This window comes from Perognathus longimembris, chromosome 27 (assembly GCF_023159225.1).
Source record: "Perognathus longimembris pacificus isolate PPM17 chromosome 27, ASM2315922v1, whole genome shotgun sequence".
Lineage (NCBI taxonomy): Eukaryota > Metazoa > Chordata > Mammalia > Rodentia > Heteromyidae > Perognathus > Perognathus longimembris.
In genome coordinates this window covers 5,191-149,369 of record NC_063187.1, presented here as the reverse complement: position 1 = coordinate 149,369, position 144,179 = coordinate 5,191, and the positions used below count along the sequence as shown (strand labels likewise).

At 44.9% G+C, this 144,179-nt stretch overlaps 1 pseudogene; it reads left to right on the top strand.

Annotated features, from left to right (window-relative positions):
- Positions 1-107,554: 107,554 nt before the first annotated feature.
- On the top strand, positions 107,555-108,961 carry LOC125342852 (annotated as a pseudogene).
- Positions 108,962-144,179: the final 35,218 nt, after the last annotated feature.

Sequence of the window (144,179 nt, the reverse complement as noted above, 5' to 3'; positions counted from 1 at the left end):
GCTCAGGCCCTGAGTCCAAAGCCCAGGACTGGCCAAAAAAAAAAAAAAAAGACCTGAGTTTTTGAGATGTTAATTTTATGATACCTTATCCTCATCTTAAAGTATTTTTCTTAAATAATATAAGTATGAACAATATTTTGGATGTAATGAACTTGGTTAACCATTATAATACTATATATTTTATAATTTAACTAGCAAAATGGTTGGTTATAACACAAACAGAAAGAAAAGTAATTTTCCAGATTTTTGCTTCAACTTTTGTGGTGACTAAGACATTTTTGTGCAAATAAATTAAAAGATAATTACTTATATTACATAATCATAAATTAAAAAATTATATTTGCATTAATGTAAAAGTTACATAATTAAATATGATTATTAGTGGCTATTATTATTTTATATTTGGTGTTTCACTATTTACTTGCCAAGAATTTTTGCACCAAGGTACATCAAGTATCAATACTTGAAGGTAATATTTTGTGAATAATAAATTATATCCTAAATGGCCTTATAAAATCTCTCATTGCTAGCAATTACTTGAATTTTTTTCTTCTATTCCTTTGTCTTGACCTGAGGCTTAGGCAATGGAGTAAATGGTTTTGCCTCATGGTTGGTGCTCTACCACTTGAGTCACACCTCCACATCCAGCTGTTTTGGTGGTTAATTGGCAATAAGAGTCTCACAGACATTCCTGCCTAGATTAACTTCAGGCTGCGATCCTCAGATCTCAGCCTCTTGAGTGGCTAGGATTATAGGCACGAGACACTGGTGCCTGTCTACTTGAGGAATTTTTATGTAATAGTGAGAAAAAGTGAGCCTCCAATCTTTCAGTGCTCCCGCTGACTGTTGCATGGACTGGAGCTGTCTTTGTATGCTGAGTTTCCTTCTGATTAGTAGATGGGCTCACTCCTTTGGATCTAACCACTCTTGACCATTCTTGGTGGGGTGAGATAGAATCCCAGTATTGTTGTAATTTGCATATTCAGTATGGATATGCTTATTGGCCATTTTTCACTCTGTTCTCGATATCTCTATTTAGCTCCTTTGCCCATTCATTAATTGGTGTCTTGGTCCTTTGAGGCATTAGCTGTTTGAACTGTTGGCCTATTCAGGATGTCAGGTCCTTGTCAGATGCACAGCAGGAAAAGATCTCCATTCTGAAGCCTGTCGTTTTTGCTAAGGAACTGTGTCTTTTGCTGTGCAGAAATTCATAGCTGGATGCAATACCATTTGTAAGTTCTCTCTGGCATTTGCTGAGCTCCTGGAGTTCTATTCAGGAAGTTCCTGCCTTTGCCAGTACATTCTTTCTTCTACTCCTTCTTCTAGTGGTTTCAAAGTCCCCACTTGAAGACTTAACTATTTTGTAAATGCAAAGTTCAATGTTTCTAGCTTTCTTCTACTTCCTTCTTGTCTACCTTTCACTATGGCACTCCTTTGAATTCCACGCCCAGCTCTTCCTGAGTCAAGAACTCAGTGATTGTTTCAGATTCCTGGAGATGAAGAAGAGTTCTGTGCTGTCTTTAATTCACCAAGACCTCTGATCATTTGGTAAGAGAACATTTGGACAGATTCAGTTTCTTTGGATAAATTTGTTTGTTAATTAGGCCAGACAAAAATACAAAGCATCATCTGAAGTTGGATTTGCAGGGGAGAATTCACAGGATATAATTACTTAGAAAAACCAACTTGCAGTCCAACAAAATGAATACCAGGAACCTGTCACTTGGAAGCTGAGGGGGGCCAGGGAGGAGGGAGGGGAACACAGAGGAAGGGGGGAGAATGTGATCACGATTTTCACAGCATGTTCTACCATTGGAGGGGTTGGGTTGGAATGGTAGGGGAGAAGGATACCAGGCTGGCTTCAGTCCAGATGTACTTGTCAACTGTATTTGTAAACTGATGTGTTGAACAGTAACTCCTTTGTACAACTACCCGAAGATAATAAAAATATAGTTAAAATATAAAAAATGTCCAGAAGTTAAGAGAAGCATGTAAGGCATTATCACTATTTGGGAAATATATTTTTACTATTCAATGCTTACTTAAATATTTCTTTGAATTTTAGAGGGTGGATGCCAGTGCTTTCTTTTTAATAAAATAAGCTCTCATTTTTGTTATATATCTAATGGAAGAATCAATGAGGCTGAAACGTAATTAGTTTTACTTAAGGATACTTCATGCAGCTAATCATTTATTTGGTTTTCCTTGTTTTACATTAAGTTTTGGATGGCAAGTGACTGATTACCTGGATTTTTTAAAATTATGAGAATAACTATTTGCCACCATTTTCACTACATTATTGAGTGTCCTCATATTCCATACTCTAGGAACCCAGCTGATCTAGAAAATATACTTCCTCCTATACCCCTCTGCTGTGTCTGTCCACAATGTCAGGCGGGCAGCTGGGTCATTTTCCCTGTTTGATAGAAAGCAATGTTAATTTGCTTCTTCATTCATTATTCTAATGCTCACCTCTAGCTATTGATTGGATGTTGGATGACAAGAAAAAAACAACACCAACACAGCAATCTGACTGCAAATAAATATCCACTCAAGGTTTACTAATGACAAAACTACTGAAACCAAAATAAATAATGAAAAAAAAAAGCCAATACTGGTACTCTTACAACTAGCACAGGGATAACATGGAACATTCAATAATTAAGGTAGTCTACAAAGAGAATTTCAGAGGTAGTTGTAATTCCCAGAGCGTGAATGGATCGAACACCACACAGTTATAAAGTAGTAAAAGCAGGACATGATGTCAGTTAAGCACACGCTCTGCAATACTATGAACTTCATGCATGATGTTTGCTCCTGTAGAACCCCCAGTGTTCACATGGGCAGATCTAACATGATATTTCCACCCCATGAGTCTTCTTTAAGAAAGCGGCTCTTCAGCGATGACTGTTTTCTCTTTCACTGGATGAGCACCAGGTAGAGAAAGGAAGCCATTTTAAGAAGTTAGATCTACTTGGACCATTGCACTAAGCAAGTTTTCACCTTAGGTATATTTGTTGAGTTTATATGCAAGAATCTTTTTTTGTTGCCAGTCCTAGGCCTTGAACTCAGGGCCTGAGCACTGTCCCTGGCTTCTTTTTTGCTCAAGGATAGCACTCTGCCACTTGAGCCACAGCTCTGCTTCTGGCCGTTTTCTATATACGTGGTGCTGAGGAATTGAACCCAGGGCTTCAGGTATACAAGGCAAGCACTCTTGCCACTAGGCCATATTCCCAGCCCCATACTTTTTAATTCTTAATATGAGGATAAAAAACTTCCATAGCTCACTGTTGTGCACTTGAGGAATGGTCGTGATCTACCCCCAAGGGCTGTCCGCGGTCTTCCCTTACCCCTGGCTGCAGTAAAACCACCAGCATTAGCAGCATCTTGTAGAATTGTGGACATCTGTCTTTCCAGAAGAACAGTTATTGGAAGTGACTTACAAATCACTGCAGATGAATAATTACCAGGTTTCCAATTCCTGAGCTATCTTGAATGCACACGGTGATGGCATGCTGTCCTTCCTCTCAATGAATGTCAAGATGGTGCATGCGGATTCACCATCATTAGTTAGTTATTAAAAACACCGAATGCCAGTCAGCTATAAATGTTCCAACAGATAATAAACTCTTCTGTACAGGTTCCTCTCATGTGAAGGAAGAAAAGAAATATTGCTATTCCATTTTTCTACCAGTTTTGATAGAATCAGACTCAGTTTTAAAGTGGCCTTTGAACATCATTCCTGAGTTCTCTGAATTTCTTTTGATGCAGAATGTAAGGATCTATTTAGGAAACACTCTATGAGCTTTGGAAAGATGTTCCTTGATTTTTCACATTTTAAAATCAATGCTCAGCATTGTGGTGACCACACTGACCACATACAACATGCAAGCTCACGCTAGAATGACTTGCACCACACAGTATTTTTTACCCCTTGGCTATGCTTTGTGCTCATGACCACTGAAAGCACGGTGTTATGAAATCATGCATTAGTAGATAGAGTTATGTCTTGATGTGTCTGTGTTTTTACCTGTACATGGATATATGTGTACATACAGATATTATCGTGCTTATCTACCTCAGAAACAACACTACAAGGACTTTGAATGTCGTGTTAGGACAGGAGCCCGGGCAGTGACCTCAGTTAGCTGACCTTGGTTGAGAGTTTCCCATGGCAATCCCATGTGTGCAGTAAGCCCTGGCCCTTGTGGAGTCAGTTCTATAGCTAGCAACCTTTCATAAGCTCACAGGTAAAGGGGGAAAATCAGGATTGCAGGTGAAAGTGCTCCTTCAGCTACAAAATTTCCCTCATGTTTCTCAGCTCCTGTCTACTACAGTGACTGGGGATGTGAACATTCACAGGCACCGGTGGCCCACACTTGTCATCCTAGCTACTCAAGAAGCTGAGATTAGAGGATCTCAGTTCAAAACCAGCCCAGGCGAGAAAATTCAGGAGATTCTTTTCTCCAATTAATTACCACAAATCTATAAGTGGAGCTGTGGATTAAGTGGCAAAGCACCAAACTTGATCAAAAGAGGCTCAGGGACAGAGCACAGGCCCTGAATTCAATCCCAGGATTAGCACAACAATAAAATTTAATGGGCTGAGAATATGGCCTAGTGGTAGAGTGCTTGCCTCGTATACATGAAGCCCTGGGTTCAATTCCCCAGCACCTGTATACAGAAAATGGCCCGAAGTGGCACTGTGGCTCAAGTGGCAGAGTGCCAGCCTTGAGCAAAAAGAAGCCAGGGACAGTGCTCAGGCCCTGAGTTCAAGCCTCAGGACTAGCAAAAAAGAAAAAAATAAGAAAATTTAAGACTCGATTCTGTTGTGGTCCCGTCTGCGTTGAGCCGCTGTGTGAAGAAAGCGCCGTAGGTAGAGTGATGCACTCGCTGTCTCTTCATTTCTTCCCTCAAATGCAGTAAAGGAGGTGTAAAAGGAAAAGAGAGACCTCAGCGGGCCTCCCTCCCTGTGGGGACAGCAGGCTGAACACAGTGTACAGCAGAGGCAATGGCCCCAGACTCACGGACGCATCTGTCAGCTGGCTCCTGGCAGCTTGCCCAGAGGTAAACTCCTGCACCCTAAGACACCCTAAGACACACCCACTTCTCTCGCCAGAGGGAGACATCAACGATCTAGTGTGGAAGATGAAGTACAGCGTGCAAACAATGGAACAACAACTACAAAGTGCAGAAGGAAATAGGAAAAGCACAGTGTCACTCTTTAATAAAACCTCAGTAAAGATGACTTATTATTTATCAATATACGAATTATACTACCAATCATTTGTGTCCCTGGAAGATAAATACATCTACCCTTACAAAATGATTATACTAAACATACACACATATAATAATTTATTAATGAGAAATAGGTCCAAATATTAAAACATTCTTGACGTTTAAAAAATGATTACTACCCTAATATTACCCTTACAGGCTATGATAAATGAACCTTACATTTGCTTTGCTTTTCAAGTGATTTCATATTACACTTTTTATTAGAAAATGAGAACCAAATCCTCTTGTGTATTTTGTAATTAAGTCAAATATTGCAAATATTTGAAGGTTGCTAGAATGATTAGAAATGGATTTTCAGTGTGTGGCTATCATTCAGAATCCATTAAACATCTTAGTTGGCAGTTGGCCCTGGCAGGAAAAGGCAGAAGAGGATCTTAGAACCTTAGAAGGACTGACTTTTTGAAAGTACAATACAATCTGCAAAGGGATTGGACAGGCTCACACTCAGTGCTGTGCAATATGTCTCAGAAAACTCTCTGTCTCTAAGTTCTGTGTGTGTGTGTGTGTAATGTCACTAAACTGAGAATGTATAGAAAGTGAGTTGGTGTTAAAATTTGATTCATTGTCACAGCACTCTCAGAAAAGGACAGAGACACATAAATTTCTCCAAAGTTAGGCAAGGCTGGTGAGCAGCATGCAAGTGATATTTTCAGCTCCCTTGACTCCAGGTCCAGTAAGGTATAGTGGCCTTGTGCTTACACAATGACTATGGGCCTAATGCAAGCATACAGGCGGAGGCCTGATTCATTCAACATTCCCATTCCGGGTGGCCCTGTGTGTTTCTATTTGCACATATACTCATGATTGATGGTCCTCTCCTGGAAAGAGGTAAAATGAGCTCTCCTGTTATTTATTTATTCACTTCCGTCTGCATGGATGGATGGATGCATGATGCATTTATCGACAACACTAGATTTGGAATTCAGGGCCTTGCAGTTGGCCAGGCCCACGTGGATTCTACAGCGTGGATCATGTCGTGGGCCCCTCAAGCTTCAGTGTCTGTTGATAAGCGTGGTGAGCTTCTGCCTGCCCTGCCCGAGTCTGGGTCCTCCTGCTGACACTTCCTTCACAGAGGGGCTTACGGGAACAAACCACTGCTCGGGGCGTCATGATAGCATCTGCACATTCGAAAGTTATCTTTTGATAACTTCAGGTGATCCATCTCCTGCGGGATTTCTTTTAACAAGCCTCGCGGTTTTCTCAAGTACAAAGACAATGTTTTGCCACAGCTGCCTGGCTTGCTGCCAGCCATTGTGCATGTGTGTCCCGGGAGAATGACACGTTCTGTTGATGTCTGCTGCACACAGAGGGCGGCTAACCCCCCATCTCTGCCGGGTCTGAGCATCGTCTGGCAGGACCGGCGGCTGCCTTCCAGTCACAGGCCAGGATGAGGCTGGGGCACTAGCATTCCTTTCATAGGTGAGGCCAAAGTGATGCTATCTTATTAGCACACACTCTTCTGGGTGGCTTTGAACACGAAAGCTGCCATGGTCCTGTAGCTACAGAAGGTGCAGACTGTCCACGCCTCCTCCACTTGGACTTGCTTCTCCCTGTACTCATCCTCCCGAGAGCTCAGCCCTGCCATGAAGAGTTCATAGGACCCTGCTGTATGTTTCCTTTGTGTGGATTGACTTGACATAGTGTAAACACTCGTTTCACACCTGCTTTCTGATTTTCTTGACTGGCGTAGTGTCTCCAGGGCCTTGGTGGGCTCTGTGCTCCTCCCTCCCGGGAGGGGGGTGGGTGCCAGCACTGCCCACAGCTCTTCGCGCCCATGCAATTGAACTTCTTATGTGATTATTTCCTTGACATAAATAAACATATATAACCCATATAATCAGTTAGTAAGCATGATACAATACATTATCATTTGTAATTACCTATTTACACATATATATTCATAGAATACTGATGGAAAATTCTTCCAGAAAGATGAATCAGACTTTTGGGGCTGAAATAAGAGGTGATCCTTTGGGATTTGAAGGAAGAATTGGGGCTGGGGCCTATGCCTGCAATCCCATCTTCTAGGCAGGCTGAGGTTGGGTAATTAATGGGTTGCACATCTTCCAAACAAGCCCAGGCAACAGAACAAATCTGTGTTAGAAAAACACGTGGGGAGAAAAACAACCCAGACACAGGAGGAAAACCACCATTTTAACCCCACATCTTAAGTAAGCAGCAAGCAGGTCAAGGAAGAACTGTCTCTCTGGTTAAATGTGCAATTATTGTAAGTGCTCTTTGCCTAGGATTGGATTGGCAAGTATAAAGCAATGTGAAACAAGGCCAAAGAAGTCATCATTGAAAAATTTGGCAAAAGATATAAAGATGTAAGATCCTCACTGGTAGTAGAGTTTTTAAAAAGTAAATAAGAGTTCAGCAAATTATTTTACACCAAACTCTTCTCATTACTTCGCTTAAAATTAAAACTTCCTAAGACACAGATGTATTTAAAGTATTGATAGCATGCTTAATGAATTTTTAATTAAGATACTGGTAAGTTAATCTGCCCATAATGTCTTTTAGGTACCAGAAGATATCAGAGACCATTATAAACACCCCAATTTTGAAAATAAAGATGAAATGTCACTTTAAAATGAAAGGTGTATCTGATAGTACACTTTCTGTGTGTATTTACTTAGTCATTTACCATGTGTTTATGCATTCTGCTGGTAGGGGGGACTCAGGCCTTAGTGCTCCCCTTTATCTTCTTCCATCAAAGCTGGTGCTCTGCCACCTGAGCCTCGGCTGGAGCTCAGTTTTCTGGTGGTTGAGAGACAAAAGAACTTCTTGAGTTTGCCTGCCTAGTTTGCCAAACCCGGACCCGGAGTTCCAAGGTCCCCAGCCCCCAGGTCCCTGCCCAATGCTCGGCTTTCAGATGTGGCTGACCAGTGCTGTGGGAAGAAGAATGGCATTTCATTTTTACATGTCACGTCCCCCTGGGGCTTCTTCTGTCTGCAGGTGGTCTCCCATCTGGACCACACAACATATGTGTGCTTATGCACATGTCCACTCTGACACTTGTGTGTACACACACACGTACCATTGTATGGTGTGTGTGCCCACGTCATGCATGAACACATACATGCTCACTTCAGAAGGACATGGCTGCCAGGTGCTTGTGTGAAAATACTTTACTCAAAGGAAAAAAGATTCCAACTTTCATTTAGAGGAGGCAAGCATGGATGGAAATTGAGCTCCTAGAAAATAAAACTCTTTTTCTGGGCTCTGGTGGCTCACGCCTGTAATCTTAGTTACTCAGGAGGCTGAGAGCTGAGGATCACGGTTCAAAGTCAGGCCCAGCAGGAAAAGCCTGTAACACTTTTATCTCCAATTAACCACCAGAAAACTGGAAGTGGCACTGTAGCTCCAGTGGTAGAGGGCTAGCTGTGAGTGAAAAGCTCAGAGACAGAGCCCAGGCCCAGAGTTCAGGCCCCACGGCCTACAATACTCCTCTCCAGAAAAACTATCTTAGCCAGTCAGCGCTAGCTTACCTTTTACTTCCCCACAATGTGAATGGAACAAATCCAGAGGAATAAAATTGTACATATGAGAGATTTCACTTCTATTCTTTAAAATAGATTCCAAATCATCCTGCCAAAAAATGCAAGATGTTCCTTTTGATAATATGTCTGTTTCATCCTCCACTTTCGAGCTGTGATTGAGGGGGAGAAAGTCGAATGTAGGGACCAACAAATACAGGCCATCCCATACAACATTGTGTAAGATTCCTGTGCATCTTCTTCAGCAGACTTGATAAAATATAAATATGAAATTTTCACAAATATTCTATCTGCTGCATAACAGGTTCAGAGCATGAGTTGGGACCTCCTCCTTCATCTCCATTGATTTTTATGTGAAAAAGTTCATTTGTTTTTCCAGCGTTGAATATTTCACCTTTAAAATCACATGCTTCCCACTCGGAACTCTCACAACTAAGGATTCCAGAAGAAAAGTCACCGACATCTTTTCTTTCTACATAGCACTACTTCTTACACCCAGGGACGCAGTGCTGTCAGCCCGCGGCTTGGTGGTCTGGGAGATGCCAAGACTCCTTTAAGAAATAAGAAGTGGCCAGGCGCTGGTACTCAGGCCTGTAGTCCTAGCCTCTAGGGAGGCTGAGATATGAGGAACAAAGCCAGCCCAGAGCAAGAAAGGTCAGTGAGAAGTTATATGACACCATGCCCAAAGCAACCGTTTGGAAGAAAAAAAAATGTTTGCTTCAATAAGCCATGGGAATTCTAGGGGTTAATTTTCATGTAATAGACTCTCGCCATACTGGTAGATAAAATGCCAATTTGTAATAAGGGTTTTGCTATAAATGACATATTCGAACTATATTATTCCTTTATCAAGACACAGAATGGCATTTCTCAGTCTGAAAGTAAGATTTTAGAGGGAAGAGCAGCATTTTGGAATTAATTCGAAAACTAAGTCAAGCTCCAAACAGAATTTTAGTTACTTAGGTATCTTTTAAAATAGCATATATTCACTTTAAAGGTTTATTGTATTTCAATCATTTAATGCTTCCAAACCCAAACAATATAAAATCTATTAAAAATGAAGGTTTTGTATTTTTCAATGTTACTTTTTACAGAACTAGGAAAATTAGACAGGCCATAAGGCATGGGTTAATTCGTCCAATAAATGACCCAGGAACAAAAGTATCTATTTGGCTTAGATCCAACACAATATTAAATGCTAAGAAGCATAGGTATATGGGTGTTTTCTTAAGCTTTGGCATGGAATTAGAGAGATAGATAGATACATAGATACATAGATAGATAGCCAGGGCTGTCATTCCAGCTGCTTGCGTGGGGAGGCTTGAGAACCACAGATTTCCAGTCAGACTGGGCAGCATCTCGGACCTTCTCTGAGGAAAACAAAAATCTGAGAGCTACGTACTTATTACTAGAAATTTCTCTTCCATGTAGTCTTAGGAAAGGCATTGGTGATGAACCGCCCGGTTTATTATAGATGCTCAGTGGATCCTAGCGTCCGCCTGGCTTGCACACTTGGGTTGCACCCTGTGACCCTTTCCTAAGTCCGGGCTGGAAGCGTTCCTGGGTGTGGGGAGCAGCCAGGGACAGCTTGTGGGGGCCAGGGGTGCATCTGGAGATGTGGGAAGCCACCTCTCAGTGCTAGAAGCCCGCAGCAACACCTGCAAGGATAGGAGTGCTGGTGTCGGACACCCAGAGGCCGTGGACCTGATCCAGCCTACTGCTTTGATTTCCTTCCCAGCCCCAGTCCAGTCGCTCAGCCGCAGTGCTGGCCACCAGCACCTGAAGACTCTTCCCGCATCCTTGTATACTGATGAACATAACGTCAGCCAAGATGAAGGACAGACAGTGCATGAAGATGGACAGACAGTGTGAGGTGATGAAGGACAGACAGCATGTGGCAGTGCTTTCTTCTCCACTAGGAGCTCTAGGAAAGAGCCGGGAAGCTCCCAGTCACCCGGCAGCTGCCTTTACCTCCAAAGCGGCTCTGTACACAGTGCAGCCCAGCGCCGACAGCCTGCTCTTGGTTCTGGAGTGGAGCTCCTCTACTGAATTTAATGAATGTTTTTCACTTCAGATAGGTTTTTTTCTTCTCAGGTATGTGCATCCATTAAAATGAACAAATGACATCATTTCCATTTCATTGAGAACATAAAAATAAGCTCGTCTTGATCCCAAATGGAAATGTGGTGGCCGAAAACTCTTTGAACCTGAATTCATAAGCAGAATCGCCTAAGTGTGTACAATGAGAAAAGTCCTCCTACAGTTGATCAGCAAATGATGCTTTATGCTCCCTAAAGTATACATTGCATTGCATTATGTAGCTATAATTATTTTATTATATGCAATACTGCTATATTATTTTATTATGCAATTTTTATACAATGTGATATAATTTGTGTACCAAAAACTAAGTTTGTAATTTTCTGTTCACATGACTGAATCACATGGTGACACGACTAGCTTCTCCTGTAATTCACTCTTTCCTGATTAATTCACTATTCCTAATCTGACACTGCTTTGAGAAATGTCCTGTAAGAATTTTCCATCTTGTGTAAGATATAGGGCATGCTGATGGAAAGAGCACACATCCATCACGGTTGCGGTTACCCAAGCGCCACGCACGCACTGGTGGAAGGCAGATTGCAGACTTGACCTGCCACCACCCACGTGCCAGGCCCAGCATTCACCAGAAGCCACTTCTGCATCTCACAAAGCCATAATTCATCTGCAAATCCTGTGACCTCCTCCCTCATCTGTATGGGGCACGTTGAGTTCGCTCTTCTCTTTAGATGACCATAAACACATAACACATACCTTAGTGTCAGGATTCCCCAAATGTAAGGATTTCCTTGATTTCACTCATACTTAACTTCCGAGGTCATTAGATATCAGACTCACCTACAAACATGGAAAAATAGCACACAAGTGTCTGTGCACAGGGAACAGAGTTCTATGGGAGGCGATCTTATTACTTTCTCAGCAGGAGAAGCCTCCTATCACTGCCTGGATACAATCTGCTATGAAATGTTTCCAATATCTCAGTTGCTTTACAGTTTGTTTTTTTTTTTTTGCCCTGGCTTATTCTATAGGGTATTAATTTTCGAAAATTTATCTTTCTTTTTTCTGTCCCGGGGACGCCTCCTCAATTTTAACACCAGTCAAGTTGGATGGTTTCAGTGCAACAAAGCACATATATTGGTTAAGGAGACAACTGCCCCTTACCAGCATTTGGTGGCTCATCCCCGCACCATGGTGGGCCTCTGAACGCTGGAGGGTGGGGTGCGAGTTTGGGGGACACGGGTAGGAGGGGAGACCCCACCGTGGGGGATTGGCCTCAGAGAAAGTGTCGTGGGTGCTGTCCTGAACATCTCTGAACCCCAGAAACTTCACTCCCTGCCCATAGCCGAGGACAGCCCGCTGCCACACAGCATCCACGGGAAGAGTCTTACGTCTTGTGTTAGCAAGGACGGATTGGCTGCGCTTTGTTTCCAGACACCGCTGCAAAGCGGTTCAAGTCAAGTCAGAGCATGCGCTCGCGCTTTCCTAACGTGGAGAGTTTGTCAGGGAAGCCCACACAAGAACTCACCTGCGATCTCTGCCACTTTGTGTGACCAAACACATCCAGCTCCATTTCTACTAATACACTCATCACTGCCTGACGGGTCCTGGGGCCCCACCTGTGCTGGGTGCCCCACTGTCCCCCCACGCCCTCCAGGGTCAGCACACACCATGCCGGGTGCTCCACTGTCCCCCCATGCCTCCAGAGTCAGCTCACCCTGTGCTGGGCACCCCACTGTCCCCCACGCACCTCAAGATAAGCACACACCATGCCAGATACCCCACTGTCCCCCCATGCCCCCCAGGGTCAGCACACATCGTGCTGCTTGCCCCACTGTCCCCCACGCACCCCAGGATAATCACACATACCAGGCACCCCACTGTCCCCCACGCCCCCCCAGGATCAGCACACACTGTGCTGGATCCCCCACTGTCCCCCCATGACCCCCAGGGTCAGCACACACTGTGATGGATCCCCCACTGTCCCCCCATGCCCCCCAGGGTCAGCACACACCATGCTGGGCACCCCACTGTCCCCCCATGCCCCCTAGGGTCAGCACACACCATGCTGGGCCCCCAACTGTCCCCCCACCCACACCAGGGTCAGCACACTGTGCTGGGTGCCCCACTGTCCCTCCCAAACCCCAGGGTCAGCACACAGCACGCTGGGCCCCTCCACTGTCCCCCCACGCCCCCCAGGGTCAGCACACACCATGCTGGGCCCCCACGCACCCCAGGATAAGCACACACCGTGCCAGGCACCCCACTGTCCCTCCACGCCCCCCAGGGTCAGCACACACCGTGCCAGGCACCCCACTGTCCCCCCACACCCCCCAGGGTCAGCACACACAGTGCTGGGAACCCAAGGCTGAGCCCCAAGTTTTGCCTAGAGCATGCCACGGACGAGCAGTGGCCCAGAGGGACTCCCCCATGCACCAGCCCCGCTCAGTGCATGGTGTCCTTATTGTTCCTGTCGTCAATGTTATGTCCTACAAGCAGCATCTTCACGATGAGGAAACAGAGCTGTCCTCCAGAGGACTAGACCTCTTCAGGCTCCACTGAAGAATTCCCCCGGGTCCCTCTCTCAGGCACATTTACTCCTGTCGATTACACGCTGCCTGTGTGGCTCATGCCTGTAATCCCAGCTACTCGGGAGGCTGAGGTTGTAGGATCAGCCTTCCAAGCCAGCCTGGGCAGCAAGGTCGGTGAGGCTCTCATCTCCAACTCATCACCAGAAAGCTGGAAGTGGCGCTGTGGCTCCAGTATAGCTCTAGCCTTGAGCATAAGAGCTCAGGGACAGCGCCCATGCTCAGAGTTCAAGCCCCACTCCCGACAAATGAAAAAGGCTTCCTGTCTAATATTTCCATTTCCAAACACAAATCTTATTCCAGGTTTATTTAACCTGCCCTGATAAATTACTGAGAATGTCAATTATTTCCAAAGCAAAGTGGTTTTGTTCTCCTACCTGACAGTCATTTTTAATATTAAAAATGATTCTATAGTAAATATAATTAGCCACATAAATTAACAATGTGCTACTGTGACGTCGTTTTACTTCCTCACATTTGCATATTTCAAACCAACTGCCAGCTTTGACTCTTGATGTTATTTTCCAGACTCTTAGGGTTTCTGCACACGCTCCAGCTACTGGCTTCAGCATATGTGATATAATATGTAACATACATGAGCCATCGTGGGCAAGAACAAATCATTGTCCTGGAATGCTTCTGCCACCTTCCCGACTCCATTCCTCACATTTTCTTTTCTATTTTAAATGAATGCTATCGACCTTCCCGAGTAGTCACAACATAAGCAGGCCATAACCGCAGGTATAGTACTTCGCCACTGAATGGAAGGATTTTTTCCTGATGAATTACATTATAATATTTTAAATAGCTCCACTTTCTAATCCTTTCAATAAAGAGAGTTTTCACATATTGCAAGTTGATTCTTTTCTGGTCCTTAGGCTCTGGCTCTCATTCAAGTAGGTACTGATTTATACATAAACACTTAAGAAAGCTAGTGGAGTACCTGCTTATTAGCCTTGCTGTAGTTTACAATAACACAGAGCATTCCCTCTTAATCTATTTGTCTATAAATGCAAATTTGTGCATTTTGCCTGACTGAAAGCAGTATAAACTTCTTCTTAAGAACAAGCTCTGCAACACTATTCTTCAGAAAATACCTGCAGATCGATTGCAATTATTGTTTTTAAAAGCAAATCCTCTCATGTCTAGATCTTGAGCGATTTCATAATCAGCATTCCGCAAATTGTACCTGTTTTTTATTTGCTTTGCAATCCCCTGAGCATTCTCAATTCTTTTAATTTTCTTTGGGAAAGTCATAGGGTAATACAATCTTTCAAAAGATGAAATGGAACCTCTGTCCTTTAATCAAAGCTGATGATTGTCATTTCATCTTCATTTTACTTAGATATTTTAAAATGTAATAATGTTACTATTTCTCCACTAGTACAGGAGTGTATAATGATAATGATTTTCATTCTGACAAACTAAACAAGAAAAATATAAGCACTTCATTATAAATAACTTGTCCATTCCATGCATAGTAAAATGTCATTGTGTTTGTTGCACCTATTTCATTATTTATTAACAAACATGATTATCAAATCTGATCAAGGATGATAAGTCTTAACACCCTAAAATCATTTCTGATTAAAATATTATTATTACACTGACCTTTCAAAAATAAATTCTCTCCTAGAAACAATTTGATTTACAATTGCAAATTAAAGAACATGTAGAATATGGATTTCAGTCAATACAACTCAGCCTGAAGAAAAGTGCTCCTTAATTCCGTCCAGCCAAAAGTTTAATCTGGGTCAAGAGAACCGGAAGTTCCTTTTACAATAGTCATTCTGGATATTTATTCCAACCACTACATTTGGAGTCTGCCAGGTGATCATAGAAAGCAATTTAATAGATTCACCATGGACAAGCTTCTGATCCTGTATTTTATACCAACTGTGTCCTAGATCGGAACTGTGGATTGTGGACTTTTAAGACTTCCTGTTTATTGGATCTGGGTTCATTATCCATCTTTATATGTTTATATTCTGAAGTGAAGAAGATGAAGACAATTTACTTTTTTTAAAGTTCTTACTTTTGAGACTATCAGACAATATAGAAATATAAAAAAATATATTTGAGAATAGAAACAGTAACATATTTCCAGAAATGGAAATCTCTAAACATACCATGGCCTTTAGCAGTACATAGAAGAGAATATAATTTGAACATTTATCTGCATAATTTAATGCAGGAATTTTAGACCTAGTCATATACTAGAATTTTACATTTTTGGGGGTCTCAGTTCTGATACTGGAATTCAGTCTCATGCTCTTCTTTCATCTTTTATTGCTCAAGGTTGGCTCTCTACCAGGTGAGCCACAGATCCATGTGCAACTTCTTGCTGGTTACTTGGAGATAAGGGTCTTGGATTATCTGCCCAGCTGGATATGAACTGTGGTCATCAGGTAGCAGATATCTTGAGTAGCCAGAACTACAGGCAGGGGCAGCACCACCCGACTTCCTTTTGAATAGTTGGGGTTTGATACATTGCAGAGAGGAAGAGGACATCTTTGCCTACACATATGGTTTTAAAACTTTGGTATGAGGATATACTTGGACATTACTCCAACAGTATGGTGATAGGAATGAATATGATGCAGCATAATCTCTTCACATATTACAAGATATGTGATACACTATGTTTTAATGTATAAGATATGACTGGTAATTGGCACAGCACAATCTCTTTGGATGGGAAATTGATTGCTGAGTTACACCAATGAGATGTGCTGAGTTCTGCTTGTGAAATCTGACAGTGGAGGACAGAGATAAAATAAGACTCGATTATGTTACTTAATTTGAGAAATAAAACTCCTATTGAGCCAAGAAGAGTTTCTGAGGCTTGTCCTTCTCTAAGTGGAATGAATTCCCATCTTTGAAGCCAATGTTTCTGATGGCCGCTGATACTACCAGGTCCAAAAGAAGAAAAATGTATATGTGTATCAATACACACAAATATATATATATACACATATATATATACACTCATATATACATACACACAGACATACATTTAGTGGAACAATGGCTTGATCAGTTGGTGGAAATACGTTCCGGCATTTTTTTGAGGGGAGCATGCAGAGGGAGCAGTGAGGGCGTGAGAGGGATGGGGGAGAATGAGGGGTAGGGGGATGGGAGGAGGAGACAGAGGGTAGGGATGAGGGGAAGGGGGAGAGGAGGAGAGGGGGAGAAGGGGTAAGGGGTGAGTGAAGCGCTGGTCTCTGGTCATTGAATTACACGAAGGCACACCTTTGGTGCTTCTTTACCTGACATGATGACCATACTATTAAAGTTGATAAAATGGGAAACTTGGAACTGTGCAAGAGACTGGATTTTAAATGTCTCCTTAGTGTGTGCGTGGGTGTGCACACACACGCATGCATAGAATTAGGTGAGAAGATGGATATGTGAAATAACTTGGTTGTGGTGATCTTTCCAAAATATGCACAGGAATTGAGATGGTAGATGTGAACTCACCTGCCCGGGCTGGCTTCAAACCTCGATCCTCAGACCTCAGCCTCCTGAGTAGCTAGGATTACAGGCGTGAGCCACCAGTGCCAGAAAATAGTTGTTTTGGTGACAGTTACCCACTCTGTATGAGGTGAGATATTTCAGCTCTTGAAGATTGGCATTTCCATGATGATTAATTAGGCTGAGCACATTGTCACTTTTTGTTGGCCATCTGTATAACTGCTTTTGAAAATCGTCTCTTCGGAGCCTTTGCTCAGATTTTTTATAATAAATGTGTAAGCTCCTTATATATTTCAGACATTAATCCTACGTTGAATATATATTTTGCAAATATTTTCTCACAATCTATAGGCTTTTTTCTTTCATTTGTGAAGTATTTTTCTTGCTGTGCAGAGGGCTTTAGTTTGAGGTAGTTTTGCTTGATTCTTTTTGCTTAGGACATCTAGGCTTTTGACTGGATATTAAAAATAGCAAAACAAACAACAACATAAACTTCAATAACACCAGTATTAAGGAAATCTCTGTTTTCTCTCAAGAGTTTTCATAACTCATGCTTAAGCCTTTGACTCTTTTTGTGTGGAGTGTGTGTGTGTGTGTGTGTGTGTGTGTGTGTGTGCATGTGTGTGTTTGCATGTGTTTGCTTGTCCCAGGCTTGAATTCAGAGCCTGGGCACTGTCCATAGTTCCACTTTTGGCTTATTTGGCAGTTACTGGGAAGAAAGAACCTTGTGGAATTTCCTGCCTGGGTCGGCCTCAAATTTGGTCCTCAGAATGCTGCCCCTGGAGTAGCTAGGATTACTGATGTGCACCACTGCACTTGGCTTGAGTTGATTTTTGTGTATAATATAATGGTTCAGTTTCATTTGCTAGCCTTGTGCTTCCAGTTTTCTTTATTCCATTTAGTGAAGATATTATTTCCTCCTCATCGTGTCAAAATCTGTTGACTATGCATGCTAGGGTTTATGTCCAAGCTCTTTCTGCTTGCGCCTGAAGTCATCTGTGCATTTCTAAGCCTTCCTGAGCCCTTGTGTTTTGATGCAGTCATTGGGCTGGAGATGCACTGTTCTGCTTTATTTTATTTATAAGATCTTTCTATTTTTCTATTTTTTTTTTTTTTTGGCCAGTCCTGGGCCTTGGACTCAGGGCCTGAGCACTGTCCCTGGCTTCTTCCCGCTCAAGGCTAGCACTCTGCCACTTGAGCCACAGCGCCGCTTCTGGCCGTTTTCTGTATATGTGGTGCTGGGGAATCGAACCTAGGGCCTCGTGTATCTGAGGCAGGCACTCTTGCCACTAGGCTATATCCCCAGCCCCTCTATTTTTCTATTTTAAGCTAAATTTTATGAGTGTCCTTTACTACACGTGCATGATTTTCTAGTGGTGCAAGGACTTGGTTGCTCAGTCCTTACCAGAAGATGTCAGCCCTTCTGAGGAAAGGGTTAGCTTGTGTGTCTCATCTCTGTTGTATTTCTTCCACTTTCTTTTTGTTTTTAAGGAGATTTTATTAGCATATAGCAGTTGTACAAGGAAAGGGCTTATTGTGATATTTCCATCAATGCACACAGTGTACCCCAATTAAACTCACTTCTCCATCCCTCTCCTTCCTCTCCATTCTTGAAGCAATTCCAACAGCTTTATTGTTCCATTTTCATGCGAGCATAGGCAGTACTTTGCCTTAAAATATTTTATCATCTTAAAGCAGTTGTACAAAGGAGTTGCCACTCACCACCGCCGTTTATGGACAGAGTGGATCTCGACCAACGTCCCCCTTCCCACATTCTCCCCCACCCCTCTGCTGCTCCCCACCTCCCCGGCTTGTCTTGACTTTTGGTTATGTATTGAACGTCTTTGCCATTTAATGATGCCGTTTGTGTGTATACTGCACGGCGGTCTGTATGGTCACTTCAACACCCTCACCCCAGCTGACACAGCCCTTCCTTTATAGCTCTCAATGCAGTTGTGTAGACAATGAATTCTTGCCTTCATTCTCAGCCTCTCCCCTTCTGCCTGCCTTCTTCCACCTTCTCCCCTCGGCTCACCCTCCTCTCTTGCACTAAGGGAAGGGTTTGTTTGTGTATCTTGTTTCCAGGGGAGCACTTGGGCTTTGTCTCATTTCCCAAAGTGTACATTGGGGTGAGCCGGAAGCACAGAACAGCTTCAGGATGAGTCAGGCTGAAGGCTGCCACAGTCAGCCCACTTGCTCCCATATGGAATTGAGCTGGCAGCTCCTCCCAGGCTGCTGCTGCTTCCTGTACATGGGAAGATACTTTCCGCTTCTCCCTTCCCACGTTTCAAGTGACTGCAACACTGCCTTTCTTTGTGACACAGTAGTCAGGAGACCCCAGAAAACCAGGCACCTGAGTTCCAGGTGAGCCACCATGGGCTAGACCTAATATTTTCCATGACTCACTGACAACACTGCTGGACAGAAAATCTGCAAAGCACTTCACTCTGTGACAACTTTCCCTGAATTTATATTTATTTACCAGTTACAGTCTATGTTCTTAAAGAGTAGTCTATGAGAGTTCAGTGGTTTATATCAACTCTAGGGCTTGGTACACAATCCAGTTTGTTTCAAATCTTTTTTTTAAGGAAGGGAGCTAAAAATATTACACAGAAGAGTCCATTATCTGCTCTTGTTTGGAACCATGAATATTTTATACTCTCAAGTTAGGTTCTGATTTCTGCTATAAAATCGGACTTTATCATAGCAAATCCAGTTCAAGAGCAAACTAGTTATTGGTTTCATTTATGAAGCAGTCTTCCCTGGCTTTGTGCATATGGAATATTGTCCCTCACATGTGTGTGATCTCTTTGGCATTGCATGCATGCTAGCACCTTCGGCTGTCAGTCACATGGTGATGGGAATGTCCTGGGATAGTTCTGCAGGCCCTGCGCACAGAGCCAGGACCAGACAGGCAGGTCTAGCACATGGGCATCAGGAGACACAGAACCACATGCAGGACTTCTGGGCCCCTGGCATTTCTTCTTTGCTAAATGACAGCAGATGTGAGCCACTGGGTGCCACCTTCAAGGCCGAGTGCATCCCCCCCACCCCCGCCCAGCTCCAGAAGGAAGGATGGGACAGATGGACGTTTCAGGAGACTCTCAGCAAAGGAACCTGCTGTCCATTGTCTCTCCTGTGAGGTGCAGCGTTGTGCCCTTAAATTATGAGAGAGTAGCTGCACAGGTGATGAACTGCAGATTGGACCCCTCAACCATGCTCTCCAGCTCTCTTCCCTGAACACACATCTCTCGGAGAGGACTTTATTCTTTCCGAGTTCTACAATGCTCTGTAGTTTGGGATGGCTGCAGTAGAGCCTTCATTATGAGCTGGCCCTGTGAGCATGGACAGCTCAGCCTGCAGCCCAGGCCCCCGGAGGGCAATTTTTGTATAAGATAACTGTGGAATCAAATGTAGGCAGAGGCAGTTCTAAACGCCTCCATTTCAGTCGTGTTTGAGCATCCTTTATCTTTCCTCGGACGGAAAGAGGTTGGATCTGCAGTAGGGTTAAACGGTCATTTAAAATTTCATGTAGTCACTGGGGTGGGAGAGTCACAAGTTTCTCCTTAGATGAATGCCAGTGTCTGCTGTGTAGCACGCTTCCCCGTGATGCCATCTTCAAATCATTTGTGCTAATGAGCTTTACACAAAACACCATCGTGTTTCTCCACATCTCAAACATGCCACGAATACCGCCTGTACCACCACAGAGCACGTCGGTCCTGTCCTGAAGCAAACGAGCACAGGCCACAGCCACCCCATGTGTTCCAAGTGACCACGTGGAGGGCACAGCCGATCCACACATTCCCAGTGAAACGAGCGCAAGCCACAGCCACCAGCCACCCCACGTGTTCCGAGTGACCATGTGGAGGCCACAGCTGATCTACGAGTTCTGAGTGGCCACATGGAGGCCCGGTTCGCATTCAGCAGGAAGCGGAATAGCGAAATGATTCAGGTCAGAGCGGCATGGAGACTCTGGGAAGTCCACCAGCTTCTTCACTGGGAGGGGTTACAGCCTGGGGTGTGACTGTGTTCTGGACAGGACACTGCTGCCCCGCACCCATTTGGGGGCCCCCTCTGGAATGGGCTGCTGACTTCAGCTTTCTGGAAGGTGGTGGACCATCTCCCCGTCCAGCCTTCCTCTGGGGCCGCTGTGTCCAGTGAGGGGCAGGTGGCGGGTGCGCAATGTGCTGCTGTCAGAAGTTGGGGCTGGAAATGTGGCCTAGTGGTAGAGTGCTCGCCTCATATACATGAAGCCCTGGGTTCGATTCCCCAGCACCACATATATAGAAAAAGCCAGAAGTGGTGCTGTGGCTCAAGTGGCAGAGTGCTAGCCTTGAGCAAAAAGAAGCCAGGGACAGTGCTCGGGCTCTGAGTTCAAGGCCTAGCACTAGCCAAAACAAACCCCACAACAACAACAAAGAGAAGTTGGATCCGTTCCCTGCCCAGGGTGACAGAGCCACCCCAGGAACCGGGCCCCGGGAGTCAGGGCAGCGCCCCAGCTCCTTGCTGGACAAGGGGCCCTCCATGGCCACTGCGAAGGTGGAGAAGGAGCTGCGCGCTCTCAGGTATTCCCTTCGACTGTCCCTGAAGTCCATGGAAGGTGTCAGGCAGGTGACAACTCAACACGAGCAGCCCGAACATAGCGGATTCTATTTCCTTCCTTCCGGAGGCTGAGTCAGGACCGGGTTCTCCCCTAGGAGTGTGACGCGTGGAGAGTGTGCGGCTGCCCCAGTCACCCTGAGTGACAACGTCAACTGTGAAAAGCTAGTCCGCCTCCCCTCCAACTACCTCAGCACTGGGGATCTCACGGTGCTTAATTAAAATGGAGAAAGAGGAAGAACCCCCCCCCCCCCACCCAGTGGGGCTGGAGGTCGGCACCCATCAGAAGGCGTCTCCCCCAGCACCGAGGTGGCAGCTTCTGTTCTGCTCTGGTGTTGGGAGAGGATCAGTTTCAGCCAGTGCCCTTCACCCCGCACGGCTCGCAGAGGCCCTTTGCCTCGGCCGGAGTGCCAGGTCACACCCCCATGACCCTTTGTCACTGAGGGGGAGTGAGGAATGCGTGGGTTTGTTTGCTCGAGTGTTGGCTTCCTGGCTTGGTTGTCTTTCCACCACCTGAACCACTCCACCAGGCAAGCTTTTTGCCCTCTATGTTGGAGCTAAGAGTCTTTATTTGTAAAAAAAAAAAAAATTAAAAAAGCAATGATGACATCCAGGTCCTGGATTAGCTAGGGTTTGAAAGATACTGACCTAGAAAAAAATGAATACATTTATTCTTTACTGTATTTTTAAGAGTTGTATCAAGGAATTCCACTTCAACATGTGAGTTTATGAGTGCAAGACATCGTGATCAGTGTTACCATCCCACTGACCTCCCCTCCTCACCCACACCCTCGAGTGTCCTGGCATGTTTGTAACTCCTGATCAAAAGCGAGAGGCTTAGTTAGTAGCTATGCTGTGGTATATTCCTATAATCCCGGCCCTTCAGAGGCCGAGGCAAGAGGATCAGCACAAGGATCCTGGGTTGGGCTAGGCAGCAAGACTTCCAATAAAAAAAATAAAAATGAATCACTGAAACTCCTATTTACTCATATAAATATAAAATGAGTTAACAGATAACTAATAAGACGCATATTTAACACTTCTCCTGTTTTCTCATATAATTTTCAAAACTGCAAAGAGCTTCAAGTTCATTTTTAGCAGTGTATAATGTACAAAACAATTGGCTCCATTGTGACTTTTCTAGGCATGTATGCAATGCATTTTTTAATAAGAAGATAACTGTTCAGCCTTTTTCCTACTTAGTCTTTATATTTTTCAAAACTGTACCAAGCTTTTGCATTGATGAGTTGATTAATATTTAATGCTCTCCTAGTTAGAGTCTCTCTAGGCACGATATGCCATGTAGAATCTCTGAAAATAAAAAGAATAATATATTTTAGTATACATATGTCAATGGAATATGAATGACAATAAAATATGAGAGGCATGGACAACAAGTTGGAAACAAATGCAAGTCATCTCTCAGATGCATTATTTTATTTATAGGAAGCTACTAAATCTATGGAGAACAAGTGGTCACCATCAAAAAGTAAACCAGGCAGAGAATATTGCACACTACTTTTTTGTGCTAGCAGTGGGGTTTGAACTCAGGGCCTGGGCACTATCCCTTAGCTATTTCACTCAACGACTTGAGCCACCACCCCACTTCTTGCTTTGCGTGTAGTTCATTGGAGATCAGAGTCTCATGGACTTTGCTGCCTGAGCTGGCTTTGAACTGTGATCTCCAAATATCAGCCTCCTGGGTAGCTAAGATTTCATGTGGGAGCCCCTGGTGCCCAGCGTAACACCCCCCTTTTATGTTCATACCCTTGGTCTTGTAGTAGCTGTCTTTTCTTGACTGCATATTGAAACAAATGTGCAGACTCACCCACCCTTTCTCGGGGCTGGGCTGCAGTGGCTCCCCGAACCCCGGGCAGGGCAGCCCAGGGCTGGTGGGGTGGCTCTCAACAACAAGCTGAATGCCAGCGCAAGCAGAGAAGCCCAGAGACCTGCCAGTTCCGCACCCCGCTGTTCAGCTCTGCCCGTGGCATTAGCAGGGATGGCGGCCGAGGAGGGCGTGGCGTGAACCGTGTCTGTGCACACGTGGCTCTGTGCACGAGACGGGGGCTGCTGATTCCCGAGCGCCGCCTCTTGCTCGGCGGGGGAAATGGGCCCTTGCAAACCCCAAGTGCATGGACTGTTTTTGAAACCACATTTTAAAAAAATGACAATCCCTGGAACAGATTCTGAAAGTAGCTTGAATGTCAACCAGGACAAACTCTTCTGTGACAAAGCTAGTGCAAGCTGGAAGCATGCAGCCTTGGGCCGTCACCAAAGCGGCGCGCTGCACTGCGTTGTTTCTCTGCCGGGGCCCGGGGTGGGGGGCACTGGTCTGGACTCCGGGCGCCTCCAGGTTGCTCTGACGGGGCCTGTCCCTTTTCCCTCCAGTGTCTAGGACTAGGGGTGGCTCTAGAAAGGCGGTCATATCCTTCCTATGCTGGCTTTATGCCCCCACGAGGGTGCAACAAAGGGCTGGGCACGGCCCCTAAGCTTTGTGGCTCAAGGCTGGTGCTCTACCACTTGAACCACAGCTCTGCTTCTGGCTTTTTGAGAGGTAATTGGAGAGAAAAATCTCTCTGGTTTGTTTTCTTGGGCTGGGTTTGAACCTCGATCCTCAGATCCTCAGCCCCTTGCGTAGCTGGAATGATAGGTGTGGGCCCTGGGTGCCCAGCTGGCAATTGTTAAAGTGTTCTTCTCACTGGTCGTCGTTTTGAACCTGACTTAGCAGCCGGGAGTCACGGGCCTGTTCTTTCCATGTCTGCTCCTTTCCTGCTTCTATGGTTCCAGCATTATCAGCCCTGGGGACTTCAGTCCTGGCAAGGGAGGCTCGCTCTGCTGTGATCCTAGTGTCCTGGACACTCTGAAGGTGACAGTCACAATCCCCTCTCAGGTTTGCCTTCTGGATGCTGGCTCCTACGTCAGTGAAGACCCTGGTATCCACTGTGGGTAAGCCCCCCCTTCTTCCTGTGTCAGTCCTGGGGTTGGACTCATGACCTGGGCACTGTCCTTGAGCTTTTGTGCTCAAGGCTGGCACTCTACCACTTGAGCCACAGCTCCAATCCTTTTGGCTGGTTAGTTCGAGATAAGAACCTCACAAACTTTTCTCTCCTAGGCTCATTTTGAACCACAATTCTCAAATCCCAGACTCTGGAGTTGCCAGAATTAGAGGAATAAGATATGCTCAGGGTCCTTTAAAAAATTATAAAGAGGTGTGTATTAGCTAGGAATTCCCATAATGATGTTGAGATCTTCTAATCCACTTATTTACTCAATATTTTCACCAGACCTTCTGAGAATGCATATAAGATGTTTGTGTATCTTCTCTCTTTTTCCCATCAAAAACATTGTGTGTGCACCAGATATGTAGCGCAGACATCAGCCATTTGGGGGCTTTGCTCATTTGGTCACCCTCAATTACATCAATGAATTCATTCCACAGGTTCTCTGCTTGTAGGGTGTGTTGCAATAGAGAAATACCACGATTCAGTTTCCTCCACTCCTCATCGTGGTTCTAAATCTCATATAAAAGGATATGCAGTGATAGCTACACTTGAGATTTTGAATACAATCTTTAAATGATATTTCTGAATACATTTCTCCCAATTTGAATAATCACAATTTTTTCCTAGGGTTTAGACTTGGGGTGTTTGAATTACTGGAAAGGTACTGTAACGCAGGTACACGCCTCCGGGCATGTTTTTTGCTGCTGATTGGAGATAGAGTCTCATGGATTTTCTGCCCAGGCTGGCCTGTCTCCGCCCTCTGGATCTGTCCTTCAGCAGTTGATCGGTGCCCGGGATAACTGGGTAACTTTCAGGAAGGTAAAAGAGGCGCTGCCATAATTTTGGTGGCACTGTCTGCTTTCATTAGCAGCAATGCAAGCAATGCAAATCTTGCAAAAACACTGAAATGTTCAAACAAGAAGCCATTATGGGTGCAACTAACAAGGGAAGTTGTGCAGTGCTTTGAAGGGAAGGAAGCAATTCAATGAGCAACATAAATTCAAGCCAGGAAGCTTTGCTAGACAGTGGAATGGTAACAAACTGATTTGCGACAGTAAGCACAAGACAGCAAAGGTGGAAAATAATAGAGCAAATTCACTGTGTCAGACTGGAATATTTCAGTGCACAACCTGTGTGCTTCCGATGCACTCCTGGCTGGCGGAAGGTGGGAGAAAACTGGCTCTCTAAATGGATAGGGGAACATGACAGCGAGGAGATTTGCCAAGCAGTGTGTGGTTTGCTACTCTGCCTGCAGAGAGGCTAGACTCCCTGTGTCTCTTTGCGGTGTCCGCCCTGGTCATGGCTGGGGCCGTGTCTAGTCAGAGCCGGCTGGAGTGACTCAGCCTCACCACAAGCTGCCATCTCAGAACACGGAGCAGGTTTGGACGGTGCCACTTGTAGTCATTAGACGCTGCTTTCTCACTGACCCTGGAGAGCAGGAAACGTGCACCTCATTCTGCTTAGCAAACCAGCGAGGTATCTAGAAAACGGGCTCTTCTGGTCCTCACAAATGCTGACCTGCCTGAACGAGATCACTAGAGAGCATTACGGTGCCAGGAACATGGAGCTACAGAGGAGATCTTCTGTGTGCTCCTAAGCCTGGGAGGTGACTCGCAGGTGTGATGGTGTGGGTGGACAGCCTGAGACCTCAGCACCTCCGTGTGAATTGCTCCTAAAGATTTAGCTCCTCCAGAAAAAGGGATTTTGTGTGTGTGTGTGTGTGTGTGTGTGTGTGTTTGTGTGTGTGTGTCTGTGTGCTCTGCTTGAATTCAGGGCCTTGAATTCTGTCTTAGCTTTGTCACTCAAGGCCAGCACTCTACCACTTGAGCGCACCTCCACATGCGTTTATTGGGGGGCCTTAATGGGAGAGGAGTCTCACAGACTATTCTGCCTGGGCTGGCTTCAAATCTTGGTCACCTGAGTTTTGCTAAGTGTTATGAATATCATTACTATAACTCTAAGGGTTGCAGGTGTGAGCCGCCGGTGCTCAGAATGAATCACAAATACAGCAAAATCTTGGCGCTGAAACTTCAATATGAAATACTGCAATAACCCTCCTTCCCTGGATGTACCCCAACTAAAATAAAAATAAAAATCCATGACTTTGTCTCAAGAGACTAGCCTATGCAGAGGTTCCAATTCAGAAAGTTGGTAAAGATAAATTCCAGGCTTTGAGATAAACAAAACCATAGGAACTTGCTTATATACCCTTTCCAAAAAGGCAGATTACCGAGCTTTTCTGATGTTCAGTACACTAAATCTATGGGATTCTCCATCCTTTTGTGGGGAGATGAGTTTGCGTAGTGGTAAATCAAAGTCGTACTGTAAACCCAGAAATGCAAATGGATTTCTTGAGGAACGTGAAGGATGTGGGAGAAGGTTTCTTGCTTCTTCCGAGTGGTGGGAGACCGGGTGGCTGAGTGGGGGAGGCGGGCGCTGGCCTGGGGCTGGCTCACTGGGTTCCTCTTGTTGTCAAGTAAGGTGGGCTGGTAGAGAGTAGAGAGGAGGAAAACTCCTGGACTACAGCAAAGACACTGCTGCTCCATTGTGTTCCCGGACCCCCCCGGCCCACCGTGGTCTGAGCACCTCTGATGTCCAGCTCAGATTTGAGATCTTTACATTTCCCACCTTTCCTAGCAGGACCGATCCTCATGTCTTTTCCAGGTGTGAGGGAGCAGGTCACGAGGGAGGCCATCAGTGCTTCCCACGACTTCTGAGAGCCACACTCACGCCTTGTATGCTCACAGGTGCTGCTGGCACTTCCTGAACTGGGCCGATTCACAGTCTCTGGGCCTTAGGTCCCCACACTGGGGGAGGGGAGGAGGGAGGGCAGGACACGAATATCTGGCCACGCTGCGGGCTCTCCTGACCAGTTCTTGAAATAACACCTATCCCCCTGCCCAACCCTGCCCGGGAACGCGACTGCTTCTCCCGAGAAGAGAAATGAACATTAAGGAAAGCTTGACAGCCTATTAAATACAAATCTCAGCAATATTGTTGTATTTCAACAATAAGCACCCCATGGCCTCTGAGAGTATGTCTGTAAGAAAAAGTCCTCTTTCATATGAGTGTAGTTAGAAGGCTGCAGAGGATATAGATGTAAATTTGTACCATTAACTACAAGAACGGCTCCTCTGTTCTCTTGAATTTGGCAGTTCAGATATTCTCACGTAAGCTAAGGGATGATATTTTCGCCATAGGCTCATTTAAGACATGTTCCCCTATCCCCAAGGAATGCGCGACTTGAGACGCCATTCCTCCGAGTTTTTATAAACACCTTCCTTTGATACAATCTTCCGTGGGCACACTGCCGCGAATGTGAAGAAACACAAACTTGCTTTTCTGTGGTATAAACACTTGAAAGGTAGCTAGGCATCGATGTGAATATGCCATGCGGGCCGTCACTGTGAATTGCGCTCCAGCAGTCAGGCCCCTTCTTCCACGCAGAGTGGGGGCAGAGGAGGCCAGGTGCGGGAGGAGACTTGATGTAGGAAGCCGGGTGAGAGAGGAGGCTGGGTGTGGGAGGAGGCAGGGTGTGGGAGGAGGCCCAGTGAGAGAGGACACTTGATTGGGGAGGAGGCCGGGTGTGGGAGGAGGCTGGGTACGGAAGGAGGCTGATTGAGGGAGGAGGCTGGGTGTGGGAAGAGGCTGGGTGAGGGAGGAGGCTTGATGTGGGAGGAGGTTGGGTGCAGAGTAGGCTGGGTGTGGGATGAGGCTTGATGTGGGAGGCCGGGTGAGGGAGGAGGCTGGGTACGGAAGGAGGCCGGCTGTGGGAGGAGGCCAGGTGCGGAAGGAAGCCGGGTGAGGGAGGAGGCTTGATGTGGGAAGAGGCTGGGTGCAGAGGAGACATGGTGTGTGGGGAGGCTTGATGTGGGAAGAGGCCGGGTGTGGGAGGAGGCCAGGTGGGGGAAGAGGCTGGGTGCGGGAGGAGGATTGATGAGCGAGGCTGGGGGCGGGAGGAGGCTTGATATGGGAGGGTGAGTGAGGGAGGAGGCCAGGTGCGGAAGGAGGCCAGATGAGGGAGGAGGGTTGATGTTGGAGGCCGGGTGCGGGAGAAAGCTGGGTGCGGGATGTGGCCAGGTGAAGGAGGAGGCAGTGTGCGGGAGGAGGCCGGGTGCAGTAGGAGGCTTGATGTCGGAGGCCGGGTATGGGAGGAGGCTGGGTATGGGTGGAGGCCGGGTCAGGGAGGAGGCTGGGTGTGGGAGGAGGCTGGGTGAGGGAGGAGGCTTAAAGTGGGAGGTTGGGTGCCCGAGGAGGCTTGATATGGGAGGCTGGGTGAGGGAGGAGGACTGGTGAGGGAGGATGGGAGATGCAGGGGAGGCTTGATGTAGGAGGCCGGGTGAGGAAGGAGGCTGGGTCGGGGGGAGGCAGGGTGAGGGAGGAGGCCCGGTGTGGGAGGAGGCCGGGTGTGGGAGGAGGCTTGATGTGGAAGGAGGCTGGGTGCAGAGGAGGCTGGGTGTGGGAGGAGGCTTGAGTTGGGAGGCCAGGTGTGGGAGGAAGCTGGGTCCGGGAGGAGGGCGGGTGAGGGAGGAGGCTTGATGTGGGAGGAGGCTTGAGGAAGAGGAGGCTGGGTGTGGGAGGCTGGGTGTGGGAGGAAGCTGGGTGCGGGAGGAGGCCGGGTGGGAGTGGAGGCTTGATTTGGGAGGAGGCAGGGTGCGGGAGGAGGATGGGTGAGGGAGGAGGCTTGATGTGGGAGGAGGCTGGGTGCAGAGGAGGCTGGGTTGTTAGGAGGCTTGATGTGGGTGGCCGGGTGTGGGAATAGGCCGGGTGTGGGAGATGGCTTGATGTGGGAGAAGTCCGGCTGTGGGAGGAGGCTGGGTGAGGGATGTGGCTGGGTGCGCGAGGAGGCCAGGTGAGGGAGGAGACTGGGTGTGGTAGGAGGCTGGATGAGGGCGGAAGCTAGGTGTGGGAGGGGGCCGAGTGAGGGAGGAGGCTGGGTGAGGGAGGAGGCAGGGTGTGGGAGGAGGCAGGGTGAGGGAGGAGGCTTGATGAGGGAGGCTGGGTGGGGGAGGAGTCTTGATGTGGGAGGCCGGGTGAGGGAGGAGACCAGGTGAGGGAGGAGGCTGGGTGTGGGCGGAGGCCGGGGGAGGGAGGAGGCTGGATTTGGGAGGAGGCCGGGTGTGGGAGGAGGCAGGGTGATGGAGGAGGCTTCATGTGGGAGGCCGGGTGAGGGAGGAGGCCGGGTGTGGGAGGAGGCCGGTGTGGGAGGAACCTGGGTGTGGGAGGAGACCGGGTGGGAGTGGAGGCTTGATGTGGGAGGAGGCCGGGTGTGGGAGGAGGCCGGGTTTGGGAGGAGGCTGGGTGCGGGAGCAGGCCAGGTGTGGGAGGAGGCCGGGTGGGAGTGGAGGCTTGATGTGGGAGGAGGCTGGGTGCGGGAGGAGGACAGGTGAGGCAGGAGGCTTGATGTGGGAGGACACTGGGTGAGGGAGAAGGCTGGGTGCGGGAGAAGGCTTGATGTGGGAGGCCGGGTGAGGGAGGAAGCTGGATACGGGAGGAGACCGTCTGAGGGAGGAGGCTGGGTATGGAAGGACCGGCAGATGGAGGAGGCTTGATGAGGGAGGCTGGGTGGGGGAGGAGGCTTGATATGGGAGGCCGGGTGAGGGAGGAGGCCAGGAGGGGGAGGAGGCCAGGTAAGGGAGGAGGGTTGATGTTGGAGGCCAGGTGAGGGAGGAGGCTGAGTGAGGGAGGAGGCTGGGTGTGGGAAGAGGCTGGCTGAGGGGTGTGGCTGGGTGTGGGAGGAGGCCGGGTGAGGGAGGAGTCTGGGTGTGGTAGGAGGCCGGATGAGGGCGGAGGAAGGGTGTGGGAGGAGGCTGGTTGTGGGAGGCCGAGTGAGGGAGGAGGCCGGGTGAAGGAGGAGGGTTGATGTGGGAGAAGGATGGGTGCAGAGGAGGCTATGTGTGGGAGGAGGCTTGATGTGGGAGGCCAGGTGCGGGAGGAAGCTGGGTGCGGGAGGGGGCTAGGTGAGGGAGGAGACAGGGTGTGGGAGGAGTCCGGGTGAGGGAGGAGGCTTGATGAGGGAGGCTGGGTGTGGTAGGAGTCTTGATGTAGGAGGCCGGGTGAGGGAGGAGACTGGGTGAGGGAGGAGCCTGGGTGCGGGCGGAGGCCGGGTGAGGGAGGAAGCTGGGTTTGGGAGGAGGTCGGATGTGGTAGATGGCAAGGTGATGGAGGAGGCTTGATGTGGGAGGCCGGGTGAGGGAGGAGGCTGGGTTAAGGAGGAGACTGGGTGAGGGAGGAGGCTGGGTGTGGGAGGAGGCCGGGTGCGGGGAAGGCTTGAGGTGGGAGGGCTAGTGCGGGAGGAAGCTGGATGAGGGAGGCTGGGTGCGGGGGGAGGCTTTATGTAGGAGGCCGGGTGAGGGAGGAGGCTGGGTAAGGGAGGAGAGCAGGTGAGGGAGGAGGCTGGGTGCGGGAGGAGGCTGGGTTTGGGAGGAGGCTGGGTGTGGGAGGAGGCCGGGTGAGGCAGGAGGCTTGATGTGGGAGGAGGCTGGGTGCAGAGGAGGCTGTGTATTAGAGGAGCCTTGATGTGGGAGGCTGGGTGCAGGAGGAAGCTTCGTGCGGGAGAAGACTGTGTGAGGGAGGAGGCTTGATGTGGGAGGAGGCTGGGTGCAGAGGATGTTGGGTTTGCGAGGAGGCTTGATGTTGGAGGCCGGGTGCGGGAGGAAGCTGGGTGCGGGAGGAGGCAGTGTGAGGGTGTAGGCCGGGTGCATGAGGAGGCTTGATGTGGGAGGCCGGGTGACAGAGGAGGCTAGGTAAGCGTGGAGGCCGGGTAAGGGAGGAGGCCGGGTGAGGGAAGAGGCTGGGTTTGGGAGGAGGCCGGGTGTGGGAGGAGGCAGGGTGAGGCAGGAGGCTTGATGTGGGAGGAGGCTGGGTGCAGAGGAGGCTGGGTTTGTGAGGAGGCTTGACGTTGGAGGCTGGGTGCAGGAGGAAGCTGTGTGCGGGATGAGGCCGGGTAAAGGAGGAAGCAGTGTGCAGGAGGAGGCCGGGTGGGGTAGGAGGCTTGATGTTGGAGGCCGGGTGTGGAAGGAGGTTGGGTACGGGTGGAGGCCAGGTCAGGGAGGAGGCTTAATGTGGGAGGAGGCTGGGTGCAGAGGAGGCTGGGTGTGGGAGGAGTTTGGGTGAGGGAGGCGTCTTGATGAGGGAGGTTGGGTGCTGGAGGAGGCTTGATATGGGAGGCCGGGTGAGGGAGGAGGTCGGGTGAGGGAGGAGGCTTGATGTGGGAGGAGGCTGGGTGAAGAGGAGGCTGGGTGTGGGGGAGGAGGCTTGATGTGGGAGGCCGGGTGAGGGAGGAGGCTTGATGTGGAAGGAGGCTGGGTGCAGAGGAGGCTGGGTGTGGGAGGAGGCTTGATTTGGGAGGCCAGATGTGGGAGGAAGTCGGGTGTGGGAGGAGGCCGGTGGGAGTGGAGGCTTGATGTGGGAGGCGGCCGGGTGTGGGAGGAGGACCGGTGAGGGAGGAGGCTTGATGTGGGAGGATGCTGGGTAGAGAGGAGGCTGGGTTGTTAGGAGGCTTGATGTGGGTGGCCGAGTGCAGGAAAAGGCCGGGTGTAGGAGGAGGCTTGATGTGGGAGAAGTCCGGCTGTTGGAGGAGGCTTCGTGAGGGATGTGGCTGGGTGCTCAAGGAGGCCGGGTGAGGGAGGAGTCTGGGTGTGGTAGGAGGCCGGATGAGGGCGGAGGCTTGATGTGGGTGGCTGGGTGCGGGGGGAAGCTGGGTGCGGGAGGAGGCCGGGTTTGGAAGGAGGACAGGTGATGCAGGAGGCTTGATGTGGGTAGACGCTGGGTGAGGGAGGAGGCTGGGTGTGGGAGGGGGCTGGATGAGGGAGGAGGCTGGGTGTGGGAGGAGGCCAGGTGATGGAGGAGGCTTGATGAGGGAGGCTGGGTGTGGGAGGAGTCTTGAAGTGCGAGGCCGGTTGAGGGAGGAGGCTGGGTAAGGGAGGAGACCGGGTGAGGGACGAGGCTGGGTGTGGGTGGAGGCCGGGTGAGGGAGGAGGCTGGGTTTTTGAGGAGGCCGGGTGTGGGAGGAGGCTTGATGTGGGAGGCCAGGCGAGGGATGAGGCTGGGTAAGGGAGGAGACCGGGTGAGGGAGGAGGCCACGTGTGGAAGGAGGCTTGGTGGGGGAGGAGGCTTGATGTGGGAGAAGTCCAGGTGTGGGAGGAGGCTGGGTATGGGAGGAACCTGGGTGTGGGAGGAACCTGGGTGCGGGAGGAGGCCGGGTGGGAGTGAAGGCTTGATGTGGGAGGAGGCCGGGTGCGGGAGGAGGCCGAGTGTGGGAGGAGGACGGCTGAGGGAGGAGTCTTGATGTGGGAGGAGGCTGGGTGCAGAGGAGGCTGGGTTGTTAGGAGGCTTGATGTGGGTAGCCGGGTGCGTGAAGAGGCCGGATGCGGGAGGAGGCTTGATGTGGGAGAAGTCCTGCTGTGGGAGGAGGCCGGGTGCGGGAGAGGCCGGGTGCGGGAGAGGCCGGGTGCGGGAGGAGGCTGGGTGCGGGAGGAGGCTGGGTGAGAGATGACGCTTGATGTGGGAGGAGTCTGGGTGAGGGAGTTGGCTGGATTCGGGAGGAGGCCGGGTGAGGGAGGAGGCTGGGTGTGGGAAGATGCCAGGTGAAGGAGGGGCTGTTTGTGGGAGCAGGCTGGGTGTGGGAGGAGGCTTGATGAGGGAGGCTGGGTGCGGGAGGAGGCTTGATGTTGGAAGCCGCGTGAGGGAGGAGGCTGGGTACAGGAGGAGGCCAGCTGAGGGAGGAGGCTTGATGAGTGAGGCTGGGTGTGGGAGGAGGCTTGATATGGGTGGCCGGGTGAGGGAGGAGGCCAGGAGGAGGAGGAGGCCAGGTGAGGGAGAAGGGTTGATGTTGGAGACCGGGTGAGGGAGGAGGCTGAGTGAGAAAGGAGGCTATGTGTGGGAGGAGGCTTGGTGTGGTAGGAGGCTGGATGAGGGCGGAGGCTGTGTGTGGTAGGAGGCTGGTTGTGGAAGGAGGCTTAATGAGGGAGGCTGGGTGCGGGAGTAGGCTTGTTGTGGGAGGCCGGGTGAGGGAGGAGGCCCGGTGAGGGAGGAGGCTTGATCTGGGAGGAGGGTGGGTACACAGGAGGCTGGGTGTGGGAGGAGGCTTGATGTGGGAGGCCGGGTGCGGGAGGACGCTGGGTGCGGGAGGAGGATGGGTGAGGGAGGAGGCAGGGTGCGGGAGGAGGCAGGGTGCGGGAGGAGGCAGGGTGCGGGAGGAGGCCGGGTTTGGGAGGAGGACAGGTGATGCAGGAGGCTTGATGTGGGTAGACGCTGGGTGAGGTAGGAGGCTGGGTGCAGGATGGGGCCGGGTGAGGGAGGAGGCTGGGTGTGGGATGAGTCCGGGTGAGGGAGTAGGCTTGATGAGGGAGGCTGGGTGCGGGAGGAGTCTTGATGTGGGAGGCCGGGTGAGGAAGGAGACCAGGTGAGGGAGGAGGCTGGGTGTGGGAGGAGGCCGGGTGTGGGAGGAGGCTTGATGTGGAAGAAGTCTGGGTGTGGGAGGCCTGGCGCAGGAGGAGGCCGGGTGAGGGAGCAGGCTTGATGAGGGAGGCTGGGTGTGGGAGGAAGCTGGGTGCGGGAGGAGGCCGGGTGGGAGTGGAGGTTTGATTTGGGAGGAGGCAGGGTGCGGGAGGGTGGGTGTGGGAGGAGGATGGGTGAGGGAGGAGGCTTGATGTGGGAGGAGGGTGGGTGCAGAGGAGGCTGGGTGTGGGAGGAGGCATGATATGGGAGGCCGGGTGCAGGAAGAAGCTGGGTGTGGGAAGAGGCCGGGTGCGGGAGGAGGCTTGATGTGGGAGGAGGCCGGGTGTGGGAGGAGGCCTGGTGCGGGTGGAAGCTAGATGTGAGAGACCGGTTGAGGGAGGAGGCTGAGTGCAGGAGTAGCCTGGGTGTGGGAATAGGCTGGGTCAGGGAGGAGGCTGGGTGTGGGAGGAGGCCGGGTGTGGGAGGAGGTCGGGTGAGGGAGGAGGCTTGATGTGGGAGGAGGTTGGGTGAGGGAGGAGGCAGGCTGCAGGAGGAGGCTTGGTGAGGGTGGTTGGGTGGGGGAGGAGGCTTGATATGGGAGGCCGGGTGAGGGAGCAGGCCAGGTGCGGGAGGAGGCCGGTTGAGGGAGGAGGCCAGGTGAGAGAGGAGGTTTGATGTGGGAGGCTGGGTGAGGGAGGAGGCTGGGTACGGGAGGACTCCGGGTGAGGGAGGAGGCTGGGTGTGGGAAGAGGCCGGGTGAGGGAGGAGGCTTGATGTGGGAGGAGGTTGGGTGCAGAGTAGGCTGGGTGTTTGATGAGGCTTGATGTAGGAGGCTGGGGGAGGGAGGAGGCTGGGTGTTTGAGGAGGCCGGGTGTGGGAGGAGGCCAGGTGCGGAAGGAGGCCGGGTGAGGGAGGAGGCTTGATGTGGGAGACCGGGTGAGGGAGAAGGCTGGGTTAGGGAGGAGACTGGGTGATGGATTAGGCTGGGTGTGGGAGGAGGCTGGGTGTGGTGGATGCAGGGTGAGGGAGGAGGCTTGATGTGGGAAGAGGCTGGGTGCAGAGGAGGCTGTGTGTGGTAGGAGGCTTGATGTGGGAGGCTGGATGTGGGAGGAAGCCTGGTGTGGGAGGAGACCGGGTGAGGGAGGAGGGTTGATGTGGGAGTAGGCTGGGTGCAGAGGAGGCTGGGTTTGCGAGGAGGCTTGATGTTGGAGGCCGGGTGTGGTAGGAAGCTGGGTGCGGGACGAGTCCGGTGAAGGAGGAGGCAGTGTGCGGGAGGAGGCCGGGTGCGGGAGGAGGCTTGATGTGGGAGTCCGGGTGAGGGAGGAGGCTTAATGTGGGAAGAGGCTGGGTGCAGAGGAGGCTGGGTGCGGGAGGAGGCCTGGTGAGGGAGGAGTCTTGATGAGGGAGGTTGGGTGCGGGAGGAGGCTTGATATGGGAGGCCGGGTAGGGAGGATGCCAGATGCGGGAGGAGGCTTGATGTGGGAGGCCGGGTGAGGGAGGAGGCCGGGTGAGGGAGGAGGCCAGGTGTGGGAGGAGGCCGGGTGAGGGAGGAGGCTTGATGTGGGAGGAGGCTGGGTGCACTGGAGGCTGGGTATGGGAGGAGGCTTGATGTGGGAGGCTGGGTGTGGGAGGAAGCTGGGTAAGGGTGGAGGCTGGGTGTGGGAGGAGGCCGGGTGCGGGAGGAGGCTTGATGTGGGAGAAGTCCGACTGTGGGAGGAGGCTGGGTGTGGGAGGAGGCCGGGTGCGGGAGGAGGCCGGGTGTGGGAGGAGGCTCTGTGCGGGAGGATGCCGGGTTAAGCAGGGGGTTTTGTGCGGTAATAGGCTGGGTGTGGGAGGAGGCTTGATGAGGGAGGCTGGGTGCGGGAGGAGGCTTGATGTGGGAGGAGGCTGGGTGAGGGAGGAGGCTGGGTGCGAGATGGGGCAGGATAAGGGAGGAGGCTGGGTGCAGAGGAGGATGGGTGTTGGAGGAGGCTTGATGTGGGAGTCCGGGTGCGGGAGGAAGCTGGGTGCGGGAGCCGACTGGGTGAGGGAGGAGGCAGGGTGGGAGAGTAGGCTGGGTTAGAGAGGAGACTGGGTGAGGGAGGAGGCTGGGTGCAGGAGGAGGCCTGGTGTGGGAGGAAGCTCTGTGCGGGAGGAGGGTTGATGTGGGAGGAGGCTGGGTGTGGGATGAGTCTGGGTGACGGAGTTGGCTGGGTTCGGGAGGAGGCCAGGTGAGGGAGGAGGCCGGGTGAGGGAGGAGGCTGGGTGCGGGAGGATGCCGGGTTAAACAGGGGGTTTTGTGTGGTAATAGGCTGGGTGTGGGAGGAGGCTTGATGAGGGAGGCCAGGTGAGGGAGGAGGCTGGGTATGGGAAGATGCCGGGTGAGGGAGGAGGCCGGGTTTGGGAGGAGGGCAGGTGCGGGAGGAGGTTGGGTGAGGGAGGATGCAGGGTGTGGGAGGAGGCCGGGTGCAGGAGGAGGACGGGTGAGGCAGGGGGCTTGATGTGGGAGGTGGCTGGCTGAGGGAGGAGGCTGGGTGCTGGATGAGGCCGGGGCAGGGTTGAGGCTGGTTGTGGGAGGAGGCCGGGTGAGTGAGGAGGCTGGGTGTGGGAGGAGGCCGGGTGTGGGAGGAGGCTTGAGGTGGGAAGCCGGGTGAGGGAGGAGGCTGGGTAAGGGACGAGACTGGGTGAGGGAGGAGGCCGCGTGCGGGAGGAGGCCGGATATGGCAGGAGGCAGGTTGAGGGAGGAGGCTTGATGTGGGAGGAGGCTGGGTGCAGAGGAGGCTGTGTGTGGAAGGAGGCTTGATGTGGGAGGCTTGGTGCGGGAGGAAATTTGGTGTGAGAGGAGGCCTCGTGGTGGAGGATGCTTGATGTGGGAGGAGGCTGGGTGCAGAGTAGGTTTGATGTGGGAGGCCGTGTGAGGGAGGAAGCTGGGTGCGGGAGGAGGCCGGGTGGGGGAGGAGGCCGGGTGAGGGAGGAGGCTTGATGTGGGAGGAGGCTGGGTGCGGGAGGAGGCCAGTCTCTCTTTGCGTGGCACATGCTTTACCTTTCTGAATGTCAGGGAATGTGAAGTGCACTGAAGGCACAGCGGCGAGGCCGCGCCTGGTTTCTGACACTCTGCATGGGCAATGCATGCTCTTGGCAGTTCTTCCTTTCTCCTGGGAGTTTTGTTTCTCGCTGCCTCCCAGGACTGCGTTGTGTGGAGCTCCTGGAGGAACCTGGCAGTGCAGGTCATGTTCTATGGTGCTAGCGCATGGGAGCGTGGGGGGGGGGGGGGTTCTGGGGCAGTTGCTAGCTGCCAAGGCAGATCTCAGCACCCTGGGTCTGCCCTAACTTGTTCCTGTTGCCCTGGGCACCCCTGAGCCCCGCTCTCCTCCCTCTGGAAACCCGCTGTCTTTCCCTAATCACCACCGGAGGGCTGCGGTCGGCACAGATGCACGCGGGCGCCGGCTACGTACTGGATTTTTAAAGATGGATGGATGGAATGAGCCCGGGGGTTCTGTCCTGTTTGGTGGAAGGAGCTTGGGGGGTTCTGTCCTGTTTGGTGGAAGGAGCCCAGGGGGTTCTGTCATGTTTGGTGGAACGAGTGTGGGGGGTTCTGTCCTGTTTGGTGGAACAAGCGTGGGGGGTTCTATCCTGTTTGGTGGCTCAAACGGCAGCAGGTAGCCGTGAATGTTGAGAGCACAGGCCAGGTCTGTGGAGAGAAGCCCAGCTCTGCAGAGAAGACTCTCTGTACCATGTCTGGGGGAGCTGAATTTGTCCAGTAGCTTTTGTGGGCTTGCTCTCCCCAAACAGAAGGAGGATTCATACAAATGCCTCGGAGCCTTGCAGGAGATACAGAAAACACCTCATACCCCAGACACGCACTCAGTGTCAGTTTTCTTGCTGGCTGACGCCTTTCCCCTTTGCCACTGTCTTTCTTCTCTGGGCCACCCCAGGGTGGCCCTTTGGAAAAAGGCTCTTGAGCTTCATCAGGAAGGCCAGGCCTGTAGAGATCGCTCATGAGCTGCATCTGGACCTCAGAACTCTCCAGTGTAGGAACACAGAGCTGGATATCACCTTGTATTTCATTTCTTTGTTTTCTTTTTATACCAGTACCGGGTCTGGAACTCAGGGAATCTCATTTTTGTTCAGCTTTTTCCCTCAAAGCTGGTGCCCTACCACTTGAGCTACACCTCTACTTTTGCCTCCGCTGGTTAATTGGATCTAAGAGTCTCATGGTCTTTTCAGCCTGGGTTGGCTTTGAACCTTGATCCTCAGATCTCAGCCTCCTGGGTAGCTGAGATTACAGTCGGGAGCCAATGGTGCCCAGCTCCTCCTTTCATTTCATTTATTTATTTATTTGATCTCCTCCTTTCATTTTAAACTCGAATTCCTCACTGCCTTATGCTCGTGCCTCCTTTCTTCCACCCAAATCAATGTCCTGCCCGATTTCTTGCCCCATTGCTGGAAATGTCTCAGGAGCCTGAGTACTCTCAGGAAGTTTGCATTTTCACAGCGCTAGAAATCCGGGGGAATGCAGGTTCCTAACAAGTGGAATTTGGGAGAGGATACATGGGCCCAGATGACGTCATTTTCGGGTCAAATCTGGACTCTTCCTGACATCACTAATTTAAAATTCCATAACCTCTGTGCTGATTCAGGCCCGAATGCTTTCTGAATGGCACGGCGAAGCACGAAAGCCATTTAATAGGCTTGGGGCAAATGTGGGAATTAAGCATTACCGAGGTTGTGTGCGGCCATTAATGCCTGAGTCATTAAAGCTAAAAATGTTGGAGGTTCTCTGTGACTTTAACCTCTGATTCATCTCTCTTCAGCATATTGTTGCTTATATTCTAATTTATCCAAAGAATTTTTTCCCTGTATTTTTTCTCCCCTCCCTCTATCTTTAACACTTAAGTCTGCCGTCTGCTTAATTTGTTTGACTGTGCAGGATTTAGCTGGAAGCTCAGTGAAAATAAGCACGTCTGCAGAGTAGTTTTCATTTTGCAAGTCACATGAAAAAGCACAAGGTCTGGAGTACAAGCATACATCTGAATGTTCTGTAAGGCAAATGGAGAGAGCAGGGAGGGTCAGGAGCCATGGCTGGCCCGGGGCCAGGCCTGCATTGTGCAGCGCAGGGGAGGGGGAGAAGGAAGAGCAGGTGGGGGAGGGCCTCCCGCCCCCTGGGGTGGGGTCTTCTTGCCCCATGGGTGTGGATGTCTTGGGACTGCTCTGTAACACTGAGAGCTTGGAACTGCTTTCTTATTGTTGTTTTTCACAATAATAATGGTGAACATGGGTCTTAGTCATTGATGGAATCCTTGGATGACACTTCCTGTCTTTCTTGGAACAAACTAAGCTGGAGTTCTCGTGTGCTCCCAGCCCCACGTGTCAAACGTCATCGGGGACTCTTTTCTGGATCCCTTCCATTGGGAATTCTGTACCAAGGTAAGTTCAATTCTTATTATGTAGTTGTCTATTCTAGCCACTCTTAATAATGAGAATCTGTTCCAAAATACAAATATAGAGCACACATCCTTCAGTCAGTTTTCTTTTGAGCTGCTGCATTAAATCAGCCAGTTGTGTCACACAGAGGCCAAACAATATAGAAGAAGACATCTAATGTGTCACCCAGGATTGGACTAAAGGATTTCTATCCATGGACATGCCATATTTTAATTTCCTAGGCTTCAGCCTGAAACTGACTGATCTGGCAAGAAGGAGAATGAAGACATGATAGAGGTGGAGGCCTGGTCTCACAGAAACACCTACCTTGAGTCACATTACACAGGGAAGGACAATTCTAATGCAAGGGAGCATCGAAAACATTAATAATTTTCATGGGTATGGACATAAAAGTCCACAGCCTTTTCCTTGTCATGCATAGAATTATTTTAAAGATGCCCATCTCTTACTCTGAGGTAACACTTATACATAATGTAAAAAAATTCATTTTCTCCTCCTCATCTAACTTTTTTTCATGTCAGTCCTAGGGCTTGAACTCAGGGTCTGGGCAGTGCCCCTTTGGTATTTCACTCAAGTCTCATTCTCTCACTTGAGCCACAGCTCTAATTCTGGCTTTTTGGTGCTTCATTCAATATCAAGAGCCTTGGGTGATCTGGCTCCATTTTCTCCATTCAAGCCTTGTCCTGAATGGATGTGTGATAGGTGGAAGCTGCACAATAGGTTGAAACAGTCCAAACCAAGCAGGTAGAATAAGCCACACAGAGAGCAGATACCTCCACTAGAGCTGCCTGCTCCTGGCCGGGCCTGGTCCCTTGCTTACCAGCCTCATTCTCTCCTGCAGCACCACACCTTGGGATGACTGGAGACCTTCTCTCTGGAGACCATCATCCCCTGGGTAGACAGACAATGCCCTGCAGCTGTCTCCCAAACTGTATTCTTCCCGTAAATGGGCAAATTGTTCTAAGTAGAGAAAAGTTGCCAGGGCTGATGTTTCCAAGACAAACACAAGGCCCTAACAACCACTAGTGACTCTTGCTTGTCTGCTCCCCACTCCCGCCCTGGGCCTGTAACCGGTCCAAGCTTGAGGAGTTTCATCTTAAATGTGAATTGCATTGCAGCAGTTCTGTCTCTTAGCAACCCCTCTTAGTGCTTCCACCTGGGCAGGGAGGCCACTAATCTGGCCCTTAAATATTTAGGCTGAATTAGGTTATATGATTCTTCCTAATAGAGTTACTAGTTTCTTTCTTTTTTGTGTGTGGGAGAAGTTCATGAGGGATGCTTGGATTCGGCTCTGTTATTTGTAATTTTGATAGTTTATTTATTTTTTTATTTTCAAATTTTTATTATCAAACTGATGTACAGAGAGGTTACAGTTTCATACGTTAGGCATTGGATACATTTCTTGTACTGTTTGTTACCTTGTCCCTCATACCCCCCTCCCTCCTCCCCCTTTCCCTTCCCCCTCCAGAGGTGTTCAGTTCACTTACACCAAACAGTTTTGCAAGTATTGCTTTTGTAGTTGTTTGTCTTTTTTTACCCTGTGTCTCTCAAATTTGGTATTCCCACATTTAGATAGTGAGACAATGATGTTGCAATTCAAATGCCAATTGATGAGTACAACACATCTTGGTAATTTTCATCTTTTTTTCAGAATGAATTTGTTGTATTTATCTTTAACTTTGAAACTATTGCATCATACTTTTATATGCCTTTATTATCCGTTTCTCAATGCCACCTTAATTGTGGGCTTGAAATGAAACGAGGCCCTCCTTGCTCTCAAAATCCTTTCTGTGCTCTAGCTTCCAGATTCTAGCACAACGTTTCCTGATTTCCTACATCCTTGTTCTCTCTCTCTCTCTTTCTCTCTCTTCCATCCTGCTCTCTACAGCTTTACTATAGGCCCCATGGGGTGGTGTGTAATTCCGTATCCCAGCAGGTATTTTCTAATCGTTGTTTGCTTTTGCTGATCTGTCCTAAAGCTGTGGATATTTCATTTATATTTTCTTATTCCCTAGATAGGACAGGAAAGGACAGGCCCTTTACATCTTCAGGAGAGCAGGTGAGGACACTCTCTTGTGATGACAAGGGAGGTGACACAGGAGGTGATGACAGGGGAGGTGACAGGAGGGAGGTGGTGCAGGCATTTTCATGCTGTGGTTGAAGGGAGCTCTCTCTCTTTCTCTCTCTCTCTTTCCCTCTCTGTGTGTATGTGTGTCTCCCTGCCCCTCTCTCTCCACCACATCCAATCTTATGCTCTCCCTCCAGGTCCCAGTTGCCTGTCAGAATTCCTCCAGTGAACAGTGGAAAGCATACATGCTAGCTTCAGGTCTGAGCACCGACTCCTGTGGAAACATTGGGGTTTGCTGCTTCCAGACCAGGCAGGGCTCTAGGGGCAGTGCCACAGGCCTCTCCGAGCAGTGCTGCAAGCCTCTCGGGGCAGCACCCCACGCCTCTCGGGGCAGTGCCGCACACCTCTGGTCCTGAATCTCCTGGTCTGTTTCCTTCTCAATTGCACCTCCCAGGTTTAGACCCCCATGGTAGTTAATTCCCAGGCTCACCGTCCCTACCATGAACTCACAGATCAGAGTCTACTGCGCAGGACAGGGTACCCCAGCAGTGAGCACGGTATGGAGAGACACTGGCGGGCTCAGGGTGGCCTGGTGATGGCCTTCTTGTTCATTCCAAAGAAATAAGGGACTGTGCTTGGCCAGTTTGCCCGGGGGATGAGGGAGAGTTATCCCACTATTATTGCACATATTGTGAAGAAATGATAATGAGCCACAAATGGGTAATCCTCTCAGAGATGTAGAGACAGGAAGGGAAGATTGTTCCCTCTGGCTGTGCTGTCTCTGGGCCTGGTCTCTCTGAAGGGAGTGGGGCAGGACCTCAGACCCTGTGCATGCAGAGAGACAGGGCCCCCGGGCTGCAGCCCTGGGCAAACACAGGCGCACGTCGGGATGGATGTTCCCCAAGGACCAGCCTGGGTGTCCTGAGAGGATGACGGCATTGCTTCTTAGAGTGCCTGTCTTCTCCCCAGTGCAGTGGCTCCACTGGAAGGTTCACATGCCCTGCCCTGTTTCAGGATGGCCATCTTCTCCCTGCTATCTAGCAGTTCCAGCAGTGAACGGGAGCGTGAGGTGGGGGCTGGGCAGAGCACCTTAGGAAGAGGTGTGGCGCCTTGCTGCTCAGTAATGAGGGACAGGACACCCAGGGAACGGCACAGCGTGATGTGCTTTACCTGATTTAATTGTCCTTTCCAGCTTTCCAGTGACCACATCTTCCAGTGACTTCTGATAAATTCCCAGCATTGTTTTGTTTCTATAAACGTGTTGCCTAAATTCCTCTGGCTAGCGTGTAATCTTAGAGCTCAGAGGTGGAGTTCTGAAGATTGTGGTGGGAAGCCACCACAGAGAAGGAAAGCCTTTGAGATTCTTACCTCCAACCACCAAAAGCTTGAGGTGGAGGTGCAGTTCAAGTAGTAGAACACCGGCCTTGGGCAAAGTGCTCAGGTACTGTGCCCTGCCCTGAGTTCAAGCCACAGGACTGGCACAGACACACAGAATCATTTAAAGTGTAGCCTGTAAATAAAGCCTGTACTCTGCCCACGAATAGCATAAATCTACCATCTTGAGTCACAAGCTGGAGAAATTTCTAAGCAAGCACGGACTATTCTTAAGTGAACATTCTTCAGCAGATTTCAGTGGAGACCCTAAATTCCTTCCGTGTGGATGATACCCAAGGAAGGGAAGCTTGGGAAGCGGACACCTAAGTGGACCACCTTGAGGTGGGCAGTCGGCTCTTGGGAGGGCACAAAGGCATGGACTCCCACACAGGACTCAGGGCCGTGGCGGCTCCCACGGTTCTAAGAACACGTCCCAGGGACAGCGCACCCTAGCTGAGAAGGGACAGGAAGGGATGGAAGCCAGCACTGCACCACGCACAGGGTCAGCCGCAGGGCCAATTCCTTCTTCTTTTTCCCCAGGGTGTTTCTGTGTCATGAGTTCATGAGCACATGGAAGGGATGGGGTTATTTATGGAACCCTCTTGAAATGGAGGCCAAATTATGAGAGAGTAAGTTATATGCAGATGTGTCACGTGGAAGGCTTGAGGTGGTCTGCTTCTTACCATAGAATGTTCTAGAATGAACCCAAGAAGGGAATAGGAATCCTGCATTTAAAAGACAGGTGCTGTAAGAATGATATTTATGTAGCACATTAATGAAAATCACTAGGACCCTTCTGTTTGATGGATTGGATGAAAATGTGAGAAAATTCGATCTAAATTTCTTGACAAGATCATACTCCTCAATCTGCGGTAGCATTTCTATTTTTCCCTGAGCAGTGATTTGAGGGTGGATTCATTCTCATGTAAGCATATGCAAAATATAGTTGCAGTATTGGAGAAGCTCGCTTACCCTCAGCAAAGGTCTATGTAACGGCAGCAATCCTCCGGTCTCTTAATCACACTTCACACAGCACAAGGGAAGGGCAGGGCGTCCCCTTCATCCCTAAGGCTGCACTCCGTCCTTTCTCTCCGCCAGGTGAGTGGGATCAGAGCAGGCTCTCACCCACTTCTGCCTGTGCCGGCACAAGGCTGGTGGCTAGAGGAGGCTGGGGGTGGATGAGGGTGGCTGGGGGCGGCTGGGCCACCCTCAGCTGCCCGGTCAGCTTGGTGCCATCTCTTCTCTGGGCCCCTGCATGTGCTTTGAGCTAGTAGGTGTGAAATGACTGTCATGGTCCCAAGTTTCCCTAACTCCAGGTGCTTAGAGATGGCTGGCTTGTGAAATACCCAGGAATGAAGACTACTCCCTCTGCAGATGTGCATGCTACTGCATCTACGAATGAGACCAAAGCCTCACAAATGCTGATTGTGTTTGACTTGCATTTGCTCCTAATTGTTGCCGAAGTAAAGCAAGTGACATGCAGAATTCTTCCACAGCTTTATTACGGATGTGGATCTTTGGGGAGACAAGAATGTGTTATTATTGAAAGTGGCTCTTCTAGTCTTTGCCTCAATGCCTCTGCTTCGAAACTGAGTAAAACACAGAGTTGATCAACATTCACAACAACAACCAGTTCATTTCATGGGTAAGAAACCTGCAGCCAGAACCCCTCTAAGAAATAAGAAAATCTTAAAACGTTCACTCTCAGAAATGCCATTGAGTAGACTTGCTCTACTTCTTTAGAAATTATTTGTGAACACTTAATGCTTAATTTACTCAGTTATCAAGACATGTTTTCACAAATATTTGGAAAAAAAAACAAATGGACAATGTGGCAGGATCTACACTCTCTGATTTAATGTGCACAGTTCCTTTCCACTTCCATCTGCAATTGTCCATCGCCATCCAGCTCCTAAGCGAAAGAGGACATGCAGTTAGCTGAGTCTTTCTGTTGCTAAACTTCCTCCAGAATCAGAGATGCACCATATTTCCTGTGCGAGAAGTGGGTCCGTGGAGCTCAGTCTAGCGTTCCTGCGCCTGGCTTTCACTCCCAGGGACTTTCTCAGGGGGAAGCAAGTCTCTTCCACCTTCAAAAAAGCTTCTGCTCCAGAATGCCAATGGCAAATCAGAAGAGTGGATGGACAGAATCAAGATGAACATCCTTTAAAGGTTGTTGGGTCAGATTATTTGTGCTCTGTGAGAAGGTGAGGACCAGAACACCACATTCTCTAAGTTCCAGAGACAGTAAGCATCATCCTAGACCAGCCCACTACCAAAACTTACTCTCCTAGTTGGGGTTTGACTTCCTTTGTGCATGAAAACCATAATAATTAGGGACGATTTTGGAATCATTCAAATTCTACAAATCATATAAAAGTTGACATGCACAGTCAATAATTGGTGATTTCTTCTCTTATTCCTTAAGATGTCATTTTCTCTTTGCTTCTGCACTTCCTTTCTCCATTTCCTGCCTATCTGTTTCCTGCTCCCTCTTTCTCTCTTCTTTCCTTTCATAAGTTTTGTCAGCTTAACAGAATTTCCCTCACTCACACACAGAATTATTCTTGTATAGCTCTGGGTAGACATGCACATGTTCCCTGGGGAAACCGCTCTTCCCATCTGCCATCTTGGCTCTGGTTCTTTCTTGCTGTACTCATTTCTGCATCTCAGTGTCATAATCTGATAAATGAGGCAGTCAACTGCAATAGGCAGACAGCGTGCAGATAATTTTGTTTGTTGAGTGTTTCCATTAACATTAAATGCTGTCATACAACATATTTACATTATATCATATATGTATATGTAATATGTAATGATATGTAATATTATATTCTTGTCTATACAATAGAAAGAATTATAGTGTGTGTATATGTACATACTTACTACCCTGATATATTTACTATGCAAATATATAGCATATATACATACATAGAGTATAGAGTATATATTATGTAGTATATGTAAATATATGTTGCATGCATGCATACATACATATAATTTTTGTCCATACTAGTATTTGTAGAATTTTTCCACTGTATTTCTTAGATGAAACAAGCTGTCTTTGAACAATGTTGTTACTGAATTCATGTGAATTTCTAATGACTTAGGAGAAGGCATTTGCAGTATCTAATGTAACGGTCAGTCAATTGAGAGCTAATTAGATTTTCACTCAACATTTGGAGCTTTCTCTCCTCTGGTTAAAATGTGCTATGTCACTTGTAAGGCAGGGAAAGCGGCTCAGATGCCAGTGCACAAGCCTAAACACACTAAGAGAATACGGGCTGTGGCATCTCCATCACCCTCACAATCAGCTGGCTATTCTGCATTTGATGGAGCAAGTGGAGGGTTCAAGTTTACTTGCTCAGGAGAGAGGAAACACGACACAGCTTATTGTCTTTCTTCTGTAAAGGAAGATGAAACCAGATAAGCAGCCCGCACCGGTGGCTCATGCCTGGATTCCTCCTCGCTCCCCTTGAGGCCTAGATCTGAGGACTGCTGCTGGAAACCAGACCAGATAGAGAGAAGACATTATCTGTGAGACTCATAGGGCGATCTACACAATCAAAGGGAGGACTTCCACTCCAACATAGGGAGCACGGAGTGGGGCATCGGGGCTGTGATGACACGTGACCAGCAGCCTCTGACAGCCTCACCACCGAGCCTCTCCTCCTATCCTTCTCTCCTCCTCTTTCTTGGTTTTGGGTAGTGCTGGAAATTGGTCTTAGGCCCTCATCCTTGCTAGCTATGTGCTCTACCATGTGAACCATGCAGCCAGCCCTTACTTCAGCTATTTTTAAATAAGTAAATAACTAAATAAACAAACCTCGCATTCTGGCCTTCGCTTGGCCTTGACTACACATTCATTCTACCCATGCCTCACAGGTAACTGGGATTACAGGCCTAGACCAGCAAGCCTGGTTTATTTGTTGACATGATCTCATTGAAGCTTTATACCAATCCATGCCTCCAGACCTAAGCTTCCAGGTCTCTACTCCACAAATAGCTGGGGATGAGTTCACCGAGTTTCTTGAAGGGACTTGCAGTGAGGGACAAGGTGCTGAGACCTGGGGGGTTTTCTATCTGTACCGAGGGGACATTTACTTGGGAGTTTCCTGTCAAAGTGAAGTCTTACTTTTAGAGCCAATCATTTCTTCATTCTCCCTTCGGCTTCAGGGCATACAAGCACTGGTTGTAGATAATTATATAATAAGGAAATAAACAAGAACTTAGTATCTGGTCATTCTAATCTTCTTAATAGTTGTTTCCACTTTGCAGTTATGTTAGATACACTCTGGTGCAGCAGAACTGTCTGCCTTGACTGTACAGATTTCCTTCTCCCCTCGGGATGCTTCCTGAGTGGACAGATTCCGCTTAATGGTAGCACATGCGGAAGCATGATACCATAAGATGGCATACCTAAATGTTTACCTTTAAGTGTTGTTAAAAAGTAGTTGTTATTCTCAGGGTGGCTACTTTCAAAAATTCCTGTTGTGTTTCCACAAAAACATAAAAGGTTATAATAGAAATCCTAGTTATGATTTGCTGGGCACATTAACTGTGGGTGGTGAGGACTTCACCATGACACTAGCATAGAGGAGCACAGTGTGTGTGGACAAATCCACCGGCTCTGCTGCCTTCTGTGTCCTTTCCTGCCTCAGCCCCCCACCACCTCCTCCTTCTCCACCCCTCCCCCTCTCCTCAGCCCTTCTCCTCCTCTTTCTCCTCCTTCTCCTCCTCCTCCTCCTCCTCCTCCTCCTCCTCCTCCTCCTCCTCCTCCTCCTCTTCCTCCTCCTCCTCCCCTCCCACCCTCCTCAGGCCCCCTCCTCCTCCCCTTCCCCCTCTCCTCATCCCTCCTCCTCCTCCCCTCCCACCCTCCTCAGCCCTCCTCCTCCTCCCCCTCCTCTCCTTCACCCTCTCCTCATCCCTCCTCTCATTCTGTCCTCTCCTCAACCCTCCTCCTCCTCCTCCTCCTCCTCCCCTCCCCCTCTCCTCAACCCTCCTTCTCCTCCCTTTCCCCCTCTCCTCAGCCCTGGTCCTCTCCTCCCCTTCCCCCTCTCTTCAACCCTCCTCCTCCTCCTCCCCTTCCCCCTCTCCTCAGCCCGCCTCCTCCCCCTCCTCGGCTCCATGCTCTTTCTTCTACCTTCATGACCTTGTTGTGACCTTGGGCTTTGCTTGGTGTTGTGTTATCCTGGCTCCTGTAGTTGAGAGAAAGCATGGATATTTGTCTTCATGGATGCTCTATTGGATGCTCTCCAGCTCCATCCAGTTTCCAGAAATGACAATGCTTTATACTCTTCTTAAGGCTGAGGAAAGGAGCCTCCTGTGTCCTGTGGATTGTGAGTGCATGACGTGATGGCGGGCTCTGGAGCGTGGCTGTGTGAGCCGTGGCCAGCACACTGGACTGCAGCAGACATTTCCATAGTGAGCAGCCTCTGCTTGCTCGCCCTTCACCTGAAGTGGGGCGTCTGGGCCACATGCATGTTCGTGTTTAGTTGTTTGAGGCCCGTCCATGCCACGGTTGGCTGCAGTGGACTGGCTCACACCCCACCAGCTGGGAGCAGGCCTTCCTCCCCAGGTCTCCCCCATTACAGGGCTTCCCCTGAGTTCTGGGTTCTCATGCAGGGCCTCATGCACTGGTTGCCCTGAGGGCTGAAGGGAAAGGTGCAGTTATTTCTCATTTGCACTTTGTCATATTAAAGGCTGGTGCATGTTCTTGTTCTATGTATGCATGTATGTACTGATGCATGTTCTTGTTCTATGTATGCATGTACGTGCTGATGGATAAAGAGTTTTCCTTTATGCACTAAACCCTTTTGCTGCCTTTGCCTGCAAAGTGCTGGTCAGGGTTCTGAAGGAAGTGAGTAGAGGTGGTTTGGAGAAGACTTTGCACAACCTTGTCATGTTCACACAGAGCAGAATTGATTCACACCTCCTCAGAGCGTGGGGATTATGAGCACCGCAGTCATCTCACGGCTCAGAGGAATTAGGGCCTCACAGAAAAATCAAGCTTAGACCCAGGAAAATGCCAGGGCAGCTTCCCTTCCTTTCTCTGTCCTCCAACTTCCTTCCTCTTGGCCAAACAGCACCTTAGCCCCCCTTCCTCTCCTCTCCGTGGATGACTAATAGAGCAAGCAGCCCCCCAGCTCTTCCAGTGCGCTTTCCTCAATGAACCCCGACATTCTCCATTCCTCTTCCGTGAAGATTCCAGAAGACGGTCTGATTCATTTGGGCCCCCATAGGGGTATTTTCCATGAGCACTATAAATGTGGACTTTATATTTCACAAAGGGCTATAACCACAGGAGGTTAGTTTTAAGGGCACTTTATCTCGTCCAGAATGTCATTTTATTTTTTAACTCATAAGTCATTTATAGATTGCTCTTGCTTGCCTATTCTAAGGCCCCGCCCAAAATCACAGTAAAGCAAGCAAACAAAATAAAAATCTACATATACAGAAGTATATATGCATGTAAGTATATATAAACTAGAACCTATATGTATATATTCTATATCTCATATTGACAAGCACTTTATGTGTATATCTTTGTGTACCTTGCAGTGTATTGCTACCGCTACCAATGCATACATGAAATAAAATAAATTTATAAAAAGATTAAAGTCTTTACATTTTGTTTCCAAACTAATAAATATAACTTAGGCCATGTCTGGAGAGCTCAAGTAAGCCTGCAAATAGAGTCAGATTTATTCATGATTTAGGACAAATACCTTGCAATTATCACAAGTTCTTATTTGTTAATTTTAATTTTCCAGAATTCCTGCAGATATTTCTATGAATAAGAAACAAGGTGACAATCATTTAGGGTCATTTGTAAAGCTGGGGTGATTTTTCTTTGAACTTTATCATAATGGCAGTATTAGGCATTTAGCTTCATTCATTCTAGTTACTAAAGGTAACAAACTGAAGGTATCTTAATATAAAGCACAATTAAGTGATATATAATTGTGCAATATATAGTGATAAAATATAAAATATCATATACATGGAAAATCGTTTCTAGGTAGATAGATCAATAGTTATTTAAGGCAAATGTAATAGGCAACTGAATTTTGTAAAACCAAATTTATCAGATGTAAGTATTGTTAAATAAATGAAGGCAAAGTTGGTAAAGAAAGCGGTAAATTGATGGAGAAAATGGAAAATTGTCCATTGTGCATTAGATTCATTAGTCAGCCTACTCACTAGATGTATTGCTTCCTATGGAAGCAGTAGTTCATCTTGCTCTGAGCAGAGACCAGCGATCAGAACTCCCAAATTAAGGGTACACATTTTCCAAGCAAGGACAATGGGAACAGCAGCAAGTGTGCACATGGCGTGAGTGAGGAGAAGGACATTTGGGGCCTGAGCACAAGGCCTGCGGCCCTGGACTCGGGAGCCACCGCCGAAGCTGCTGGAGGGAGGCAGAAGCAGAAACACTGGCCTGGGTGGCTTTTGTCCTCAGCCATGAGGCTGGCCAGGCTCCAGGGGGATCGGCTCTCTGCTGGGAGGGACATGGAGGTCAGCTGGGTGCTTCAAGGCAGTGATCTCCAGCCATTCAGGAACCCAGCAGAGATGGGCAGAATTCCCCAGAAAATCCACAATCACGGCATTCACCAAGCTCATTGCTAGGGCTGTTCTGAGACTAGTGATGAGGTCGCCGAATACTTGCATTAAACAGGGACATGGAAAGCTTAATTGCTGATGACTGAGTTAACCTGTGGGCCTGACGGTTTCCTATTTTTATCATTTATCTTCATGTATTTCACGAGTTCGTGTTTCCTAACGTTTTATAACATAGATGGAGTAATGGATTCAGTGAGATTTCTCAGATCATAAAGTTTCTACTTTTATTTGTTTGCAGTTCTTCGTTAGGTCTTTCACCCTCCATATCATTGTTGTGTCAAGTTATTTTCTTCTTATTATATATTATAATCTTCATCTTCTTGTACTAAGGGTTTTCAGTTCAACTCATAGGCTTATAAGTACAATATCGATTTGTAGATTTACTTTGAAATAAGCAATATTTAAAACACAATATTCTGTTTAGATTTGTCATACACATTCTATAATATTCTTTAGACACATTGCTATGAAGAAAACTTAAATCTTGCCACTGCTGGCTCATGGCCACAATCCTAGCTCCTGGGGAGGCTAAGATCTGAGAATTTTGGTTCAAAGTCAGTCTAGGTAGGAAAGTCTGCAAGGCATTTGATTTCTAATTAGCCACAAAAAAAAACACTGGGAATGGAGCTGTGGGCCAAATGGTACAGTGCTAGTTTTGAGTGAAAAAGCTATGGACAGTGCCAAGGCCTTGAATTCAGGAATTCAGAAACGTAAAACAAAATGGTAAAAGAAAGCAGCATTCAGAATAATATCAAGAATAATGCAAACATCCCATCCTGTGACACATGTCTGAGCTGCTGCCAGGATTCCTGTTTGAGAAAATTGTTCTGACAGACTGCCTGGGATGTTGCTCTCAGACAGGAAGGTTAGGGAGGTCATAACTTACTGTAGATCTGTCTGGGTTTGCTTGTTTGAATTGGAAAAATGTACATCCTGGGAGGTAAAACTGAGCTAGTCTCTATTTAAAACTTTGCTTATGTGGTTCTTCCATGTTATTGAAGAATAGTAATTAAAAATTGGCTACCACATTGTCAATGCCATACAATGAAAAGTCTTTTCACTAATGAAATAGCAAGGAGAAATTAAAAAAAAATATGTCTAGAAGGAAGAATGGAAGAGCTGCTGAGACTTTGAAGTTGATAACTAAAATAACTTAATTAGTATACTGCTTTTTCTTTGGAAGCAAGGATAGGATGAATTCCATCCAGGAAAAAATAGAAGCATGTAATTTAGTTAAATGGCAGATTTCCCTCTGTTCCTCTCTAAGCGGTTTTCTTAATTAAACACATTCCTTCTTTGCATTTTCCCTCTGTTTTGATCTTCCACAGATTTTTTTCCTTCTGGCCCTCAAAGTAGCCCTATGTAACGTGATTGTAATTTTTTAAACAAGTTGATGAGCTCAAAATATACACATAGCATAATCAATAAACAGAAGAAAAAAGATGGGAGACGATGTGGGTCAATTTATTAAACTTCTACATTTCAGAAATAAGAAGAAAAGGTTCAGAAAGTTTGCACCAAGGTAAAATGTCAAATATTCATGGAGAGACACAAGTTGATTTAACCACCGTGCAATGTATCTGAGTATTATTCAACACACAACCACCTAAATATGTAATACTCCTAGGCTTTTGGTCATAACAGGCAGCACCAGGACTGTTTTGTATACTTGGACACATCTGACAGAATTGAGTAACTATCAAACTATATTTTATACAATGTTCACTTGTTGCAACGACTTAAAAAGTCTTAAGTATAATTAATGTGGACTGGTTTGACTGGGGTGATTTCATTTGGACCTTTCTGCCTATGCTCTGGTACAGGCAGTCCACCCACCTGGTCCATCCCTCTCCCTGTGTTCCCGCTGTCCAAGTGCAAAGGCATCTGGCTCACGGTCTTCACTCCTCCATGTAAGCAAACGAGTCCAACCACATTCAGCAAACTACCAAAAGGGTGTGTCAAGGAAACACATGCAGACTGAGAGTAAGGCACAATGAACAAAAATGTATGAGGTGTATTTGAGAGTCTGGGGGTGGGAGAGGACTGTGAAATATAAAAAGGAATGAAGAAAAAGAGAAAATACTTAAACAATCAGTAGCCAATATGAGAAGGGAAAATGTGAGGGCAAAAGAACTCAGAAATCTGACATGCACGAAGCTGCTTTATTGACACAATTCTGTTGGATTTCAATATGGTGATTCACAGGTAGAGAGCCGTGTGTACATTAGAAAAATACATTTACAGAGGCTGCAGTATTGCAATGGAAATCAGCTCAAATGTTTGACCCCTTCATAAGAGGGACCTTGAAATGACTATTTTCTTTGAAAATCAAGGGCCCCAAGTATATTAATTTTTTTCGTAAGATGGTGATATAGAAAGGAAAATAGCAAGAATACTACTGAGAAAAGACTGAGAGGTAGCGCTTCTTAGCATTCTCTTTCTAGACCTCTTTCTAGAATTCTCTTTGTACTCTTGTCTCTTTCAAGTCAGTAATAAAGATAACATATATTAATCACTCTACTAGATTTATGTGACTTCCACTTCTGAAGACTCATTTTATTTCCAGTTTCTGAACTTAAAAAGTTAATTTTCAGGCTGAGAATATGGCTTAGCAGTAGAGTGCTTGCCTTGCATGCATGAAGCCCTGGATTCAATTCCTCAGCACCATAAAAAACAAACAAACAAACAAACAAAAAAAAAAAGAAGCTGGAAGTGGTGCTGTGGCTCAAGTGGCAGAGTGCTAGCCTTGAGCAAAAAAAGCCAGGGACAGTGCTCAGGCCCTGAGTCCCAGCCCCAGGACTGGCAAAAAAAAAAAAAAAAAAAAAAGTCAATTTTCCTGTATGTGCTTTAAGATAGTGAAAATGAGCAAATGGCCCAGGGGCATAACTACATCAACAAAATCAGGTGGTCAGATGTAGAGGCTACATGACATTCACGTTTCCTAGTGACTCCTATCCTACAGAAAATCTGTACCTTCTCCTTCATTCCAGAGCTTTCAGATTGTCACGGATGAGCATCAAGGCCATGGATAACGCTGCACGGAGGGGGAGGCTAGCTGCCTTTACCTCACTGACTCTGCTCTCTGGTGAGAGGACCAGCCCTGCACAACTCCACCACACACCTGTAATTGTGCACTGGCCTGGAAGGAACAAGTATTTTATTTACTTTCATCGCATCACCAAAAGATGCTAAAAAAGCAATGGAATGTACTCACCCTAGCAGATCCTGGCTTGGTGGAAGGCAATACAGAACATCACCTCTACTGCCACACAGAGGTAGAGGAGTTAGGGTCCTGCAAGGCTTGTGATTCTTTGATTTGTTGTGATTCTGGATCCTTACTTAGGAAGTTTTGACCTGTGCCAGAGAGCCCGTGTTTCCCCTTTACCTTTCTGTAAAGGTTTCAGGAATCTAGTCTGACATGGAGGTCTCTATCCATTTCAAATTGATTCTGGTGCAGGGTGATATATAAAGCTCTTCCTTCAGCCTTCTGTACAGGTATAGCCAGTTTTGCCAGCACCGTATGCTGAAAGGGTTCTCTTTCGTCCATCTTGCCTTTTGGGCTTCCCTATGAAACATTACGTGGCTATAGGTCTGCGGGTTCATTTCTGGGTCTTCTATTTTATTCCATTGGTCCTCAGGCTTATTCTCATGCCACTACCAAGCTGATTTTTAACTACAGGATTGTAATCGAATTTGAAGCTTGGTTTTGATATTCCTCCAGCACTCTTCTTCCTGCTAGGGGTTGCTTTTGGTACTCAGGGTCTTCTATTATTCCATATGAGGTTTTGGATTAGCACTAGTATTTCTAAGAACATCCAGATTCTAGAACATCCACACCAAGAACCTCCAGGTTCCAGAGCATCCATACCAAGCTGAGACTATCTACAGTATAATGAAAACAAAAAACAAAACAGAATGTTTTTACATTGTGAAACAATATTTAGTTACTCTCAAGCCCTGGACTTTCCTAGATCATTCATTTGCTCACTTACCAAATTCTACTGCTTAACCCAAATGCAACTTATACAGAGACATTTATATTATGTCACATAAACTGAAGGAAACTAGGACACATTTCCATATTTAATAAAGTTTCAAGCACAGTATTGATGCACCAGTACAAGTGTACATATGTTTTCACTGAAGTTACTAATTCAAAAGTAAAATCAGTTCCCTTAAGCTTAAGGAAAATGAAAATAAAATAGATAAACCAGTGATATAAAAATATCATGTCACAAATGCTACAATTTAACTGAGATTTCAACATGTTTAAATTCCTTCAAAAATATCAGAGCAAACACCCTTGATTGTTTCTTGGAAAGTTAAAAGTGTGTCTTGTGTTGTTTTAGTAACTGCAACTCAGCCCATCCATTACTTTACCTTTTCCTCAGGACTTCCAATTTTCCAAAAAATATTGATCTTCAATATTCTAACTCAGCCCCAAATATAGCCTGGGATATTTTCATGTTAGTTTATTTTGAAATATCTCATCAACTAAACTTTATATTCATGGATTTAATAAAATGATTTCCTCTTTTTTAATTATTAATTAATTAATATAGTTTTTTAAATGTTTTTATTGTCAAGGTGATGTACAGAGGGGTTACAGTTATAGTTCCTTCTTTTGTTTTGTACAAAACTGTATCTCACTTTGGTGGAACATTCCTAAGAAAGCCCACTCCCGAATCTGCTCTCTGTCTGCTGTGTCGGGAGCTGTGGACCTGGGTCATGTGTTAGCAATCGTGTGAGCTGCTCAGAGCAGAGGAATCGAGTCCGTGAGTCACTGGTGAAGATTCACTCACTCTCTGGCTCTGTGTAGACTTGATAAAGATATTCAGAAAAGTGAAACGTGAAATCAATATGCAGAATGAGTAGCTTTTCCTGTCGGCCACAAAACTACAGTGAGAACGAAATTAAGAAAACATCCTGAGACATTAGAAAATAGACAAATTTCCCATGTTCTCAGATCAGCAGTTAATATATGAAAATGATAATACTACTCAAACAGATCTATAGATTCGATGTCATCCTCCTATGCGTTTTTCAGAGTCATAGAAAAATTAATCCTAAAATTGACGTGAGAAAAAAATCTCATCGTGAGCACAGGAAGGAAGTGTGGTCACTCCCGAGTTCACATTATACTGTACAGTACAAACAGCACCACGTGACTAAGAAAGACATGAAGTTAACTGTGGAGAGAAGCAAGCACACGTGGCAAGTTGCCTTTCCTGATTTTATCATAAGCTAAATCATTTCCCTTCAATACCTAAAAATCTAGTAATCTCTCTATTTTATATTTCAAAAGTGATTTGTCTAACATTTGAATATTCAATCATGATTGAAGTTTTTATTTTCTGCTTATACCCAAAAAGCAGAAGGCAAGTACCACTGAAACATGTATTTGTTAGCATTGGTTTATGAATTGACCAACAAAGATTCTACATTTAAAAATCTTGGTACCATTTATGTGGTCTTATTATATTTGACCTGACATTAAGGAATAGTACATCAAAATCATGAATCAGCCTGTCTCCTCATCCCTTTGCTTCTTAGGCTCTGATATTTCATTGTGTTTCAACAAACATTTAGCATATGTTTTGGAAAATTTGCATTGCATGAAGCATGTCAGAAACAAATGATAAAGATCAAACATAACCAAATGGAATGGCAACATTTCTTCCAGTACAGTTCATCATCTTTCCAAACTCACAGACATCCACTAAGTGAGCTACAGAACACACCCTGACTCTCCCAGCACACACACCAGAATGAAGGAAAACAGTCAGAAAAGAGGTAAGCAAGAAATGAGAAGAAGAAAATGGAAGGAAGGAAGGAAGGAAGGAAGGAAGGAAGGAAGGAAGGAAGGAAGGAAGGAAGGAAGGAAGGGAGGGAGGGAGGGAGGGAGGGAGCGAGGGAGGGAGGGAGGGAGGGATGGAGGGAGGAGGGGAGGAAGGAAGGGAGGAGGGGAGGAAGGAAGGGAGGAGGGGAGGAAGGAAGGGAGGAGGGGAGGAAGGAAGGGAGAGAGGAAGGAGTGTGTGGAGGAGGAGATGAAGGCCCATAGGAGGAGACCTGTGGATAAACAGCTGCACACAATGAATCAGTAAATACTCTCTCGAGTGGCCACACAACAGGTACATACAGGGCAGAATTTAAAAATGACTCCTCCATTACTTTTCAAAGAATATGAACCATTTTTATTGTCATTTGTTGAAGAAAGAGCTCTGTGAGCAAGGGTGACTTAGCAGGAGTGGCTTAGACAATCATTGGGACTTTGATGGACTAATGTTCCTATTTCAGTGCTGCAAATACTTTAATGAAATATCCTGTATTCTTCAAAATCATGGTGAAACAATAACTAGGCTTAAAGAAAAATTAAAATAGAGGGAGGCTGGTCTACCTATGAAATACATAACCATGCAAGAAAAGCAAATCTAAACAAAACCCCACTATGTTTTGTTTTGTTTTTTTTTTTTTTGCCAGTCCTGGGCCTTGGACTCAGGGCCTGAGCACTGTCCCTGGCTTCTTCCCGCTCAAGGCTAGCACTCTGCCACTTGAGCCACAGCGCCGCTTCTGGCCGTTTTCTGTATATGTGGTGCTGGGGAATCGAACCTAGGGCCTCGTGTATCCGAGGCAGGCACTCTTGCCGCTAGGCTATATCCCCAGCCCAAAACCCCACTATGAATTGCAAAAATATCACCATCACAGTTAAAATCCCACTGACATTTGTACTTCACTTCATAATCAGTTGACCCTCAATAGCCTTAAACAAGAGAACTTATTTTTATGCTTTAAGAGATTATTGAAGAAAATTCTTTTAAAAATTACCAATCTGACTGGAGTATAGGATTTCATTTATAACCTTTAAATTCAGAGGAAAATGTCTTTGAATCATCAATCTTACCTTTGCAGCATTTCTGAAAGATAAATGCCTTGAAAGATAACATCTCTATTATAGCCAGAAGCCAGCCAATCACAGCTGTTTCATAGAATTTCTACCTTTTACTGAAATTCTGCACATGTTATTAAGGCTTTCTGTTTTATTGAGAAACGTGTTAGTGATTACTTCAATACATGACCCTCAGGCCAATGTCACTGAAAAACTGAGGTGACTTGTGCATTCAAGCTGATACTACTTCCCGCATGACACCGAGCTGAGCCCTACCATACCACCAAATGCACCAGAACCTCAGCCTTCCACCCCACCAAACGTGTCAGAGCTGATACCTGCCACACCACCAAATGTGTCAGAGCCGATTCCGGCCATACCACCAATGGTGGCGGAATGTATTAAGCTTAATCTCAACTTCTTCTTCTGAGATGAGTTATTAGAATCATGGGTCTAGAATGAAGAGGAAATGCTGGAAATGAAGACATAAATGGGAATTTCCTGAGTGTTGAAGTGTAAAGTGGGACTGGGGTCTAAGCTGGGATCTTTTTCCTTCAGGGCCTCTTGCTCTCACTTAGCTATTTCACTTGAGGCTGGTGCCCTAGCACTTGAGGCCAGGCAGGCTCTCCATTCGTTTTATTGTTGATTGGTTTGTTTCCCGTTAACGGGAGAAAGGAGTCTCTCAGTTTCGTCTGCCTGGGGGCTTCATGCCTGGATTCTCAGATCTCAGCCTTATGAGGAGCAAAGCAGCCACTAGGCCTGGCTTCTGCCCCATCTTCTTCATGAGCAGCATCTTGAAGACATCTTGAAGAAGTGAACAACGAATTTAGGATAACTAGAAAACGAAAGCACACCGCTAAGCTAGCAGGTAAGCCTGGTGAAGATATTCCCATTCCAGCCTTCCTTGTTCGCCACCTCCAGAATACTTCCAATACAGGAAAGGAAGTCAACTCAACACAAACAGCATTGATCCACCAGCACCTTCAAGGAATTCAGTCCTATTGATGAATGTAGAAATTGCAATGTGAATGTGTACACACACACACACACACACACACACACACGCACACACACACGCATTTTGAGGGTATTAGTTTAGATTTCTGCCCCCTTTTGTCTCTTAAAAATAGGATGGTCGATACTACATTCACAAGATGTGGTGTGGATGTTCTGTGCTGGCACCTTTAATAAAAGGCAGAGAGTGAGTTATCAAAGGACTGTACACACCTAAAATCCACCTAAATGTCTGCCTTGGACCAGGACAGAGGGGAGCTGTCAGCGCGATGGCAAAGGTGGCCACCCCGGGGAGCTGGGCGCCAGGGACTGGGCTGTGTGTGACAAGGCGGCTGGGTGAGAAGAGGCATCCTGCAGCCAGCCAGGGGGCAGTCAGGGAACTTCCCCCTCCAGCCCTGCCCACAGGAAAGGCTGCACAGAGCGAGGCTAGGACACCTCCCCTTCCACTCCTCCTGGGTTGGTGGGTGCACTGGGAAGCACAGGCAACTAGGATGCTAAATGAACACCACCGTAGCTCAGCAGTCCAGCTCAGAGCTAGACTTGGGATCCATCGTGGGCTGCTCGGCCATTGCGAGCCAGGCTGTTCACCCACCTGCACTCAGGAATAAAGCTGGTGGCTGTCCTGTGTGATCCCCGAGGATCAAGCTTTCTACTTTCCTGGTGGCCGTGCTGCTTAGTCCAGGAGCACAGACAGACAGGCAGACAGACAGACATTCCTAGTCTTGATCCAGAGACCACCATAGCCTTGGTCCACACATCAGCCTTGAGTCTGCAGCCTCCACTCACACAGGGGAGGGTCGTGGTGTTCAGCTCCTCTCTGTTTAACATTGCTCTCCAAAGCCTGCTAGTGGAGGGATTCGAATGGCAGCATGTAAAGACGGCAACTAATTATCCTCAAGGTGCCTGTAATGAATATTATGATGATAACAGAATCAACAGTTCCAATGAGGATCTTCTTTGTAGGAGTCCAGCACCAGTGTAGCTCATGCTTGTAATTCTGGCTACTCGGAAAGTTGAGTTCTGAGGATCACAATGGGAAGCCAGCCCGGACAGGAATATCCTTTTATTAGACTCGCATCTCCAACGAATCACCAAAAAGCCAGTTCCAGTGGCCAAGCACTAGATAAAGCTAAGCAACAACACCCGTATTCTGAGTTTAAGCTATCGTACCAGTTCCAACACACAAGAAAATAAAGTAAGTAAACAAAGAATACTCTTTGCACATTGAAGAGTGAAGTCCTCTTTCAAGAAGACGGGAGCACTAGCATTGGCCATCCCGGGAACTATCGGATGCTCCAGTCTGACACACGATAATAGTGAAACCTTGACATTTTAGAGGTGTCATGGCATCCGTTCATTTATGGAAAAAGCACCCAGGGTACACCACAATACCCCACTTCCTGCCTTGAATAATCACAGTGTTATTGCTGTAAGCAGGAGGTAATGAGAGGTCCGGTTCACTTATAAGTCTATATTAAGAATGGAAACATGCTCATGTTAATCCACAAGTATGTGAAGTCAGAGGTGAAACAGGAAGAGACACAAAGTGCATGGGAGGAAGGCAGACCAATGCAGGCTGGGAACGTCATCCAGGATCTCCAGCGAAAGACCACACGGTGCCATGTTACTTCCGTTGTTGAGGAGGTGGTTTCTGTGTCCCGTTGGAGCTTTATCACACGTCACAGGCAAGAGTGAAGAAATCCTGGACACATGTAAGTAGAAATATGTATGAACATTGCCCGCTTTGTTAAGACACACAAGGACCCAAAGTCGTTTTATTTCCTTATTGCAGCTATAGATGTGTCTTTACTAATATGGCGCAGGGTGAGTTACTATTAAGAAGGGTCAATGAAAAATTCCCAGCCTGACTTCAGAGCTCCGGGCCACTTTCTCCAGGCTTAATATGTATGCCTGAGGGGAGGGAAAGGAGGGGCATGTTTAATGAATTGTTAGCAACTTGGAAATGTTCTGAAAACATATTGTCCAGTTCTGACGCTCAGGTGCCTGAGACGATGTCATCTCTTGGGATCTAGGAACAGGGAGCTTGTCGCGATGGCGTCAGGAGTCCCACTCAGTGCACGGCTTGGCTGTGCAGGCGTGTCAGCACCCGGCCCTGCAGGTGGCAAAATCCCTGGGTGCAGATGCCTTGGCTCACAGTGATGCTTTCAGGCTGCCAATCCCTTGACAGCCAATAGCCAAGAGGAACAACAGAGGCAGCCAGGGAAGAGAGGCCGCTCAAGTCCCTGTAGACAGGAAACTTACTGACGACGCGAAGGCGTGCTCTGTGTCGGTGCTGGTTGTGATTACATTGGCTCATATTTTGTTCAGATCTTTTAAGGTGCATTATCTCAAATTCACTCTCATCTCACTTCATGCTTAATTCTGTGTGCATATGCTGGTGGTAGGACAAACAACCGGGGTCTGGGCACTGCCCCTGGGATCATTTATTCCATTTGACCGGCTTTTGGCTGGTTAATTGGAGATACGATCCTCATGTATTTTCCTCACTGCTTCCAGCCTCAGTCCTCAGGGCCCAGCCTGCTGAGGAGTGAGGATTGCCGGCATGAGCCCCCAGTGCCCCGCTTTCATTCTTAGTGTTGAGAAAGTCACCTACCCCAAACAGTGCTTTCAGATGCCTATCTCCAAAATAGCATGGAATCCAGCTGCGTAAGGAAATACACTGAAAAGAACATCATGCAACAAAATAGGAGCCAGGGAAGGACTTGAGTAAGCTAACTGCAGGCATAAGTGTTTTACAGAGACTGAAAGCTGACACACCCTGAAACGCCTGTCTTCCGTGTGGACCGGAGCTCAAATAAAGAGGATGCTGACTGCTGAGAGAGAGCTCCGATCCACCACTGTGGGCTGGGCGGTGGCTGCCCGCTCGGGGGTGGAGGAACCGCAGCTGGATGGGGGAGAAGGAGGCTTGGCCAGGGTGCTGGGAGGATGTGGCGGGGGGCAAACCAATCCACACACCCCCAAACCCACTCGGAGATGGACAGAGGCCCACAGGAAGGGGGGCAAAGAAATGGGGAGGGGGGAACTCATTCCGAGGACGGATTTGGCTCTGAGGTGGACAGCGTGCTCTGGTGCCGGTTGTGTTTTGCCCTTAGAGTCAGCACCTCATGGTCTGGCCTAGTGTTTCAGTTCAAGTCCAGTTCTCCATCATTTCAGCGACTCCTTCACTTTGTGCTTTTTGCTGCTTTAATTGGAGATAGAAGCCTCGTGGATTCTTTTTCTTTTTTTCCCCTGCATTGGTTTCAAACTACAATTCTCAGATTTCAGACTCCTGAGTGGCAAAGGTTACAGCTACAAGCCACAGTGCACGGCTCGATGTAATTTCCAGGACGTCTGAGCTTCATTTCTTCCTGAGGCTGTGTACCCACCTCTGGGAAATTAACACTGCCAACCAAGGGACTGGTGGAGGGAAGACCTGGCAGAGAAGGTGATAAGGAAAAGGAAAAGCTAGTTCATATGTTTGCTTTGTCAAAATTCAACAGGCACAGAACGTAAGTGTTAGAAGAGGCAGGAAGGAAGAGAAAGACAAAACGGAAAATAAAGAAGCCACGTCGCCATGTTCTCTTCTGGGGGCAAACCGTGTTTTACAACGTCTTTCCTTGTCCCCTCCGCATTTCTAGCTTTATCTTCCTGTCCTGTAGTACAAGGACCTGCGTTTTCTTCATCAGGCAGATTGTCTTCATGATTTGTATGTGAAAATCCCAACTTTGTCATTCAGTAGTAAAGCTGTAGTTTTTTTTTTTAAAGAAAGTCAGAGAAATTTGCTCATGTTCATTCTTAACCAACCTTGGCCAGGCATCTCTCATGAACATCTGGAGTGACCAGAGGCAGGATCTAAGCAAACTTTTCTGTCTTGTTTTTTCATTTATCTGTCTTTGGAAGGGCAAATGGTGGGCCACAGAAATGGAGGGAACAAAGGGTGAATGAATGCAGCTGTGTTCCTCACTGAAACACTCACTGTTGACAATGAAGTAAACAACTTGTGAGTGGAGTTGGGAGGGGAAAACTGGGAGAGAGAGCAAGGAAAGGGGGGACATTGTGCAAAAAGAATTGTACTCTTTATCTAACTAACTGTAACCTTACACTACAATAAATAAATGAAAAACAACAAAAACAAGCAAAAGGTTTTGTGATGAATAAAAAATTAAATGGCCCTCAAAACTATTTAAAAATTAACGCGTTAAAGAGAAAGGACATTCCTGACAGTTCAGGAAAGTATAATTTTATACTGTGCGCCTTACCACTCCTAAATAAAATGCTATGGAAATGTGTCAACCTCAGGGGGCTTTTCTTTGATTTACAAACCCTTAGAGAATTAAAGAAAGATGTGAAGACTATAAAGCACATTTGTGCATGTATGCCGCATATATAGACAGGAGTGAATTTGGACATCACTGTTTTGTAGGTTACGGAGGTGGGCCATTGCAGATTAGATGACCACAGAGGCTCTCTGGACATCAGTGGTTCAGAACTCCAAACATCTGTGAGTCAGAGAGACAGACCGATGGCCTTGGAAGGCGAGTCATCAGCCTCCTTCTGGAAAACAAGAAGAATTCTAAGACAGACTATGACCACGGGAAGAGGCAAAACAGGTGTGACAGCAGTTCCCTAAAGGGAAATGTGCAAACCAAGTGTCCCGCATCCACTAGCAGCTCGGGTTGCCCAGACGTCTGCTAAGTTGAAAGATAAATAAACCACCTGGATGTGCAATCACAGGGCTGCTTAGCCACTCTTGACAATTGTAAGAACAGAGCTCAATAGATGCACAGGTGAAATCTCTAGATATATACACATGGTCACATTTTATATCCAAAAGCCACATGTGCAAAAGAAATCCTTGCCAGTGGGTACAGGCTGGGCAGGCTTGGGTTCTGCCCCAGGGTTTTGAGAGGGAGGGCAGGCGGGCGGGAGCCCTTTCCTTGGGTGGCCCCGGCTGGCTGCAGCATTGCCCCTCATCTCCACGACCCCTCGCTTCCAGTCCCCCCGTGGAGCAACAAGAGCAGCCAACTCTCCACTTTGTGCCAGGGTGAGGGGAGCCGGTGAGGCTGGGTGGAAAGGGAATCTGAAGGTCTGGCACGCTACTGAAAACTGCGTTATGTCCAGTTTTAATAACTATCTTTAAGCAGTTGCACAAAGGGGTTTCAATTTTCATGTCAGTACAGAAGCTCAGTGCATCCTGATCAATGTCCCCTCCATCCTTCTCCTCCTCTCTCCCAGCCCCACTCCTCGCCCACCGTGAGCCGGCTCCATTTCATACGTGGGCATTTGCGGGATGACTTCCATTACTCACACTGGTGTTTTATGAAGCACGCCAACCAAAAGTAGATGAGTCTTGTGTTCCCAGCCTGGAGAACTGTTTGTCTCACTTTGTTCATCAGAAGGCATTTTCACCTTAGAGCGTATAGAGTACAAGGGACACCAACAACTTGGCAACACTGTGGGAGGGTGGATAACATTTATTTAACAGGTGATTTTTAGTCCTCAGAGTTTAAAATGTGGTGGTTGACATCCTGAGATTGAGGATCATCTTAATATGACTTAATACTTTTCTGTTTCATAAGAAGTTCTTCTAATTTGAACTAAAGTGAACTTTCCTAAAATGCTTCAGGAATGAGCCAAGATGGCATCCGCTGATGGCGTGTTATATTGTATGTTATTATACACTTATGGCATGTTATAATGTATATTATTATACACTGGTGGCATGTTATAGTGTATGTTATGTCTGTGTTGTGGGGTTTCTTTTATTCATGCTCATCTAGAGACCATGTGATTACTTTGCTTTCACCCAGCTTTCAGAGATAAATTGTAGCTAGATATATGTATATGTGTGTCTACATACATGCATATATACATACACACATACACACACATATATATGTACATATATACATATGTATATATACATATATATATACTTTCTCTGAAATAGATTTCTTTGAAGCAGGTTGCTTTAACTCCATTTTCTCTTTTTCTGTGTCCAACTATCTAATGAATCCAAACTATTTCCAAATACATGTGCTCCAGGCACTTTTCCCGAATTGCAGCTGTGAGAATGATCCTGGCTTTTGAAAGGCAAAGGACTTTTTATTGATTGAAAACCTTTTACTTGGTAGTGTTGTCCTATGTTCCATTGTGAGTACAGTACAAGTGGTTTAGAATAGCTTTCAGATGGGAAACAGCAGAAGGTGTGACATTGACCACGATGCGTTGTGCTCACAATCTGACTTGTAGCGTTGAAAACACTTTGGTATAATCACTTAAATAAAAAAATTAAAAGAATATATGGTTTGCACCTCCATATAATACCATTTGTCAAATGAAGCCTGAAGGACTTGAGATGTTCTACACCAGAGGGCAAGGGTTTGTGAAATCGGAGGTGCGTGTGCACACATGCCTGTCTTTTTCTAGTCGGTCTCTGTGTGTATAGGCTGTTGGGATGGAAAAGTCCCCCCCCCACAGGATTACTATTAGCTTGGCTGTTCCTATTATTATGTTTTTGGCAGTACTGGATATTGAGCTCAGGTCTTTAATTTACTAGAAGGATAAATATCCATTAAATGCAATGTATTAAAAACCTAATAACAAGAAAAAAATGACACAGATGGTCTGATTGTTAAATGGGAAAATTATCTGAATAAAAACATCCCCAAACAAATGAATAGCTGAGAAACACTACAAAAACACTCTCAGAATTAATAAAAATCTAGGAAATGCAACTTACTTGTGGAGAAGGTAAGGAACCAGAAACTCACAGAGTATTGGATTGTAGGAGCAAACACTACAGAAAATAGGATCAAACTTTCTCAAAAAAGAAACACAGAGTACCAATGTAGTGATGCTATCCAGTGTTCTGATTTATTTCTAAAGAAAACTGAGTCCATATAACAGTGGTATCTCCACTCCATGGCCATTGTAATACTGTTCACAGTATCAAAGAGACACGGTTCCACTAGAGAGGCCTCTGGCACATGATTAGATGAAGACTGTGCAGGAGAGAGATAAAATGGAATAGTAGTCATAAAAGTGAGATCCTGTCATTTGAAAAATATGAATATATCTAAAGGATATTGGGTTAAGTGAAATAAGCCAGGTATAACCATTAATACCATGTGTCCTTGTTAATATAAAATAAAAATGAATATTGATCACAGAAGAAAAGAATGAAGATAGTTGGTTAGCAAAGGTGCGACCGGAATACAGTTCAATAGGAAGAATGAGTTCTGTATCATTCAGCACCACGGAATATCTGTGCTTTCCCGGAACTCACCACACATTCATAAAGGAAAAGAGGAATGACGAGCTCATAGGCTAAGTGAAAGTCTGCAACATACATTTAAGGTCATAAAAATGCCTGTTATCCTGCTCCGACTTTCACAGAGTATACTCATATGTTAAATGATCACACTGAGCTCCATTAATAAGCAGAACTATTACTTGCTGATTAAAAATGTTCCTTAAAAAGTGAAAGACAAAGAGGAGAGATAGAACAAAAATTCCATTAATAAATTGCACTGGAACAAAGCAAAAAACTTGTTTCTTTGAGAAGATTTATTAAGTTAATACATTTTTAGCAAGACTATTAAAAAACAAATCATGAATATCAAGGAGGGAAAAGTGAATTCCATCAATGGTTTTGATGGTATTGAGAGATTACCAAGAATTGGTTCCCAGTAACTATGTAAGAAGATCTGCCACAAGTAAATAAGAGAGTCCAGTCTTTGGGAGGTAGCTATTTCTGTTGACATAACTGTTGAAGTAATTTTCCTTGTGATTAAAAGCATTCAAAACATGCAAGCCAACAAAAAGGCTTTAATGGTAAATTAAATCAAAAGGCTTTAATGGGAAATTAAGTCAGATGTTAAAAAAGGAAACACTACACAGTGTTTTTCAGAAAGAAAGGAGAGGAAGCACTTTGTATTCTTGTTTCTATCATAACTTTGTTCTTATCAACATGCCAAGGGAATTATAATGAAAGTGTGTGCCAAGTAGTTGCTGGCAGCTCCCACCTGTAATCCCATCTACTCAAGAGACTCAGATCTGGAGAATCACAGTCTGAAGCCAGCCTGGGAAGAAAAGTCGATGAGACTCCATCTCCAGTTAACCAGCAAAACGCTGGGCTTGAAGTTTGCTCCTGCAGAAGAATGCCAGCCAGGAATAAGAAAGCTGAGGTTGAGCACCAGTTCAAGTTCAAGGAAAAAAAAGTACATACATATAAATATTTAAACAAAATACTAGAATACCAGATTAGGAAATACACAGATAGTGTTATATCTCAAACCCAGCGTGGAGTTACACTTACTGCCAACTAACGTTGAAATTTAGTATAATCAATGGACAATATTTACATAAAATAATTGAGAAAATTATAAATCTTCATACAGCCAGATGCACTTACCAAAATCATCACAGGTTCATGGAAAGTCACCTCCACCCAATTCCCCCCTACCCCACAAAAAACAACCATTACAGCATTGAATAAACAGACTGCAAATGACCTGCCATACTTGGAAAAACATAGCTTCAGGAATCCTCAGCTAATGTGCAAAGCAGGGTCTTCGGGAATTCAATATCCTTTTCTTGATGTGTATTAATCTGTAGTAATGATCATGCACGTGGCAGAACAGGAAATCCATCTTTTATTGTTCCTCTCAGTAGTGAACAGAAGAGCACCGTGGGATCCGTGATTCATTGTGGAACCACGTGCATGTAGTTCTGACCCCAACAAGCTTCACAAGGCTCTGGTCAGCCCTGTCTCTCACACGCAGCACTGCTGTTCACTCATATAACACATTCACGGACCCACCTCAACACTGGGGAGTCGAGTAAAGAGTCCATGGAATGCATTTGACCTCATCCCCAAACACGTGTTGAGCTATGGCGTTTGGCCTCCCAACACTGTCCACCACATGTCAATCACAGCATAATGTTGCGGTCACTGAATCCACGGAGCTGTGCTGCCTGGTTTGATGGTGTTCATCCTTCCTATCTGAAGAAGTGGCTGACACACCAGGGCAGGCTCACTGTGTGCAATAGGCTATGTGATCAGTGAGCAAAACAAAGCAAGCAAACAAACTAGAAACCTGCAGTGTCTGCCTTCATTAAAACTTGGCCCAAAGGATGAATATTTTCTTCCTCAGTGTTGAATGCTTTCACAAAACTGGTAAAAATCCTGTCCCTAATATTCTTAAGGTTCATATCCTTTGGACCAGTTTTGTGTTTCTACTTTGGCATGCCTTTGCTGAATATCAAAAGCAAGTTTATTTTGGGTACTAAAATGAATCATCCTGCTCGAGTAGGCCAAGCTGTTCTAAATGCCCTACTGCTGACAGTGCTTGACTAAAGTCAACAAGACGAGACTGGTTTACTGGTGTTTGCTGAAATATTAATACAATTCCAGCTGTATAAATGATATATACTTTAATAAAGATAGCTTGTTTCCCACAAAAGTGTGGAATCCTCTTTGTTCTATCCCTGCAAGAAGAATCCCAAGAGACAGATTTACTCTTACTAAAGATATGGGTTTCTAAAATGTGATGATATTGCAAACATCCCCAAAGCTTTGAAACTATGCAGCCAATGTGTTTCAAGTGCATTTTACCCAAATCCCATGCTACCTGTTTCTAATTAGCTTTTGTCAGGGAGCACAGTTTCTTTTGTTTAGTATACTGGCTACACAACTCTATGTTGAAAATATTGACATGTATACCAACCGTGTAAACTACCAGTTTTTCCCCCCTTGGGTTTTTTGTTGGCTTATTTGTTCTTCTTGTTTCTCTTCTTTCATTTGTAGACACAGCCCTGTAAGATTCGTGAGGTGAGCATGACCCTGAGGTGGGATGGTTGGGCTGAACATGGCTGGGGGAAGCAGCAGGTGCTGAGGTTCAGGCTGCTGGATCCCGGATTCCACAACCAAGGCCACATCAGGCCCGAGCTTCCTATGGGACAGGAGTTCCCTCTGCCGGGCCAGAGTCCTCAGAAGAGTGAGAAGTCAGGGATCTGATCCTATCTGAAGAACCAAACAGAAGATGAATATCGAATTAACATAACGCCAGAGAAACTCCTGTATAGAGAAGCATGGCAATTGTGTATGTACATAATTCATAACAAATCTTCCTACCCATGCACTTTATATACATGGATATAGTAATATTTGCATCATAATTTCAAGGAAACTTAAGTTTCCTAAGATGTGTGTCTATGTGCTTGACAAATCTTCTGTTTTCCTTTATGCTAATGTAAAAACACTATGACAAATTCTTGTTGATCGTTTCCATCTTTAAGGCTCTTTTCTTTACAGTTCTTAATTATTAGAATTGGTGCACATTGTGTATAAGCAAGCACACAGGCAATGAGACTCCATGCAACCAGGAGAGGAAAGTCACTAAAGCGTCTGGAGCCAGCAGATGCAAAAGGGCATTGAGAAAGTAATGGCTGGAAGCTTGGACATTGAGACCTTGCCTCCAAAAATACATGCTTTCTGCTTCCATAGACAAATGCACGATGAAGAAAAACTAGAGGGCGGAACATTAATATTGCATAAACTTAATCACAAGCCACACCACTTGAGTTCACACCATTTCAGACACACTTGTACTGGGCAGATGTGAATTGTACAGAAGTTGTATCCATTTTAATACGTCCAGTATTCATGTCATCCTCTGTTTTTATTTTCATTGCAAAATATTTCTGCTTCCTTCCTCTCCCCTGCTCCTCTCTTCCTCCCTTTCCCTCTCCCCTCCCTTCACCTCTATTCCCTCCCTCTCCCCTCCCCTTCCCTTCCCTATTCCCTCTCCTTCCTTTCCTTACTCTCCACTCCACTGCATTGTTTGCCTTATCTTGTTTGCTTCTGGAAAGCCTTTCATTATTTTACTTTCCGACAAGGGACTATTAGCAACAGTACTCAATAATATAGCACACTTATTTTAGAAAAGGAAAACTATGTATGTTATAGTCATGGTCCTCCAGGAACAAGATAGAAAAATTCAAATCAAAGTTCTACTGATTTGGGTAAATGGACAGAGAAAGCACAGTACTTCCTTTAGAAGTTATCAGGTAGTTTTCGACCATAAAGAGATGGTTGAATATTCATCTTTGAAATTTCCACCTGAAGTTATGTGTAGTAGAGATAAAACCAATATCAAGGGCTAGTAATAATCTTGGAACTATTGACAAGACATTTGCCAGAGTGACAAATCTTTACTGAAAGTCATCTCGGTCAGAAGGTATTTTATTCTGAGATCTTATAACAACACCTAGTACATTTCCTGACATATAATGAACTAAATAGTCTCTTCTGACTTTATGCAAACATGGTAATTGTTCCCTTATTCACTGGCTTGGCATGAAGTCTATTCAAATCGCATGGATTTACAGCAAGCTGGACTCAGGGTAGATCTACCTAAGGTGCCTACTCCAGGAAAGCATGGCAATTACCCTCATTGCATTTCTCTTGGCACAGTGAATTAGTGGTTGGTTTTATCTACCAATCTCCTGAGAAGAGACTATGTCTTTGTGGCTGGTAGAGAGGACTGCTCAGGCCTTTAGAGGAGGCATGTTCTAGCCAGCCATGCGTGGTGATAACGACGATGGTGATGGTGATGGTGGTGATGTGATGAAGGAAAGTTCACAACGAGGAAACAATCCTTTAAAAATCTCTTGATAGTCAGGTTATGTCCCATAGTGAGTCTTGCCTTTCATAATCTGGTTTCAGGATTTTTGCCACTGGATAGGAGATAACTCCAAAATTACAAGGTAAATAATGCATGCACTGCCAGCTCTACTGTGATGCACCATGGTGAGGGCTTTAAACACATTTTTACTTTATATTCTCAGTAGTTCTATGACTGAGCTTAATACTCTCATCTCATCACTTAACGAATAAAGGAACAAAACTTTTCCAGTCAGTGGTTGCTCCATTGCTCATATGTTGGAAAATACTGGTTATAAATCCTGAATTTTAGTTGAGGAAAGCAAAGGAAAACCAGGAAGACTGCGCATTAAAATTTTAAATGGAGATTAAGCACTGGAACAAAGAGAAATGGAGGCATGGATATCAACCCATGACAGCACTGTAACCCAGCCTCCTAGTGGCTTCCCAAAGAGAGAAATGCTTCTGTGACCCAAGAACCCACCTCTAGCAGGCTGTTGCATAAGCTGTAAACCCTTTTGTAAGCAAAAGTCAAAAAAAATCCTTTAAACAACTTAAGGTACGTATGAAAAATATTTTATGAACTCAAGTTTGTTCTTTAAAAATTATGAAAAGTATCAAGAAGGTTAAAAAAGAAAATTGTTGACAAAAATAATCAAACATGAAAATATCTCCCTGCACATCTCTAGCTACCTACCTCCCTGTTCATCGTCTGTCTCTCTATCCACTCTCATGTATCCTCTACCCAACATCTGTGATGGAACACCTACCTATCTTCATCATCTTCTAACATCCATTATCTATCTAATATCTATTTATCTATCTCTCATCTCTCACCTAACTGTACCTGTCTGGAGAGAATTAACACATTTTACATTATAAAAAGTGCTCTTGGAAAAAGTTAGTACTTTTTCAAATGCTTGTGAAATGCTTTAGATTTGAGGAATGTACTCAAGACAGAGTTTTAGAATAACTAGAAATTTCAAGTTCTCATGTACACATGCCAAATCCAAAGCAAATATGTACCTAGAAATCAATAGAGTTTCAAAGATTATGAGCCATAGGAGGAAAGATGTAGTCTTTTAAAATATACATAAATATACCAATGTTCTGATCAATAATTTAAAACATAATTACACATAGTTACAGTATAGGGGCTGGGAATGTGGTTTAGCGGTAGAGTGCTTACCTAGCATACATGAAGCCCTGGACTGGATTCCTCAGCACCACAAGAACAGAAAAAGCCAGAAGTGGCGCTGTGGCTCAAGAGGCAGAGTCCTAGCCTTGAGAGAAAAATAAATAAAATAGAAGCCAGGGACATTATAGTGAGTATAGATATGAGTTGATTTCACCACTTAGCACATAGATCAATTCTACAGCTCTTAGGACATGCTACCCAAAGAGAACAAGGCCTAGCTGGCAGCCTGTTGAAACTCACTTTATATGGCGACTAACCAGGAAGTTAGGATGGGTCAGGCAAACATTTCACTAAAAAGGACACATCATGACATATTTGAAAGAATTCCTATAAAATCAATGAAAGCACATTTATGAAATCTCTGCAAAGATTTAGCAACATGGAAGCTGTATTTGTAACTGCTATCACCTCAATAACTGTTACACTCCCAGTGTTGATGGCAAAAATCACTTCAGAGATCTGGGTGCTGGTGGACCATATTTGTAATCCTGGGTACTGAGGAGGCTGGAATCTGGGGATGGCGATTTTGAATTGAGGCTGGGCAGAAAAGTCCCTGAGACTCTTTATACATAATCACCCAAAGAGCCAGAGGTGGAGCTATGGCTCAAATGGCAGAGCGCAGCACCAGCCTTGAGCAATAAAAGCTCATTTTCCAAATTCAAGCTTCAGTACCAACACACAGACAAAATTATTTACAAGAATTACAACTTTTTTGGTCTTTTGCTCAGAAAGTAAAGGTAATGATTATTCAAATGGTGACTCGACACGTTACACTGGCGCCTGTAAAGCCACGTCATGGAAGCTCTCTTAACTACTACAATTTGATGATGGATTAGTGTGCTTTGGTATATTAGAAGCTGTTATTCATCTTCCTGTGGAAGCTGGCATGAATGAGGCAAGAGCTTTGACCCATGAGGCAAAGAGGACACAAGCCCTACTTAGGACAAGGCTGCGGAAAGCAGCATTTGTGGGTTAGTGGGGACTGAGGCACTGAACCCTCTCATGTCTGAGTAGAAGACACTGAAGCCACTCTGTTGGGCTGTGCCTCCAAATATTCCCCACTGCCACACATGGGGTCCTGCCAACTGTGCCCAGGCCCCGCAGCCCCTGGGAAGAACCTGAGACATGTCTGTACTCTGAGGAAGGTCAGAGCTTGCGGCACAGGGATTCTGATTATGAGTCTGTATGTCTACAACAGGTCCAAATTGGGGTCAATTGTAAGTGAACAAGGCTGACATATGTTGACAGCTATGATTTAATTTCTCTAATACTGCTACAGGGAAATAAGCTTTCCTTGGATTTCATACACCAATAGCATAAGTTAGTGTATTTATTATTGTTTCACTTTTGCTTTGTTCCCTTCCAGTGTGTATTATATTACAAGATCGTAACTTCCACGTGCTCTAAGCGATAATTCCCTTCGATTTTCTCAGACAACTTTAACATCTTTATTGTCTCCCAGGTCATATTTAGTAGCTCCGTTCTTTTCAAAAATCAACCTCTTATTTTGCATCTGTGTTATTTTTCTGGATACTGTTCTGTTTTTTATGCAAATAACTTCAGTTCAACAGGATATGAAGCACTAACTGGGAGTTGTTTGTGTTCCCAGCTGCTGGGAGACTACATAAAAACCACCAATGACTGAGGAAAGCAACTCTCAGGCTGGTCATGATGGTGATCTGAGCTTACAAGATAAAGGAGAGCTCCTTGTGTAAAACAAAAGAAAAAAATAAGCAGAGAGTCACCAGGCACAGCCTGCAGCGAATCCATGGCTAGGCGTCTCCATTTTCCCCATATATAAGTTGTACTTAGGTGCTAAGAATGAGAGCTGGGGTTTTACTGGGGGGAGGGGAAATTTGAGTGTAATGAGTTATAGCTGGACTTGTTTGTAAACATCATCTACATTATCTGTTTTTTTTAGGAACGCTTACCTTCGTTCATGTATATCCAATTTTAGTTTATAATCTCTTTATTCCCTGTGAATATTTAATTTATAAATCAGCCCTATAAAACCATTTATTTATAGCTTCAACATGGAAAGCTTCTTTCATTGACAATCATTTATTTAATTTGCTTCAAGTTGTCTGGTATCATCAATGAGTAGTAGATTTACAGATTACATTTTAGTTTATCCATGTATCTTTTTTTAATTTTAAAAACTATTTCATTATTATCTTTAGCTGTACAATGGAGCTGCCACTTAACAAAGCAGTTTATGAATACAATATGTCTTGATCAACGCCATCCCTTTCATTTCCCTTATTCTTATATTTCTTAGTAGTCAAACACCGGTTGTGCATCATCTGAACTCTTCTGAAATGTTCTTCTTAGTCTTCACAAATGTATGTGTGCTATTGTCATCACATAAAACTGTGTTCCTCTAACTCTTATCTGAGCCTTGTATGTAGCAAGATGTTTCCTTCTAGGCATTTGTCTTTTACCTGGATTATAAAATGTGTTGGCCTTTGGAGGCCATGCATATTATATCTATTGGATAGATATGTAGAACATGTCCTCTTGTTAGTTAGTCTTGACTATTTCCCCCAGCTTTTCTTCAATATTGTTAACTAGATGTTTATTTTTACGGTTAAATATGTAAGATTATGATCTCACATTCCCACGAATAGTGTGTGGCTTTCCTTTCGCCCCTCCCCCTGAAAGTTGGCCAAGCTTAGGAGTTACTTATGTGAGTGTCACTCAGATGAATGGAAGGTACTCAGTCAGTCTGCTGGAGCTTACTGCTATCCGATTTAAGAGAGTGACACAAAGCTTACAGTATGGCTTACCTTTATCATTACTTAACTGGCTTTAGTCATAAAACAGACATTAGATGCTAGGAATAGTCATATTTAATTGACCTACATACTGATTTTTTTTTTTTAACAAATGCGTTTTGGTCAGAGTTTAGATTTCTTCTCTTCCTTAGAATGAGCTCTTCCATATTAATCTTGTGTTAGGAAATTCTACTAGATAATTTTCTTTTGCCAATTAAAATACTACCTTTTTCTTTAGATTAGCTTTCCCTGAATAGGAGAATTATGTAATATGTGAATTAGCTATCAATAAAGCTGGTAAAATAAAAAATATGACCCTTAGATGTAGTCTCTCAATACTTGATTAAACAGGGCAGCCAATTTTCTTCTGTGTTTTATTTATTGGTTTTAAAGCAGCTCCATATTTTTAGTCTAAAAAAGTAATTGATCACAATTACAACCATTTCATATTTTAATGTTTCTTTCATCTTTGGAGAAATATATGGTGTTGAACATAATCAGGTTTACTCCTTCGCTGTTCTTTTCTTCCTGCACATATAAAATTACCTATTATTTCATGAATACACATTGTAAGGAAAAGCCAATGTGTTGCTCTGTAAACCCAGGGCATCCTGAGGAATTGGGAAGCTGAGTAGAGAGTTGGCTGTTATTATGTTGACTTTTGAACGGAATCAAATGCTCTCCAGGTGTTGAGTGATGAGGATAGTTCTTGAAGGTTATTCAGTAGCTGCCTCCTGGATCCTCGCTCTTGCATTTCTCGGGACACGTGGGTGGGAATCATTGTTGGACGCCGATGGAGAGCGTTGTTGGATGGGATGGAGAGCATTGTTGGACGTGGATGGAGAGCGTTGTTGAACGCGGGTGGAGAGCCTTGTTGGACGCGGGTGGAGAGCGTTGTTGAATGGGATGGAGAGGGATGTTGGATGGGATGGAGAACATTTTTGGATGGGGATGGAGAGCGTTGTTGGATGCGGGTGGAGAGAGTTGTTGGACACGGATGGAGAGGGCTGTTGGACGCGGATGGAGAGCGCTGTTGGACGCAGATGGAGAGCGCTGTTGGATGGGGATGGAGAGCGTTGGTGGAGGCCGATGGAGAGCGTTGTTGGATGAGGGTGGAGAGCGTTGTTGGATGCTTGTGGAGAGCATTGTTGGATGCGGGTGGAGAGTGTTGTTGGATGCGGGTGGAGGGCTTTGTTGCGTGGGGATGGAGAGTGCTGTTGGATGCAGTTGATGCAGATGGAGAGCATGGTTGGACGCGGATGGAGATCGTTGTTGGATGCAGATGGAGAGCATTGTTGGACACGGTTGGAGAGCGTCTTTCCTGAGTCTTGGACACATAGCTAGGTCTCCTCTTGGCCAGGGCCAAGGTCGTATTTCCTCCCGCTCTGCCCGCAGGACCCTGGGGCCCAGGCGGGGAGCCCCAGAGCGGGTGCCTGGTGGGCGGGTGCGTATGCAGGGGTGAGTGAGAGTGTGAGTGCAGGTGCAGTTGTGGGTGCGGGGCTCCCACTGGCTCTGCCGGGCGTCCTGCCGGCTAATGCCCGCCTCACTTAGCCTCAGCTCCTCAGCAATAGCACTCCGGGCTCAGAACCCGGCAGCCAGAGGCAGGGGTGGGGAGTTGAAGGAGGGGTGAGGGGGGAAGCAAGTATGCACAGAGACCCGGGGCCATGGGGAGCTGAGGACACACGCCTTAGACGCAGATCCAGGATGGCTGGCCTCAGGATGGGTGGGTCTAATGGAGGGAGGGTCTCAGGATGGGCGGGTCTCATGGAGGGAGGGTCTCATGGAGGGTGGGTCTCATGAGGGAGGGTCTCATGGAGGGAGGGCCTCAGGATGGGAGGGTCTCATGGAGGGAAGGTCTCAGGATGGGCGTGTCTCATGGAGGGAGGGTCTTAGGAAGGGTGGGTCTGATGGAGGGAGGGTCATAGGATGGGCAAGTCTGATGGAGGGAGGGTCTCAGGATGGGCAGGTCTCATGGAGGGAGGGTATTAGGATGGGCGGGTCTGATGGAGGGAGGGTCTAATGGAGGGAGAGTCTCAGGATGGGCGGGTCTCATGTAGGGTGGGTCTCATGAGGGAGGGTGACAAGGAGGGAGGGACTCAGGATGAGTGGGTCTCATGGAGGGAGGATCTCATGGAGGGGGATCTCAGGATGGACCGGTCTCATGGAGGGAGGTTCTCTGGATGGGTGGGTCTCATGAGGGAGGGTCTCATGGAGGGAGGATCTCATGGAGGGAGGGTCTCAGGATGGGCAGGTCTCATGGAGGGAGGGTCTCAGGATGGGCAGGTCTGATGGAGGGAGGGTGTCATGAGGAAGGATCTCATAGAAGGAGGGTCTTAGGATGGGTGGGTCTCATGGGGGGCGGGTCTCAAGATGGGCGGGTCTCATGGAGGGAGGGTCTCAAGGCAGGAGGGTCTCAGAATGTGCGGGTCTCATGGAGGGAGGTACTCATGGAGGGAGGGTCTCAGGATGTGTGAGTCTCATGGGGGGAGAGTCTCAAGATGGGCGAGTCTTATGGAGGGAGGTTCTCATAGATGGAGGGTCTCATGGAAGGAGGGTCTCAGAATTGGCATGTCTCATGGAGGGAGGGTCTCAGGATGGGCGGGTTTCAGGCTGGGCGGGTCTCATGGAAGGAGGGTCTCAGGATGGGTGGGTCTCATGGAAGGAAGGTCTCATGGAAGGAGGGTCTCAGGATGGGCGGGTTCTCATGGAGGGAGGGTCTCAGGATGGAGGGGCTCATGGAGGGAGGGTCTCAGGATGGGCAGGTCTCATGGAGGGAGGGTCTCAGGATGGGCAGGTCTGATGGAGGGAGGGTGTCATGAGGGAGGATCTCATAGAAGGAGGGTCTCAGGATGGGCGGGTCTCATGGAGGGAGGATCTCGGAGGGAGGGTCTCAGCATGGGTGGGTCTCGTGGAGGGAGGATCTCATGATGGGCGGGTCTCATAGAGGGAGGGTCTTAGGATGGGCAGGTCTGATTGAAGGAGGGTATCATGGAGGGAGGGTCTCAGGATGGGTGGGTCTCATGAGGAAGGGTCTCATGGAAGGAGGGTCTCAGGATGGGTGTGTCCCATGTAGGGAGGGTTTCATGATGGGTGGGTCTCATGGGGGAGTGTCTCACGATGGGCGGATCTCATGGAGGGAGGGTCTCTTGTATGGAGGGTCATGGAGGGAGGGTCTCAGGTTGGGCGGGTCTCTTGTAGGGAGGGTCATGGAGGGAGGGTCTCAGGATGGGCGCCTCTCATGGAGGGAGGGTTCCATGATGAGCGGTTCTCATGGGGGGAGTGTCTCAAGATGGGCGGGTCTCATGGAGAGAGGGTCTCTTGAGGGAGGGTCTCAGGATGGGAGGGTCTCATAGAGGGAGGGTCTTAGGATGGGCAGGTCTGATTGAAGGAGGGTATCATGGAGGGAGGGTCTCAGGATGGGTGGGTCTCATGAGGAAGGGTCTCATGGAAGGAAGGGCTCAGGATGGGAGTGTCTCATGGAGGGAGGGTTTCATGATGAGCAGGTCTCTTGGGGGAGTGTCTCACGATGGGCGGGTCTCATGGAGGGAGGGTCTCTTGTAGGGAGGGTCATAGAGGGAGGGTCTCAGGTTGGGCGCGTCTCATGGAGGGAGGGTTTCATGATGTGCGGTTCTCATGGGGGGAGTGTCTCAAGATGGGTGGGTCTCATGGAGAGAGGGTCTCTTGAGGGAGGGTCTCAGGATGGGCGGGTCTCATGGTGGGAGGGTCTCAGGATGGGCGGGTCTCATGGGGGGAAGGTCTCAAGATGGGCAGGTCGTATGGAGGGAGGGTCTCATGGAAGGATTTTATTAGGATGGGCGGGTCTCATGGAGGGGGGTTCTCAGGATTGGGGGTTTCATGTTGGGCGGGTGTCAGGATGGGGGTTCTCATGGCGGGAGGGTCTCACGGAGAGAGGGTCTCATGGAGGGAGGGTCTCATGGAGGGCGGGTCTCAGGTTGGGTGGACCTCAGGTTGGGTAGACCTTGGATGAATCGCTACCAGACTGACCTGCAGTTCGGGAGATTTTCTCACGTGATTGTCACAGCTGGAGAAAGTGCTTCAAATCTTCAAATTGCAGCTCTCTCTGGGGTTCACACAGATAGGACCTGGCATATGAGCCATCACGTCACAGGAAACCACTCAGTTTTTATGACGTCACAGGCAAAGGCTGTGTGCAATGTTCCATTTCCCAGTAAATAAGCATGGCTCCCCCCCACTCTTTGGTGGCTTGCTATAGCTCCATGTAGACATCATTGGCTTCATTATATAGGTAATTATGGTTGAGATTAAAGATGATGCGATACAAAGTCCCATGTCCCAACAGCCTAACAGTATCATAAGTAAGAAAGAAAGACACTGGGTTCTGGTTCCTATGTCTTTGCATGGAGCAGTGCTCTTCAAGTTACCTAGCTGTATACACATGAGTGTATAATTTGCATGGATACACTTATATATGTACATATGCACACATGCTCTTCAAGTTACCTAGCTGTAGACACATGAGTGTATAATTTGTATGGATACACGTATACATGTACATATGCACACGTATGTATTTATATGCACACAAATGTGCCTTGTGTATTGGAAACGTTGTGATGAGGTGGTGATAGTTTGTGGGTGGTGAGACCTCGAATCTGCATCTGTAACGAGTTTCCATATAGTGCTTATGGTGCTCATCGAAACAGACGCGCTTTGTCCTGGCATTCTGTGGGCAGTGCTCCCTGTCTGTTATCCAGTCCTCTCCCGCCTGTTCACACTGAGCAGAAATATGCTTGGAGCGCAGAAGGCTTCAGGCAAGAGCCATATCACGTGTGTGTGCATTTGGTCCTGAGCCCCAGCACGCGTGTCAGAGCAAACTCCTCCTCGTGCTCACTGTGCTTGTGAAACACAGTGGCACTGGATCGTGTGCAGGGAGAGGAAAGGGGAAGTCCTCACCCTGCGACTCTAGGAAGCAAAGTGTTCTCTCTAGCAGCTACAGAGCTCACTGAAGCTATCAGCACCAGTGTCCTTTGGAAACCATCTGCTTGCTGTTGATGGTAGAGAAATCCGTTAGTTTAAAAACGAGATACACAGCCTCACTTGAAGAGAACCGCTAGGAAAGTACAGAAGACACAACAGAAAAGAGACATGATATTTACTGGTGAAGTGCCTGACATTTAAGTAAAATGAGATCTGGGGTTTAACTTTTACCATCCTTCAAATCCATAATTGAAACAGGAAAAAGTTAATGCATTTCAAATCAAGTGGAGTAAATACGTTATTGGGACCATAGGCAAAACTGTGCATTTTGATCTTCATTTTTCAGAAACCGATTTATAGGTTAAATTTGCGGCACTCTCGTCACAAGATACGGTGAACAAATTCCAAACCAAAGTAACGTCTTATAAATTCATCTGACTTAACTAAAAGTTAAGATACATTTTCTACATTTGAAAGGCAAATTTAAACCGTGATGCTATGCATCTTATGGAAAATGAACATATTTGGAAGTACAATCACGATGTACAGTAGAGATTCTCCAGTGTTAGTGATTTTATTTCACATTTACTATAAAAATAATTTCAGTTCAAAAATTTAATTTGCTTATAAGAATTTTTAAACGTTGGAGGTGTTATGAGATGGTGCAGCACTTGTGACTTATTGGTGAGGCTTTGAGTATGTACTTATACATGATTTATAAGAGGAGGACCTGGAGATGAGGGAGGACCTGGAGATAAGGGAGGACCTGGGGACACCGGGCCACCTCCGTTCAGGTGGCCGGCCTTGCGAAGCCACCCCCACCCCCGCGGCTGGGGGTGAGGCCCTGGCCTGTCACAGTTTGCCCAAGGTGGGACTGGAGTCAGGAAGGAATCCAGCCAGGCCCAGCAGAAGCTAGCGGGGAGAGGGGAATTAGAAACGACCCAGCTGCCCAGCACAGAGTTCTATCCACATGTCCTAAATCTCATCATAATCTTCACGACCTAACACTTTCTTTGTTCCATATTCATAGAAGAAAGAAAAGTCCTTAAAATGCTACTTCAAATCAAACCTAAGAAGTCGGGTTGTTTTCAGGATGCCTTTGAACAACATAAGTGATACTTCAATTTGACAAAAATTCAGATAACACTGTTTTAATGAAATAAATATTTACAGTGAAGCAGAGCAAATAATCATGATTTTTAGGTCACAGTTTCCTGTGACCTACTGGTGTTTGGGTGGATGATTAGGAATGTTTCTGTGCAACTCTGTTAGATAGGCTCTCATGTCTCAGGAACTAGAGATGGTGGCATTTTGTTGTATTTTCAGGAATGTTTAAGACAAAAATGAATATAAACTGCTAATTGTCAGAGGTCAGAAAGACCAGAACTGTCATAATTTTAAAAATGAAGCATGCTGTAAACTGTAGTCTGTTCTTTTCAATGTATATGTTTGACTTAATCTTTCTTTTTGCTTTTCCTGCTTTTGTGATATATTAAGCAAATTTATAATTTAGTTAGTAGTTATATTTTGCAAATTCTCCTTGCCTCCAACATTCTTCTGAATACTGATTTCCTGTTATCTGAGTATAAGAAGCCCTTATCATCTAGTCATATTAATAATTTTCAAGGAAACACATTGCTTATAGTCTTTTACTTAATGTTCCCTCAAGTTTATTCAAGTTTATTCAAGTTTATTCAAGTTTATTCAAGTTTATTCAATGAAATGGGAAAGAGAGAGAAATGTTTACCAGGCTTCCTGTTTACCCTGCAGCTTTCAAGAGAGGAGATGGCGTTCAATTTGCTTGTTTAGAACAGACAATAAAAATTGCATAAGCCAAACAACAAAGTAAAATACAACAAGGTGCTGCGAATGGTTAGGTCTCGAGTTACACTGGGAAAGTTCAAATGAATGGTTTTAGAAGATGTCTGGCCCTCACCTAAGGAATCACAAACCAGGCCAATGGCATGGCACATCGCTGGGCTGATCCAGAGGTGTAAAGGTAATCCAGGCTTTCAGGAACTGCGAATAATTCAATGGTTTTTTAGAAAATATTTTTATCAATTTTTAAATCTGAGTCTTATGTCTAGCACTTACCTAGCCTCTTTTTCTTCTTGGTCAACTTGTTTTTTGTTGTTATTTTTAATCTCTTCCTGCCTAGTGCTCACCTTTAATCATTGGATTAGTTCGGAACATTTGCTGGCTGTCTTCTTTCCAATCTTTCCATGGGAAACCCTCACTGATATTCCATATTGCTTGAGTCACTTCTCATCTATATATCATCTGTCACCTATCTACCCATTCATTTCTCATCTCTCAATCCATCAAGCTCTATCAACTGTCATCCATCCATCCATCCATCACCAATCATCTATATGTGTATCTATTATCTGTCTAACTATCATTTATCTATCTATCTACTATCCACCTATCTACATAGCAATCTATGTAGCTACCTGCAATCTATCTGTTGTCTATCTACCTATTATCTCTCTATCTATATATGTATTTGTTTGCACATATGTATGTATGTATGTGTCTGTCTGTCTGTCTCTCTCTCTTTCTTCTCATAGATATAGTCCTGGTCCTTATAGTACTCATCAGCACTAAGAGAAATATGACAAATTTATAGATGTGATGATTTATCATAAATTATGAATTTTTAATCAGCTGTGGGTAATGTCAGTTTTACAATAGAAGCTCATGAATGTTATGAATAAATACTATTTTACTAAACTGTACCTGAAACCTAGACTATCCTTGGTGTTTTTATAGAGCATTATTTTGAAATGAGGAAAAAACTGCAGTTAAAATTTTTCACAGCAAAGAGATAGCTCTCACAAACTAAGTAACTCATTTAGTTACAAGTATGCATTATGAAAACATGTATAAAGTAAACAAATGACATCACTAAAAGAAAGGACATGGTTTCATATTATCTTGATTCAGAAATTATAACCCACTAATATCTAATGCTTTCTCTGAATCAACATGTTTATATTTATTCTGTTGTGCCTTTGGTCTTCATCGTGTAGATAAATAAAAGTTTCAGAAGGTTTCTGGCACACTCAGGTAAGAAATGTGCTACTCAGGCTGGGAATGTGGCTTAATGGTAGAGTGTTTGCCTAGCATGCATGAAGCCCTGGGTTCGATTCCTCAGTACCATGTAAAGAGAAATGGCCAGAAGTGGTGCTGTGGCTCAAGTAGTAGAGTGCTAGCCTTGAGCAAAAAGAAGCTCGGGGACAGTGCCCAGGACCTGAGTTCATATGCCACAATGGACATTAAGAAAAAGGAAAAGAAATGGGCTAGCTGGTGTGCTATCTATATCTCTACCTACCTACCTGTCTGTCTGTCTGTCTGTCCACCTACCTACCTACCTACCATCTGTTTATTCTCTATCATCCGTCTATCACTTCTTTTCTTTCTGCTTGAACCCTGCCTTGTTCAGTTTTCTTTTCCACAGTTGTCACTCTACCACTAATGCCATACTTCCAGCCTAGCTTTCTGCTGGTTCATTGTATATTGAGTCTTTGGAAACTTTCTGGTCCAGTGAGCTTTGCAGTTTGAGCCTGTGTTTCTCAGCCTCCTGAGTAGTTAGAATTACAGGTATGAGCCATCAGTACCTGGCTTCAGGTACCTTCTCCTATCTTGCTCTGCGCTTGACTGCTGAAAGATTTATTGGATACTGATCTATATGGGATATCCTCTTGGCTTTTCCTAAATGTTGCATGGTTCTAAACATCTGTGTACTGTAATTTTATTTTCTTTTAGCATTCCTTTCAGCCCTACATGCCTCTGTTTCTACTTTGAACCTAAGCAGGAGGGGCCAGCCATGACTAACACCATTCGCTCTTCCCTGTATCATCAGTACTTAGACTTCATTTTCCTAATCCAGGCTGGGTGTATAAGCATCACTTCTAGACAGGGTCAATGACAGAACTAATTTGCTACTAGAGTTTGTTTGGAGTCACTCAAGTCTTATGCCCTCTTCAGCCCAAACAGCTGTGCTTGCTTTGAGAAAACAAGTCAAAGAAAGTACAGTGTGTATTGATTCACATTTCATAACTCCTGAAAAGTCTGGAGCTCTTTTTCAACACAGCCCTGAGGTAACAACTTGTGACATTCTTAGCAATGGGCAGAAGTAGCTGTCATTGTTCTTATAGCGGAGGAGCCTGCGTTTCTGGGCAAGGCTGACGGACTTTTGGAGGAGTGGTAGAATGTCTGCCCAGCCAGTGCCCTGTGTCAGGTCTCCGCCTGCTCTAGGCCACATGAAGCATGCACTGTAACAAGTCCATACTCATGAGAAAGCGATGCTCTTCTTGTCAGTGGGAAAGTACCTGGGTTTAAACACCAGGTCCTAGTCAAGAAAATGTACATTTGTATTTAGATTTTTTTTAACTTTTATTCAGCAAATATTTACTGGGCACATTCCATGTTTTAGGCAAAAAATGAGTTGATGTCAATAGAGAAATTAATAATCCTGGATTATTTATTTCTTACTGGAGAGAAGAACATACACAGATCCAACATACATGAGAACATGAAGTGAGATAATACATATAATTCTCTTGGGGAAGCATAGAAAAAAAGCTGTAATTTTGCCTCAATTAATGATGTAACTGTTGATGGGACACTAAGGGCTATGAACATAATGGCAATTTTGAACTTCAACATTTGCTACAATGAGCAAGTCTCCTGTGTACCACAGGGGAAGAACCCTCACTCAGGGAAAGCCCTGTCTACCATGCAGGTCAGTCACCAAGATGTTGCATCATCAGTACTAGTGCATCTGGAATTTTCCACTCACCTTCATTCACTCATTTGCTTGTTCATTCATCCATCCATCCATCCATTCATAAGCTGCTGCTGCAAAACTGACACTGTTCCCAGATGACTAAAAATTCATAATTCATGAAATCATCACATTTTCAAATATGCTTGTCATTATTTCTCTTAGTCCATAAGAGCCAGGATTGTGTGTATGGTGTGTATGAGAGAGAGAGAGAGGGAGAGAGGGAGGGAGAGTGGGAGACAGGCTAGAAGAGCAGGAGGGAGGGGGGAAGAAAGGACAGAGTGGGTGGGGGAATTGATTTCACCGCTGAGAGCACAGCAAGTACTGGCATTTCCAGTTCCACTCCAGATGGAGATGATGCTGCGTCTGAGGCTGTCTTACTGTGCTGAGGAAGGAGATGGCCACGGAGTTTCATCTCTGCTCAGGACAGCTCCCCACTTGGCCACCAATTCCATCCTCAGCTCAGCCAGTGGCTCGGCTCCTGGCCGGCTCTGCCCTCACAGAGCACACTTGTGCTTCTCCAGAGGAACTCAGCCGGGCGGCTGCGGGTCCCAGGGTCTGAGTGGCTCTCCAAGCTCTGCTATTGCAAAGCTGTGCTGCAAGGTGGCTGCAAGGTGGATGGGATGTTCACAGTGTGGTGTTATCCCCACCCGCTCCGCTCCCCCTCTCCTGGAACGCATCTGGCCCCTCAGCCATGGTTTTCGTGTTGCTGTGGAAAGAAGATTGGGATTGGTTCTGTGAGATCCACTGCAGGGAGACGGGGAGGGGGGTGCATTTGGGTGATTACTGTGGCCCCCAGCCGGGAAGGCGCAGGGCCAGGGCTGCCCCACCGCTGCACTAGACGAAGCAGGTAGGGCCCGGTCTCTCTCAGACCAGAGCATGGCCTCACCCGCAAACCCAACTCCAGCTCCCGCTCCCCGGTGCCCCCATGTGCCAGGGGAGCCAGGGGAGCTTCCCACCTCCCAGCCGGCCTGAGGTCCTGCTTGGGAGGTAGCCCACGTCAGTCTTTATTTGAATCCTGTTTGACTGGCACCATGTGTCTGTATCAAATCTACCTCTCCCCATCCTTTCCTTGGATGCTCTTTCTGCATGGTCAATGCCTTGTTGTTCCATGCTTGTGCGCACTTAAGCCACGCTGCTCAGCCACACCGACTGACAGGACTCAAGTCTGTCATCACTTTTCCCACTTGGGCACTTGGTTTGCACATCCTCATTTGCTTATGTGATATGCCACCTTTACTGATTTGTGTGCAACAGAACATCCATCGTGGCCTCTCTGGGATGCATCCCTTTTATGGAAAGAGATGGTTTCGATAAGCTAGGACATCCTATTTGGAAGCATTTTATTGTGAGTATCTGCCTGGTTCAGTGCAAATGTACGGCTGTCTACGATTCTGTGGTGTTGATATTCCTTGCCAGGTCTGGGTGTCAAGGGAACGCTGTACTGGTATGGTGCATTTACAGATACCTCCCTTTCTTGTGAAAGTGTGTGTGTGTGTGTGTGTGTGTGTGTGTGTGTGTGTGTGTGTGTGTGTGTAGGGGGATTGAATTTAAGGCCTTGGCTTGAGCCACTCCCTCAACATTTTTTGTTTGTTTTCAACACAGGTCTCTTTGCTTTTCCACAAATCCAGCCTCAGACCCCACTGTCTCTGACTCCCAAACAGATGAGATTACTGGCATGTGCCCCAAAACCCTGGTTGTTCTTTGGGGTCTGGTCTAGATAGCTTTATGCCCATGCTCCCTCAAACACAAGGGCTTCTCCTATCTCCTATCTTGCATTAGCTGAGGTTACAGCACTGACTTCTGCCTGTATATTTTAGAATAGTTTGAGAAAATAATTGTATTATTTCTTTAAAAGCTGAGCGGAGTTGAGCTACAAAGCTGTGCTCTCCTCAGCTTCTTTACGGAAGGCCTTTTGCTATTGACTCAAGATCAATACCTGTTGCTGATCAGATTGCATTTTCTGTATCTTCACAGATCAATTTCTGTAGGATGTAGGTGTCCAAATATTAATCCATTTCATTTTCCAATTAGTAAGCCTAAAATGTTTCTAATAGTGTCTAATGATCCTTTGTAGTTCTATGTCAATAGTGAGGTCACGTCTCATCTCAGAGTCATGGGAGTCTTCCCTCAGATATCTGATTATTTATAAACTTCATACAGCCAGATGCTGTATCTATCTTTTATTGTTCCTCTCAGTAGTGAACAGAAGAGCACCGTGGGATCAGTGATTCATTGTGGAACCACGTGCATGTAGTTCTGACCCCAACAAGCTTCACAAGGCTCCGGTCAGTCCTGTCTCTCACACGCAGCACTGCTGTTCACTCATATAACACATTCACGGACCCACCTCAATACTGGGGAGTCGAGTAAAGAGTCCATGGAATGCATTTGACCTCATCCCCAAACACGTGTTGAGCTATGGCGTTTGGCCTCCCAACACTGTCCACCACATGTCAATCACAGCATAATGTTGCGGTCACTGAATCCACGGAGCTGTGCTGCCTGGTTTGATGGTGTTCATCCTTCCTATCTGAAGAAGTGGCTGACACACCAGGGCAGGCTCACTATGTGCAATAGGCTATGTGATCAGTGAGCAAAACAAAGCAAGCAAACAAAGTAGAAACCTGCAGTGTCTGCCTTCATTAAAACTTGGCCTAAAGGATGAATATTTTCTTCCTCAGTGTTGAATGCTTTCACAAAACTGGTAAATATCCTGTCCCTAATATTCTTAAGGCTCATATCCTTTGGACTAGTTTTGTGTTTCTACTTTGGCATGCCTTTGCTGAATATCAAAAGCAAGTTTATTTTGGGTACTAAAATGAATCATCCTGCTCGAGTAGGCCAAGCTGTTCTAAATGCCCTACTGCTGACAGTGCTTGACTAAAGTCAACAAGACGAGACTGGCTTACTGGTGTTTGCTGAAATATTAATACAATTCCAGCTGTATAAATGGTATATACTTTAATAAAGATAGCTTGTTTCCCACAAAAGTGTGCGATCCTCTTTGTTCTATCCCTGCAAGAAGAATCCCAAGAGACAGATTTACTCTTACTAAAGATATGGGTTTCTAAAATGTGGCAATATTGCAAACATCCCCAAAGCTTTGAAACTATGCAGTCAACGTGTGTCAAGTGCATTTTACCCAAATCCCATCCTACCTGTTTCTATTTAGCTTTTGTCAGGGAGCACAATTTCTTTTGTTTAGTATACCGGCTACACAACTCTGAGTTGAAAATATTGACATGTATACCAACCGTGTAAACTACCAGTTTTTCCCCCCTTGGGTTTTTTAGTTGGCTTATTTGTTCTTCTGGTTTCTCTTCTTTCATTTGTAGACACAGCCCTGTAAGCTTCGTGAGGTGAGCAGGACCCTGAGGTCGGATGGTTGGGCTAAATGTGGCTGGGGGAAGCAGCAGGTGCTGAGGTTCAGGCTGCTCCGCTGGGCCAGAGTCCTCAGAAGGGTGAGAAGACAGGGATCTGATCCTATCTGAAGAACCAAACAGAAGATGAATACCGAATTAACATAACGCCAGAGAAACTCCCGTATAGAGAAGCATGGCAATTGTGTATGTACATAATTCATAACAAATCTTCCTACCCATGCACTTTATATACATGGATATAGTAATATTTACATCATAATTTCAAGGAAACTGAAGTTTCCTAAGATGTGTGTGTACTTGCTTGATAAATCTTCTGTTTTCCTTTATGCTAATGTAAAAACACTATGACAAATTCTTGTTGATCGTTTCCATCTTTAAGGCTCTTTTCTTTACAGTTCTTAGTTAATAGAATTGGTGCACATTGTGTATAAGCAAGCACACAGTTAGGCAATGAGACTCCATGCAACCAGGAGAGGAAAGTCACTAAAGGGTCTAGAGCCAGCAGATGTGGAAGGGCATTGAGAAAGTAATGGCTAGAAGCTTGGACATTGAGACCTTGCCTCCAAAAATACATGCTTTCTGCTTTCATTACTTTTTGCCTCTTCCTGGGTTTGAACTCAGGACCTCAAGCTTGGGAGGCAGTTGCTCTACCCTTGACCTATTATGTCTTTAGCCGGTTATTTTTCATGAACATCTCGTCTTCATTTTACCCGGGGTCAGCCTCAGAGTGTGATCCTCGTTTCCAGGCCTTATCCATGGTGGGGTTTAGAGGCCTGCGCCATCAAGCCTGGCTTGTTGGCTGAGATGAGGCCCCACCAGGGGCCACCTATGCTGGTCCTGAACTGTGATCCTCCAGTCTTAGTTTTCAAAGTGGCTAGGATGCCAGGTGTGAGCACTTGGCTCAAGAGATACTTTCTAAACCATCTGCACATTCCCCACGTCTGTCCTTGCTGCCATGAAACATCATCCGAATGTCCTGACCTGGAGTTCCAGTAAAGATGATCAGGGCGTCCCTGGACAAGAGAGCGAAAGCGAGAAGCACGGAAGGATTGGTATTTCCCACACCGGACCGAGGCCAGGAAAACTCTGGATCATTAGCAGCACTTCTTGAAATTCTGTCTGAGAGGTAACCATGACTTGTTAGCTCATCCCTTTTCGCCTGATGGTAAAATGAAAGCCCCTGAGAGGTAATGAGGGCAGGGAGCCGCCGTCACGGGCCTTGGCCACAAGGACAGTGAGCAGTCAGTGCAGAGTTTTCCAGGGAAAGGTCTTGCATAGATTTATTTAAAAATTGCCCTTCTGGGTGGTCAGGTGCCTATGGCTTAAAGCTTAGTAGAACACGGGGACAGTGTAAGGCACCCCGGGCTTCTTGGCTAATAAGAAGATACTTTCTGGATCAGGGAGCAGCAGCTCACACCTGCGACCCAAGCTACCTAGGAGGCTGAGTGTGATTCGTAGCTAGCTCAGACGGAGATGCACAGGGGACCCTTAATCCAGTGAATCACCAAAAAGCTATGCGGGAAGCTGTGGCTCAAGCGGTAGAGCACCAGCCTTAAGCAAAACAGCTAAGGGAGAGTGCCCAGGCTCTGAAGTCATGTTCAAATGCTGGCGTGCACGCGCGCACGCACACACACACACACACACAAATGAAGAGGGGGAATATACTTGTGGGCATTTCTGAAGAATCGTTGCGCAGTGAGGATTGTTTCCGAGACCTGCTCCACTTATCTGTGTGCCGCCTGCCTTGATTTTCCTGCTACTTACGTCTAGCTTAATAAAATCTTTTCATCTTACATTCGTTCTGCACAGAGTGTAAATTTCTTGTATCAGTAAAATATAACAGAACACATTTATTCTGAAGTGGATTAGACTCGTTTCAGTTACTATGGCCTGGAAATCACTCATGACTGCCAGACAATTGGGATAAAACTCATGCCGAGCTGCCGAGGGCCGGTCCGTGAGTCCCACCCCCGAGATTGATGGAGGCACACTTGTGGATATTAATTCACTAATATGTGAGACACTAAATGGATGGGATCAGCTGAATTTTGCAAGGTCTTCAGGACAGGAGCAGTCATGTAAACCATGTCTGATTTCGAGGGGGGGAAGGCCCGGTGCTGTGTTTCACAGAAAGTAGAAGGCACCATTCCGAAATGAAGATGGTGGCATGGGTTCTTAGGTCTGTCACTGGGAAGAGTCATCACCCCAGCCCTGATCTGGGAGGAGCAGCAGTGTTTCCGCAGAAGGGGAAGGGCAGTGTGGGGGCCAGGCCTTCCGGGGAGGGAGGTGGTTGCTCCCAGGTTCCCTCTCGTCCCATCATCACCAGCTGATGAACCCTTCCTGGGCTACTCTTTGGGGCAGCTGCATTCCCTGTGTTCTCACCTCGAGTGCTTCTTGCACACTTGGTTTCAGACCCATGAGACCTGCGTGTCTTACTGTAATGTGTCCAGGCTGTAGGCTGGGGTGTCCTGTTGGGCAGCTCCTCTCGCGCAGGGTGTGGAGGGCAGGTATGCAGTGACTTGTAACAGCCCGTGACATGTCTGTGCCCAATGGCTCTGCACAATACAGAGGGCTCCTAAAGGAAGGTGGGAGACTTGTGTAGCTCTGAAGTGAGCAAGCTGGCCCCACAAAAGCTTCCTTCCCATTTTCTAATAAGATGCAAAGAAAAACACAAAAGAGCAACAACTGACAGAGAAAGTCAAATCTCAACAGTGGTGGAAACACTAACATGGAATAAGCATAGAGGACACAGTTTGGATTGTAACTTTTCTAAATTTCTTACACGGGAAAACAGCATAATCTTTAACTTCAGCTGTGTGTTAAAGTTTCCAAAGTGCCAGTGCAAATTTTCAGAATGATAAGCCATTGGAAGTAGTGTGTATAAATAAATAAGCATGTAAGTATATATACGAATGTGTTTATAAATAATATACAAGTACAAAAGAATATATACACAAATCATATTTATGTGTATTTATCTATACATGTATGTGTGCAGATAAACACAGACACACAAATTTATATGCCTCTGTGTGTGAAAAATAAACCTATATAGATATATGCCTATATTTGCAATTTGGCTGATATCATAATAGCAAAATCTCCATACCTGCCTTTAAAACAATGCCATCTGGAAAAATGCAACTTTTTGTGAATCGTGCTTCGTTTATATCTCTAATCATTAGTTTTATGCATGACTAGCACGAGGAATTGTAGGAGAAGCAAATACTCTGAGAATGGGGATGGGGATATCAAGCAATTCTCCGAGCACTCCAAAGCTGCATGTGCGGTGGAGGAAAACTCCTCTGTGATCTATAAAATCAAGTGCAGCAATAGATCAAGCACAATCAAAGTGGCCTGAGAAATCTCAGCACAAGTCACGAGTTGTCACAAATGCCGCTGAAACTATTACTGCTGCCGCATCCAGGCTAAACCCATTGAACATTTAAAGATAATTGACTCTCAGGGAGCCGGGAGGTCTTTGTGCAGTTACTGCCACATAAAACTCCTGCGTGGGCCAGGCTACTGCCACAGGAGACCCGGAGGAGGAATTCTGCGTGGAAATTTGCAGGTTTTGCTTTCCTGCTACCTTGTATGAGGTTTATATTATTGATATTTCAAATAAAACTAGAAATATTAGTGTAGAGCCTAAAGTGTAATTTGGAAATTTCTGTATTCCATATAAACAGCTTCCATAGACAAATGCACAATGAAGAAAAGCTAAAGGGTGGAACATTAATATTGCACAAACTTAATCACAAGCCACACCACTTGAGTTCACACCATTTCAGACACACTTGTACTGGGCAGATGTGAATTCTACAGAAGTTGTATCCATTTTAATACGTCCAGTGTTCATGTCATCCTCTGTTTTTATTTTCATTGCAAAAACTTTCTGCTTCCTTCCTCTCCCCTGCTCCTCCCTTCCTCCCCCTCCCTCTCCGCTCCCTTCACCTCTATTCCCTCCCTCTCCCCTCCCCTTCCCTTCTCTCTCCCCTCTCCTTCCAATCCTTACTCTCCACTCCACTGCAGTGTTTGCCTTATCTTGTTTGCTTCTGGAAAGCCTTCAATTATTTTACTTTCCGACAAGGGACTATTAGCAACAGTGCTCAATAATATAGCACAATTATTTTATTTATTTATTTATTTATTTTATTATTTTTTTTGCCAGTCCTGAGCCTTGGACTCAGGGTTTGAGCACTGTCCCTGGCTTTGCTCAAGGCTAGCACTCTGCCACTTGAGCCACAGTGCCACTTCTGGCCGTTTTCTGTATATGTGGTGCTGAGGAATTGAACCCAGGGCCTCCAAGCTCTCTTGCCACTAGGCCATATCCCCAGCCCAGCACAATTATTTTAGAAAAGGAAAACTATGTATGTTATAGTCATGGTCCTCCAGGAACAAGAAAGAAAAATTCAAATAAAAGCTCTACTGATTTGGGTAAAGGGACAGAGAAAGCACAGTACTTCCTATAGGAGGTATCAGGTAGTTTTAGACCATAAAGAGATGGTTGAATATTCATCTTTGAGATTTCCACCTGGAGTTATGTGTAGTAGAGAGAAAACCAATATCAAGGGCTAGAAATAACCTTGGAACCATTGACAAGACATTTGCCAGAGTGACAAATCTTTACTGAAAGTCATCTCGGTCAGAAGGTATTTTATTCTGAGATCTTATAACAACACCTAGTACATTTCCTGACATATAATGAACTAAATAGTCTCTTCTGACTTTATGCAAACATGGTAATTGTTCCCTTATTCACTGGCTTGGCATGAAGTCTATTCAAATCACATGGATTTACAGCAAGCTGGACTCAGGGTAGATCTACCTAAGGTGCCTACTCCAGGAAAGCATGGCAATTACCCTCATTGCATTTCTCTTGGCACAGTGAATTAGTGGTTGGTTTTATCTACCAATCTCCTGAGAAGAGACTATGTCTTTGTGGCTGGTAGAGAGGACTGTTCAGGCCTTTGGAGGAGGCATGTTCTAGCCAGCCATGCGTGGTGATAACGACGATGGTGATGGTGATGGTGGTGATGGTGATGAAGAAAAGTTCGCAAAGAGGAAGCAATCCTTTAAAAATATCTTGATAGTCAGGTTATGTCCCATAGTGAGTCTTGCCTTTCATAATCTGGTTTCAGGATTTTTGCCACTGGATAGGAAATAACTCCAAAATCACAAGGTAAATAATGCATGCACTGCCAGCTCTACTGTGAAGTACTGTGGTAAAGGCTTTAAACACATTTTTACTTTCTTTTTTTTTTTTTTTGGCCAGTCCTAGGCCGTGAACTCAGGGCTTGAGCACTGTCCCTGGCTTCTTTTTTGCTCAAGGCTAGCACTCTGCCACTTGAGCCACAGCGCCACTTCTGGCCATTTTCTGCATATGTGGTGCTGAGGAATCAAACCCAGGGCCTCATGTATTCTAGGCAAGCACTCTTGCCACTAGGCCATATCCCCAGCCCCCACATTTTTACTTTCTATTCTCAGTAGTTCTATGACTGATCTTAATACTCTCATCTCATCACTTAACCAATAAAGGAACAAAACTTTTCCAGTCAGGGGTTGCGCCATGCTCCTATATTGGAAAATACTTGTTATAAATCCTGAATTTTAGTTGAGGAAAGCAAAGGAAAATCAGGAAGACTGCGCATTAAAATTTTAAATGGAGATTAAGCACTGGGACAAAGAGAAATGGAGGCATGGATATCAACCCATGACAGCACTGTAACCCAGCCTCCTAGAGCCTTCCCAAAGTGAGAAATGCTTCTGTGATCCACGAGCCTAGCTCTAGCAGGCCGTTGCATAAGCTTTAAACCCTTTTGTAAGTAAAAGTCAAAAAAATCCTTTAAACAACTTAAGGTATGTATGAAAATATTTTATGAACTCAAGTTTGTTCTTTAAAAATTACGAAAAGTATCAAGAAGGTTAATAAAGAAAATTGTTTACAAAAATAATCAAACATGAAAATATCTCCCTGCACATCTCTAGCTACCTACCTGCCTGTTCATCCTCTGTCTCTCTATCCACTCTCATGTGTCCTCTACCCAACATCTGTGATGGAACACCTACCTATCTTCATCATCTTCTAACAGCCATTATCTATCTAACATGTATTTATCTATCTCTCATCTCTCACCTAACTATACCCGTCTGGAGAGAATTAACACATTTTACATTATAAAAAGTGCTCTTGGAAAAAGTTAGTACTTTGTCAAATGCTTTGAAATGCTTTAGATTTGAGGAATGTATTCAAGCAGAGTTTTAGAATAACTAGAAATTACAAGTTCTCATGTACACATGCCAAATCCAAAGCAAATATGTACCTAGAAATCAATAGAGTTTCAAAAATTATGAGCCATAGGAGGAAAGATGTAGTCTTTTAAAATATACATAAATATACCAATGTTCTGATCAATATTTTAAAACATATAATTACACATAGGTACAGTATAGGGGCTGGGAATGTGGTTTAGCGGTAGAGTGCTTACCTAGCATACATGAAGCCCTGGACTGGATTCCTCAGCACCACATGAACAGAAAAAGCCAGAAGTGGCGCTGTGGCTCAAGAGACAGAGTGCTAGCCTTGAGAAAAAAGAAAAAAAAAAAAAAGAAGCCAGGGACATTATAGTGAGTATAGATATGAGTTGATTTCACCACTTAGCACAAAGATCAATTCTACAGCTCTTAGGACATGCTACCCAAAGAGAACAAGGCCTAGCTGGCAGCCTGTTGAAACTCACTTTATATGGAAGTTAACATGGGTCAGGCAAACATTTCACTAAAAAGGACACATCATGACATATTTAAAAGAATTCCTATAAAATCAATCAAAGCACATTTATGAAATCTCTGCAAAGATTTAGCAACATGGAAGCTATATTTGTAACTGCTATCACCTCAATACCTGTTACACTCCCAATGTTGATGGCAAAAATCACTTCAGAGATCTGAGTTCTGGTGGACCATGCTTGTAATTCTGGGTACTGAGGAGGCTGGAATCTGGGGATGGCGATTTTGAATTGAGGCTGGGCAGAAAAGTCCCTGAGACTCTTTATACATAATCACCCAAAGAGCCAGAGGTGGAGCTATGGCTCAAATGGCAGAGCGCAGCACCAGCCTTGAGCAATAAAAGCTCATTTTCCAAATTCAAGCTTCAGTACCAACACAAAGACTAAATCATTTACAAGAATTACAACTATTTTGGTCTTTTGCTCAGAAAGTAAAGGTAATGATTATTCCAATGGTGACTCGACACGTTACACTGGTGTCTGTAAAGCCACGTCATGGAATCGCTCTAACTACTACGATTTGATGATGGATTAGTGTATTTTGGTATATTAGAAGCTGTCATTCATCTTCCTGTGGAAGCTGGCATGAATGAGGCAAGGGCTTTGACCCACGAGGCAAAGAGGACACAAGCCCTACTTAGGACAAGGCTGCGGAAAGCAGCATTTGTGGGTTAGTGGGGACTGAGGCACTGAACCCTCTCATGTCTGAGTAGATGACACTGAAACCACTCTGTTGGGCTGTGCCTCCAAATATCCCCCCCAACACACGTAGGGTCCTGCCAACTGTGCCCAGGCCCCGCAGCCCCTGGGCAGAACCTGAGACATGTCTGTACTCTGAGGAAGGTCAGAGCTTGCGGCACAGGGATTCTGATTATGAGTCTGTATGTCTACAACAGGTCCAAATCGGCGTCAATTGTAAGAGAACAAGGCTGACATATGTTGACAGCTATGATTTAATTTCTCTAATACTGCTACAGGGAAATAGGCTTTCCTTGGATTTCATACACCAATAGCATAAGTTAGTGTATTTATTATTGTTTCACTTTTGCTTTGTTCCCTTCCAGTGTGTATTATATTACAAGATCGTAACTTCCATGTGCTCTAAGCGATAATTCCCTTCAATTTTCTCAGACAACTTTAACATCTTTATTGTCTCCCAGGTCATATTTAGTAGCTCCGTTCTTTTCAAAAATCAACCTCTTATTTTGCAAGTGTGGTGTTTTTCTGGATACTGTTCTGTTTTTTTTTTTTTTTTTTTTTGCAAATAATTTCAGTTCAACAGGATATGAAGCACTAACTGGGAGTTTTTTGTGTTCCCAGCTGCGGGGAGACAACATAAAAACCACCGATGACTGAGGACAGCAACTCTCAGGCTGGTCATGATGGTGATCTGAGCTTACAAGATAAAGGAGAGCTCCCTGTGTAAAACAAAAGACAAAGATAAACAGAGAGTCACCAGGCATAGCCTGCAGTGAATCCATGGCTAGGCGTCTCCATTTTCCCCATATATAAGTTGTACTTAGGTGCTAAGACTGAGAGCTGTGGTTTTACTGGGGGGAGGGGAAATTTGAGTGCAATGAGTTATAGCTGGGCTTGTTTGTAAACATCATCTACATTATCTGTTTTTTACATTAGGAACACTTACCTTCGTTCAAGTATATCCAATTTTAGTTTTTAATCTCTTTATTCCTTGTGAATATTTAATTTATAAATCAGCCCTATAAAACCATTCATTTATAGCTTCAACTTGAACAGCTTCTTTCATTGACAATCATTTATTTAACTTGCTTCAAGTTGTCTGGCATCATCAATGAGTAGTAGATTTACAGATTACACTTTAGTTTATCCATGTATCTTTTTTTTAATTTTAAAAAGTATTTCATTATTATCTTTAGCTATACAAAGGAGCGGCCACTTAACAAAGCAGTTTATGAATACAATATGTTTTGATCAATGTCATCCTTTCATTTCCCTTATCCTTATATTTCTTAGTAGTCAAACACCGATTGTGCATCATCTGAACTCTTCTGAAATGTTCTTCTTAGTCTTGACAAATGTATGTGTGCTATTGTCATCACACAAAACTGTGTTCCTCTAACTCTTATCTGAGCCTTGAATATAGCAAGATGTTTCCTTCTAGGCATTTGTCTTTTACCTGGATTATAAAATGTGTGGGCCCATGGAGGTCATGCATATTATATCTATTGGATAGATACGTAGAACATGTCCTCTTGTTAGTTAGTCTTGACTATTTCCCCCAGCTTTTCTGCAATATTGTTAACTAGATGTTTATTTTTACGGTTAAATATGTAAGATTATGATCTCACATTCTCACGAATAGTGAATGGCTTTCCATTTGCCCCTCCCCCTGAAAGTTGGCCAAGCTTAGGAGTGTCACCCAGATGAATGGAAGGTACTCAGTCTGCTGGAGCTTACTGCTATCCGATTCTAAGAGAGTGACACAAAGCTTACAATATGGCTTACCTTTATCGTTACTCAACTTAACTGGCTTTAGTCATAAAACAGACATTAGATGCTAGGAATAGTCATATTTATTTAACCTATGTACTGATTTTTTTTTTTTAACAAATGCGTTTTGGTCAGAGTTTAGATTTCTTCTCTTCCTTAGAATCAGCTCTTCCATATTAAACTTGTGTTAGGAAATTGTACTAGATAATTTTCTTTTGCCAATTAAAATACTACCTTTTTCTTTAGATTATTAGCTTTCTCTGAATAGGGGAATTATACAGTATGTGAATTAGCTATCAATAAAGCAGGTAAAATAAAAAATACAACCCTTAGATGTAGCCTCTCAATACTTGATTAAACAGGGCAGCAAATTTTCTTCTGTGTTTTATTTATTGGTTTTAAAGCAGCTCCATGTTTCTAGTCTAAAAAAAGTAATTGGTCACAATTACAACCATTTCATATTTTAATGTTTCTTTCATCTTTGGAGAAATATATGGTGTTGAACATAATCAGGTTTACTCCTTCACTGTTCTTTTCTTCCTGCACATATAAAATTACCTATTATTTCATGAATACACCAAAAAGCCAATGTGTTGCTCTGTAAACCCAGGGCACCCTGAGGAATTGGGAAGCTGAGTAGAGAGCTGGCTGTTATTATGTTGACTTTCGAACGGAATCAAATGCTCTCCAGCTGTTGAGTGATGAGGATAGTTCTTGAAGGTTATTCAGTAGCTGCCTCCTGGATCCACACTCTTGCATTTCTCGGGACACGTGGGTGGGAAGCATTGTTGGACGTGGATGGAAAGCGTTGTTGGATGGGATGGAGAGCATTGTTGGATGCGGGTGGAGAGCATTGTTGGATGGGATGGAGAGCGTTGTTGGACATGGGTGGAGAGCGTTGTTGGACGCGGATGGAGAGGGTTGTTGGACGGGGATGGAGAGCGCTGTTGGATGCAGTGGATGCGGATGGAGAGCATTGTTGGGCACTGATGGAGAGCGTTATTGGATGGGATGGAGAGCATTGTTGGATGTGGGTGGAGAGCGTTGTTGGATGTGGGTGGAGGGCGTTGTTGGATGTGGATGGAGGGCGCTGTTGGATGCAGTGGATGCAGATGGAGAGTGTTGTTGGATGCGGGTGGAGAGCGTTGTTGGATACGGGTGGAGAGCATTGTTGGACACTGTGGAGAGCGTTGTTGGACACTGATGGAGAGTGTTGTTGGACGCAGATGGAGAGCATTGTTGGATGCGGGTGGAGGGCGTTGTTGGACGCGGATGGAGAGCGTTGTTGGATGCGGATGGAGAGAGCTGTTGGACGCGGGTGGAGAGCGTTGTTGGACGCGGGTGGAGAGCGTTGTTGGACGCGGATGGAGAGCGTTGTTGGACGCGGATGGAGAGCGTTGTTGGACGCGGGTGGAGAGCGTTGTTGGACGCGGGTGGGGAGCGTTGTTGGATGGGGATGGAGAGCGTCTTTCCCGAGTCTTGGACACATAGCTAGGTCTCCTCTCGGCCAGGGCCACGGTCGGATTTGTTCCTGCTCTGCCCGCGTGGCCCCGGGGCCCACGTGGGGAGTCCCAGAGTGGGGGCCTGGCGGGCGGGTGCGGATGCGGGGGCGAGTGCGAGTGTGAGTGCGGGTGCAGGTGTGGGTGCGGGGCTCCCACAGGCTCTGCCGGGCGCCCTGCCGGCGAGTGCGAACCTCACTTAACCTCAGCTCCTCAGCAATAGCGCTCCGGGCTCAGAATGGGGCAGCCAGAGGGGCGGGAACGGGGGGGGGGGGAGATGAAGGTGAGGGGGGAAACCAGTATGCACAGAGACTCGGGTCTGTGGGGAGCTGAGGCCAAACGCCTTAGAAGCAGATCCAGGATGGCTGGCCTCAGGATGGGTGGGTCTCATGGAGGGAGGTCTCAGGATGGAGGGGCTCATGGATGGAGGGTCTCAGGATCGGGCGGGTCTCATGGAGGGAGGGCTCAGGATGGAGGGGCTCATGGAGGGAGGGTCTCAGGAGGGGGGCTCATGGAGGGAGGGTCTCTTAGGATGGGCGGATCTGATGGAGGGAGGGTCTCATGGAGGGTGGATCTCATGGAGGGAGGGTCTCAGGATGGGCGGTCTGATGGAGGGAGGGTCTCATGATGGGAGGATCTCATGGAAGGAGGGTCTTAGGATGGGCAGGTCTCATGGAGGGAGGGTCTCATAGGATGGGCGGGTCTGATGGAGGGAGGGTCTCATGAGGGAGGATCTCATGGAAGGAGGGTCTCATGGAGGGAGGGTCTCAGAAGGGAGGATCTCATGGAGGAGGGTCTTATGGAGGGAGGGTCTCAGGATGGGATGGTCTCATGGATGGGAGGGTCTGATGGAGGGAGCGTCTCAGATGGGAGGGTCTCATGGGGGAGGGTCTCATGGAGCGGGGTCTCAGGATGGGAGGGTCTCATGGAGGGAGGGTCTCATGGAGGGAGGGTCTCAGGATGGGCGGGTCTCATGGAGGGAGGGGTCTCAAGGAGTGGGCAGGTCTCAGGATGGGTGTTCTCATGGAGGCATGGTCTCACGGAGAGAGGGTCTCATGGAGGGAGGGTCTCATGGAGGGAGGGTCTCAGGTTGGGTGGGCCTCAGGTTGGGTAGAGATGAACTAGGGGACTGACAGTTTAAAGAGGCAGAAAAAATATGTATCAGTCAACCACAATGTGTAAACCATGGATGCCAAATCAAACCAACACTCAGTGACCAACTGGCATTTTACAGCTTAGGATAAACCTCCCATAAGTCCTAAACCCAATAGAGAGTGTTTGGTTTGGTGTCAGAAACGTGTAGCAGAGGCTCTGTTGTGCAATGGATAGTTCATTAGACCTCTAGAAACCAATAGCAGACACTTGTGCAATTTGAAACCTGACAGATACCTGCTGACCTTTGACCTCTTCTTTAACACCTCAGTATTTCCGTTTGTAAAATGTTCGGTAGACTTGAGAATTAAACAAAATTACCTATAAATTTAAACTTATACACACAGAGAGAGTATTGCCCAGGTTTAGAGCATGACTCCTGACACAGTAGAGACTCAGTTAATAACCACCCACTGTTAATAAACGGAGAGAGCTGATAGTAGGTCAGTCTCACATTCTCAATATTGTGTACTTTCCATAACAATATGCTTCTCCTTTGAAAGCACCATCCCAGAAAACCACGTGGATGCACAGTCATGTACAGGAAAAGGGGTTTATTGTTAGCAGGAGCTGACAGGTTAGCTCTCTCAGGATAGAGAGTAGTGCCTGTCCTTGGGTAAGGCAGCATTTATTGGCTAAGGGACTGGTGAGTGAGGCATGAGAGCCAGTATTCCATTATGGTGGGATAAGATTTGTGGCAGCTGCCTGAATAGTAGATAAGGAGGCCGGCTGTTACCATTTATAGCTGTGACTGACCAAATGGAATGTTACTTCAAGGTGTGAGAGAGGAAGCTGGTTATCAGCTGCCTGCTTCAAAAGGGCCCTTTGTTGGCCAATTTGAGGAGAGGAACATGCCAGGCTAACATCTGTGATGTGATTTCAGTGGGAAAATTTAAACCTCCTGATCAGTGGAGCATCTTGTCAGTACCTACAAAATCAACTATGTGGTAAATGCCCCCCCACTTCAGCTGCCCCTCTGCCTATATTCACCCTCCGGATGAGTCCCAAAGTATAATAGAAAAAGACAGCCAGTGTTTGGCATGTGGGTGCTGTTCTCGGGTTCAGCGCGGCTGTTTAATCCCCTCCAGGTACCTTAAGACAACATTTCTTTATTTTCTTAAAGACAAGCTAACAATCCTACCAAGTCCCTATTAATATCCATGCCTGCCTTCAAGTGGTTTGGTTGCAGCCTTTCATACTGCATAAGGAAACAACCCAGTAAAGCTTCCCAATAACAACAAATGCTACCCAGTGATAGCATCTTTTCCCTTGAGAAGTGTACAAGCAATAGATGTTTTGAGACACTAAATCTCTACATGTTGTAGTTTCCTTCTCATAAGGAAAGATAAATACCTTTCAATATTCTTAAAACAGGACAGGTCACTAATTCAATACCTTTTCTGAGATGAAGTAACAGCAAAGAGGACAGTCTCATCCCACACTCAGGTTAAAACTCAGTTGTCTTTTTTTTTAACTCACTGTCTCAGATTTGAAATTTATAAGCCATTCCAGGAAGAAAGAAGAAAGTGCTTCTCACTGCTGTTCACAGATCTCTCCTCACCTTCTGCCTATAGGGGACAACAGCTCCTGTGTCCCTCACAGATCTGAGTCTATGCCAGGGACTACACAGAGGACCTCTCTCCAAAAGGCAGCATAGTGGTTAAGGGATGGATTATTTGTCTGTGCTTGGGAGTCTGAGAGATACCAATTATGAAATTGTCATTTCATAATTTATAAGCAGAATTATGAAGTTTAGAGTGGTTCTGAAAGTTGGAAAGTTACCACCCTTGTCTTACAAAACCTGACACAGCAAATGGTTTGCTTCCTCTCCTACCTCTCAATTGCTTTCTATCACTTACTTGCACTTGCTGTTTAATGCATTGTCATATGATTGACAAAATTCTTATCTGTAACTATATCATGAACTGCATGGCTACAATGAAAACATACAGTCAACCTCAAGTGTTGAAACATGAGGCTAAAAGAACTTACATGTAATGCTAGCTAGAATGTGAATTGGTAGAAGTCTGAGGAGCATTTGTCAGTATCAACTAAATTTGAGTATCTATTCACTGTGGGCCAGAAATTCTTCTATGCATATTCGAAATATATAAAATCATCTTATGAGTATGAAATGTATAGGATGAAGATATTTATTGTACCAGTAATTATAGTTTTTAAAACTGAAAAAAAACAACCCAGGTGCCTGCTGGCAGTTTTGAGGACATTTAACTTTTGGTAATGGAGTAAAACACAGCAACAAAGATGAATAAACTGGATGTGTCCTCAATGTGGTATGTATTTCACAAACATTATAAACTGAAAGATGTCAGATTCAAAACACATTAAGTTATAAATTATGAGACTGGAGCAGAGAATAGCTTGGAACAAAGGGCACAGATACAAAGCTGGGGGATTTTTAATTCAGAGTTCAGCAAAAGCATCTTTTGGGTTGCCTCTAACAGTAAGAGAAAAGGCTGTGGATATGATCTTTGCAAAGGAACAAATAACATAAGTTATTTCTTTGAAGAGATGAGGTTGGAAGGTAAAACAAAAAAGGATTACGGGATGTTGGTAATGGTCAGCTTTAGTATCCGCATGCTGCTTACATGAGTGAATTAATTTACGAAAATTCACAAGGTCTGCACTAAGGTTAAATGCACTTCTCTGAACATACATTATGTGGAGACAGAACTTTTTAGAGATAAACAGTTCCTCATGGCACCACCTCATGGATGGACTATTGCTTTTCTCAAGAGGTGGCTCAGTCTTGGATGTCTAGCGTGGAGAGGTCTTGGCCTGTCTGGTATGAGTAGAGCTCAAGGAGTTTGATCAGTTGCATAGTTAATGAATCTCTGAATAATTGAATAGTATCCTAAGTACACTTGTGAACATGTAAAACACATATCTATGGCTTTCTTCCTGAAATTACATTCTATTTTCCTTCTGCATATACTGTCCCCTCAAGCTGTTCCTGCATCAAACACTTAGCTTTACATGGTTTTATCACCTGCCATCAATTAAAATATAAAATTATTAAACAGAAATTTCCAGAAATAAAAAGTTCATGGGTTTTCAATATCATGCCACTCTGCATTGTGGTGAAATCTTGTATCACTGTGCTCTTCCACTCAGGAGAGAGCCTTCCCTGTGCAAGGTGTCCATGATGCACCACAGACACCCCTTAGTTTTACCTTTTGTTTTACTTATTGGTGTGGAGATGAGAATCAAGTTTAGGGTCTCCTACATGTTAGGTAGGTGCTCCATCACTGAGCTGTTTCACTAGACCTTGCTAATCACGTTGTCCAGTCACTATGTGCCAGTTCTTTTTTCTTTTTCCTTCCTTCCTTCCTTCCTTCCTTCCTTCCTTCCTTCCTTCCTTCCTTCCTTCCTTCCTTCCTCCCTCTCTCCCTCCCTCCCTCCCTCCCTCCCTACTGTTCTTTCTTTCCAGTCCTGGGGCTGGAACTCAAAGCCTGAGCAATTTCCCTGGCTTCTTTTTGCTCAAGGTTAGCACTCTACCTCTTGAGCCACAGCACCACTTCAGGATTTTTCTGTATATGTGGTGCTGAGGAATTGAACCCAGGGCTTCATGCACACATGCATGCATCTACTGGCAGCCCTATGTACTAGTTCTTTTTGTTGTAACTCTCATTGAAAAACTGACTTCAGTGGAGCATGGTAAGTGTTTAGTCAGATGGGTAATGTTCTATTCTGTCGGTGACATGAACAAGTATGTTCTCTGGTAGACAGAAGGCTTGTGGCAAAAGCCCATCTTCATAAATAAATATTATGTGTAGGTATGCATATATACATATGTGTTTGTGTGGGAAAACTTAAAATACATAGAGTTCAGCACTACTGGTGGTTTCTGGCATCCACTGGAGATCTTGGAACATATCTCCTGTGCATGAGGGAGACTACTAAAATACAAAAATCAGGCCCAGCTATGCTGTTATGCAGTTTTACAGAATAGCACCAGATGGCACTGAGTTCTCAAATGTAATTCATAATTGCCTTCAGGTGGTGTAACCCCCCTTTTCCTTTGTGGTCACAAGTCAGAGTGATACTGTGCATAAAGAAGGTCTTGTTTTTGAGTGAGGAGTTTTGATGCATTCCTGCTAGAAAGCAGCTCTGTATGATTGGGTGTATCACAAGGAGCAAGAATCATTTCCTTCTATCAACATGTTTTCTGCCACCTGCTCAGTTCTTATGATCCTTTTAATGTGCAGTAAGTAACCTTTTATCCTACATATTAGCAATAGGTCCTTTACCTACAATCTTGATAACATTTAACCTTTTCCCTCGCATAACAATGTTATTTATTTTTCCAGGGAGGAGCAGAGGAGACTCAGTGACCCAGACAGAAGGCCTGGATACTCTCACAGAGGGTGCACCTATGAACCTCAACTCTACTTACCACACCACTTACTCATCTGCCTTTATTTCTGGTATGTCCAATATCTTAATAAAGCCCTTAGGCTACTACTGCAGAGCTTGACCCAACACCCAAGGTCAGAGAATCAGGGTTTCCAGGCCACTCTTGTTAAGAGTGACAGCTCCTTCCACCTGCAGAAATATTCACTCCAGCTGTCAGACTCAGCTGTGTACCACTGCGCTATGAGAGACACAGTGAGAAGAGCTGCAGGGTCAGCAGTTCACTAACCACGGGGTTGAGAGGAGCATCCCTGGGAGGAGAGGGCTGTGTTCTCTCCCTGGGCAGAGTTGATGTAGCTTCCTCGGCAATGGGATCCAATCACAGGTGGGAGTCACAGACCTCTAGGAGGTTGTGTATCACTCAGAGGAAGGATAGGATGCCTGTCACTGTTAAAGAGAAATAAGCTTGTGATCTCCAGAAGGGCCAATACTTAGCCTGAAAGGCTCCTCTCGCCTGTTGTAGAGGAAATCACAGCCAACATGGCCCATGACATGGGACTGATCACCATGAAGATATCTTACAAATGAGCTATTTCACATCCCCAGGTATTTTGTGTTCTTCATGCAAGCATTAATAAACTAACTGAGGGTTGTAGAATCTGGCTTGTTTTGCCATATTGCAAACTGCACAATGAAATTAGGCATTGCTTCTTTATGGTCAATGCTGCTGAAGGCACATCACAACTCCTCACCAACCCTAAGCCTCCTGGAGTCACTCAGGAGACACTGCAGTAGGATGTCCAGGATGAGGTCCTGCGAGGCAGCTCCATGCTCTGTGATCAGAACATGCAGGTGGAAGACACCAGGTAAGAAAAGACAGAATCCAAGAAGCCCTCCTTCTTTGTGTACTGTCTTCTCTGCTCTCACGTGACATTAACACCTCAGATTGTGGTGTGGTTTTACATAGTATTAGGCTTCTGATCATCTGATAATCATCTAAGGTAAGAGAAAGGAAGCCTAAAATTGGATCCATCTCAACTACTTAAGCAATATAATGGTCTAAACCAGAATACTTCTGATATTTTTGTTATTTCTCTGTAAAGAAAGAACAATCAAATTGCAAGAACCAGAATATAACAAAATATTCCTGTTTTTCTGTGTGTACAAAAAGCTAGAAATGTATATACACTTTCTTAGAGATAGAAAGCCAACTAGCACGTCAATTTCCATGATTCTGTACTCCAAAATTGAATTCTAAATATAGAAAGTAGTGCTGTAAAACCATATGGGCCTAGATTTGCTTCACATACCCAGGTAGATATGTGTGTTTTGATGGGAACTGGTGCTGTGTTTATAATCCTAACAAGTACTCTAATGTTAGTACTGCCCTGGTTTGCTTGTCCCAGGAGGTAAATAATATTCCCCCATCTTACTGTGCATCCCTTCCAAAAATATGTCCTTACTGGCATTTATCTTGGCTGTCTTCCAGAAAGGGACTTGCTACTTCGTAGCACATTGTTTGTTGTACTGTGTGGGCCCTGGGTCAGCCCTCCTCTCCAAGGGGTCCTTGTGGAAGATGGAGGACCTTCAGATTCTTGGAGAACTGAAGAAAACATGGGATTCTGCCTTCCTGGTACTTCCAGAGCATCCTGGAAATACACCTCTGGAGGACCATGACTCAGCATATTCATGAATCCTTTAGACAAGTATGCACTAGCTACTGCAAGTTACCTTCAGGGCATTGGTCAGATTTTATTCTGTGTGGGGTGGAAACACACACCACTTGCAGGACAGGTAATAAGTCTGGGAATAAACCATGACTACCAGTCCTGCCAAGCCCCACCTCTACTTGTGCCTGTCCAAATCATGGTCCACTCTGTTTGAAGCAGGGGCCTGCAAAACAAACCCTAAGTTCAAGGCTTTGCACTGCCAAGAAGAAAAAAGAGGTAGGAAGGAATGGGAAAGGGAGGGAAGGATGAGGGGAGGAAGGGAGGGAAAGGGAGATAGAAAGGAAGGAAGGAAAGAAGGAAGGGAGGAGGGAGAGAGAGAGGGAAAGGGAAGAAGGTAGGAAGGAAGGAAAAAAAGAACTGTCTGAATCCCCAATTCTAATGCTGAAGTTATTTTGTATCTCTCTCTCTCTCTCTCTCTCTCTCTCTCTCTGTGTGTGTGTGTGTGTGTGTTTGTGTCTGTGTGTGTTATCCCCCTTGGGATTTTAAGCTGATGGAAGGCAGGAAAATGCCACCCATGCCAGGAGCTAGCATATATTTTTATATGCAGGAGCCTGAGGATGGAGTATAAGAGGTAGAGGGCAGCCAACACAGTGATGTTCAGAAGACTCTATCTCAATGGAAGAATCTGGGCACATTGGTGCCCATCCATCATGCTGTGAGCAGTAGGAATCATAAAATAGAAGGACCTCAAATATAACCAGTACCAAAAAGCACTTGACATGTGCCCTGAATGTCTGCCTACCATGTGCAAGGTCCTGAGTTTAAACTGTTAAAAAAAGGAAAGAAAGCACATGTGTGTATGTGTGTGTATATATGTCTGTATGTGTGTGAGTGTGTGTGTGTGTGTGTGTGTGTGATGTTCCCCTTAGACTGTAAGCTCATGGGGGACAAAAAGAATTCTCATGGCCTTACATGGTTTCACATTATCTATTGCCATCTAACAAGCCTCTGAAAAATTCAGTGAATTAAAATAACAGCAAGTAATATCAGTTCTCATGGTTCTCCCTTTTGAGCTGTGGTTAGCTACTCAGTGCAGCATCTGCTGGGGTCATATCTGCTAGGGTCTGCTGTATTGCTGGCCAGTTTAGCTTTGGTGCAATTTAGGAGATCTCCACAAGACTTCTCTTCTTTCCTCTCCTCCTCCTCTTCCTCCTCCCTCCCTTCCTTCTTTCTCCTCCATTCCTCCAGCCCATCCATCCTCTCTCTCTATTTCTCTATTACTATTTCTCTCCCCCTCCCTCAGTAGTCTTGCCAATGATTTTTGTATCCTGACCATTGGCATTCAAGAGCAAAAATAGAACCTGCCACATTTTTTACAGGCTACACTCAAAATGGCATAGCTTCACTAGTATCACTTTCTACTGGCCACAGCAAATTACAAGCTAGCCCAGATTCAAAGATCTAAGAATAATCTTCCTGCTACAGGTAGATGTGGCAATCACTGAAATACATGCTACAATCAGATAATATTAGTAACATTTATTCTCCAGGCGCGGGTGGTGGGGGACTGGAAGAGAGGAGGGGTCATCAGGGAAGCTTGCATTTTATGCTGTTCATGGGTCACCTTTTCTCATGTCAGAAACCATCAGCTAAGCCATCACTGTCCAAACAGTCATTGTTGGTCACAAACAAAAGATTCCATAGGGAAGTTTTATTTGTCCAATAGCTCTAATCAGTAAGTTAAAACAATGAAAATAAATGAATTTTAATGTTTTGTTCATTGAACAACATGCAACATATATGACTTGAACAGGTTATAAATGAAAACTTTAGATATTACGTTCTAGATATAGAACTCTACAATTCTATATTATTTTACATTGCTTCACCCTATTTTGTGGGTCCTTTTCAACTGCAGCACATCTCTATTTACTCTTTCCACATTACTTTATTCCAAACTGTCAACTTTAAAACCTTTGATTGTTTTCCACAGGTTGATTTTCTCACTTTAATATCCCCATTGTGGTTTTTGTTACAGAAAGAAGAAAATTCACCAACACTTGCATTGAGGTCAGTGTATTGAAAAGTATAACTAATGACATCATCAATGCTTAACATATGTTAAATACAGAACTAATTTACATAAAATCATTCCAGAAATTTGTACAACAAAACTTTATTCCATAAAATAATTGATTTAACTAATAAAATAATACAAAATTGCTCCAGAAGACGCCCGACCGTGGGCGCCGCGCAGGCGCATGGCGTCCCCGAGGCGGAACAGAGGCGTCGCTGGCGACGGGGCGACCCGGACGCCCGGCGCCGGGGTGGGAGGGGGTGGGGGGGTGGGGGGGTGGGGAAGGCGGGCCCGGGCGGGGGCCGCGGCGCATGCGCAGGCAGCTCCCGGGCGGCCGAAGGGTTGCGCAGCGCCACGGGACGGGATGGGCGAGCAGGCCGGGCTCAGCGCAGGGTGAGGATGGACGAGGACGTTCTGAACTTGCTCAAGATACTCATCATCGGCGAGAGCGGGGTGGGCAAGTTCAGCCTGCTCCTGAGGTTCACAGATGATACTTTTGATCCAGAATTTGCGGCAACAATAGGTGTTGACTTTAAGGTGAAAACAATTTCAGTGGATGGAAATAAAGCTAAACTTGCAATATGGGATACTGCTGGTCAAGAGAGGTTTAGAACATTAACTCCCAGCTACTATACAGGTGCACAAGGTGTTATATTAGTTTACGATGTCACAAGAAGAGACACTTTTGTGAAGCTGGACAATTGGTTAAATGAATTGGAGACATATTGTACGAGAAATGACATAGTAAACATGCTGGTTGGAAATAAAATCGACACGGAAAATCGCGAAGTTGATAGAAATGAGGGCCTGAAATTCGCACGAAAGCATTCCATGTTATTTATAGAGGCAAGTGCAAAAACCTGTGATGGTGTACAATGAGCCTTTGAAGAATTGGTTGAAAAGATCATTCAGACGCTGGGACTGTGGGAGAGTGAGAACCAGAACAAGGGCGTGAAGCTGTCACACAGGGAAGAAAGCCATGGCGGAGGGGCCTGTGGCAGTTACTGCTCTGTGTTATAAACTCTGGGAAATTCCATCTCTCTTGCATATTGGATCAGATAGTGACATCTTTCTGTGTATAAACTCACTGCTGTTTTAGGGACCTTGCAGTTTGCACATAATTGTTTTGTATCATGGCAGTAAATACTTGCAAGAAATCCCATTCATTGGCTTTCCCAGGTAGAATGTTATGGTAAGCATGCACAGTTTGGAGTCTCTAGGTTTTTGTTTTTGTTTTTTTTTTTTTTTTGCCAGTCCTGGGCCTTGGACTCAGGGCCTGAGCACTGTCCCTGGCTTCTTTTTGCTTTTGCTCAAGGCTAGCACTCTGCCACTTGAGTCACAGCGCCACTTCTGGCCATTTTCTGTATGTGTGGTGCTGGGGAATCGAACCCAGGGCTTCATGTATACAAGGCAAGCGCTCTTGCCACTAGGCTATATCCCCAGCCCGAGTCTCTAGGTTTTTATGTAACATAATATAGGTGTACCTTTAGGTGTACATTGGATTTTATGATTTACATTTATCATGTAATTTTTTTAAAACATCCATCTGTCTAGTATACATTGGTATAAAGTCTACTTTTGGTCTCCTTTTTTGCTTAAATACTCCTGTCAATTACTGAATTACTTGGTATACAGGTATCCTACCTGTCAGATTTCCTTTGAGGAATAACAGCTTTTCTAGAATGTGGGAGATTCTTTTAGAACTAAGCAAAATTCTCAGAATGTAGCCCAGGTCAATTCATAACTAAATCTCCATTTGTTCTGATGATGCTTCAAAAATGTACTTACATGTTAGAGAAGTTTGAGATTTTTTTAAATTTACTTCAATGATTAGTTCAGTTTTAATCCTGTAATGTGTCCATTGGATTTATGATCCTTTCACAGTGTTTTTAGTGCTTGGTGATTGGCAGAATGGCAATAAGATTTTCCCCCATTTTGGTCCCAGAATAACAGAGCAGAGCAGAGCAGAGCAGTATACTACACTACTTTATTACCTTCAACCTTGAAAACCACCACCTTTTCTTACATGTGCTGTTAGTGTCCATCCAGGGACCTCAACTGTACCCATGTAATGTTTTTGAATATCTGTGTCTTATGGCTTCCACAAGTGGATAGTTGATCCTCAGAAACTTGTTTCTGTATTTTAAAAGTGAGGAGAAACCATTTGAGAAAGGCATATTGCTTCCAGATTCTGACATGTGTGGGAAAATGCTGTTGCAGTGAAAAGGTTGATAATTTGCTATCATATGTAACCAATAGTTTATCAAAACCAACTTTACAGACTAATAAATCTTTTCCACAGTATTCAGTTTTCTAACCTCTTGCTATTGTACATTATATTTTATCTTACCCATTATTTAATTTACTTTGACCTCTTCTATATTAAGCCCCAGATAAGTAATTTGTTCTTTAAAGCTAGTCACTGTAATACTCCTCATTAAGATTCTGATATTAATTTCTTGGCAGTTCTCTATGTACAATTACAAATGATAAAAAGACTTTTGTGAATCTTTGCACAAAAAAATACAAAATAGTGCCATAAAGTTAATACTGTAACTAATTCATAATCAACAAATGTAGCAAAAAGCCACAAAATACTTAATAGGATTTAATATAAAATCATGCCATAAAGTACTACAATACATATCATTCCATAAAATTATTTAAAAGGGTGCTATTGTATGATAATATAATACTATGCCACAAAATTATTAATATCACTAATACGCCCTAATAATATATAACTACTCTACCACTCTTCCAATTCCTTTGTAAAGAATTACTCTTTTGCAGTAACCCTCACCTGACCTCCTTCCCTGGCAACCAGACTGTTTGGTGTACCTCTACTCTGGCCACCGCCCAGCAGCCTTTGCCTTGTCTGGCCTCCTTTAGCCCCTCCAATTATAATAAAGTATGAGCAACTGCCACCAAGATTCCCTGTCCAATTAACTTCAAGAGGGTGGGACCTCCTTTTCCAGGCTGTAGCCGCCAGGTCTTCTGATAATGATTGTGTCCATCTCATGGTTTTCATCAGTCTGGTAGAAGAAGGAGAATCAGGGATTCTTGCTCAAGACCTCATACTTCAGGCACTGCTAGATCTCAGGCAGCAGCAACAGTGGAATTCTCTAGGGGCCAAGTCAATGAAGTTCTCCGTGGACAGAATCCATGTTGCCAGTAGAGCTCACTGGTTCAACATCTCTAACTCCAGTCTCACAGGTTCCCCAAGGATTTGAGATGGACTCTGGAGCAGGGCTCTGGGTGTCTGCCAGGTTCTTGACCTAGAACTCTGTATGCTCAACTCCAAGGCCCCATAGCAGCTCCTGCAGCTCCTTCATCTCTATCTTGTCCTAGGCCATTTGGTGGAAACACTCCTCTGTTTCCTGATATATTTTCACTACAGCTAGCATCTGTTCTTTGTAGATGACAGTGGATTCTCCAGTGGTAGCCATGTGACTAGACAGCTGCTTGAATAGATGTTCAGCTACTTACTTCTGGAATATAAACTTTTCCTGCAAGTGCTGACAAGTGGCCTTACAGCTTCACAGGCACTCATGTAGCCCAGTGCCTCTCCCCACACCCACCATGGTTCCCAACACTGGGGGCCAGAGCTTGCTGGACTGCCTAGTGATCTAGGCACCCACAATGGGCCTGCTGTGCCTACATCAGCCAGTAGAGCCACACTTTCTTTATATCATCTCTGGATGGCTATGTGACTTCTGTGTTGTCTATGTATTGTGGGACAGTCAGCCCAGGTTGAGGAACATCCTTACTCTTTTGTTCCTTGCTGATTCCATGTCCTTCCACAGGGAGAAACCAGGACTAGAAGGCATGTACCTGAACTTAATAAATACTATATATGACAAATCTGTAGCCAATAGCATATTCAATGGGGGAAAACTGAAACATCATTTCTCCTAAAGTTGTTAATAACACAAGGATGCCCACTTCACTCTTATTCAACATTGTACTAGAATTCTGGACAGAATAGTTAGGCAGAATAAATAAATAATATAATTCAAATAGAGAAAGAGGAAACCAAATGAACCCCATTTGCTAATGTCATTATCTGATACTTAGCAGATCCTACCAACTCCACCAAAAACTTCTAAGTCTTATGAATACTTCTGGAAAGGTAGCAGGCAATAAAATCTATACCCATAAATTAGCAGCTTTTCCATATACCAATGATAAGCATGCTGAATAAGAAGTTGGGAGATATTCCATTCACAGTCCTTACAAAATAATTAAATATGTATCAACCTAACCAAAGAAGTGACAGGTTTCTTTGATGAAAACTACAAGATGTCCAAGAAAGAAACTGAAGACATCAGAAAATACAAAGACACCTCAAACTCATGGATTTTCAGAACTAATATTCTAAAAGTGGCTATTCACCCAAAAGCTATGTAAAAATGTAGTGCAGTACAAATAAGTATACCTCTATCATTGCTCCAGAATTACAGGTATCAATCCAAAAGTTTGTATGGTAGCAAAAAGGAGTTTGAATACCAAAAGTAAGTCTAAATAGTAACAGCATCATTGGAGGTATTACAGTCTCAGATTTCAAATTATAACACACAAGCAGAGTAACAAAACCATCATGGGGTGGCACTCAGACCAGACGAATGGAACAGCATAAAATATTCACTAGCAAAATCACACACCTACAGCCAACTAATTTGCAATCAAGGAACCAAGACATACAATGAGAAAAAATAGCATTTTCAGCTAATTGTGCTGGGAAAACCAGGCATCCAGATGCATAAGACTGAAACTGGACATCTATTTGTCACCTACAAATTAATTGCAATAATTTTCACAATAGCCAAATAATGAAATCAAACTAGCTCTTCAACTACAGATAAGCGATTAAAGAATTTATGATGTGATATATATACACATAAATATAATTAAATAGTGAGTTTTCACATATATGGAAGCCACATATAAAGACATAGAAACTCATGGACACACACACATATATGTATATATAAACAATTATTTAAACAGATAAAGATAGAGCATGTATCTAGCTAAAGGATTACTCAGGATAAAAATAGGAAAGTATAGAAAAAGAAACAGGCTAAATAACTATGTAAGACATTGCAAGTATATAGGAGGACAGCATAGAGAAACTAAGAAAAACATATGATGAACAATGGAATGGGTGGGAAGAAAGAGACTCTACAGTAGGATGATGATAAGTGGAGAGGGGTTGTACTTGCTTTTCTCATCTATTAAATTAAGGCAGCTAAGTTAATATGGTAATGTGTTGAAGAGGGAGTAGAGAGGTGAACACTGTCATGTTTGTTCAATTAATATGCATATTTCATTCCTCATAGCTTTTATACAGAAGGGTATGTTTTCATTCATTAGTAAGGCTATATCACTGGATTACTCTGCTTTCATGAAGCTTATATTCCATGGGGAAGCAGAACAAACAAAGGTACAACAAACAACTCATTACATGGTGTGTTATAAATTTCATGCAAATTACGTCGGGATAATTGAATGGGAGCTGGAGTGTAGGTGGCTCTAGTGGTGATGTTAAAGATGGGAAGAGAATCCTTGTATGCATTGTAAATACTTCAGGAAGCTCAGAAGGCTCCACATAGTGACCACGAGAGGGTGTCCTAGGGCAAATGGGAATGACATTAGGAGGCTGCAAAGGAAATATTTCATGTCACTTGATTTTTATTTATTTTATTTCTTTTATTTATACGAAAGACATGCCACTCTTCAACAAATCTCAATCTCTCATTTTTTGTGAGGCATATTTTCACAAAATTAAGGGAAAAAGAAAAAAAATCAGATGATAATACAGCTATTTAAACACAAATGACAATGACTGAAGACTAGCTGAAAGTTGCTCCACATCAACTGTGCTGTGTAATGAGCATGTAGGATTAAGTTTTTGTTTCTAAAATTTCAGTTTTACTGACTTACTAATTATTATTTTTAACTGCCATTGGTCAAAACTGAATGTAATAAATCTGCAGCTTACTGTAGAGTTGAAATGGAGATTTAGGAATGTGAATGTACATATATCAAAGTGAGAATGCTAGTGATGACACTCAAAATAGGCCCATGCACACATACAGTGACAGTTGATGCTGCCAGTACAGAGTCCCAAAACATTTCCAGTACACTCCTATGCAGATTTCTGGTCATGTTTTGGGGAGAGTAGAGTCTAAGGGGATATGGTCCCGGTGCAGCCTGCAAGTGCTCAGAAAAACCACAAGAGGGCGTGACTTCCTTAAAGTGAAGTTTATTCTCTCATCTATTGAGATCTCTGAACCTCGTCCACCCTAAATTTCTTGGGCATGTTGTATTCTTTTCACTTACTCTTCAGTTGCTTCCTGACCTGAAGACTCTTTTTCCAAAGGAGCAAGGCTCTTCAGAAGATCCTGGCCAAAACCCAGATCTGGGACCAGGATGTCAGCCTGTCCACTTTGATGTATACACCTTACCTTCTGCTCAGTGTTGGCTATGGTCCTGCCACTGCTAATTTTCTGTGAGTGATAATTAAATCTTTAATGACTTTCTCTTTCTAGTCTGAATGTTGATAGCTTTAAAGACTTTTGTCTCTGATGTCTGTTTCTTTCTATATTGGTGAGAAACAAATCCTTAATTATTTCAGGAAGGACTAGTGGAGAGCCAATGTCTGAGATAAAAAGCACAATTGTTCTTCCTGAGGGAGCGCCTTAGCCCCTGATGAGATTAGCAAGAGAGAGAGAGAGAGAGAGAGAGAGAGAGAGAGAGAGAGAGAGAGAGAGAGAGAGAGAGAGAGAGAGAGAGAGCAATTTCTCCCTAACACTTCATTCCCGATTGAATAAAATTTATTTTCATATTTTACTTCGCTCACATGAATTCCTATTTGTCTCTAGCACCAACAGGAGTTTATGCCTAATGGAACGGAATTTGTGACTAATAAGAAAATACTATTATATATATTATTGAATATTCATTCTTAACATTCAGTTCTTGGATATACTTATGCAAGATCTGTGTGTGTGTGTGTGTGTGTGTGTGTGTGTGTGTGTGTTCATTTCAGGTGTGTTTCATCAAGCTTCCTCTTCCTACTGACTGCTTCTGTATTGGTGTGTACCTGCTCAAGTGAACATAATATGCAAGCAGAATCTAAAACCCCTACAGTTATCAAGCTCTAAAACTTGAGCTTCTGTGGTCTTTTTCTTAAAGCCTATTAAGACTATTGCAATGCAAGTTGCTCTTCATGTATCCTCAAAGTGAAACATGACAGATGGTTCCATTTAAAATTGCAATCATGAGTATAAATCCTGAAAACTCACAAGATTCAATGCTTTCTAAAACAAAGATTGGTAATTGGTCTGGGTAATTACAGGTAGTCATAGAAATAAAATAATATATGTAAAATTGTTTTTATAAGTTTTACCATTAACTTCAAATACAACAGATGAACATTAGTAAAGCCTGTTCCAAGGATGCTTAATATTTAGCCTCTTATGGTCTAGTGTGGATGCCTTGTAACCCTTATTGAATGGAATACAAATGAAAGAATTGACCTGCATGGGAGCATACTGAGGTTCTGACCATATTCATTTGAATGGCAATCGTATTGCTATATTTTATGCAATTTGGTGAGGAATACATGTCTCTAATCCAAGCATTCAGGAGAGACTTTGAATGGCAAATTTAAATACAGCCTGAGCAACATGAGATTCTTCATCAAGAAATAAAATTAAATGTTAATAGTTGCACTTAAAATATGTATTCAAAGCCTCAGAGATATAATACTAGCAACTCAGAAGGTGAGAATTAAATACTAGGATTCAAAAGTCAGCCCAGGCAGAAAAGAATCAAGACTCTTATCTCCAATTAAACAACAACAAAAAAACAAACAAACAGAGAGGAAGTATGGATCAAGTGTAGAGCACCAGCCTTGAGGAGAAAAATGGAAGGAACAGCATCCAGGCCCTGAGTTGAAGTCCCAGTACCAGCATAAAAAAAATGTGTTTTAAGTTTTTCGAATCTAGAAAAATTACAAGACAAAATTGTGATTTAAGGTACATGATAAATTATTTGTTTCTAATAAAATTCAAATTAATACTGCAGTGCTCAAGTACAATATGGTCTATTTACTTATTTTATTATTTTTATACAAAACTGAAAAATAATACTTTGCCCTCCTAATTTCACACATGTGAAACAGATTCAGTTACATGGACTCTTACCCATGTTTAGCTATCTAGGAAGTGAAAAGTCTGTTCTATACTCCTGTTTTCTGCTCCTCCTAACATGCTCTTTATGCTACCACATGAGAAGATAAAAAGAATGTTGATTTAATCAGTTAATCAAACATCTATGTTAGGTGGCCTGAGTCCTGATCAAGATATGATTTTACAGAATCATAACTTTGGATGGGAAAATCTGAATGGATTTTGAGATTTTTAATAGTAGCTAAACACAGCTGGGCTCATGTTTGTTTAGTTACTTTTCATTTTCTATGCTGCTCTTGGGACTTGAACTCAGGGTCTAGGCACTTTCCCTGAGATTATTTGCTAAAGGTTAGTGTTCTACCACTAGTGTCAAAGCTCCACTTCTGGTTTTTTGGTATTTAATTGGAGATAAGAATTTCATGGACTTTCCCATCCAGGCTGGCTTTGAATTGTAATCCTCAGATCTCAGCCTTTTGAGTAACTAGAATTACAGGTTAGAGATAACAGCCCCTTGCATGATAACCATTATTATTAAGCACATACTCAATGAGAAGCATAGTAAATGTCTTTAGGTCATGAAATCAAGCCTTGCCCAATGAGGCAAATATTATTAACAAACCTGACATGATGAGAAGTATGAAAATTGCCTATGGCCAAGGACTTGTAATTGGAAGCGGTAATATCAGAACCTATTTAACTCCACAGTCCCGGCAGTGTGAACATGTCTCAAAGCTGCTTTATAAGATGCTCCAACGCACCAGGTACTTGTTCATAATTCCCAATGAAACTTCTGCTTAGAATAAAAACAAAATAAAACCCTCATAACCTATTTATATTAGTAGAGTTTCAGTCTATTTTCCTTTTTGTTGTGTTTTCATAGAATTTTTTTTCTGTACTCATTTTCTCATTTTTCAATGTAAACTTAAGTTGCCATGACTTGTGTCTTATAAAACCTCAAACAGAAGTCTGGTGTGGTTTATACACTTTTAACCCCAGAACTTGACATTATAAGGCAGGAGGATCACAAGTGTAAAGACAGCTTGAGATTCATAGTACTAGGACAGACTGAGATTGTCTCTATCTGTATCCTGAAATTCTCTTATAAAACAAAAATCAACAAAAGAAACCATACAACAACAGCCACTTCAACCTTAACTGGTATTTTCACTGGAATCATGATAAATGTTGGATTCACAACATATAGAACTTTCCCCATAATTTATGGTCTGTTCTTTACACAAATCTTTCCTTCCATTCCTCCAAGTCAAGTGCTCAGATGTAACAAAGCAAGACAAATAGGACACCCAGGCTTAGAAGCTACATGTCCCAAATAGGAACCAGAATGTCTCATAATAGTTAGAAAAGTCACAGCCCCAAACACAGGGATCTTACCAAAATATCTCTCAGGTAACTTGTGTTGGTGTTAAACTTTTATGCAAGACCATGGAACTTTTTCCTGCTTGTGCTTACATATAGATGTGGAGCCATTCAACTGCCTTCTCAGCCTTCATGAAAGATGAAGTTTCCAGGAGCATTAAAAAATGTGTGCATGTTCAAGGAGAAACACTAGTAGGGCTTGTTCAGGAAAAAAAATCCCTTGTAACTTCTATGCATCCCATTGGTCACTCTATTTTGAAATAATGTTAACTTTTCTATGAGAAGATTTTCCACAAACATCTCTCAACCCTGCAATGCATCATTCAGTGCATTGCTTGGTCTTTCAAGAAAAATATTTATTTTGTAATTACTCTATTCTGTGACAATGAAAATCATATTGAATTATATTTATCAATACAGTTTCCAGAAGGAAATATGTAGCTAACATGTGATTAAAAAAATTTTAGAATGTCTTGTACCAGAACAGCAGTTTAGAAGCAACAAAAAAGAATTACTCTGAGAGGTAGGAAAAGAACATGGCAGGTTAGAGACAGGGCAGCATCAGAGCTCTGTTTGCTCAACCAAAAATACAACATTTTAATTGGAAAACCTAGCCTGGAAAAGGACATCAGGCAGACCCTGGCATCAATCAAGTTACATTAAAAACCTATACCTCAGAAAGAGGAGAAAAAGCAACTAAAACACGAGGTCTGTGGATCCAGGTCTGCAGAAGCTAGGCGCAGCTACAAGGGACAGGCTTCCTTTCAACACAGCAGACTGGCCACAGCCAGTCACCACACAGGACAGATTCAGACACATCCAGTGAACCTCACAGCACTGCAGCTGCAGTGCAACACAGAAAACTACTTTGCAGGAGAAACCTAGGAAGAAGGTCGCCCCAACACTAAACACTGTGAGTCACACACTGCACTCAAAACCACCAGGTGACCTGGGAGAAGGATGGGGATGGAACTAAGCCCCAAGCTCAGAAGCAGGCACAGGAAAAGTGTGTGCAGATGCAGAAGCAAGGAGCAAAATTATGTACTTGGGACTCAGAGAGGACACTGATCTCAGCCCTCACCAGGAAAGAGGGGACCCTGCCTCCTGCTGACCACATCACAGACTACGACCTGGGGAAGCCTGGGACAAAGAGCAAAGATTTGTGCTCAGAACCCAGACCACACTGGTAACATGAAAGCACACTTTCGGTCAACTCAGGACATACATCAATGATATGGCTTCCGTTGAGACTCACAAAGAGACAGGCAAGTACTCATATAGTCAGGAGCCAAAGGGCAGCACTCCAAGTGAGAGTTCCACCTCAGAGCTCAGCTCCCACTACTGAATGAGTACTGGTCTCTGGACAAGCCCCACACCAACAAGAACAAGGACTAGATGATGCCTCAAACAGGGGTCCAGCCCCTAACTTAACCGCGAAGTGAGAGCCAACCTCTAGCCAAGATCCAAGCCTACAGGGACAGGAATAGAATGGTTCTCTAAAACAGTGTCCAACTACCACCTTGGAACTCAGTGCTGAATGAAAGTCAGCCTCCAGTGGAGCTCCATGCACACAGGGATGGAAAGACTCCAATTTCAGAGTCCCAAATTTGATCTCAGCTCCAGAGCTAACTGAAGCACAAGCTTCCAGCATCCAGCCCAGCTCTACACATATCAGGGACAGGGGTCAAAGGCAGTGTCCAAGCCAGAGACCTCTCTGGGTCATAGAAGGGATCCAGAAACCTTTCCCAGCTGTGATCCATGCAAGCAGGGGCAGAGGCTGAGGGTCTGATTTTCATCCATCAAGTGGTTGACCCTCCCCCATCCACAAAGACGTAGTTGAAGAATTCCTCCAATCCTATAAACATATAGCAAGACTGGTGAAATAGAAAAGGTGAAAACCCTGTCAAATTTGTTTCTTCCTCCCTTATTTTTCTCCCACCTTCCCTCCCTATTGTACAGGAGCAACTGTTGGTTTCTCATCTGCCCTCCAGGGGGTCGTGTTAAAGAGCATGGGCTTAGCTTTTCCTTCCTGCATGTGATAGAATGCTTTGCAGACAGAGACATTGAAAACTCTCCAGGCTCATTCAGCAGTTTCAATGTTTGTGTCCAGCCAAACTTTCCACACATCTCCCCTTTCCAAGCTCTTGCTTTCTGTAGCCACTTGCCAGCTGCCGGATCTCCTCTACATGAACACATCTCAACTGCTCAGCCATGCTTCTTGTGCTTCTTTCAGCACTGGGGATGTATTTTGCCCTGAGTGAGTACATTTCCTGTGATCTCCAATCCTTGGGTCTGATTAGGTATGCTTAAGTTACACAGTAAAGTTTGTGCTGACTTAAAGAACTGTCTGATCTTCCAGAACATGCTACAGCCCAGTTGGTGACTCAGCCTGATGTCTGTGTCACTGTCTCTGAAGGAAATTATCTGCAGCTGAGGTGCAACTATTCCTATGGTGCTCCAGCTTCTCTCTTCTGGTACGTCCAGTACCCCAGCCAGGGCCTCCAGCTTCTTCTCTAGTATTCTTCGGGAGTCTCCCTGGTTCAAGGACTCAAAGACTTTGAGGCTGAATTTAAGAGGACTGAATCTTCCTTCCACCTGAGGATAGACTCTGTGCATGCGGATGACTCAGCTGAATAGTTCTGTGCCTTGAGGGCCACAGTGCCTGGAACTGCAGGAGCAGCTGAACAAAAGCCACCCACACAGAGGACATTCCAGAAACTAAGTTCTCCCTGTGGTGTTTTAAGAACACTTGCTTTATAATGGGCAAGAAGGACAGAAGGGCAGATCAGAAACCAGGATTCTGCGGTTCTTGCTACAATGTCTCATGTCTAGTGAACTTGCTTAAACAATTTAACTTGCACACAGTCCATACACCATAGTCTTTTGAAAAACACTTAATATTAAATGTGTGGTCATAATGCTCTGGTATACTGATTCTTGTTAAGTAACGTAAAGCTACTCAACAATTTATAGATGATTGTTCTTGCAAGGTTTGAAGCTCTAAGTCATGTAATTATGAATCAAATTGCTACAATTATTAAAATATGAGAAGCCTTGGTAGGCAACACTAAAACATTCACTAATTTGTTATTTAATGTTAAAATCATATATATCACAAAGTTTATATAAATTTTATATATATATATGTGTGTGTGTGTGTGTTTATGTGTGTAGAGAGAGAGTGTGTGTGTTCTAGCCATCCATATGTTGTTAAGATAATTAGACATGGGCCGGAAATATGGCTTAGCAGTAGAATACTTACTTGTCTTGCATGCATTAAGCCCTGTTCAATTACTCAGTACTACATAAACAGAAAAGGCCAGAAGTGGCGCTGTGACTCAAGTGGTAGAGTGCTAGCCTTGAGCAAAAGGAAGCCAGGGACAGTGCTCAGACCCTGAGTCCAAGCCACAGGACTGGCAAAAAACAAAACAAACAAAGATAATTAGACATAATTTTGAGAGAAGAGCAAAGGGAAGGGACTGCTTTTACTTGGGAAACTAACCGACTAAAACATGAAATTTAAAAGTAGAATGTGAAAAGTTAAAGACCTTTACATGTGCAGTTATGACTCCAAACTGCTTTCTATGATTGATTTCATATAATTAAATACTAAAAATAAGTCCTGTGTTAGTTTTCTAAGGATGACTTAATAAACTGTGGGTGGATGACTTAAACTTAGGGGACATGAACTTTCTCACTAATTGGGAAGGCTGGGATCCACGGCCAAGGTTTCAGCAGGATTCATGGCTCCTGAGGCCTCTTTGGCTTGCAAATGGTTGCATTTTCAGTCAGTTCCACATGTTCTTTCTGAGGACATACATGATTGTGCCCACATCTCGATATAAGACTTCTCCATAGAAGACTGGATGTATTTACTAAGAGCCCAAATATATGACCTCATTCTAAATTAATTACCCTTTAGTGCCCTATATTTAAATACAGTGAAATTCTCAGATCCTCAGTGTGGGTGCTTCAGTGTATAAATTTTTGGGAGTGTAGCCACCAAGTAAATAAATATAATGCTCATAAAGACTCTGGAAGTCTCCATTATCACGCATGCTATGGTTTTCCAGGGTACACAAGGCTCCTTTTTTTAAATTATGGTGATTACTGCAGAATTCTACAAGGCCTTCAAAACAGAACTCACACCAATATTTCTCAAACTCTTCAATGAAATTGAAAGAGAACGTTCACTACCAGGCTCATTCTATGAAGCCAGTATAACCCTCATCCCAAAACCAGGCAGAGACTCATCACGGAAAGAGGACTACAGACTGATCTCCTTGATGAACATAGATGCAAAAATTCTCAACAAAATTCTGGCCAATCGACTTCAACAGGTTATCAAAAAAAAATCATACACCACGATCAAACTGGATTCATCCCAGGGATGCAAAGTTGGTTTAATATACGCAAGTCAATTAATGTAATCCACCACATCAACCAGAGCAAGGTAAAGAACCACATGGTTTTATCTCTGGATGCGGAAAAAGCATTCGATAAAATCCAGCACCCATTTATGCTAAAAGCCCTGGAAAAACTGGGATTCCAGGTAACATTCCTGAATATAATCAAGGCAGTTTATGACAAACCAACAGCAAGCATAACTCTAAATGGTGAAAAACTAAAGCCATTCCCTTTAATATCAGGAACAAGGCAGGGATGTCCACTCTCTCCCATGCTCTTCAACATAGTACTAGAATTCCTAGCCAGAGCAATTAGGCAAGAAGAAAATATAAAGGGGATCCAAATAGGAAAAGATGAAGTTAAGCTTTCTCTCTTCGCAGATGACATGATCCTATACCTAAGGAATCCCATAGACTCTACCCCCAAGCTACTAGAGCTGATCCAAAACTTTGGCAAAGTTGCAGGATATAAAATAAATCTTCAAAAATCAACGGCCTTTCTCTATGCTAACGACCCGAAGACCGAGGCTGAAATCAGGAAAGCAACTCCTTTTGCAATAGCCCCCCAAAACATAAAATACCTAGGAATAACCTTAACCAAAGAAGTGAAAGACCTCTTTGATGAGAACTTTAAAAGCTTGAAAAATGAAATTAAGTTAGAACTAAGGAAAGGGAAAAACCTCCCATGCTCCTGGATTGGGAGGATTAATATAATCAAAATGGCAATATTGCCAAAGGCTATCTACAAATTCAATGCAATACCCATTAATATCCCAACACCATTCTTTAATGAAATAGAGGAAGCAATCCAGAAATTCATATGGAACAATAAAAGACCTAGAATAGCAAAAACACTCCTAAGCAGAAAGAACAGTGCTGGAGGAATTACAATACCCAACTTCAAGCTGTATTATAAAGCTATAGTAATAAAAACAGCTTGGTATTGGCACCGGAACAGGCCTGAAGACCAATGGAACAGAATTGAAGACCCAGAATTAAACCCACAGAACTATGCCTACTTAATCTTTGATAAAGGAGCTAAAACAATAGTATGGAAGAAAGATAGCCTCTTTAACAAGTGGTGCTGGCAAAACTGGCTCAACACATGCAACAAACTAAAACTAGATCCTTATATATCACCCTGCACCAAAATCAATTCCAAATGGATTAAAGACCTTGAAATCAAAACAGACACCCTGAAAACACTAAAGGAAGGAGTAGGAGAAACACTTGGGCTCCTTGGCGCAGGACGGAACTTTCTAAAAATGCCAGCAAGGCCCAGAGTTCAAGCCCGACAAATGGTGCCAGGAAATTAAAAAGAATACAATGGAAAATAAAGTAATATATTAAATCTCACCACAACTAAAATAAACACAACTTGTTTTTGATGAATATATTATATGTATATCTTTGTATAGGTCAACAAAGAAACATATTGGTATAGCATATTGATACAATTGCTTTTATAAAAATATTCACGACTGGGAATATGGCCTAGTAGCAAGAGTGCTTGACTCATATACATGAAGCCTTGGGTTCACTTCCCCAGAACCACATATACAGAAAACGGCCAGGAGTGGCGCTGTGGCTCAAGTGGCAGAGTGCTAGCCTTGAACAAAAGGAAGCCAGGGACAGTGCTCAGGCCCTGAGTCCAAGGCTGGCAAAAAAAAAAAAAAACATTAATTATAGATATATATTAAGTTGAATTTTGATATTAAAAAATCACCTAGTTTAGAAGACAACTCTATGAGATCTGACAAATGTATATAATTATGTACCACCTCTTCAAGGTTAAAATTTTGAACAACTTATTCTCATCAAAAAGTAATCCATGCCAGGCACCAGTGGCCCATGCCTGTATTCGTAGCTATTCAGGTGGCAGAAATCTTAGGAACAGGTTCTAATTCAGCCTTGGTAGAAAGTTTTGTGAAACATTTACCTCCAATTAAAAAAACAAACAAATAAAAACCTGAACCAGAAATGAAGCCATGTCTCAAGTGGTAAAAGGCTAACCTTGAGCCAAAAAACATTCAGGGATGGTACCCAGGTCACAGGTTCAAGCCCTGGGACAGGCACAAAAATAAAATGAAAATTTCCAATAACAAATGCTGGCGATGTGGCCAAAAGGGAACCCTACTACATTGTTGGTAGGAATGTAAACTTGTTCAACCACTCTGGAAAGAGGTATGGAGGTTCCACAGAAGGCTAAACATAGAGCTCCCCTACAACCCAGCAGCCTCACTTTTGGGTATCTACCCAAAGGATTACAAGCAAGACCACACTAAAGCCACCAGCACAATGATCATCACAGCACAATTTGTCATTGCTAAAATATGGAACCAACCCAGATGCCCCTCAGTAGACGAGTGGATCAGGAAAATGTGATACACATACCCAATGGAATTCTACACTTCTATCAGAAGGAATGACATTGTCCCATTTGTAAGGAAATGGAAGAACTTGGAAAGTTTCCAATATGACTTTGTGGATGTCCTCCCTGCTTCCAAAGCCTGCCTACTCCTGACCTGTAACCTATTCCTGTCTCCACTTTTAAATGTGCACTGTGCTGTTTTATGACCATGCTTCTTGCAGAGCGGAATACCTTTGAGGTCGTTCAGGTGGTTTGCATATCCATGGTTTTCTCTCTTCCATACTGAGCAACATCCCGTTATGATGTACTCAGTCTGTCTATTCCCCAGTGGAGGAGCACTGGCTTGTTTCCAGTTTAAGATGACTACACTCAGTCCACATACCATTTACATATGGGCTCTTCTGTGATCATAGAGCTTCATTTGATGTTAGCAACTTCTATGGAATAGGACTTTATCCCATGGCAAGGGCATGGCACATTTTATGGAAACCCGCTCCATAGTCTTCCAAAGGAACTGTACCATCACACTCTCGCAGAGAGCCTACAACCATCTGTGAAAAAAGGTGCTGGAGAACCTTTGTCCTAATGACTGGTAACACTGACTATTTTACTTTGACATACAATGATTTTTCCATGTTAAATATCTCAATATCATTGATTATATATCACTTCTGTTGAAGCACAGTGCTGAAAAATTTCATAATCTGGATATGTCCTCCATGAGAGACGTGTAAACACCTCTGCCAAACATTTTCTGCCCAAACTAAGTGTTTAAGTGTTTCTTCCCTCACAAGTGGTGTGTGTGTGTGTGCGTGTGTGTGTGTCTGTGTGCGTGTGTGTGTGTGTGTGTGTGTGTGTGTGTGTGCTGATTCTGGGACATGAACGGAAGGCCGGGGCACTATCCATGAGCTTTCTTCTCAAGGCCAGTAACCTACCACTTAAGCCATAGCTCCACATCTGGATTTTTTGGTGGAGATAAGGGTTTCACAGATTTTCCTGCCCAGGCTGGCTTTTAACTGTCACCATGAGATCTCAGCTTCCTGATTAGCTAGGATTCCAGGCACGAGGCATCAGCATCCAGCTTGCAAGTATCTTTTGAGAACAAATGTTGTCAACGTGGTAAAGTATGTTTCATAACTTCTCTTGAACTTACTTCTTTTTGCAATAAAACAAAGCCTTAGAAATACTGCCTTAGAAATACTAACCACTAGCCAAAAAGATTTCACTTCTATATTTATTTCTGCAAGTTTTATAATTTTAGGCTTTACCTTTAGAAACAGTTGTATCAACTATTTAGATTAATTTTTACTTGCCTTTGTATTTTGATCAAAATTTAATCAATTATATGTGTAAATGTTTACTTCTCAACTATAATTTTTCCATATATCTAACATTTCTCAAATTCTATAATTTCGTAAATAATGACAAACTGCTAAAATTAGTTCTTTCTCTGTGACTTTATTCTTCCAAATTGTTATAAATTCCAATTTCTCTTAATTTCAACGAATAGGCTGGTCCCATTAAACAAAGACATATGATATTGATGTTGCTGATATTATCACTTAGATACTAACCATGCTGGTTCACAGATCTATATGGAAGAAACTGATACCTTAATAATATTAAATATTTCAATCCATTAACATAGAATATCCCTCTTGCATTTATCTGGTCTTTTTTAATTCTTTTATTTCTGTTAGAATTTTCATTACACACATTAACAGGTTCTGTAGATATGATGCTACTAGCACTTTTAAATAGTAATTGTTGCATTTTAGTTGGTAGAGGTTCTGGGCTTGCATCTAAAAACGTAATTTAAGAACTAGTGTGTAGTGTTATGCCCCTGTAATTCCAGTGCTCAAAAGGTGGAGGGAGATGGATCACAAATATCAGTCCAGTAGAAACAGTTACAATCTCCTGTTTTAATACTAAAGTGTTTTAGATAGAGCACTAGCTTTGAGCCAAAGAAGCTCAGGGACAGTGCCCAGGCCCTGAGTTCAAGACAGAGAAGCAGCATACACACACACACACACACACACACACACACACACACACCAGATAAGAGTCGATAGTCTTGTCCCAAACAACAAATTTTTATTATTAATTATTATTATTATTATTATTATTATTATTATTATTTTGTAGGTCAGTCTTGTGACTTATAAACAGGGACTGGGCACTATCCCTGAGCTTCTTTTGCTCAAAGATAACACTCTACCAATTGAACCACAGCTCCACATCCAACCTTTAGTTGGTTCACTGGAAAGTCTAATAGATTTTCCTGCCTGGTCTGGCTTTGAACCCTGATCCTCAGATCATGAGGAACACAATTGGAGTTATGCCCAACTCCCCTGCAGTGTTACAGTGTACTGTAGCCAGCTCAGTTGCCACTCTCTGCCTCAGTTTCCATAACTGTGTCCTTTACATACTAAGCCTCCACGTCTATGCCAGGCATCAGCCTGGGCTTTCTGGAATTCTCTGAAGATCTTGTTCAAGAAGTGCCAGAGCCAGCCGTCAGCGAAGAGGAAATCCTGACTGAGGGGGAGAGGGTTAAAGAAAAAGAAAGACAGACAAGAGAAAAAAGAAGACAAGAGACAAAAGATGGGGTTCGGGAGGTCTGCAGCTTAAGATGGTAACTCAAGACTGCAGCCACGTTTATTCTTAGCTTCCAGCTTATATGCAGTTTAGGAACCAGGGAATAACAGGGTCACTAAAATTCAAGAACACAAAGAGGCTTTGAAGTTCCCCACATCTGATGGCAGTAAAGACAGGATGAGGTTGATTAACATAGGAATGTACTCCAGCAGTCATAGCAAAGCAATTCTGGATAGGGGAAGAGTTACTAGTAAACAAATGTCCTTGCACTTAGCATATCCTTGTGATAACAACACAGCCAGAGGTCAGAATGAGATTAGCTGTTCCTTTGGCTTCCAACATGTCTCCCGTATTTGTATAAAGAAGCGAAACTGCCTATCTTAGTTTGGGTGGGTCACCTAGCCTGCCTTACCCATCACCGGGAACATCTTCAGAGCAAAGCTGAAGGCCCTGTCATAGGTCGGTCAGACTGAGACCCCCTCTTTCCCATCTCTGGCTGCAGTTCCTCTCAGGGGAAATTCATTTACTTGGAGCTTGACCTTATGCAGCTGACTGGCTAAACTCATGAAAGAGTTTTGCAATATGCGTACAATGCAAGGAAGGCATAGGGAAACCATCAATAGTAAGAGCTGCCATTCCGTTAGAGGATTCATCTGTAAACACCAAGGCAGCCATAGAAAGAGGTGATAGTGATACAACCCAAGGAAATATAAAAGTGTAAGAAGAGGCAAAGGAAGTAATTTGTTGGAGAGATAATGATGTGAAATTGTGCCCATGAAATTGGCCCAAGCAATGGCCCAGGAATCACAATGAATATAAAGCCATTGTTGCTGTTGTAAAGTATAGGGGATATAAATAACCTGTGGATCTCGTCCAAGGTTCAACCTGGCACATATGGACTAAGGTGGCCACCAATTCACAATGGGGAGTTGACACTTTTGAGGAAGTAGCAGGCAAGGAAAGCCATAGAAGGGGTCCCTTCTGCCAGAGGACCGCTGTTGGAGAATGAGGTGTAGTTAAAATATATGCTTCCAAAGGGGCTGAAAAATCAATATAATTTACGTGTTGGGAAGAAATGGCAGAATTTACTATGCTTAAGGCTTCAGCTGCTTCAGTTGTCATTTGTCTGGGAGATGTAGGGTCAGGGACCCCTTTAATAGATCAAATAAGGGTTTTAATTCAGCTGTGGATAATTTAAGATAAGGGCAAAGCCAATTAATATTTCCCTGAAATTTTTGAAAAGCATGCAAAGTACGCAAATGAGAAGTCTTAATCTGTAATTTCTGACTAGTAAAATAATAAGGACCTCAAATATGACCAAGAGGGATTTTTATTTTTCTTTGCCTGGGTTGGCTTTGAACTGCAATCCAAGGAGTCTTAGCCATAAAAGCCCTTTTTATTTCCAATTAAAGCAATCGGAGAACAAAAGGAGTAGAGTTTACCTGTAAGTTGTTAAGAATTGACCAACAAATAGTTGCCAGAGTTCTGCTGTAACAGCAGACTGAATGAGATCCATGTGCCATCAAATCAAATCATATTATTTAACCTTACCTTACAGGCAGGTGAAAGAGAACACAAAGGAATAAAAATCAAGAGGGCAAAAGGTCAGGATAATGTAAATAGTCTCAGCTTCAGTGGATCTGAAGTGGCTGCGTCTTCCATCCCAAATTAGCAGGCCGCTTTAGTCATGTGTGATGGAGGCAGGCAGGAGAGAGGGGTTGGATCTGGGTGAGGCTGTAGTGGAATCTCAGAGTCCCCTGGATAGATTGTCACACCTCCTGCTGGTTGCCTGCAAATTTCTACACAGACTGGTTAAAGGCATTTTCAAATAGATTTTAGAAGGCTTGGGCCTTTAACCATCTTCCTAGTCACAAAATCCACACAGATTAAAGGCCAACTAAGTCTTCTCTCTGTAGCAGCCAGGACAGTTTCTGAGTCATGGAGTGAGAAGACACCAATGCTACCCCAATGCAACCCTGTGGTCACCAAACACAACTCTGATGCTTTTAACCTTGGAATAAGTCTCGGTTGCAACTCTGTCATGATAGGCCTGCTATAAAACCAACTTTAATCTTTGGGCAGGCAGAGCCAGGTAGTAGCCTTTGACAGCCTGGGCCTGACAAAATCCTCACAGGACTCCTAGACTGCCTGAGCAAACCAGGCAGTTTGGAAGCCTACTGTGGAGGCAGCTTCCGGTAGCCACAGACTGCCACGGTCCAGTCAGCTTGCACACATGTCGACCTGTATATCCTATGAAGCAAAATGTTAATTTTGGGTCAGGAAAATTTAGGTTAATAGTCACATTTGTATAAAATAACTCTGATCTCTCTATCTTAAAGAGTTTATGAGAGCACAGGAGAGATAAATGGAAAAGCAAAGTCTTAGTCTATACCAAAGAATTGTCATGAACATATGTACACGTGACTTTTAGCGTAGAGAATAACATAAAGAATAACACACTGGTTTTACATCATTGTACTTATACCACATGCTGTATATTAGAACTTTTTGAAGTTTTCTTTTCTTTTTTTTTTTTTTTTTTTACCAACAGATAGACATAGACAGACAGACAGACAGTGAGCACAAGCTTTGGGGCGTGATTAGAATTGTTCTTTAATCGGCCATGTAAGTTTTCTGGAAATCCAGTGGCAAATGATATTATTTTTTGTATATTCTAGAACCACTTGGTTAGTTAGTAGACAAAAAACCTTTCCAGCAAACCAAAATTTTCACAGATTATCTGAGAAGCCACATTTTGAGAAACCAGTTCAGCTCCCATGGGGAGCTGAAGTGGGACGCTATGATGAGAGAAGGTCCTGGAGATGAGAGACAGGACATGAACAGAACACAGATAGCAGGATCACAGCAAGACACCTTCACCTTCCAGCATTTGAATTGCAAGACACCTTTGAATTGCAAGGCCACAGTTACAGAGAGTTACCAGGAGCTGGAATCTCAAAGTCCCTGCCCAGCCTCCAGGAATTTGACATGCCTGTCACCTGGGGGATGGGCAGAATTCCACTCCAACCAATCCTATTGATGACCATGTGCTCAATGCTAGAGAAACTTTGGATTTAGCCAAACAAGCAAAATTTAACTGAGTCTCCAAACTTAACATCAATATCAAGAATAGAAAACCTTTCTTTTAGTCTTTTAAAGCAGATGTTAAACAAATATTGGTACCTTTGGAAGCTAGCACCAGTCCATCCTATGTCACAGGCAGGCAGGCAGAGTTTAGAGAGAGAGACAGAAGAAGAGACAGAGAGGACTTCATCTGCCTGAGCACTCATTGAAGTTAGGTAAGTCCTGCAAACTATTCCAAATATGTAAGATTGGGCTCAAACTTGAGCAGCTTTCCTGAAGCATTTTAGACTGTCCTCCACTTGATGAGTGACCAGCAGAGCTGAACTAGAGATCAGTTGACTCCAAATACCCACAATTGCTAATCCCCATGACCTATCCCAGAGGCTTTATGGAAAATCCAAGCTCCAGGCTAATGGTCACTCACCCTGGTTGGGGTTTCAAAATCTGTCATTGTTGTGGTGGACGGAAGTAGAGCACTTGGTCAGGAGAAGTTACCTCGGTGGTGTTAGCATTTCTCTAGCCTCAGGTCCCTTCCCTCTGTGAGCAGCCTGCACCTAGGAGAGCTGTAAGTCTGCTAGGACTGTAGGTGGGGGCTCACCAGTATCTACCTTTAAAGGAGTTTGTTGTTCTGGATGAAGTTGTGACAATAAGGCTATAATTGATTCCAACATACTCTCAACATGGGTCAATCTATCTTTAGGAGGCTCATTGTATATTTTTTTCTCAGTGTCTGGGCCATCTGAGTCTTTCTTAATATCTAGCCCAGTGGTGAAGTGCGTAGAGAATAAAATTATGACCATTATGCCGCTAACAGCTATTTTGCTTCTGTACCTTTGCTTGCTAACCCATGGGGAAGTGGAAAAATACCAGCAGTCTTCCTATAGCTACTCTGTAACCACACGCTCCCCCCCCCCCGCCCCACTGTGAACTCTGTACATACCCAAATCTGAGCACTGGAGATAACGGCCATCTGGCCCGGGACGTGCCAGGAGCCCACTCAAGTTTGGACATGACTAAGTGCCCGGTCTCAGACCCCGGTCCGGATCTGGGCACAACAGATAGGAACCATCTGGCTCCAGGAATGTGGCTACATGACCACTCCTGGAGGCCCACCCGGAGCTGTACCCCAAGGTTAAGCCTGTCTGGCGCCGTGCTTCAGCAGGAAGACCCAGGCCAATCCTGAGGCTACCAGTAAACCAGGGCAAATGTCAACCAATCATGTACTTGTAACCAGGGGTCTTCCCCAACTTCCCTGTACTTGTCTATAAAAGCTGTGCTGGGATTGTGCTCCAGGCCTCTCAGCAACACTGGCAATGAGTGCGTGGGGGGTCTGGGTTTGAACTCCCAATAAAACGACCCTTGCGGTTTGGCTTTGTCTCTGGACTCTGATGGTTGTCTTTGGGGGCCTTAAAATCTGTGCATTACAGTGGGTTCAGATCTTTCTCAGCTCTTCCCGGGCAGCTGCATATGCTCCCGGGGCTGGGCAACACTGATCAGGACCCCGTTCAGTTTCTCTGATTGACTGATTTAATCTAATCCATTCATGTCTAGAATCTAAACAGTCTCTGACCAGGTTCCAAAGAGTAAAAGCGTCCACTGGGGTTTTTCAGGGCCTTTTGTGTCATAATGTCCGTGAAACCTTTTTCCTATTTTTTGCCAAATTTGCAAGTTAATCTTTCCTTCCTCTGGGAACCAGGGGCATATTTCCTCGATGAAGTGAAAGAAATGTTCTAACTGACTTTGCCCCACTTTCACTCCCTGGGCATGAAGTGTCCCTTTGAGGGCTTGCACGTACAGCGTGCTACTGTTGCCTTGTCCCATTATATTTCACTCCCGACTATACTTTTCCGTACTCTCTCCCGCTCTCGTTCCCAAGTGAACGGATGTCCTCTTAACTCAGCGGGGTCCTCTGCCTTCGTCCCAGGTGTTCAGGTCTCTGTTAGGGCACCACTCTGCCGGAGCCAGCCGGCAGCAAATAAGGAATCCTGATTGAGGGGGCAAGGATTAAAGAAAAAGAAAGATAGACAAAAGAAAAAAGAAGACAAGAGACAAAAGATGGGGTTCGGGAGGTCTGCAGCTTAAGATGGTAACTCAAGACTGCAGCCACGTTTATTCTTAACTTCCAGCTTATATGCAGTTTAGAAACCAGGGAATAACATAGGGTTGCTAAAATTCAAGAACACAAAGAGGCTTTGAACTTCACAACATCTGTTGGCAGTAAAGACAGGATGAAGTTGATTAACATAGGAATGTACTCCAGCAGTCATAGCAAAGCAATTCTAGATAGGGGAAGAGTTACTAGTAAACAAATGTCCTTGCACTTAGCATATCCTTGTGATAACGACACAGCCAGAGGTCAAAATGAGATTAGCCGCTATTTCGGATCCCAACATAGAAGCTCATGTTCTCTTCTCTCTCCTCAGGAAATATTTGTTCTACTTTCAGGTAAATAAACTCCTGTTTATTTGTGCTATTTTTTTAAAGGCTGGGTGTGGGAGCTTACTGCTGTAATTCCAGCCACTTGGGAGACCAAGCCAGTAGAATTGAGATTCAAGATCAGCACAGGCAAAAGGTGTGAGGGTCTAGCTGGGGGAAAAAACAAAACAAAACAGGGTAAGCCAGGGCCGCTGGCTCATGCCTGTCATCCTAGCTACTTAGGAGGCTGAGATCTGGAAGATCATGGTTCAAAGCCAACCAGAGGAAGGAAAATCTGTAAGACTCTTTTCTCCAATGAAGCACCAAAAAGGTCGAAGTGGAGCTGTGGATCAAGCAGTAGAGTGCTAGCTTTAAACCAAAGAGAGCTTAGGGACAGCATCCAGGCCCAGAATTCAAGCCCCAGGACCACCACACACCCCCTATACCTGCCCATGAAACGAATTGTTTGTGTATCCCAGAGTTGTGTGTGTGTGCGTGTGTGTGTATTTTTGTACCGGTACTGGAGTTTGGACCCAAAGCCTGGTCACTCTCCCTTAGCTTTTTCACTCAATGCTGGTGCTCTACCAGTTGAACCACAGCTCCACTTCTTGATTTGTTTGTTGGTTCCTGGGAGATAAAAGATAAGGGCAGAGTTTCCTGCATCATCTGGCTTTGAACCACACTCAGACCCCAGCCTCCTGGGGAGCTAGGATGACAGGCTTGAGCCACTGATACCCAGCTCAGAGCTTTATTATTATTGCTATTATTGCCTTATTTTTTCCCTAATGTGAGTGAACCAAAAATCTTGCCTAGAGATTTCTTCCTTCCTTCCTTCCTTCCTTCCTTCCTTTCTTTCTTTCTTTCTTTCTTTCTTTCTTTCTTTCTTTCTTTCTTTCTCTCTTTCTTTCTTTTTTTTCTTTCTTTCTTTCTTTTTCTGTTGGTTGATTATGGAACTAGAACTCAGGGTCTGGATGCTGTCCATGAACTATTTCGCTCAAGACTAGCACTCTAGCACTTGTAGCTACAGTTGCACTTTTAATTTTCTGGTGGTTCATTGGAGAAAAGACTCTTACAGTCTCTCCTGCTGGGGCTGGGTTTGAACTGCGATCTTCAGATCTCAGCCTCCTGAGTGGCTAGGATGACAAGCAGGAGGTAGAATAAATTCTTGAACCCTAGTGGCAAGTGTAAGTGGGATAAGATGTGGGAAGAGGCAGGGCAAGCTGTTCCTGCACTGTGAAGATAGTGAAAAGCAAGCAAAACTTAGCCCTCTCCCATGGCGCACGGTGGCAAATTTTCTCCCTGTTCCTAAATTCATTACACATAGCCAAATGAAGCCTTGGACCTAAGATGAACAGACTCCTTTATTCTCTTTCTCAAAATTAGGGAAGAAGTCAGGTAGGAAAAGGCAGCCTCCTTGGAGAACAGAAGAATATGGCAGTGAGGCAGATGGCTAAACTAAAGGAATGTGACAGGAAAACACAGTTGCCTTTATTCTTGTAAAACAAAAAACAAAAAAAAATCATGTCCTTGGGCTGCTCAAATTGCACACACAAAAGACTATCTTAAAGGAAGGGGATACAGAGCTGGGTGCTGATGGCTCACACCTGTCTTCCTAGCTATGCAAGAGGCTGAAACCTGAGGATCATGGTTCAAAGCCAATACTGACAGGAAAGCCCTTGAGGCTCCATATCCCCAATGAACCACCAAAAAATAAAAAATACAAAATAAATAAAAGCCAGAAGTGGAGTTGTGGCTCAATGTGGTAGAGTGCTGGCCTTGAGGGGGAAAATAAAAGAGCTCAGGGATAGCACCCAGACCTTAAGTTCAAGTCCCAGAACTAGCATCAAAAATAAAGATTTATATGAGACCCACTTAAATCCTGTGGCCAACCCCGACAGTGCCCATTACAGGAGTGAGTCCCAGGACCTTGAAAGGGGTTATCTTCTTTAGGGAATCACCACCACCCCACACTTTTTTTTTGGTCAGTCATGGGTTTGAATTTAGGACCTGGGCACTGTCCCTGAGCTCTTCTGCTCAAGGCTTGCATGCTACCACTGCACAGCATCTGGTTTTCTGGTGGCTCACTGGAGATAAGTCTTACCGACTTTTCTTCCTCCAGCTGGACTTGACCCATGATCCTCCAGATCTCAGCCTCCTGAGTAGCTGGGATGACAGGCTAGAGCCATCAAGTGCCTGGCAGGGAGCCCCATTCGAGAAGGAGATTTTTGCCTGGTCAGAGGCTGTGGTTAGATGGGTACAAAATGTCCTTGAGACAGGAGCCCCCTATCAGGATGTTGGTGCTGAATTCCATCTGTCATAAAGATGTATGTGCCCAGCTTGAACACCTCATATTAAGGGCCTAAAGATATAGGACCTTCCTAGCTTTGAATATTTACATTTCCAGTATGCCTACTTCCTCACCCCCACCCCACAGTACTGAGCTTTGAACTCAGAATCACACATGTGCTGGGCAGATGTTCACCTGATGAGTTTTATATTTATTTTTATTATTACTTTCTGTGCTGGTGGTGAGGCTTGAACTCAGGTCCTGGGCACTGTCCTTGAGATTTTGTGCTCAAAGCTAGTGCTCTACTGCTTTGAGCTACAGCTTCACTTCTAACTTTTGTGATGGTTCATTGGAGATTATAGTCTCATGGATTTTCCCGCCTAGGGCTGGCTTTGAACCACCATCCTTGTCTAGACCTCAGCCTCTAGAGTAGCTAGGATGACAGGAATGCTGGGCCACTGGCACCTGTTTATGTAGGTTTAAGATAATTTTTCTCTCCATGAGGACATGCGCCAAATCATAGCTACTTTGCTCTGTTGCCTGGGCAGACAGAAAGCTACTCCGTGTTCACAGATGCATTCAAATCTGTCCTTTCCACCATTTCACAGTAAATTCAGAATTGTGGCTGAAGTTGGCTCAGATGCCCAAAGAAATCCATCAAACATTGTCTATCTTTCTCAGGACTAAGGATACAAAATGTGCCTGGCTACTGGAATGGGAAATGGACCTGCCCTGGGTCAGCTGATCTTTGTGTCTTTGTATCCAGATCCTAGGACTTGTTGAGTGATGTGTCTCCAATAATTCAGTCCAGAGGCCTGGAGGGAAGAATAAACTGGCCAAGATTTTTGGACCAGGTCATCAGAGCTGCAACCAAACGAGAAAGGTGCCTCTCAAGGAAGGGTACTGCCCTGGCCCGTGTCCTGCAAGGGTTAACAGTATGTCTCTAAGAAAACAGCCATGTGACTGAAATTCAAGCTCATGGAACTGCCTGGGGGGGGGGGGGTTCACATGCATCAATCTCCAGAACCAACCCAAAGGCTCTGTGCAGCCTGCCTGAGCTTTCCACTTATCCTTTAGCCCCGCTAATTGGATACCCTCTCCTGCACCTGCCTGATGGGTACAATCAGCTAATGAATGCTGTTTAAGTACAATTCCTCCTGGGGCCATGGACTGGAACCCAAGGCAAAGTTTACTCTATGATCTCTCAGCCATGTGTGGGTTCTAAAGTTCATACCACAGATATTCCAAGGAGGAGAGAGACCAGATAAAAGACTAAAATTTCCTGTTTTTTTAATGTGTAGTAAGATGATTATAGCTAAACATAATACCTGTGTATTTGAAAAGTTAAGTAAAAGGATCTGAGTACTTTAATCACAGAGAAATATGGTGGCCGGGTATGGTGGTACACACCTGTAACTCCAGCTACATGGTTTTTATAGGTAAGAGAATTGCTTTCAGTCCAAAGGTGGCCCTAGGCCCAAACATGAGACTCTGAGAAATAAGTAAAGCAAAAAGGGCTGGAGATGGTTGAGTGCTAGCCTACCAGATAGCTTTGGTAGGAAGAGGCCCTGAGTTGAGAGAGAGAATGAGAGACAGCTATGTTTAATGGGATAGAACCATCATTCACCTCATTATACACGATAATTAAAAATAATTTAAGCCAGGTGCTGGTGGCTCATGCCTATAACCCTAGTGACTCTGGAGGCTGAGATCTGAGGTGCCAGGTTTTAAATTATCCAGGTAGATCTCTGAGAGATTCTTTATCTGCAATTAAACTGGAAAAAGCTGAAAGTTGACGTGTATCTTAAGTGGTAGAGTGCCAGCCTTGAGCAGAAAAAAGTCAAGTGAGATGGTGAGGCTGGAAGTTCAAGTTACATTACTAGCACCAAAAAAAAAAAAAAAAAGAAAAAGAAAAGAAAAAGAAAAAGATTTCATACAAGTACACACACATGCCACTGTAGGTAATTTTTCCTTCTTTATTATAAAAAATTAAAGCAAATTAAGAACTGTCTCCAAGTAGTGCAAAAATAGCTCAGTAGAGCAGACCTAATAAGCTAGGTATAGAATTTAATGCATTATTTAAAAGTTTAGCCTATATTAAGGAAGATATCATAAATTCCTGAAGAAAAGGAATTTGTGTGTGTGTGTATGTGTGTGTGTGTGTGTGTGTGTGCTAGGATAATTACCTAATTATTTTGAGCCACAATAAAAGTCTACCATAATACCCAGTGTTCACTGGAATCAATTCCAGATGTGTTAAATAATCCGTTATAAAATTTAGAATAACAGTTGGGCCACTTGTGGCTCATGCCTATCATCGAAGCCACTCAGAAGACAGCGATCTGAGGATTCGAGTTCAAAGCTAGCCCAGGGCAGGAAGGTCTGGGACACTTACTACCAATTAATCACATGCACAAAGCAGTGGGCTGGGGATTTGGCTTAATGGCAGAGTGCTTGCCTAGCATGCATGAAGCCCTGGGTTCTATTCCTCAGCACCACATAAACAGAAAAAAGCCAGAAGCGAGGCAGTGACTCAAGAGGAAAGAGTGCTAGCCTTGAGCAAAAATGAAGCCAGGGACAGTGCTCAGGTCCTGAGTTCAAGCCCCAGGATTGGAAAAAAAAAAGCCGGCAGTGGAGCTGTGGCTCAAGTGGTGGAGTACTAACCTGGAATGACAAACCTAAGTGACAGTGTCCAGGCCCTGAGTTCAAGCCCCAGATCTGATACAAAAATAAAAATAAAAGATGAAAGTGGAAAAATGGCAAATGTCTTGTAATGCCCAAGTCAGGAGAAACCCACCAAAAAGACCACCTAGAGCCAGACGTTCCGAAATGCAAAAGCAAGGCTTTATTCAGGGGAGCTGCAACTCGGGCCTTGTCCCTTACACCAAGGCAGCAGAGATAGGGAGGAAGCTCTGAGGTAGATTTTTACAGGGCTTATAAAGGCAAAAACTATGAAATTTACAGCAACCAGGTGTTTGGGCAGAATTAGGGTACTGACTGAAGGCTGATTGGCTTGGGGCTAGGGGCATTCTAGGACGGTCAAAGGTTATCAAGGGAGTTTCCTGGCTGTCTGGGTTTTTACAAGCTGTCCTTCCAAATGGGTGATTAACAGTCTTTCCCAAGGCCATGCACAGCACAGAGTGGAGCCTTACTTTAAGATAGCTTTGTTCTAGGAATTTACAAGCTCGGCAGGGAGTCTGACTATATGGTTAAGAAATTTGCAGCTCAACAGCTTAGCACAAACAAGCCTGGGTTTTATGCATGCTCAGGGTCATTTATATTTTAATGTAAACAACAAACTGACACCTCAGAACAGAGTCACTTTAATTTAACCCTTCAGTCTAATGTTTAATTGTTTAATGCCTTTATGAAGACAAGTTAGGGCCGAGGATTATAGATCAATGGTAGAGCATTTTGCCCAGCATTCGTGAACCTGGAGGTTTGATTTCCAAGACTGAAAAAATTTTAATAATGACTTGTTCTAAAAGAAAGTTACTGAGGCGCCAAGTACATCACGTTCGCTGTCATCCCAGCTACTCAGGAGGCTGAGATCTGAAGGCCACGGTTCACAGCCAGCCCAGGCAGGAAACTGTGAGCCTTGCCGCCAAGGAATCACCAAAAAGTTGGAAGTGGAGCTGCGTGTGCTTGGTAGCCAATAGGAACTGTCATCTGGGGGCCGTAGCAAATCATAAACAGAGAGCCTGAATCAGCCAATCAGCGCTGTCCGTTCCTCCCTGCATCCAGCGTGCTGCCATGGGCATCGAAGAGCCGATATCACCATAGATGGGGGCTGGGGCGGGTGGGGCTGAGTCTACATGCTCCTCCTGTTCCTTCTTCCCGCCAATCAGTAGTGTGAAGGCTGGTGGAGCATAAGGGCGGCCTTCTTAGCTAGTCACTTCCAGTCACCAGCCAATAGAAACAGAAACTGCTCAACCAATCAGCGCCACTCGTCTTCTCACATGCCCTACACTACCTTGGAAACACATTGGGCGAATCCAAACGCAGATGGGAGTAAGGGGTGCGAGGTTGGCTTGCGCTTATGCACGTCTGGGCTGTCGGGCTGGTTTCTCCCCCTCACTAGCCCAGACCAGTGGACCCGCCCACAGGAGGGGCAGAGCCTCCTGGAGCTGCGGAAATTCTGAAATGGATTCTCTGTTCTCTTTCAGACCGATGATCTGGTGAGTGAACCAGGCCTTTGAAGGGTTTGTTTGCCGGCATGGTGTCTGCCTCAGCCACCTCGGGTCGCTCTTTAGGCCTGGATCTCGGCCTTTCTCTTCATACTCTGCTCCATGTGTGGCCTGAGGTCCAGGCCCATGGGTCTCCGGACATGGGTGAACCGGGGTGGGGGGTTGGGGAGGTGGAGAGAAGAAACTCGGGGTGCTCCGGTGTGGACCCCAAGCCTTGGCCCGATGGGTGACGTGGGTTGGGTGACATGGCGGGGATTCCTGGAAACCCCTAGTCCCCACCCAAGCCGTTCCCAGCCCCACGGGGTTCACTCAGCCTGCAAACGAGCCCCAGTGAAGGAAGGAAACAGTCATAATGGCAGCTAGTACTTAAACATCCAGTGAAACTGTGATTCATTAGAGGACCGCTGAGCCGGGTGCCAGCAGCTCACATCTGCAATCCCAGCTACACAAGAGTCTGAGATCTGAGAATGGTGGTTTGAATCCAGCCTGGGCAGAAAAGTCCATGAGATTCATGATCTCCAATAAAATCCTCAGAAAATGTCAGAAGTGGCACTGTGGCTCAAGTGGTAGAGCTCTAGCCTTGAGCAGAACAGCTAAGTAAACGTGTGAGGCCCTGAGTTCAAGTCCCAGTGATGGCACATACCGCCCCTCCCCCACCCCCAACAATTATAAGACAGAGCCTCATCCACCTTACAGTTTTTGGGGTTTTTTGGCCAGTCCTGGGACTTGAAATCAGGTCCTGTGCATTGCCCCTGATCTGCTTTTTCTGGAGACTCGCACTCTACACTTGATCAGCATTGCCACTTCTGGCTTTTTCTGTGTCTCTGTTAATGAGGAATCAAACCCTGTGCTTCATACATGCTAGGTAAGCACTCTACCACTAAGCCACATTCCCAGCCCCCTACATTAATTTTTTATAGTGGTTTACTATTATTATTATTATTATTATTATTATTATTATTATTATTATTATTGGGGAATAGATTGCTCTTGAGAAAAGCTAGAAAAGTTGAGCTAGGAGATGTCCCCACCTATTGGCCATTTTGTGTCACAGAAGTTTGTTTGTACAGTTTTCTGGAAATCCAGACAGTGGAGAAGATGGGTATGTCAATTGCCACCTTGTCTTTTAGCTTGATAGCTTTTAATTTTTAGCAGTGTAACAGTGGGGGGGGGGGGAATGGAACCCGACACCAGTAGTTCATACCCATCATCCTAGCTACTCAGGAAGTTGAGTTCTGAGGATCATGGTTCAAACCAACCCAGGCAGGAAAGTCTGTGTGACTCTTATCTCCACTAACTTCCCAGAAAAAGAAAAAGAAAAAGCTGGAAGCGGGGCACTGTGGTTCAAGTGGTAGAGGACCAGCCTTGAGGAAAAAAAAGAACTACAGGGACAGTGCTCAGGTCCTGAGTTCAGCAATAGGACCAGCAATAAACAAAGTGGTAAGTTTGCCTGCTTCTATGTATACATTGAATAATAATCAAGGACCACCAAATATTGATATAGTCTAACTGCTCAGGAGGCTTGAGATCTGAGAGTTGAGGTTCAAAGACATCCCAGGCAGATAAATAAGAGAGACTTTTTCTCCCAGTCCAGGGTTTAAGTTCAGGGCATAGCCACTGCCCCATAATTAGTTAATTTATTTCTTCTGCCTTGGCTGCCTTTGAACTGTGATCCTCTGATATCAGCTTCCTTGAGTAGCTGGGATTATAGGTGTGAGTCATGGTATCCACCTTTGCTCTTTCATTAATATGGTGGTGGGTTATGGAGATGACTTTTACTCCACTCCTTGCAGGTAGCTCCTGAGAGACAGTTATTGCTCAGGACAAAAGCCTTCTGGAAGATGTGGTGTAAGCATTTAGTGCTTACGTTATTGCTGGATTACACCAACTCCACACCCTGGATATTGTGTTTTGAGACATTTCTCCAGGCAAGGTAAGCCACTAATTTTCATTTCCTAACTGATTACCTCTCAGCTTACAGATTTTTCCCCCTGCCCTGTTCTGGAGTGAACACAGGGTCTGGGCTCTGTCCCTGAGCTTTTGTGTTCAAGGCCTGTGCTCTAGCACTTGAGCTACAGCGCCACTTCCAACATTTTGCTAGTTCTTTGGAAAGAATAGTCTCATGGACTTTTTTCCTGCCCAAGCTGGCTTTGAACTGAGATCCTCCAGATCTTAGCCTCTTGAGTAGCTAGAATGATAGGCATGAGCCACCAGTGCCCGATTCTTTATTATTACTTTTTGTGTGTGTTCAACTTTGAGATTTGCATCTAAAACTAGAGAGAGAGTTTCAGTGTTATGTGTGATTACCTTGGCTTTCTCCTGTTTAGTAGCAGAAGGATCGTAGAATGTTCTGGGCTCCAAGATTCCAGGGAATTTTTTGAAGAGTCCTCAGAGTTGCCAAGCAAAAGGTCCAAGGAGTGGCCAGCAAGTGTGCCGCTCTTTCGGACTATTTTAGCTTTTTAAAAAAACATTTAAAATTTTTATTTTTTGTCTGTTGTAGACTTGAACTCAGGGCCTGGGTTCTGCCTTGAGCTCTTTTGCTGAAAGCTCGCACTCAACCACTTGAACCACAGCAACACTTCTGGTTTTCTGGTGGTTCATTGGAGATAAGAGTCTCAGAGACTTTCCTGCCTGGGCTGGCTTTGAACTCTCATCTTTAGATCTCACCCTCCGGAGTAGCTAGGATGGCAGGTATGAGCCACTGGTTCCTGGCTTTCAATCTTTATTTTAAAATCTTTATATTCTGTTCATGAAAATTGTTATTTCCCTTCTACAGTAAATCCCCCTGAATTGAGCTCTAGAGTATCAATGGGGGCCAATTAAATGAATCCATGTTTCTCCTGAGCTATGTCAAATGGAAAATTAGAAAATCTATAAAGGAGGGGCTGGGGATATGGCCTAGTGGCAAGAGTGCTTGCCTCGTATACATGAGGCCCTGGGTTCGATTCCCCAGCACCACATATACAGAAAATGGCCAGAAGTGGCGCTGTGGCTCAAGTGGCAGAGTGTTAGCCTTGAGCAAAAAGAAGCCAGGGACAGTGCTCAGGCCCTAAGTCCAAGGCCCAGGACTGGGCAAAAAAAAAATCTTGTTTTCTTTGACAGTGCGGGATTTTGAACTCCGGGCATGTGTGCTTGGCAGGTTCTCTGTCACTTGAGCTAGGTCCCCAGTCCTTTGTCTTTGATTTTTTTTTCCTTTTGGCAGTAATTGGGTTTGAACTAAAGTCCTGGTGCTTTCTTGCCTGAGCCATACCTGCAGCCCTCTTAACTCTCTAGTTTTGAGATTAGGGAGCGTCACTTTTCACTTAGACCTGGACTGGGATCCTCCTGCTGTTTGCTTCCTGGCATAACAGGCATAGGTTCCCATACTCAGCTGCTTCTCTTACCATGGATTCTTGTAGACTTCTCTGTCCAGGCTATCCTAGATTGTAATCCTCCTGTTTACATTCCTGTGTGCCTGAGATGATAAGCACCTGCCACAACACTCAGCTTTTCTTGGTTGAGATGCGGTCCTGCCAACCTTCTTTATCCCCAGCTGTACTTGAACCAAAAGTCCTTTCAACCTCTCAGGACAGCTAGGATTAGAGGAGTGAGCCACTGTGCCCAGCTTGGTTGCATTTCTAAGATGTGGAAAACTGAAAACTGTAGTAAAGAAGCCCATGGAATCATAAATGTATTCCAAGCACAAATATGAAAGTTCACTTTCAAGTGTTTGCTGAAATAAAGCTGTACATATTTTTCATCTCTTATGAAGTACTTGATCTATTTTATTATGTTCATCCTGCCTATACAAGCCTATGTATAAAAAATAATAAAACTAGTATTTTAAAGTTTCTACTTAAAACACACATAGAAAATAACCTGGAATTTTTAAATGAAAGATACAATAAATTAGTCAGGGAATAACCTTAACAGCACCCAAAAATCACAGTGTTTTGTAAATAGAAATGAATTAAAAGCTTTTATTTTGATGAGAATCTATATCCTTATTATACCCTAACATTTTCTTGAATGTAATAATAATAATAATTTGTACTGGTCCTGGCACTTGAACTCAGGGCCTGGGCACTGTCCCTGAGCTTTTTTTGCACAAGGCTGGCACTAGGCTTAGGCTGGAACTTTGGAAAACTGAATATCACTAAATCAACTCTTGCATATTTTCAAGTTCTTTTCTGACCCCAAGAACCAGCACTGTGGCTGTAAATCCTGATAAGGACCTTGGTCTGAACTCACCACAGATGTGCCCTGCTTTAAGCAAGGTGAGCAAGCACTCAGGAGTACTTGTCTGTTTAAGAAATAGGGACCTGGACACCATGGCTCATGGCTGTAGTCCCAGCTACTCAGAAGACTCAGAATCAAGATTCCAGCTGAGGCAGGAAACCCCACGAGACTCTTATCTCCAGCAAACTACCAGGAAATCGGAAGTGGTACTGTGGCTCAAGTGATAGAGCAGTCACCTTGAGCAAAAGAAGCTCAGAGACAGTGCCCATACCCTGGGTTCAAGCCCCAGGACCGGCACAAAAATGAAATACACACTGAGAAAAAAATAATGGCAAGTCAATGAATGAAATAATGTTCATAGTTACAAAACTGAAAGCTGTTCTGTGATCTTTACTGTTTTTCTTATCAGCACTGATAATTATTATAATGTACTCATAGTTGATTTTTGTTTTGGTAGCATTTAACAATTTTATTTTTTCTGGGTTTGAAAAGGTCATACAAGGAGTTTACCATGTCGTATGTCTATCTCTGACCAGTGTTTCTTTTTTTTAAATGGCTGTGGAGCTTGAACTTCGAGTCTGGGCACTGTCACTGAGCTTCTTTTGCTCAGAGCTAGCACTCTACCACTTGATCCACAATGCCACTTCTGGATTGTTTTGCGTGTTTCATGGGAGATAATGAGTCTCACAGACTTTTCCTGCCCTAGCTGGCCTTGAATTCTACTCTAGATGTCAGCCTCCTAGGTGGCTAGCATGACAGGCCCAAGTGAGCACTGGTGGCTTTGATTGTGGTTGTGATGATAGTGGAGGAGTCACGGGCTATGGTTTTGCCACCCTCCCTCTCCCACTAAGCACTTTTCCTCTTCTTTCCTGTCCCAGCCGAGAAGTTGCTGTGTCTGAAAGATCAGGACTAGAATGAGTTCCTGCAGCAAGCCTGCTCGAAGGTAGACTACACCTAGAAGACCATGGCGACTTCCCACACCAAGCTCAACCTTCTATGCTGTTTGTGTGCGGTGGTGACTCACAAGGATGTGGCTACACGCCTCCTCCACTCCCCCTTGGTAGTTCCTGGGCAGAACATTCTAGTGCCTTGTTTCAATGCCAGTACTAGGGCTTGACCTCAGCACCTCATTTCCTCCCTTGGCTTTCTTGATCCTGGAGCTCTACCTCTTGAGCCTCATCTATGCTTCCAGCTGTTTTTGTGGCTTCATGTGGGACAAGAGTCTCTTGGTGGATGTATCTGCTTGAGCTGGCTTTGAACCAGAATCTTTCGATCTCAGATTCTTGAGTAGCTGGGATTATAGGCGTCAGCCACTAGGTTCTGTGTTGATCTTTCTCCACATCCTGCATGCGCTTTTTGCCTATTTTCAAGTTCTTAGCTCCCTCCTGTGGGCAACCATTGACCTCTTAGTCTGAGTTATTCACTTAGATGTTCCTTTTTAGGTGGTGGTCGATGGACTGAATGTACAATGTTTAATTTTTATTCTAGTTCCACCTGCTCACACAGCATTTAAGGATTGCTCCAAACTGGGATGTGTAAGTACATGTAAAGTGTGCCCCACCATTTTAGGAAGTTACTGCAGCCTGAGTGATGCCACACATACAGTCCTAAATGAGCACATACTATGGAGCAATGATAACTCTGACTTGGGCCATTTCTGGAGACTGCTTGATTGTAAACTGATAAAGAGTTAAAAGAGAGTCATCCTGAATGCTCTAAATATAAGTCTAAGATTATGGTGAGTTGTAGAAACTTCAAAAACGGTTGTGTATTTGTCGTGAAAAAGATCAGTCAGACTATGGGCTAAAAGTGGGATTTGAACTCAGGACCTCTTGTCCACTCAAGTCTGGTACTGGACTATGTGAGCCAAACCTCTGCTTCTGGCT